General features: G+C 44.7%; 4 protein-coding genes, 4 non-coding genes and 1 pseudogene across 9 annotated transcripts; 1 reads left to right on the top strand and 8 right to left on the bottom strand.

The window, feature by feature from the left end:
- Positions 1 to 26,190: 26,190 nt before the first annotated feature.
- On the bottom strand, positions 26,191 to 48,097 carry sbspon (somatomedin B and thrombospondin type 1 domain containing). Its single transcript, XM_036945672.2, has 6 exons — positions 47,347 to 48,097; positions 42,941 to 43,016; positions 42,566 to 42,684; positions 41,593 to 41,671; positions 28,017 to 28,193; positions 26,191 to 26,454 (listed from the first exon to the last, which is right to left on the bottom strand). The coding sequence occupies exons 1-6, from the start codon at positions 47,567 to 47,569 to the stop codon at positions 26,337 to 26,339; spliced, it is 792 nt and encodes a 263-aa protein (XP_036801567.2). The 5' UTR covers positions 47,570 to 48,097; the 3' UTR covers positions 26,191 to 26,336.
- Positions 48,098 to 63,075: 14,978 nt separating this feature from the next.
- On the bottom strand, positions 63,076 to 82,856 carry c15h8orf89 (chromosome 15 C8orf89 homolog). Its single transcript, XM_090199230.1, has 8 exons — positions 82,512 to 82,856; positions 78,082 to 78,121; positions 76,326 to 76,483; positions 75,312 to 75,449; positions 73,956 to 74,058; positions 69,589 to 69,644; positions 67,050 to 67,109; positions 63,076 to 63,328 (listed from the first exon to the last, which is right to left on the bottom strand). Exons 1-8 carry the CDS (start codon positions 82,687 to 82,689, stop codon positions 63,186 to 63,188), a joined length of 876 nt encoding a protein of 291 aa, XP_090055356.1. The 5' UTR covers positions 82,690 to 82,856; the 3' UTR covers positions 63,076 to 63,185.
- A 668-nt stretch (positions 82,857 to 83,524) lies between these two features.
- rl7 (60S ribosomal protein L7) lies at positions 83,525 to 89,410 on the bottom strand. Of its 2 annotated transcripts, NM_001165156.1 has the most exon segments (8): positions 83,533 to 83,572; positions 84,593 to 84,805; positions 86,854 to 86,963; positions 87,443 to 87,580; positions 87,968 to 88,134; positions 88,686 to 88,687; positions 88,689 to 88,789; positions 89,262 to 89,294. In NM_001165156.1, coding segments are annotated over 7 exon segments (741 nt in total). In that variant the 5' UTR covers positions 89,276 to 89,294; the 3' UTR covers positions 83,533 to 83,572; positions 84,593 to 84,596.
- Positions 83,776 to 83,871, bottom strand: LOC118938977 (small nucleolar SNORD12/SNORD106). Its single transcript, XR_005036371.1, has one exon. It is a non-coding gene; the product is annotated as a small nucleolar SNORD12/SNORD106 (small nucleolar RNA).
- Positions 86,597 to 86,691, bottom strand: LOC118938974 (small nucleolar SNORD12/SNORD106). The gene has a single exon (XR_005036368.1). It is a non-coding gene; the product is annotated as a small nucleolar SNORD12/SNORD106 (small nucleolar RNA).
- On the bottom strand, positions 87,065 to 87,159 carry LOC118938973 (small nucleolar SNORD12/SNORD106). The gene has a single exon (XR_005036367.2). It is a non-coding gene; the product is annotated as a small nucleolar SNORD12/SNORD106 (small nucleolar RNA).
- On the bottom strand, positions 87,687 to 87,778 carry LOC118938975 (small nucleolar SNORD12/SNORD106). Its single transcript, XR_005036369.2, has one exon. It is a non-coding gene; the product is annotated as a small nucleolar SNORD12/SNORD106 (small nucleolar RNA).
- LOC118938976 (small nucleolar SNORD12/SNORD106) lies at positions 88,426 to 88,516 on the bottom strand (annotated as a pseudogene).
- Positions 89,411 to 105,243: 15,833 nt separating the features above from the next.
- On the top strand, positions 105,244 to 134,446 carry LOC110490881 (retinol dehydrogenase 10-A). The gene is made up of 6 exons (XM_036945671.2): positions 105,244 to 106,091; positions 106,770 to 107,005; positions 123,820 to 123,918; positions 126,777 to 126,922; positions 129,766 to 129,897; positions 130,368 to 134,446. Exons 1-6 carry the CDS (start codon positions 105,791 to 105,793, stop codon positions 130,489 to 130,491), a joined length of 1,038 nt encoding a protein of 345 aa, XP_036801566.1. The 5' UTR covers positions 105,244 to 105,790; the 3' UTR covers positions 130,492 to 134,446.
- Positions 134,447 to 144,179: the final 9,733 nt, after the last annotated feature.

Raw genomic sequence — 144,179 nt, 5'->3', positions numbered from 1 at the left:
AAACTTTCTGTTCAAAAATTAGGCAGAAAAATTAATCCATGCTTTTGTCACTTCTAGGTTAGACTACTGCAACGCTCTACTTTCCGGCTACCCGGATAAAGCACTAAATAAACTTCAGTTAGTGCTAAACACGGCTGCTAGAATCCTGACTAGAACCAAAAAATGTGATCATGTTACTCCACTGCTAGCCTCTCTACACTGGTTTCCTGTTAAGGCAAGGGCTGATGTCAAGGTTTTACTGCTAACCTACAAAGCATATCCTACCTATCTTTCCGATTTGGTCCTGCCGTACATACCTACACGCACGCTACGGTAACAAGACGCAGGCCTCCTTATTGCCCCTAGAATTTCTAAGCAAACAGCTGGAGGCAGGGCTCTCTCCTATAGAGCTCAATTTTTATGGAATGGTCTGCCTACCCATGTGAGAGACGCAGACTCGGTCTGGACCTTTAAGTCTTTACTGAAGACTAAATCTCTACAGTAGTTCCTATGATTGAGTGTAGTCTGGCCGAGGGGGGGGCAAAGGTGAACGTCAATGCACTGGAGTGAAGAACCGCCCTTGCCGTCTCTGCCTTGCCGGCTCCCCTCTCTCCACTGAGATTCTCAGCCTCTGACCATATTACAGGGGCTGGATCACTGGTTTACTAGTGTTCTTCCATGCAGTCCCTAGTAGGGGTGTGTCACTTGAGTGGGTTGAGTCACAGATGGGATCTTCCTGTCTGGTTTTGCGTCCCCTCAGGCTTGTGCGGTGGAGAATATCTTCATGGCCTTGTCTCAGGGTAGTAAGTTGGTGATCTGTTGACATCCCTCTAGTGGTGTAGGGGCTGTGCTTTGGCAAAATGGGTGGGGTTATATCCTGCCTGGTTGGCCCTGTCTGGGGGTATCGTGGGATGGGGCCACAGTGTCCCCCGACCCCTCTTGTCTCCGGTATCTATTGTGCAATAGTCTATGTGCCGGGTCAGTCTGATATATTTGGTGTAATTCTCCTGTCCTATCTGGTGTCCTGTGTGAATGTAAGTATGCTCCCTCTAATTCTCTCTCCCTCCCCTCCCGGAGGACCTGAGCCCTAGGATCATGCCTGAGGACTACCTGGCCTGATGACTCCTAGCTGTCCCCAGTCCACCTGTTCGTGCTGCTGCTCCGGTTTCAACTGTTTTCAACACTGACCTGTTCACCAGATGTGCTACCATGTCCCTGACCTGCTGTTTTCATCTCTCTCTTCAATCTCCCTCAGTGTTATGTTTCACACCGATCCCGGCAGATAGAAGTTTCAGTAGGGCACAGATCTAGGATCAGCCTAATCATTCTTAAATTTTAATGTTAGCCATTAGAGGGAAGGCCAAAGGGCTCTTGTCAAAAGTAGGGCACTATGTAGGAAATAATGTGCAATTTGGGATACACTCTCTCTCTCTCTCTCTCTCCTCTCCTCTCCTCTCCTCTCAAAAGCCAACTGACAATACTCCTGAGATACTGACCTGTTGCACCCTCTACAACCACTGGGCCTAGTTATTACCAGGGGGCTTTCTACTGGGCCTGGTTATTACCATCACTTATTCTGCCTTCCTCTTGTGACAATTTAGTTAACTATAATAGAAAATGAATGGCAACTATTGATGCCGTGGCTCCAGTAAAGATAAGAACGGCCACATCCAAACAGAGAACCCCTTGGATGAGTGAGGAAACTAATCAATGAAAGAGAAATTGTAGGAAGGCAGAGCAGAAGTGTACAAAGTCAAAGTTGTAGATCCATTATGATATTGTGAGAGAACAACTTTCCTTCAGGAAAGTATTCAGACCCTTTGACTTTTTTCTACAGTTTGTTGCGTTACAATCGTATTTTTAAGCGTAAGAAGGCAATTAGAAATGCCAGGCGGGGTAGATTACTCTTCTCAACCAATGATGGCCTGATAAATCCTACCCTCTCAAACCGATGTGAACTTTCCTCCATATCTAAATGTGATGAGTTTGTGGCAGTTTCAGAGATAAGTTTAGGCTGTGTATCAGCAAAGCAAGAGCTGATGAGAAGTTCGATATGTGCCCTCTAGCCTACCACGCAAAGGCACTATGGATTTATTTTCCCTGGTTGACACAGACATGCTCAGGAAAGTGATATAACAATTTAAGTCTTCTACTAGTCTTCTAGGTCCTATCCCCAGCACCCTCTTCAAAACAGTTTTCAATTATATATCTGAAGAAGTGCAAGCTATTGTTAATCACTCCCTATCCACAGGCACTTTCCCCACGGCACTAAAAACTGCTATGGTGAAACCTCTTCTGAAGAAAAGTAATCTATATTCTTCAGCTCTTAGCAATTTTCAGCCAATATCCAACCTTCCATTCCTAAGCAATGTTCTGGAGAAATTGGTGTTCAAACAGCTAAATTATTTTTTAAGTGCCAACTGTATTTTGGTTTTCGTGCACACCACATCACAGAGACAGCCTTGGTTAAAGTGGTAAATGATCTTAGAGCCAACAGAGATGCCAAACAGCTCTCTGTCCTTGTACCCTTAGATTTAAGTGCTACATTCAACATGGTTGTCCACGATGTTCTTCTGAACAGAATGGAGAGGTGGCCTCTCCGGTCCAGTTCTAAATTGGTTTTGGACTTAACCGGAAGAAGAGTTCATTTTTTGATGTCCGAATTTTTGTCATTTATTTTTCACTGGTAACCCTACATTTCTCTTTCACCAGAGGATTTTAGCTCCACGGATAAAGTACTACACTGTAGTGATTTAAGTACTTGGATGGCTCACAACTTCCTCCAGCTAAATCAAGACAGGACTGAGAGACTTACTGTTGTAACCAAAGCACACAGAGAGAGAATCTGGCCGCACATTTTAATTCACAGGTAATAAAGATAAAACACCAGGTAAAAAAAAAAAAACGTAGATTTTACTTTAGATTCTGAACTAAATGTTTAATCATTAGGAATGTGACCAAAATAGCTTTTTACCACATTGCCAAGGTGTGGCCATTTCTCTCTCAGGCTGATACAGAGAGACTCATACATGTTTTTCTTACAAACAGGCATGACTACCGTAATGCTCTCCTGTCTGGTCAAAAGCAAAACATTGGTCAACTGCAAAACATACAGATTTCTGCAGCACGGGTACTGACCAGGACCAGACGGAGAGCACACATTACACCGGTTTAATGGTCCCTGCACTGTCTGCCTGTGAGTTACAGAATTCATTTTAAGATTCTTCTATTGGTTTTTAAATCAATCCACGATGGTGCACCTCAATACATGTCAGACGTGCTTTTAAGTTATGTACCCAGTAGGTCCATCAGGTCCTCTGGCCTTTTAAATATCCCAAAGCCCAGGACAAAGAGGCATGGAGAGGCAGCCTTTAGTTACTATGCCCACAGCCTTTAGTTACTATGCCCCCAGCCTTTAGTTACTATGCCCCCAGCCTTTAGTTACTATGCCCCCCAGCCTTTAGTTACTATACCCCCCAGCCTTTAGTTACTATGCCCCCCAGCCTTTAGTTACTATGCCCCCCAGCCTTTAGTTACTATGCCCCCCAGCCTTTAGTTACTATGCCCCCAGCCTTTAGTTACTATGCCCCCAGCCTTTAGTTACTATGCCCCCAGCCTTTAGTTACTATGCCCCCAGCCTTTAGTTACTATGCCCCCAGCCTTTAGTTACTATGCCCCCAGCCTTTAGTTACTATGCCCACAGCCTTTAGTTACTATGCCCCCAGCCTTTAGTTACTATGCCCCCAGCCTTTAGTTACTATGCCCCCAGCCTTTAGTTACTATGCCCCCCAGCCTTTAGTTACTATGCCCCCCAGCCTTTAGTTACTATACCCCCAGCCTTTAGTTACTATGCCCCCCAGCCTTTAGTTACTATGCCCCCCAGCCTTTAGTTACTATGCCCCCAGCCTTTAGTTACTATGCCCCCAGCCTTTAGTTACTATGCCCCCAGCCTTTAGTTACTATGCCCCCAGCCTTTAGTTACTATGCCCCCAGCCTCTGGAACAGCCAGAGAACCTGAGGGGGGGCCGAAACTGTGGACATCTTTAAAAGAGTCTGGGGGCAAAACATATCTTAAAACATATTTTTAACTTTGCTTTTCCTTGGGGTGCTTTTTGGTCATTCAGTTTGTGTCAGTCTTTAGTTTTTTTGTCTTATGTATGTTGTGTAGTAACTATTTCAGCTTTTATTTTCAGAATGTAAGGCACATTGCAGTCAGTCAGTCATCAGTCTGGTCCAACAGTCTGTATAACATCTTATCAGTCTGGTCCAACAGTCTGTATGACATCTCATCAGTCTGGTCCAACAGTCTGCATGACATCTCATCAGTCTGGTCCAACAGTCGGCATGACATCTCATCAGTCTGGTCCAACAGTCTGTATGACATCTCATCAGTCTGGTCCAACAGTCTGTATGACATCTCATCAGTCTGGCCCAACAGTCTGTATGACATCTCATCAGTCTGGTCCAACAGTCTGCATGACATCTCATCAGTCTGGTCCAACAGTCTGTATGACATCTCATCAGTCTGGTCCAACAGTCTGTATGACATCTCATCAGTCTGGTCCAACAGTCTGTATGACATCTCATCAGTCTGGCCCAACAGTCTGTATGACATCTCATCAGTCTGTATGACATCTCATCAGTCTGGTCCAACAGTCTGTATGACATCTCATCAGTCTGGTCCAACAGTCTGTATAACATCTCATCAGTCTGGTCCAACAGTCTGCATGACATCTCATCAGTCTGGTCCAACAGTCTGTATAACATCTCATCAGTCTGGTCCAACAGTCTGTCTGTATGACATCTCATCAGTCTGGTCCAACAGTCTGTATGACATCTCATCAGTCTGGTCCAACAGTCTGTATGACATCTCATCAGTCTGGTCCAACAGTCTGTATGACATCTCATCAGTCTGGTCCAACAGTCTGTATGACATCTCATCAGTCTGGTCCAACAGTCTGCATGACATCTCATCAGTCTGGTCCAACAGTCTGTATGACATCTCATCAGTCTGGTCCAACAGTCTGTATGACATCTCATCAGTCTGGTCCAACAGTCTGCATGACATCTCATCAGTCTGGTCCAACAGTCTGTATGACATCTCATCAGTCTGGTCCAACAGTCTGTATGACATCTCATCAGTCTGGTCCAACAGTCTGTATGACATCTCATCAGTCTGGTCCAACAGTCTGTATGACATCTCATCAGTCTGGTCCAACAGTCTGTATGACATCTCATCAGTCTGGTCCAACAGTCGGCATGACATCTCATCAGTCTGGTCCAACAGTCTGTATGACATCTAATCAGTCTGGTCCAACAGTCGGCATGACATCTCATCAGTCTGGTCCAACAGTCTGCATGACATCTCATCAGTCTGGTCCAACAGTCTGTATGACATCTCATCAGTCTGGTCCAACAGTCTGCATGACATCTCATCAGTCTGGTCCAACAGTCGGCATGACATCTCATCAGTCTGGTCCAACAGTCTGTATGACATCTCATCAGTCTGGTCCAACAGTCTGCATGACATCTCATCAGTCTGGTCCAACAGTCTGTATGACATCTCATCAGTCTGGTCCAACAGTCTGTATGACATCTCATCAGTCTGGTCCAACAGTCTGTATAACATCCATTTAAAATGTATTTAGAAAATATGTAAATCTTAAAAGCCAGGCAAATAAAATCAACTATCTAGACAATGTTTTGGTTTTTTGCTAGCCTGTTAGCTACTTTTACTACAGTATCTAGCTTGCTAGCCAGCTCAAAATTACCAGAACACACACTACATGACCAAAAGTATGTGGACGCCTGCTAGTCGAACATCTCATTTTAAAATCATGAGCATTAACATGGAGTTGGTCCCCCCCTTTTGCTGCTATAACAGCCTCCACTCTTCTGTGAAGGCTTTAAAATGGAGTTGGTCCCCCCTTTGCTGCTATAACAGCCTCCACTCTTCTGTGAAGGCATTCCAGTAGATGTTTGAAACATTGCTGTTGGGATTTGCTTCCATTCAGCGACGAGCATTAGTGAGGTCGGGTGCTGATGTTGAGCGATTAGGCCTGGCTTGCAGTCGGCGTTCCAACTCATCCCAAAGAGGTGTTCACTGAGATTGAGACCAGGGCTCTGTGCTGGCCAGTCAAGTTCTTGCACACCAACCGAGACAAACCATTTCTGTATGCACCTCGCTTTGTGCACAGAGGCATAGTCATGCAGAAACAGAAAAGCGCCTTCCCAAAACTGTTTCCACAAGGTTTGGAAGCACAGAATCATCTAGAATGACATTGTATGCTGTAGCGTTAAGATTTCCCTTCACTGAAACTAAGGGTCTGTCCCGAAACATGAAAAACAGCCGCCCTCCACCAAACTGTGCAGTTGGCACTATGCATTGGGGCTGGCATCTGCCAAGCCCAGATATGTCCGTCGGACTACTAGATGGTGAAGCGTGATTCATCACTCCAGAGAACAGTGTTTCCACGGCTCCAGAGTCCAATGGCGGTGAGCTTTATACCATTCCAGCCGACACTTGGCATTGTGCATGGTGATCTTAGGATTTTGTGCGGCTATTTGGCCATGGAAAACCATTTCATGAAGCTCCTAGACTTTTCCACTTCACAATAACAGCACTTACAGTTGGCCTCGGCAGCTCTAGCTGGGCAGACATGTGACAAACTGACTTGTTGGAACAGTGGCACACTATCATGGTGCCACGTTGAAAGTCACTGAGCTCTTTATGCACCTGTCAGCAACAAACGGGTGTGGCTGAAATACCCAAATCCACTCATTTGAAAGGGTGTCCACATACTTTAGTATATATAGTGTATCTGTCATCGTATTGAGTTTAACTGTAGCCAAATTTGATTCGCCATAACAGGAAAATGAACACATTACAAGGTCATTATTTAGAAGTATGGCGAGCTGCTGAATTACTGTTGTGAATGTGAAGAAATTAAAGCATTTGCATAGATGCGGTAAAGACAAAGATTTGTATAGCTAACACAATATAGACCATTGCCTGGCGTTTCCAATGCGAGCAAATTAATTGTAGTGGGCAGAACAAGCAAGGAGGTGGGCAGAGCCAAGCACGAGCTACCAAGATCCTATTGGCCACGTTCTAGTATGTATTTGCATATATACATAAATCTGCCTGCAAGGGGTGTCAGTACATCAATCTCCCTTCAGGGGGTGTCAGTACATCAAGCTGCCTACAGTAGGTGTCAGTACATCAAGCTGCCTACAGTAGGTGTCGATACATCAAGCTGCCTACAGTAGGTGTCAGTACATCAAGCTGCCTACAGTAGGTGTCAGTACATCAAGCTGCCTACAGTAGGTGTCAGTACATCAAGCTGCCTACAGTAGGTGTCGATACATCAAGCTGCCTACAGTAGTTGTCGATACATCAAGCTGCCTACAGTAGGTGTCGATACATCAAGCTGCCTACAGTAGGTGTCGATACATCAAGCTGCCTACAGTAGGTGTCAGTACATCAAGCTGCCTACAGTAGGTGTCGATACATCAAGCTGCCTACAGTAGGTGTCAGTACATCAAGCTGCCTACAGTAGGTGTCGATACATCAAGCTGCCTACAGTAGGTGTCGATACATCAAGCTGCCTACAGTAGGTGTCAATACATCAATCTGCCTGCAGTAGGTGTCAGTACATCAAGCTGCCTACAGTAGGTGTCAATACATCAATCTCCCTTCAGGGGGTGTCGATACATCAAGCTGCCTGCAGTAGGTGTCGATACATCAAGCTGCCTACAGTAGGTGTCGATACATCAAGCTGCCTGCAGTAGGTGTCGATACATCAAGCTGCCTGCAGTAGGTGTCGATACATCAAGCTGCCTGCAGTAGGTTTCAATACATAAATCTACCTCCAGGGGGTGTCGATACATCAAGCTGCCTGCAGTAGGTGTCAGTACATCAAGCTGCCTACAGTAGGTGTCGATACATCAAGCTGCCTGCAGTAGGTTTCAATACATAAATCTACCTCCAGGGGGTGTCGATACATCAAGCTGCCTACAGTAGGTGTCAATACATAAATCTACCTCCAGGGGGTGTCAGTACATCAAGCTGCCTACAGTAGGTGTCAGTACATCAAGCTGCCTACAGTAGGTGTCGATACATCAAGCTGCCTGCAGTAGGTGTCGATACATCAAGCTGCCTACAGTAGGTGTCGATACATCAAGCTGCCTACAGTAGGTGTCAGTACATCAAGCTGCCTGCAGTAGGGGTCGATACATCAAGCTGCCTGCAGTAGGTGTCGATACATCAAGCTGCCTGCAGTAGGTGTCGATACATCAAGCTGCCTGCAGTAGGTGTCGATACATCAAGCTGCCTACAGTAGGTGTCAATACATAAATCTACCTCCAGGGGGTGTCAGTACATCAAGCTGCCTACAGTAGGTGTCGATACATCAAGCTGCCTACAGTAGGTGTCGATACATCAAGCTGCCTACAGTAGGTGTCAATACATAAATCTACCTCCAGGGGGTGTCGATACATCAAGCTGCCTACAGTAGGTGTCAATACATAAATCTACCTCCAGGGGGTGTCGATACATCAAGCTGCCTACAGTAGGTGTCAATACATCAAGCTGCCTACAGTAGGTGTCGATACATCAAGCTGCCTGCAGTAGGTGTCAATACATAAATCTACCTCCAGGGGGTGTCGATACATCAAGCTGCCTACAGTAGGTGTCAATACATAAATCTACCTCCAGGGGGTGTCGATACATCAAGCTGCCTACAGTAGGTGTCAATACATAAATCTACCTCCAGGGGGTGTCGATACATCAAGCTGCCTACAGTAGGTGTCAATACATAAATCTACCTCCAGGGGGTGTCGATACATCAAGCTGCCTACAGTAGGTGTCAATACATAAATCTACCTCGATACATCAAGCTGCCTGCAGTAGGTGTCAATACATAAATCTACCTCCAGGGGGTGTCAATACATAAATCTACCTCCAGGGGGTGTCGATACATCAAGCTGCCTACAGTAGGTGTCGATACATCAAGCTGCCTACAGTAGGTGTCAGTACATCAAGCTGCCTACAGTAGGTGTCGATACATCAAGCTGCCTACAGTAGGTGTCGATACATCAAGCTGCCTACAGTAGGTGCCGATACATCAATCTGCCTACAGTAGGTGTCGATACATCAAGCTGCCTACAGTAGGTGTCGATACATCAAGCTGCCTACAGTAGGTGTCAATACATCAAGCTGCCTACAGTAGGTGTCAGTACATCAAGCTGCCTACAGTAGGTGTCGATACATCAAGCTGCCTGCAGTAGGTGTCGATACATCAAGCTGCCTACAGTAGGTGTCGATACATCAAGCTGCCTGCAGTAGGTGTCGATACATCAAGCTGCCTACAGTAGGTGTCGATACATCAAGCTGCCTACAGTAGGTGTCGATACATCAAGCTGCCTACAGTAGGTGTCAGTACATAAATCTACCTCCAGGGGGTGTCGATACATCAAGCTGCCTACAGTAGGTGTCAGTACATCAAGCTGCCTACAGTAGGTGTCGATACATCAAGCTGCCTGCAGTAGGTGTCGATACATCAAGCTGCCTACAGTAGGTGTCGATACATCAAGCTGCCTACAGTAGGTGTCAGTACATCAAGCTGCCTGCAGTAGGGGTCGATACATCAAGCTGCCTGCAGTAGGTGTCGATACATCAAGCTGCCTGCAGTAGGTGTCGATACATCAAGCTGCCTGCAGTAGGTGTCGATACATCAAGCTGCCTACAGTAGGTGTCAATACATAAATCTACCTCCAGGGGGTGTCAGTACATCAAGCTGCCTACAGTAGGTGTCGATACATCAAGCTGCCTACAGTAGGTGTCGATACATCAAGCTGCCTACAGTAGGTGTCAATACATAAATCTACCTCCAGGGGGTGTCGATACATCAAGCTGCCTACAGTAGGTGTCAATACATAAATCTACCTCCAGGGGGTGTCGATACATCAAGCTGCCTACAGTAGGTGTCAATACATCAAGCTGCCTACAGTAGGTGTCGATACATCAAGCTGCCTGCAGTAGGTGTCAATACATAAATCTACCTCCAGGGGGTGTCGATACATCAAGCTGCCTACAGTAGGTGTCAATACATAAATCTACCTCCAGGGGGTGTCGATACATCAAGCTGCCTACAGTAGGTGTCAATACATAAATCTACCTCCAGGGGGTGTCGATACATCAAGCTGCCTACAGTAGGTGTCAATACATAAATCTACCTCCAGGGGGTGTCGATACATCAAGCTGCCTACAGTAGGTGTCAATACATAAATCTACCTCGATACATCAAGCTGCCTGCAGTAGGTGTCAATACATAAATCTACCTCCAGGGGGTGTCAATACATAAATCTACCTCCAGGGGGTGTCGATACATCAAGCTGCCTACAGTAGGTGTCGATACATCAAGCTGCCTACAGTAGGTGTCAGTACATCAAGCTGCCTACAGTAGGTGTCGATACATCAAGCTGCCTACAGTAGGTGTCGATACATCAAGCTGCCTACAGTAGGTGCCGATACATCAATCTGCCTACAGTAGGTGTCGATACATCAAGCTGCCTACAGTAGGTGTCGATACATCAAGCTGCCTACAGTAGGTGTCAATACATCAAGCTGCCTACAGTAGGTGTCAGTACATCAAGCTGCCTACAGTAGGTGTCGATACATCAAGCTGCCTGCAGTAGGTGTCGATACATCAAGCTGCCTACAGTAGGTGTCGATACATCAAGCTGCCTGCAGTAGGTGTCGATACATCAAGCTGCCTACAGTAGGTGTCGATACATCAAGCTGCCTACAGTAGGTGTCGATACATCAAGCTGCCTACAGTAGGTGTCAGTACATAAATCTACCTCCAGGGGGTGTCGATACATCAAGCTGCCTACAGTAGGTGTCAGTACATCAAGCTGCCTACAGTAGGTGTCAGTACATAAATCTACTTCCAGGGGGTGTCGATACATCAAGCTGCCTACAGTAGGTGTCGATACATCAAGCTGCCTACAGTAGGTGTCGATACATCAAGCTGCCTACAGTAGGTGTCAATACATCAAGCTGCCTGCAGTAGGTGTCGATACATCAAGCTGCCTACAGTAGGTGTCGATACATCAAGCTGCCTACAGTAGGTGTCGATACATCAAGCTGCCTACAGTAGGTGTCGATACATCAAGCTGCCTACAGTAGGTGTCGATACATCAAGCTGCCTACAGTAGGTGTCGATACATCAAGCTGCCTACAGTAGGTGTCGATACATCAAGCTGCCTACAGTAGGTGTCGATACATCAAGCTGCCTACAGTAGGTGTCGATACATCAAGCTGCCTACAGTAGGTGTCGATACATCAAGCTGCCTACAGTAGGTGTCAGTACATAAATCTACCTCCAGGGGGTGTCGATACATCAAGCTGCCTACAGTAGGTGTCAATACATAAATCTACCTCCAGGGGGTGTCGATACATCAAGCTGAATCACACAACTGAAACAAATCAAATCAAATTGAAATGATCACTTACACATGGTTAGCAGATGCTTGTGCTTCTAGTTCCGACCATGCAGTAATATCTAACAAGTAATCTAACCTAACAATTTCACAACAACTACCTTATACACACACAAGTGTAAAGGAATTAATAAGAATATGTACATAAAAATATATGAATGAGTGATGTCCAAACGGCATAGGCAAGATTCAGTAGATGGTATAGAGTACAGTATATACATATGAGATGAGTAATGTAGGGTATGTAAACATTATATAAAGTGGCATTGTTTAAAGTGGCTAGTGATGCATTTATTACATCAAGATGGCAAGATGCAGTAGATTGTATAGAGTACATTATATTCATATGAGATGAGTAATGTAGGGTATGTAAACATTATATGAAGTGGCATTGTTTAAAGTGGCTAGTGATACATTTATTACATACATTTTCCATTATTAAAGTAGCTAGAGTTGAGTCAGTATGTTGGCAGCAAGCCACTCAATGTTATTGATGGCAGTTTAACAGTCTGATGGCCTTGAGATAGAAGCTGTTTTTCAGTCTCTCGGTCCCAGCTTTGATGCACCTGTACTGACCTCGCCTTCTGGATAATAGCGGGGTGAACAGGCAGTGGCTCAGGTGTTTGTTGTCCTTGTTATCTTCTTGGCCTTTCTGTGACATCGGGTGGTGTAGGTGTCCTGGAGGGCAGGAGGTTTGCCCCCGGTGATGCGTTGTGCAGACCTCACTACCCTCTGGAGATCCTTGCGGTTGTGGGCGGAGCAGTTGCCGTACCAGGCGGTGATACAGCCCGACAGGATGCTCTCGATTGTGCATCTGTAGAAGTTTGTGAGTGTTTTTGGTGACAAGCCGAATTTCTTCAGCCTCCTGAGGTTGAAGAGGCGCTGCTGCGCCTTCTTCACAACGCTGTCTGTGTGGGTGGACCATTTTAATTTGTCCCTGATGTGTACACCGAGGAACTTAAAACTTACTACCCTCTCCACTATTGTCCCATCGATGTGGGTAGGGGGGTGCTCCCTCTGCTGTTTTCTGAAGTCCACGTTCATCCCCTATGTTTTGTTGACATTGGGTGTGACACCACACTCCGAGGGCCCTCATCTTCTCCCTGTAGGCCGTCTCGTCGTTGTTGATCATCAAGCCTACCACTGTAGTGTCGTCTGCAAACTTGATGATTGAGTTGGAGGCGTGCATGACCACGCAGTCATGGGTGAACAGGGAGTACAGGAGAGGGCTGAGAACGCACCCTAGTGGGGCCCTAGTGTTGAGGATCAGTGGGATGGAGATGTTGTTACCTACCCTCACCACCTGGGGGCGGCCCGTCAGGAAGTCCAGGACCCAGTTGCACAGGGCGGGGTCGAGACCCAGGGTCCTATTGGGGGGGGGTAAGCAAATTGGAGTGGGTCTAGGGTGTCAGGTAGGGTGGAGGTGAAATGGTCCTTGACTAGTCTCTCAAAGCACTTCATGATGACGGAAGGTAGTAATTTAGCTCAGTTACCTTAGCTTTCCTGGGAACAGGAACAATGGTGGCCCTCTTGAAGCATGTGGGGACAGCAGACTAGGATAGGAGCAATTGAATATGTCCGTAAATACACCAGCCAGCTGGTCTTTGCATGCTCTGAGGACGCGGCTGGGGATGCCGTCTGGGCCAGCATCCCTGCGAGGGTTAAAATGTTTAAATATTTTACTCACGTCGGCCACAGAGAAGGAGGGGGGGGCGCAGTCTTTGATATCAGGACGTGACGGTGGCACTGTAATATCCTCAAAGCCGACAAAGAAGGTGTTTAGTTTGTCTGAAAGTGTGTCGTCGGTGTCCGTGGCGTGGCTGGTTTTCTTTTTGTAGTCCAGGATTTCCTTTAGACCCTGCCACATATGTCTTGTGTCTGAGCTGTTGAATTGCGACTCCACTTTGTCCCTGTACTGGAATTTCGCTTGTTTGATTGCCTTGCGGACGGAATAAATGTACTGCCATATTCCTAGACCTCTTTCCATGGTTCGCGCATTCATTTTTGCGCGAATGCAGCCATCCATCCATGGTTTCTGGTTAGGGTAGGTTTTAATAGTTACAGTGGGAACAACATCTCCAATGCACTTCCTTATAAACTCACTCACAGAGCCAGTGTGTAGACCGATGTTGTTCTCGGAGGCTGACCGGGAACATTTTTCAGTCCGCATGATCAAAACAACCTTGAGGCGCGGATTCCGATTGGTCAGAACAGCATTGAATGGTTCTAGTCACTGGTACATCCTGTTTGAGTTTCTGCCTATAAGATGGTAGGAGCAAGATGGCGTCGTGGTCGGATTTTCCGAAGGGAGGGTGGCGGAGGGCTTTGTATGCATTGCGGAAGTTAGAGTAGCAGTGATTGAATGTATTACCGCCGCTAGTACTGCAATCAATATGCTGATAGAATTTAGGTAGCCTTGTTCTCAAATTTTCTTTGTTAAAATCCCCAGCTATAATAAATGCAGCCTCAGGATTTACAGTTTCCAGTTTACATAGAGTCCAGGGAAGTTCCTTGAGTGCTGTCGTGGTGTCTGCTTGAGGGGGAATGTACACAGCTGTGACAATAACTGACAAGAATTCTCTTGGGAGGTAATATGGCCGGCATTTGATTGTAAGGAATTCTAGGTTGGGTGAGCAGAATGACTAGAGATCCTGTATGATGTTATCGTTACACCCGCCCTTCCTCTTCCCAGAGAGGTGTTTATCTCTGTCGGCGCGATGCATGGAGAAGCCCGGTGGCTGAACCGATTCCGACAACATATCCCGAGAGAGCCATGTTTCCGTGAAAAAGAGAATGTTACAATCTCTGATGTCTCTCTGGAAGGCAACCCTTGCTCGAATTTCATCTACCTTGTTGTCAAGAGACTGGACATTGGCGAGTAGTATACTCTGGAGTGGTGGGTGATGTAGACTTCTATGGAGCCTGACCAGGAGGCCGCTCCGTTTGCCCCTTCTGCAGCGCCGTTGTTTTGGTTCGGCTACTGGGATTAGATCCATTGTCCTGGGTGGTGGTCCAAACAGAGGATCCACTTTGGGAAAGTCATATTCCTGGATGTAATGTTGGTAAGTTGACATCGCTCTTACATCCAATAGTTCTTCCCGGCTGTATGAAATAAGACTTAAGATTTCCTGGGGTAACAATGTAAGAAATAATACATTAAAAAAAATACTGCATAGTTTCCTAAGGACTCGAAGCGAAGCAACCATCTCTGTCGGCGCCATCAGAGAGGCAACAGGAGATAGACTAGTGTCCTCTCCAGGTGTGTACTGGTACATCAAGCTGCCTCACACTATAGAAACAGGAGATGGACTTGTAGTCATTAAGCCTGTACATGTAGTCATTAAGCCTGTACATGTGGTCATTAAGCCTGTAGTCATTAAGCCTGTACATGTAGTCATTAAGACTGTACATGTAGTCATTAAGCCTGTAATCATGAAGCCTGTACATGTAGTCATTAAGCCTGTACATGTAGTCATTAAGCCTGTACATGTAGTCATTAAGACTGTACAATACGTGTAGTCATTAAGCCTGTACATGTAGTCATTAAGCTTGTAGTCATTAAGCTTGTACATGTAGTCATTAAGGCTGTAGTCATTAAGCCTGAAGTCCTTAAGCCTGTACATGTAGTCATTAAGCCTGTACATGTAGTCATTAAGACTGTACATGTAGTCATTAAGACTGTAGTCCTTAAGGCTGTACATGTAGTCATGAACTTAAGCCTGTACATGTAGTCATTAAGCCTGTACATGTAGTCATTAAGACTGTATATGTAGTCATTAAGCCTTTACATGTAGTCATTAAGCCTGTACATGTAGTCATTAAGCCTGTAGTCATTAAGCCTGTAGTCATTAAGCCTGTACATGTAGTCATTAAGACTGTAGTCATTAAGCCTGTACATGTAGTCATTAAGCCTGTACATGTAGTCATTAAGCCTGTACATGTAGTTGATCCAAGATGGCGTAGCAGTAGGACGTATTGTCGTGTTGTGTCCCTTGTATATATCGTTTGTTTTCGTTTTTTTTTCTTCACATATCTTTAAAACTTTTTGCTGAACCTCAACTTCTTCTAAATACTCTCCTGCAACCCGCCTCACCCAACGTAGCTATTTTTCCTAAAGTATTTATATTTACTTCGGACCTTGGAACCCCTCAACTGAAGCTAGCCAACGAACTACCAGCTTCAGCAAAACATTGCTAGCGGTCTTCAGCTAACCGGTCATCAGCTAACCTTTAGCTCGGAAAGCTCTCGCCAGTTCGAACAACGCGACTCTAACCAGAGCATAACGGACCTATTTATTATTTTATTTTATTTTTCATCCCCGGATTCCCATCGCAAACGGAACATTTTGAGCTCCTGGGCTACAATATCCAGACCCACGACCGGTCCATCGATGTCACTGCATGAAGAGGAATAAACAGATACCCCCATCGCGACGTCCCCAAAGGCTAACTCTCTAGCCCTTGCTATCTCCTTGCTTGCAAATTCGGCCTGCTAACTGCTAGCTTGTTTAGCCCGGTCCGCTAACTGCTACCGTGTTTAGCACCGTCTACTAACTGTTAGCTTGTTAGCACAGGCCTGCTAACCGTCTGAATCGCCGCGTCCCAAACACTCACTGAACCCATATTTACTTTCTTCCCCTTTTCGATTTTTAATTTGTTTATACCTTCCGGTAACCTGCCTCACCCAATGTGATACGGAATCGCTATTATCTTTACATTCTTAGAACACACTCAAGAACCTCCAGAAGCTAACCAGCTAACTGGCTACAAGCTATTTGGTCATTGTTAGTTTTCTAACCTGGATAACACTCGCCAGTCCAGCTTCCCTGCCCCATCCACCGCTGCCCCTTGGACACTGATCACTTGGCTACATAGCTGATGCATGCTGGACTGTCCATTAATCACGGTAATCCATTCTGCTTGTTTATGTTTTATCTGTCGGCCCCAGCCGCACTTAGGCTCTGTGTGTAGTTAATCCGACCCTCTCTGCCTAATCAATCGCCATTCTACCTGCTGTTGTTGTGCTAGCTGATTAGCTGTTGTCTCACCTACTGTTTTAGCTAGCTCTCCCAATTCAACACCTGTGATTACTGTATGCCTCGCTGTATGTCTTTCTCAAATGTCAATATGCCTTGTATACTGTTGTGCAGGTTAGTTATCATTGTTTTAGTTTACAATGGAGCCCCTAGTTCCACTCTTTATACCCCTGTTACCTCCTTTGTCCCACCCCCCACACATGCGGTGACCTCACCCATTACAACCAGCATGTCCAGAGATACAACCTCTCTCATCATCACCCAGTGCCTGGGCTTACCTCCGTTGTACCCGCACCCCACCATACCCCTGTTTGCGCATTATGCCCTGAATATATTCTACCATGCCCAGAAACCTGCTCCTCTTATTCTCTGTCCCCAACGCCCTAGGCGACCAGTTTTGATAGCCTTCAGCCGCACCCTCATACTACTCCTTCTCTGTTCCGCGGGTGATGTGGAGGTAAACCCAGGCCCTGCATGTCCCCAGGCACCCTCATTTGTTGACTTCTGTGATCGAAAAAGCCTTGGTTTCATGCATGTCAACATCAGAAGCCTCCTCCCTAAGTTTGTCTTACTCACTGCTCTATTACACTCTGCTAACCCTGATGTCCTTGCCGTGTCTGAATCCTGGCTCAGGAAGGCCACCAAAAATTCTGAGATTTCCATACCCAACTATAACATCTTCCGTCAAGATAGAACTGCCAAAGGAGGAGGAGTTGCAGTCTACTGCAGAGATAGCCTGCAAAGTAATGTCATACTTTCCAGGTCCATACCCAAACAGTTCGAACTACTAATTTTGAAAATTACTCTCTCCAGAAATAAGTCTCTCACTGTTGCCGCCTGCTACCGACCCCCCTCAGCTCCCAGCTGTGCCCTGGACACCATTTGTGAATTGATCGCCCCCCATCTAGCTTCAGAGTTTGTTCTGTTAGGTGACCTAAACTGGGATATGCTTAACACCCCGGCAGTCCTACAATCTAAGCTAGATGCCCTCAATCTCACTCAAATCATCAAGGAACCCACCAGGTACAACCCTAACTCTGTAAACAAGGGCACCCTCATTGACGTCATCCTGACCAACTGGCCCTCCAAATACACCTCCGCTGTCTTCAACCAGGATCTCAGCGATCACTGCCTCATTGCCTGTATCCGCTATGGAGCCGCAGTCAAACGACCACCCCTCATCACTGTCAAACGCTCCCTAAAACACTTCTGTGAGCAGGCCTTTCTAATCGACCTGGCCCGGGTATCCTGGAAGGACATTGACCTCATCCCGTCAGTTGAGGATGCCTGGTCTTTCTTTAAAAGTAACTTCCTCACCATTTTAGATAAGCATGCTCCGTTCAAAAAATGCAGAACTAAGAACAGATATAGCCCCTGGTTCACTCCAGACCTGACTGCCCTCGACCAGCACAAAAACATCCTGTGGCGGACTGCACTAACATCGAACAGTCCCCGCGATATGCAACTGTTCAGGGAAGTCAGGAACCAATACACACAGTCAGTCAGGAAAGCTAAAGCCAACTTCTTCAGGCAGAAGTTTGCATCTTGTAGCTCCAACTCCAAAAAGTTCTGGGACACTGTGAAGTCCATGGAGAACAAGAGCACCTCCTCCCAGCTGCCCACTGCACTGAGGCTAGGTAACACGGTCACCACCGATAAATCCATGATTATCGAAAACTTCAACAAGCATTTCTCAACGGCTGGCCATGCCTTCCGCCTGGCTACTCCAACCTCGTCCAACAGCTCCCCCCCCCCCCGCAGCTACTCGCCCAAGCCTCTCCAGGTTCTCCTTTACCCAAATCCAGATAGCAGATGTTCTGAAAGAGCTGCAAAACCTGGACCCGTACAAATCAGCTGGGCTTGACAATCTGGACCCTCTATTCCTGAAACTATCCGCCGCCATTGTCGCAACCCCTGTAACCAGCCTGTTCAACCTCTCTTTCATATCGTCTGAGATCCCCAAGGATTGGAAAGCTGCCGCAGTCATCCCCCTCTTCAAAGGGGGCGACACCCTGGACCCAAACTGTTACAGACCAATATCCATCCTGCCCTGCCTATCTAAGGTCTTCGAAAGCCAAGTCAACAAACAGATCACTGACCATCTTGAATCCCACCGTACCTTCTCCGCTGTGCAATCTGGTTTCCGAGCCGGTCACGGATGTACCTCAGCCACGCTCAAGGTACTAAACGATATCATAACCGCCATCGATAAAAGACAGTACTGTGCAGCCGTCTTCATAGACCTTGCCAAGGCTTTCGACTCTGTCAATCACCGTATTCTTATCGGCAGACTCAGTAGCCTCGGTTTTTCGGATGACTGCCTTGCCTGGTTCACCAATTACTTTGCAGACAGAGTTCAGTGTGTCAAATCGGAGGGCATGCTGTCCGGTCCTCTGGCAGTCTCTATGGGGGTGCCACAGGGTTCAATTCTCGGGCCGACTCTTTTCTCTGTATATATCAATGATGTTTCTCATGCTGCGGGCGATTCCCTGATCCACCTCTACGCAGACGACACCATTCTATATACTTCCGGCCCGTCCTTGGACACTGTGCTATCTAACCTCCAAACGAGCTTCAATGCCATACAGCACTCCTTCCGTGGCCTCCAACTGCTCTTAAACGCTAGTAAAACCAAATGCATGCTTTTCAACCGTTCGCTGCCTGCACCCGCACGCCTGACCAGCATCACCACCCTGGATGGTTCCGACCTTGAATATGTGGACATCTATAAGTACCTAGGTGTCTGGCTAGACTCTAAACTCTCCTTCCAGACCCATATCAAACATCTCCAATCGAAAATCAAATCAAGAGTCGGCTTTCTATTCCGCAACAAAGCCTCCTTCACTCACGCCGCCAAACTTACCCTAGTAAAACTGACTATCCTACCGATCCTCGACTTCGGCGACGTCATCTACAAAATTGCTTCCAACACTCTACTCAGCAAACTGGATGCAGTTTATCACAGTGCCATCCGTTTTGTCACTAAAGCACCTTATACCACCCACCACTGCGACTTGTATGCTCTAGTCGGCTGGCCCTCGCTACATATTCGTCGCCAGACCCACTGGCTCCAGGTCATCTACAAGTCCATGCTAGGTAAAGCTCCGCCTTATCTCAGTTCACTGGTTACGATGGCAACACCCATCCGTAGCACGCGCTCCAGCAGGTGTATCTCACTGATCATCCCTAAAGCCAACACCTCATTTGGCCGCCTTTCGTTCCAGTTCTCTGCTGCCTGTGATTGGAACGAATTGCAAAAATCGCTGAAGTTGGAGACTTTTATCTCCCTCACCAACTTCAAACATCTGCTATCTGAGCAGCTAACCGATCGCTGCAGCTGTACATAGTCTATTGGTAAATAGCCCACCCATTTTCACCTACCTCATCCCCATACTGTTTTTATTTATTTATTTTTCTGCTCTTTTGCACACCAATATCTCTACCTGTACATAACCTTCTGATCATTTATCACTCCAGTGTTAATCTGCATAATTGTAATTATTTGCCTACCTTCTCATGCCTTTTGCACACAATGTATATATAGACTTTCCTTTTTTCTACTGTGTTATTGACTTGTTAATTGTTTACTCCATGTGTAACTCTGTGTTGTCTGTTCACACTGCTATGCCTTATCTTGGCCAGGTCGCAGTTGCAAATGAGAACTTGTTCTCAACTAGCCTACCTGGTTAAATAAAGGTGAAATAAAAAATAAAAAATAAAAAAATAAAAAATTAAGCCTGTACATGTAGTCATTAAGCCTGTAGTCATTAAGCCTGTAGTCATTAAGCCTGTACATGTAGTCATTAAGCCTGTACATGTGGTCATTAAGCCTGTACATGTAGTCATTAAGCCTGTAGTCATTAAGCCTGTACATGTAGTCATTACGACTGTAGTCATTAAGCCTGTACATGTAGTCATTAACTTAAGCCTGTACATGTAGTCATTAAGCCTGTACATGTAGTCATTAAGCCTGTACATGTAGTCATTAAGCCTGTACATGTAGTCATTAAGCCTGTACATGTAGTCATTAAGCCTGTACATGTGGTCACACTGCCCTTTCCCACCTGGACAAAAGGAACACCTATGTGAGAATGCTGTTCATTGACTACAGCTCAGCATTCAACACCATAGTACCCTCAAAGCTCATCACTAAGTTAAGGACCCTAGGACTAAACACCTCCCTCTACAAATGGATCCTGGACTTGCTGACGGGCCGCCCCCAGGTGGTAAGGGTAGGTAACAACAAATCCGCCATGCTGATCCTCAATACGGGGGACCCTCAGGGGTGCGTGCTAAGCCCCCTCCTGTACTCCCTGTTCACTCGTGACTGCATGGCCAGGCACGACTGCAACACCATCATTAAGTTTGCTGATGACACAACAGTGGTAGGCCTGATCACTGACAAGGATGAGACAGCATATAAGGAGGAGGTCAGAGACCTGACCGTGTGATGCCAGGACAACAACCTCTCCCTCAATGTGATCAAGACAAAGGAGATGATTGTGGACTACAGGAAAAGGAGGACCGAGCACACACCCATTCTCATCAATGGGGCTGTCGTGGAGCAGGTTGAGAGCTTCAAGTTCCTTGGCGTCCACATCAACAAACTATCATGGTCCAAACACACCAAGACAGTCGTGAAGAGGGCACGACAAAACCTATTCCCCCTCAGGAGACTGAAAAGATTTGTCATGGTCCTCAGATCCTCAAAAGGTTCTACAGCTGCACCATCGAGAGCATCATGACGGGTTGCGTCACTGCCTGGTATGGCAACTGCTCGGCCTCCGAATGCAAGGCACTATAGAGGGTAGTGCGTACGGCCCAGTACATCACCGGGGCCAAGCTTCCTGCCATCCAGGACCTCTACACCAGGCAGTGTTTGAGGAAGGCCCTAAAAGTTGTCAAAGACTCCAGCCACCCTAGTCAAAGACTGTTCTCTCTGCTACCACACGGCAATGCCAAGTTTTATTGACTGGGTCTTCTGATCTGTTCTGGACTCAGGTGTTTACATAACCTACTGTTAGTGGTGTTGACTGGGTCTTCTGGTCTGTTCTGGACTCAGGTGTTTACATAACCTACTGTTAGTGGTATTGACTGAGTCTTCTGGTTTGTTCTGGACTCAGGTGTTTACATAACCTACTCTTAGTGGTGTTGACTGGGTCTTCTGATCTGTTCTGGACTCAGGTGTTTACATAACCTACTGTTAGTGGTATTGACTGGGTCTTCTGGTCTGTTCTGGACTCAGGTGTTTACATAACCTACTGTTAGTGGTGTTGACTGGGTCTTCTGGTTTGTTCTGGACTCAGGTGTTTATATAACCTACTGTTAGTGGTGTTGACTGGGTCTTCTGGTCTGTTCTGGACGCAGGTGTTTACATAACCTACTGTTAGTGGTGTTGTTCTATCCCCTGGATTCCTCTTAAAGGTAAACTCAGCAATATGACCTACATGCAGAAAGTAAACCGCATTGGGGGGGTCAATTTCCGCAACAACTAAGAGAGTTGAAGCACGAGGCTCAACTTCTCCGCTGTTTTGGTGTCCTGGCTTCCACGCGTGAAGGGAACCCATGCACCTGTACAGATTTGTGGCTGTGTTAAGAGCGGACGGTTGCATATCGCTCATCTTAATATCTGCGGTGCTGCTCTTCACTTAGCTGAGTCTAACTGTAAAGCTATGTTTAAGCCAGACCATTAGTCACTCACGGTTACAGAAGGAATTGTACTTTACGCTTCTGGGTCTTTGTATTTCCAGAGTTGTCACTGAGTGTGACTAAGGCTGGGATTCAATCCGATTTAAGGTCATTTTCCAATTTAGCTGACATATGCACAGTTTACCATGAATTCGATCTCCACAAACGCGAGAATCTTGCCTTTAAAAGCTGCATTGTCTACAACCAGCGATCGGATTGAATCCCGGGCTTTTGTTAGCATGCTGCTTCAATGCAAATGAGTATTGTTGAGGAAATTGCTGTTGTGATTGTGTTATTACTACCAGTAACCAGCAGAGGGAGCTGTTTATCCTGCTGAGGACAAGCACAGCTTGAAAACTTGTACAGTAGATTACCATTTTTGCAAAACCATGTATAACCTCTAGTTAACTAATCAATCATAGCTTCTAATCATAGCTTCTAACTGTCAATAACTAAAACACACAAAGCTTAAAACCATCAAACTAAATGTTTGATAAAAATGAGAAGAAAAAAAAACATTGTTAAATGTCTTGCATCATTTTTTAAAATTTCTTTTAAATAGTGTGTTTTATTTCTGCAATATTAAGAGTGACAATAGAAAAGCAGCATTGTGTATAGTAAATTAGTTCAATCTATCATTGTGGAATGTCATGCGGTTGTCTGTACATAGAAAAGTTACTCAAATGTTCTTACAACAATAGTTTTAACAAACTGATTTCATTAAATAAAGATGCATAACTTTGATTGTGTGTTGTTTTGGTGTGGATATGACTTGTGTCCAAAATGCCACCCTATTCCCTACTGTTGACCAGAGCCCTATAGATTACCAGTCACCCTATTCCCTACTGTTGACCAGAGCCCTATGGAGTACCAGTCACCCTATTCCCTACTGTTGACCAGAGCCCTATAGACTACCAGTCACCCTATTCCCTACTGTTGACCAGAGCCCTATAGACTACCAGTCACCCTATTCCCTACTGTTGACCAGAGCCCTATAGATTACCAGTCACCCTATTCCCTACTGTTGACCAGAGAGCCCTATATATTACCAGTCACCCTATTCCCTACTGTTGACCAGAGCCCTATATATTACCAGTCACCCTATCCAGAGCCCTATATATTACCAGTCACCCTATTCCCTACTGTTGACCAGAGCCCTATAGATTACCAGTCACCCTATCGAGAGCCCTTTAGATTAACAGTCACCCTATTCCCTACTGTTGACCAGAGCCCTATGGAGTACCAGTCACCCTATTCCCTACTGTTGACCAGAGCCCTATAGATTACCAGTCACCCTATCGAGAGCCCTTTAGATTACCAGTCACCCTATTCCCTACTGTTGACCAAAGCCCTATAGACTACCAGTCACCCTATTCCCTACTGTTGACCAGAGCCCTATAGACTACCAGTCACCCTATTCCCTACTGTTGACCAAAGCCCTATAGACTACCAGTCACCCTATTCCCTACTGTTGACCAGAGCCATATAGACTACCAGTCACCCTATTCCCTACTGTTGACCAGAGCCCTATAGACTACCAGTCACCCTATTCCCTACTGTTGACCAGAGCCCTATAGACTACCAGTCACCCTATTCCCTACTGTTGACCAGAGCCCTATGGAGTACCAGTCACCCTATTCCCTACTGTTGACCAGAGCCCTATGGAGTACCAGTCACCCTATTCCCTACTGTTGACCAGAGCCCTATAGAGTACCAGTCACCCTATTCCCTACTGTTGACCAGAGCCCTATGGAGTACCAGTCACCCTATTCTCTACTGTTGACCAGAGACCTATGGAGTACCAGTCACCCTATTCTCTACTGTTGACCAGAGACCTATGGAGTACCAGTCACCCTATTCTCTACTGTTGACCAGAGACCTATGGAGTACCAGTCACCCTATTCTCTACTGTTGACCAGAGCCCTATAGATTACCAGTCACCCTATTCCCTACTGTTGACCAGAGCCCTATGGAGTACCAGTCACCCTATTCCCTACTGTTGACCAGAGACCTATGGAGTACCAGTCACCCTATTCCCTACTGTTGACCAGAGCCCTATAGACTACCAGTCACCCTATCCAGAGCCCTATATATTACCAGTCACCCTATTCCCTACTGTTGACCAGAGCCCTATAGATTACCAGTCACCCTATTCCCTACTGTTGACCACAGCCCTATATATTACCAGTCACCCTATTCCCTACTGTTGACCACAGCCCTATAGATTACCAGTCACCCTATTCCCTACTGTTGACCAAAGCCCTATAGACTACCAGTCACCCTATTCCCTACTGTTGACCAGAGCCCTATAGACTACCAGTCACCCTATTCCCTACTGTTGACCAAAGCCCTATAGACTACCAGTCACCCTATTCCCTACTGTTGACCAGAGCCATATAGACTACCAGTCACCCTATTCCCTACTGTTGACCAGAGCCCTATAGATTACCAGTCACCCTATTCCCTACTGTTGACCACAGCCCTATATATTACCAGTCACCCTATTCCCTACTGTTGACCAGAGCCCTATAGATTACCAGTCACCCTATTCCCTACTGTTGACCACAGCCCTATATATTACCAGTCACCCTATTCCCTACTGTTGACCAGAGCCCTATAGATTACCAGTCACCCTATTCCCTACTGTTGACCACAGCCCTATAGATTACCAGTCACCCTATTCCCTACTGTTGACCACAGCCCTATATATTACCAGTCACCCTATTCCCTACTGTTGACCAGAGCCCTATAGATTATCAGTCACCCTATTCCCTACTGTTGACCACAGCCCTATATATTACCAGTCACCCTATTCCCTACTGTTGACCAGAGCCCTATAGATTACCAGTCACCCTATTCCCTACTGTTGACCACAGCCCTATATATTACCAGTCACCCTATTCCCTACTGTTGACCAGAGCCCTATAGACTACCAGTCACCCTATTCCCTACTGTTGACCAGAGCCCTATAGATTACCAGTCACCCTATTCCCTACTGTTGACCAGAGCCCTATAGACTACCAGTCACCCTATTCCCTACTGTTGACCAGAGCCCTATATATTACCAGTCACCCTATTCCCTACTGTTGACCAGAGCCCTATAGACTACCAGTCACCCTATTCCCTACTGTTGACCAGAGCCCTATAGATTACCAGTCACCCTACTCCCTACTGTTGACCAGAGCCCTATATATTACCAGTCACCCTCTTCCCTACTGTTGACCAGAGCCCTATGGACTACCAGTCACCCTATTCCCTACTGTTGACCAGAGCCCTATAGATTACCAGTCACCCTATTCCCTGCTGTTGACCAGAGCCCTATATATTACCAGTCACCCTATTCCCTACTGTTGACCAGAGCCCTATGGAGTACCAGTCACCCTCTTCCCTACTGTTGACCAGAGCCCTATATATTACCAGTCACCCTATTCCCTACTGTTGACCACAGCCCTATAGACTACCAGTCACCCTATCCAGAGCCCTATATATTACCAGTCACCCTCTTTCCTACTGTTGACCAGAGCCCTATATATTACCAGTCACCCTATTCCCTACTGTTGACCACAGCCCTATAGACTACCAGTCACCCTATCCAGAGCCCTATATATTACCAGTCACCCTATTCCCTACTGTTGACCACAGCCCTATATATTACCAGTCACCCTATTCCCTACTGTTGACCAGAGCCCTATAATTATCATAAAAACCTAGCGTCAAAAATGGATCCAATCATTTTTTTCCCCTCATTAATTTTTCCCCATAGGGGATTTTAGAAGCCCGTAGAAGAAGGGCTGTGTTTCGTGTTGGCCTTACCCTGGGGTGACGCTGTGTCAACCATGTACGTCTCTCTAGGACAAGGATACTGTTTGACTGGTCTAAAGTAGTGCACTACATAGGGAATAGGGTGCCATAGGGCTCTGGTCTAAAGTAGTGCACTATGTAGGGAATAGGGTGCCATAGGACTCTGGTCTAAAGTAGTGCACTATATAGGGAATAGGGTGCCATAGGGCTCTGGTCTAAAGTAGTGCACTATATAGGGAATAGGGTGCCATAGGGTTCTGGTCTAAAGCAGTGCACCATATAGGGAATAAGGTTGCAAGTAGGACCGCAAGTAAGACTTCCTGTGTGTTTATATGAATAGGAAGCTGTGGACGTGAGGACAGGAGCAGTATGCTGTTCTCTGGACCTTCTTCCACGTTCCTCGACAGCCAGAGTTCCCCACAGCCTGCCAATGGAGCAGCTCCTCACTGTAAAACACACAGGACGCAGGTTAGTATGGCCCACAGCCTGCCAATGGAGCAGCTCCTCACTGTAAAACACACAGGTCATAGGTTAGTATGGCCCACAGCCTGCCTATGGAGCAGCTCTTCACAGGACACAGGTTAGTATGGCCCACAGCCAGCCTATGGAGCAGCTCCTCACAGGTTAGTATGGCCCACAGCCTGCCTATGGAGCAGCTCCTCACAGGTCATTGGTTAGTATGGCCCATAGCCTGCCTATGGAGCAGCTCCTCACAGGTCATTGGTTAGTATGGCCCACAGCCTGCCTATGGAGCAACTCCTCACAGGTCATTGGTTAGTATGGCCCACAGCCTGCCAATGGAGCAGCTCCTCACAGGTCATTGGTTAATATGGCTGACAGCCAGCCAATGGAGCAGCTCCTCACAGGTCATTGGTTAATATGGCTGACAGCCAGCCAATGGAGCAGCTCCTCACAGGTCATTGGTTAATATGGCTGACAGCCAGCCAATGGAGCAGCTCCTCACAGGTCATTGGTTAATATGGCTGACAGCCAGCCAATGGAGCAGCTCCTCACAGGACATTGGTTAATATGGCTGACAGCCAGCCAATGGAGCAGCTCCTCACAGGTCATGGGTTAATATGGCTGACAGCCAGCCAATGGAGCAGCTCCTCACAGAACAATAGACACTTTTCCACTAAGAACACCTGTTTTTATTTTCCTCTATAGTCGTTCAATACTTCTGACAAAACCAATAATACTGGACTGGTGGAGGCAGTCCATGATACACAGGGTTAAAGGACCTGGAGATACCAGGGGAAATACATACATATATACACATATATACATATATATTTACATATATACACATATATGTTTACATATATACATATATATTTACACATATACACATATATATTTACATATCTACATATATATTTACACATATACACATATATATTTACATATCTACATATATATTTACACATATACACATATATATTTACATATCTACATATATATTTACATATATACACATATATATTTACATATCTACATATATATTTACATGTCTACATATATATTTACATATACATGTTCGGAAAGGTCATTCTAACAGGAGTGGTGAGGGGTCAAATCCACTGCAGCACAAAGATCACGCTGACGACAACACAACTACTGTGTGTGAAAACATTTTTCACCTTTCAGTTAAAAAAATATATAATAATAACAAATGTATCCTATCCTGACTAGACTAGTCTTCATCTATGCAACTGTTTGGATAAACTCGTGCACCAGTCAAATGTTACCACAAACTAAGAATACAGATATAGAATATACAAACTAAGAATATACGATCTCATATAGTCTACACATTGACACATGTAATAACGTATGATCAATCAACTAGTGCCATTTCCAGGGGCTTGGACATCAAAGCCTAACTACAACATACAACATACAACATACAACATACAACTACATAGCTGCACTGACTCGAACAAGGCTTACATGACTTTCTTTATAATACCAAACGTCTTTAAAAAATGATCCGTCCGTGACTCCGTACCTGTTGGATTCTTGTCCGTCTCCCTGGCAGCTGCCGCTATGGTTACGCATGGCGGGGGGTTGGCACGCCACACACACCGTGTAGCCCTCACGTAGGTACTGCATCCAGAGGGCGTGTGGTCTGTTCTCCACCGTACAGTGGGTAGTCAGAGACTCCATCTTATACTCCATACAGAACCTGACGGAGGAGGGGTTTGAAATATCATACCTACCATTCCACACAGTGTACATCCTAAATGGCACCCTATTCCCTATATCGTGCACTACTTTAGACCAGGGCCCTATGGCACCCTAATTCCCTATGTAGTGCACTACTTTAGACCAGGACCTATAGGGAGTATAGTGCACTACTTTAGACAAGGGCCTATAGGAAGTATAGTGCACTACTTTAGACCAGGGCCTATAGGGAGTATAGTGCACTACTTTAGACCAGGGCCTATAGGGAGTATAGTGCACACCTTCAGACCAGGGCCTATAGGGAGTATAGTGCACTACTTTAGACCTAGAACTATAGGGAGTATAGTGCACTCCTTTAGACCAGGGCCTATAGGAAGTATAGTGCACTACTTTAGACCAGGAACTGTAGGGAGTATAGTGCACTACTTTGGACCAGGGCCTATAGGGAGTATAATGCACTACTTTAGACCAGGACCAATAGGGAGTATAGTGCACTACTTTAGACCAGGACCTATAGGGAGTATAGTGCACTACTTTAGACCAGGCCCTATATGTCATGTATTGTCATGTTGTGTCTTGTTTCTGTCCTTTCTCTTCACCCTGTCTCCCTCTGCTGGTCGTACTAGGTTACCGTTCTTCCCCTCTTTCCCCCAGCTGTTCCTTGTCTTCTCTGACTACCTCATTCACCCCTTTTCCCACCTGTTCCCTTTTTCCCTCTGATTAGGTCTCTATATCTCTCTCTGTTTCTGCTCCTGTCTTTGTCGGATTCTCGTTTGTGTTACTCATGCCTGAACCAGACTATCGTCATGTTTGCTGCAACCTTGTCCTGTCCTGTCGGAATCTGCCGGTCCATCTGAGCCTACGTATGTTTCGTTATTAAAGAAGCTCTGTTTACGTTAATTCGCTTTTGGGTCCTCATTCACGCACCCTAACAGAAGAATCCGACCAAGAATGGACCCAGCGACTTCGGATCCTCTCCACTCAGCCGTCGAGATCCAGGGAGCGATGCTAGGCAGACACGAGCAGGAATTGTCTGCTGCTCGACATGCCGTTGAGACCCTGGCCACCCAAGTCTCCAATCTCACAGAACAGGTTCACCATCTCCGCCTCGATCCACCGGCCACTTCCAGGGCTTTCGAATCTCCGGAGCCCAGAATCAATAACCCGCCGTGTTACTCTGGGGAGCCCACTGAATGCCGCTCGTTCCTCACCCAGTGTGATATTGTGTTTTCTCTCCAGCCCAACACTTACTCCAGGAGCACTGCTCGTGTCGCCTACGTCATATCTCTCCTTACTGGACGGGCTCGTGAGTGGGGCACGGCAATCTGGGAGGCAAGGGCTGAGTGTACTAACCAGTATCAGGACTTTAAGGAGGAGATGATACGGGTTTTTGATCGATCTGTTTTTGGGGAGGAGGCTTCCAGGGTCCTGTCTTCCCTATGTCAAGGTAATCGATCCATAACAGACTACTCTATTGAGTTTCGCACTCTTGCTGCCTCCAGTGGCTGGAACGAGCCGGCTTTGCTCGCTCGTTTTCTGGAGGGTCTCCGCGCAGAGGTAAAGGATGAGATTCTCTCCCGGGAGGTTCCTTCCAGCGTGGATTCCTTGATTGAACTCGCTATTCGCATTGAGCGACGGGTTGATCTTCGTCACCGAGCTCGTGGAAAGGAGCTCGCATTCTCCGTTGCCCCCCTCTCCGCATCACTACCATCTTCCTCTGCCGGCTCGGGTGCTGAGCCTATGCAACTGGGAGGTATCCGCCCTCGACAGCTTCCTTCTGCTAAAGAGACGGCACAAATCATCATCGAGAATGTTTTCAGAATTCATGGCCTTCCGTCAGACGTCGTTTCGGACAGAGGTCCGCAATTCACGTCTCAATTTTGGAGGGAGTTTTGTCGTTTGATTGGGGCTTCCGTCAGTCTCTCTTCCGGCTTTCACCCCCAGTCTAACGGTCAAGCAGAACGGGCCAATCAGACTATTGGTCGCATCTTACGCAGTCTTTCTTTTCGTAACCCTGCGTCTTGGTCAGAACAGCTCCCCTGGGCAGAATACGCCCACAACTCACTTCCTTCGTCTGCGACCGGGCTATCTCCCTTTCAGAGTAGCCTCGGGTACCAGCCTCCGCTGTTCTCATCTCAGCTCGCCGAGTCCAGCGTCCCCTCCGCTCAGGCTTTTGTCCAACGTTGCGAGCGCACCTGGAAGAGGGTCAGGTCTGCACTTTGCCGTTATAGGGCGCAGACTGTGAGAGCTGCTAATAAGCGTAGAACTAAGAGTCCTAGATATTGTCGCGGTCAGAGAGTTTGGCTCTCCACTCAGAACCTTCCCCTTAAGACGGCTTCTCGCAAGTTGACCCCGCGGTTCATTGGTCCGTTCCGTATTTCTCAGGTCATTAATCCTGTCGCAGTGCGACTTCTTCTTCCGCGATATCTTCGTCGCGTCCACCCGGTCTTCCATGTCTCCTGTGTTAAGCCCGTTCTTCGCGCCCCCGCTCGTCTTCCCCCCCCCCCCCCCATCCTTGTCGAGGGCGCACCTATCTACAGGGTCCATAAGATTTTGGACATGCGTCCTCGGGGCCGTGGTCATCAGTACTTAGTGGATTGGGAGGGGTACGGTCCTGAGGAGAGGAGTTGGGTTCCCTCTCGGGACGTGCTGGACCGTTCGCTGATTGATGATTTCCTCCGTTGCCGCCAGGTTTCCTCCTCGAGTGCGCCAGGAGGCGCTCGGTGAGTGGGGGGGTACTGTCATGTATTGTCATGTTGTGTCTTGTTTCTGTCCTTTCTCTTCACCCTGTCTCCCTCTGCTGGTCGTACTAGGTTACCGTTCTTCCCCTCTTTCCCCCAGCTGTTCCTTGTCTTCTCTGACTACCTCATTCACCCCTTTTCCCACCTGTTCCCTTTTTCCCTCTGATTAGGTCTCTATATCTCTCTCTGTTTCTGCTCCTGTCTTTGTCGGATTCTCGTTTGTGTTACTCATGCCTGAACCAGACTATCGTCATGTTTGCTGCAACCTTGTCCTGTCCTGTCGGAATCTGCCGGTCCATCTGAGCCTACGTATGTTTCGTTATTAAAGAAGCTCTGTTTACGTTAATTCGCTTTTGGGTCCTCATTCACGCACCCTAACACTATAGGGAGTATAGTGCACTACTTTAGACCAGGAACTATAGGGAGTATAGTGCACTCCTTTAGACCAGGGCCTATAGGGAGTATAGTGCACTCCTTTAGACCAGGGCCTATAGGGAGTATAGTGCACTACTTTAGACCAGGGCCTATAGGGAGTATAGTGCACTACTTTAGACCAGGGCCTATAGGGAGTATAGTGCACTACTTTAGACCAATGCCTATAGGGAGTATAGTGCACTAATTTAGACCAGGGCCTATAGGGAGAATAGTGCACTACTTTAGACCAATACCTATAGGGAGTATAGTGCACTACTTTAGACCAGGTCCTATAAAGAGTATAGTGCACTACTTTAGACCAGGGCCTATAGGGAGTATAGTGCACTACTTTAGACCAATACCTATAGGGAGTATAGTGCACTACTTTAGACCAGGTCCTATAAAGAGTATAGTGCACTACTTTAGACCAGGGCCTATAGGGAGTATAGTGCACTACTTTAGACCAATACCTATAGGGAGTATAGTGCACTACTTTAGACCAGGTCCTATAAAGAGTATAGTGCACTACTTTAGACCAGGGCCTATAGGGAGTATAGTGCACTACTTTAGACCAGGTCCTATAAAGAGTATAGTGCACTACTTTAGACCAGGTCCTATAAAGAGTATAGTGCACTACTTTAGACCAGGACCAATAGGGAGTATAGTGCACTACTTTAGACCAGGACCTATAGGGAGTATAGTGCACTACTTTAGACCAGGCCCTATAGGGAGTATAGTGCACTACTTTAGACCAGGAACTGTAGGGAGTATAGTGCACTCCTTCAGACCAGGGCCTATAGGGAGTATAGTGCACTACTTTAGACCAGGGCCTATAGGGAGTATAGTGCACTACTTTAGACCAGGAACTATAGGGAGTATAGTGCACTCCTTTAGACCAGGTCCTATAAAGAGTATAGTGCACTACTTTAGACCAGGACCAATAGGGAGTATAGTGCACTACTTTAGACCAGGACCTATAGGGAGTATAGTGCACTACTTTAGACCAGGCCCTATAGGGAGTATAGTGCACTACTTTAGACCAGGAACTATAGGGAGTATAGTGCACTCCTTTAGACCAGGGCCTATAGGGAGTATAGTGCACTACTTTAGACCAGGAACTATAGGGAGTATAGTGCACTACTTTAGACCAGGGCCTATAGGGAGTATAGTGCAATACTTTAGACCAATGCCTATAGGGAGTATAGTGCACTACTTTAGACCAGGGCCTATAGGGAGTATAGTGCACTACTTTAGACCAGGGCCTATAGGGAGTATAGTGCACTACTTTAGACCAATGCCTATAGGGAGTATAGTGCACTAATTTAGACCAGGGCCTATAGGGAGTATAGTGCACTACTTTAGACCAATACCTATAGGGAGTATAGTGCACTACTTTAGACCAGGTCCTATAAAGAGTATAGTGCACTACTTTAGACCAGGTCCTATAAAGAGTATAGTGCACTACTTTAGACCAGGGCCTATAGGGAGTATAGTGCACTACTTTAGACCAGGTCCTATAAAGAGTATAGTGCACTACTTTAGACCAGGTCCTATAAAGAGTATAGTGCACTACTTTAGACCAGGACCAATAGGGAGTATAGTGCACTACTTTAGACCAGGCCCTATAGGGAGTATAGTGCACTACTTTAGACCAGGCCCTATAGGGAGTATAGTGCACTACTTTAGACCAGGAACTGTAGGGAGTATAGTGCACTCCTTCAGACCAGGGCCTATAGGGAGTATAGTGCACTACTTTAGACCAGGGCCTATAGGGAGTATAGTGCACTACTTTAGACCAGGAACTATAGGGAGTATAGTGCACTCCTTTAGACCAGGTCCTATAAAGAGTATAGTGCACTACTTTAGACCAGGAACTATAGGGAGTATAGTGCACTCCTTTAGACCAGGGCCTATAGGGAGTATAGTGCACTACTTTAGACCAGGGCCTATAGGGAGTATAGTGCACTACTTTAGACCAGGGCCTATAGGGAGTATAGTGCACTACTTTAGACCAATGCCTATAGGGAGTATAGTGCACTAATTTAGACCAGGGCCTATAGGGAGTATAGTGCACTACTTTAGACCAATACCTATAGGGAGTATAGTGCACTACTTTAGACCAGGTCCTATAAAGAGTATAGTGCACTACTTTAGACCAGGGCCTATAGGGAGTATAGTGCACTACTTTAGACCAATACCTATAGGGAGTATAGTGCACTACTTTAGACCAGGTCCTATAAAGAGTATAGTGCACTACTTTAGACCAGGGCCTATAGGGAGTATAGTGCACTACTTTAGACCAATACCTATAGGGAGTATAGTGCACTACTTTAGACCAGGTCCTATAAAGAGTATAGTGCACTACTTTAGACCAGGACCTATAGGGAGTATAGTGCACTACTTTAGACCAATACCTATAGGGAGTATAGTGCACTACTTTAGACCAGGTCCTATAAAGAGTATAGTGCACTACTTTAGACCAGGTCCTATAAAGAGTATAGTGCACTACTTTAGACCAGGTCCTATAAAGAGTATAGTGCACTACTTTAGACCAGGACCTATAGGGAGTATAGTGCACTACTTTAGACCAGGAACTATAGGGAGTATAGTGCACTACTTTAGACCAGGTCCTATAAAGAGTATAGTGCACTACTTTAGACCAGGTCCTATAAAGAGTATAGTGCACTACTTTAGAACAGGTCCTATAAAGAGTATAGTGCACTCCTTTAGACCAGGGCCTATAAAGAGTATAGTGCACTACTTTAGACCAGGGCCTATAAAGAGTATAGTGCACTACTTTAGACCAGGGCCTATAGGGAGTATAGTGCACTACTTTAGACCAGGTCCTATAGGTAGTATAGTGCACTACTTTAGACCAGGGCCTATAGGGAGTATAGTGCACTACTTTAGACCTAGAACTATAGGGAGTATAGTGCACTACTTTAGACCAGGGCCTATAGGGAGTATAGTGCACTCCTTTAGACCAGGCCCTATAGGGAGTATAGTGCACTACTTTAGACCAGGTCCTATAAAGAGTATAGTGCACTACTTTAGACCAGGTCCTATAAAGAGTATAGTGCACTACTTTAGACCAGGGCCTATAGGGAGTATAGTGCACTACTTTAGACCAATACCTATAGGGAGTATAGTGCACTACTTTAGACCAGGGCCTATAGGAAGTATAGTGCACTACTTTAGACCAGGTCCTATAAAGAGTATAGTGCACTACTTTAGACCAGGTCCTATAAAGAGTATAGTGCACTACTTTAGACCAGGGCCTATAGGGAGTATAGTGCACTACTTTAGACCAATACCTATAGGGAGTATAGTGCACTACTTTAGACCAGGTCCTATAAAGAGTATAGTGCACTACTTTAGACCAGGGCCTATAGGGAGTATAGTGCACTACTTTAGACCAATACCTATAGGGAGTATAGTGCACTACTTTAGACCAGGTCCTATAAAGAGTATAGTGCACTACTTTAGACCAGGGCCTATAGGGAGTATAGTGCACTACTTTAGACCAATACCTATAGGGAGTATAGTGCACTACTTTAGACCAGGTCCTTTAAAGAGTATAGTGCACTACTTTAGACCAGGTCCTATAAAGAGTATAGTGCACTCCTTTAGACCAGGGCCTATAAAGAGTATAGTGCACTACTTTAGACCAGGAACTATAAAGAGTATAGTGCACTACTTTAGACCAGGGCCTATAGGGAGTATAGTGCACTACTTTAGACCAGGTCCTATAGGTAGTATAGTGCACTACTTTAGACCAGGGCCTATAGGGAGTATAGTGCACTACTTTAGACCTAGAACTATAGGGAGTATAGTGCACTCCTTTAGACCAGGGCCTATAGGAAGTATAGTGCACTACTTTAGACCAGGTCCTATAAAGAGTATAGTGCACTACTTTAGACCAGGTCCTATAAAGAGTATAGTGCACTACTTTAGACCAGGGCCTATAGGGAGTATAGTGCACTACTTTAGACCAGGTCCTATAGGGAGTATAGTGCACTACTTTAGACCAGGGCCTATAAAGAGTATAGTGCACTCCTTTAGACCAGGGCATATAGGAAGTATAGTGCACTACTTTAGACCAGGGCCTATAGGGAGTATAGTGCACTACTTTAGACCAGGTCCTATAAAGAGTATAGTGCACTACTTTAGACCAGGTCCTATAGGGAGTATAGTGCACTACTTTAGACCAGGGCCTATAGGGAGTATAGTGCACTACTTTAGACCAGGGCCTATAGGGAGTATAGTGCACTACTTTAGACCAGGGCCTATAGGGAGTATAGTGCACTACTTTAGAACAGGGCCTATAGGGAGTATAGTGCACTACTTTAGACCAGGGCCTATAGGGAGTATAGTGCACTACTTTAGACCAGGGCCTATAGGGAGTATAGTGCACTACTTTAGACCAGGGCCTATAGGGAGTATAGTGCACTACTTTAGACCAGGGCCTATAGGGAGTATAGTGCACTACTTTAGACCAGGTCCTATAAAGAGTATAGTGCACTACTTTAGACCAGGGCCTATAGGGAGTATAGTGCACTACTTTAGACCAATACCTATAGGGAGTATAGTGCACTACTTTAGACCAGGTCCTATAAAGAGTATAGTGCACTACTTTAGACCAGGGCCTATAGGGAGTATAGTGCACTACTTTAGACCAATACCTATAGGGAGTATAGTGCACTACTTTAGACCAGGTCCTATAAAGAGTATAGTGCACTACTTTAGACCAGGACCTATAGGGAGTATAGTGCACTACTTTAGACCAATACCTATAGGGAGTATAGTGCACTACTTTAGACCAGGTCCTATAAAGAGTATAGTGCACTACTTTAGACCAGGTCCTATAAAGAGTATAGTGCACTACTTTAGACCAGGTCCTATAAAGAGTATAGTGCACTACTTTAGACCAGGACCTATAGGGAGTATAGTGCACTACTTTAGACCAGGAACTATAGGGAGTATAGTGCACTACTTTAGACCAGGTCCTATAAAGAGTATAGTGCACTACTTTAGACCAGGTCCTATAAAGAGTATAGTGCACTACTTTAGAACAGGTCCTATAAAGAGTATAGTGCACTCCTTTAGACCAGGGCCTATAAAGAGTATAGTGCACTACTTTAGACCAGGGCCTATAAAGAGTATAGTGCACTACTTTAGACCAGGGCCTATAGGGAGTATAGTGCACTACTTTAGACCAGGTCCTATAGGTAGTATAGTGCACTACTTTAGACCAGGGCCTATAGGGAGTATAGTGCACTACTTTAGACCTAGAACTATAGGGAGTATAGTGCACTCCTTTAGACCAGGGCCTATAGGAAGTATAGTGCACTACTTTAGACCAGGTCCTATAAAGAGTATAGTGCACTACTTTAGACCAGGTCCTATAAAGAGTATAGTGCACTACTTTAGACCAGGGCCTATAGGGAGTATAGTGCACTACTTTAGACCAATACCTATAGGGAGTATAGTGCACTACTTTAGACCAGGTCCTATAAAGAGTATAGTGCACTACTTTAGACCAGGGCCTATAGGGAGTATAGTGCACTACTTTAGACCAATACCTATAGGGAGTATAGTGCACTACTTTAGACCAGGTCCTATAAAGAGTATAGTGCACTACTTTAGACCAGGGCCTATAGGGAGTATAGTGCACTACTTTAGACCAATACCTATAGGGAGTATAGTGCACTACTTTAGACCAGGTCCTTTAAAGAGTATAGTGCACTACTTTAGACCAGGTCCTATAAAGAGTATAGTGCACTCCTTTAGACCAGGGCCTATAAAGAGTATAGTGCACTACTTTAGACCAGGGCCTATAAAGAGTATAGTGCACTACTTTAGACCAGGGCCTATAGGGAGTATAGTGCACTACTTTAGACCAGGTCCTATAGGTAGTATAGTGCACTACTTTAGACCAGGGCCTATAGGGAGTATAGTGCACTACTTTAGACCTAGAACTATAGGGAGTATAGTGCACTCCTTTAGACCAGGGCCTATAGGAAGTATAGTGCACTACTTTAGACCAGGTCCTATAAAGAGTATAGTGCACTACTTTAGACCAGGTCCTATAAAGAGTATAGTGCACTACTTTAGACCAGGGCCTATAGGGAGTATAGTGCACTACTTTAGACCAGGTCCTATAGGGAGTATAGTGCACTACTTTAGACCAGGGCCTATAAAGAGTATAGTGCACTCCTTTAGACCAGGGCATATAGGAAGTATAGTGCACTACTTTAGACCAGGGCCTATAGGGAGTATAGTGCACTACTTTAGACCAGGTCCTATAAAGAGTATAGTGCACTACTTTAGACCAGGTCCTATAGGGAGTATAGTGCACTACTTTAGACCAGGGCCTATAGGGAGTATAGTGCACTACTTTAGACCAGGGCCTATAGGGAGTATAGTGCACTACTTTAGACCAGGGCCTATAGGGAGTATAGTGCACTACTTTAGACCAGGGCCTATAGGGAGTATAGTGCACTACTTTAGACCAGGGCCTATAGGGAGTATAGTGCACTACTTTAGACCAGGGCCTATAGGGAGTATAGTGCACTACTTTAGACCAGGGCCTATAGGGAGTATAGTGCACTACTTTAGACCAGGGCCTATAGGGAGTATAGTGCACTACTTTAGACCAGGGCCTATAGGGAGTATAGTGCACTACTTTAGACCAGGTCCTATAGGGAGTATAGTGCACTACTTTAGACCAGGGCCTATAGGGAGTATAGTGCACTACTTTAGACCAGGGCCAATAGGGAGTATAGTGCACTACTTTAGACCAGGGCCTATAGGGTGTATAGTGCACTACTTTAGACCAGGGCCTATAGGGAGTATAGTGCACTACTTTAGACCAGGTCCTATAGGGAGTATAGTGCACTACTTTAGACCAGGGCCTATAGGGAGTATAGTGCACTACTTTAGACCAGGGCCAATAGGGAGTATAGTGCACTACTTTAGACCAGGGCCTATAGGGAGTATAGTGCACTACTTTAGACCAGGGCCTATAGGGTGTATAGTGCACTACTTTAGACCAGGGCCTATAGGGAGTATAGTGCACTACTTTAGACCAGGGCCTATAGGGAGTATAGTGCACTACTTTAGACCAGGGCCTATAGGGAGTATAGTGCACTACTTTAGACCAGGTCCTATAGGAAGTATAGTGCACTAATTTAGACCAGGGCCTATAGGGAGTATAGTGCACTACTTTAGACCAGGGCCTATAGGGTGCCATGCCAACAAAAGTAATTGGTTTGAATAATGACAGTTTGAATTACAGGGTTGCAGGAGGGAGCTTGGACTTCACATTTCAGATGGTGTGTGTGTGTGTGTGTGTGTGTGTGTGTGTGTGTGTGTGTGTGTGTGTGTGTGTGTGTGTGTGTGTGTCTCTGTGTGTGTGTGTGTGTGTGTGTGTGTGTGTGTGTGTGTGTGTGTGTGTGTGTGTGTGTGTGTGTGTGTGTGTGTGTGTGTGTGTGTGTGTGTGTGTGTGTGTGTGCGTGTGTGTGTGTGTGTCTCTGTGTGTGTCTCTGTGTGTGTGTGTGTGTGTGTGTGTGTGTGTGTGTGTGTGTGTGCGTGCGTGCGTGCGTGCGTGCGTGCGTGCGTTCAGAGAAACTTTGCCAATTGTTAGTCCAGATACTTTGTACATGTGATGTTAATCATGTTTCATACCTGATGAAAACCAGTGTGTGCGCGCGCGTGATCTAGATATCCTGGTGAGAAAACACTTCATTTGGTAGAAAATCCCTAGTTGCTTTTTGCTGTGACGATGGCGTGCCTCACATTTCAAACCAGAATGATTGTTGAAATCTTATGAACTAAGGAAGTACGTACCACAGGCCCCCTTGAACTAAAGAGGAACAGAAAGAATTCAGACCCCTTCACTTGTTCTACATTTTGTTACGATACAGCCTTATTCTAAAATGGATTCAATTGTGTGTTTCCTCATCAATCTACACCATTATGACAAAGTGAATACAACCTGACAGAGCTTGAGAGGATCTGCAGAGAAGAATGGGAGAAACTCCCCAAATACAATGTGCCAAGCTTGTAGCGTCATACCCAAGAAGACTCGAGACTGTAATCTAGGCCAAAGGTGCTTCAACAAAGTACTGAGTAAAGGGTCTGAATACTTATGTAAATGTGATATTTCCTTTTTTTTATTTTTAATACATTTGCAAAAATGTCTAATAACCTCTTTTTGCTTTGTCATTATGGGGTATTGTTTTGTCATTATGGGGTATTGTGATGTCATTATGGGGTATTGTGATGTCATTATGGGGTATTGTGATGTCATTATGGGGTATTGTGATGTCATTATGGGGTATTGTGATGTCATTATGGGGTATTGTGATGTCATTATGGGGTATTGTGTGTAGATTGATGAGGATTTTTTATTTGTATTTTAGAATAGGGCTCTAATTTAACTAAATGTGCACAAACTCAAGGGGTCTGAATACACTGAATTTGACTTAATTCCACATTTTGTTGTGTTACAGCTCGAATTCAAAATGGGCAAAAAATATATACAATTATTCACAAATCTACACATGATAAACCATAATGACAAAGTGTAACAAGTTTTTAGAAATGTTTGCACCTTTATTAAAAATTATATACAGAAATATCTAATTTACATAAGTATTCACACCCCTGAGTCAATACTTTGTAGGAGTACCTTTGGCAGCGATTACAGCTGTGTGTCTTTCTGGGTTAGTCTCTAAGAGCTGTGAGTCTTTCTGGGTTAGTCTCTAAGACATGTGAGTCTTTCTGTGTAAGTCCCTAAGAGCTGTGAGTCTTCCTGGGTAGGTCTCTAACAGCGTTCCACACCTGGATTCTACAATATTTGCCCATTTATTGTTTTCTAAATTCTTCAAACTCTGTCATATTGGTTGTTGATCGTAGCTTGATAACCATTTTCAGGTCTTGCCGTAGATTTAAGTTACAACTGTAACTCAGCCAGTCAGGAACATTCACTGCCTTCTTGGTAAGCAACCCCAGAGTATATTTGGCCTTGTCTTTTAGGTTATTGTCCTGCTGAAAAGAAAATGTATCTCCCAGTGTTTGGTGGAAAGCAGACTGAACCATGTTTTCCTCTAGGATTTTGTCTGTGCTTGTCCATTTATTTGTTATCCTTTTTTATCCTTGTAAGCATACCCATAACATGATGCAGCCACCACTATGTTTGAAAATATGGAGAGTGGTATCAGTAATGTGATGTATTGGATTGTCCCAAAAAGAACACTTCGTATTAAGGACCAAAAATATATTGTTTTGTCAATTTTCCTTGCAGTATTACTTTGGTTTCTTGTTGCAAACCGGATGCATGCTTTGGAATATTATTATTCTGTACAGGCTTCCTTCTTTTCACTCTGTCAATTATGTTAGTATTGTGGAGTAACTACAATGTTGTTGATCCATCCTCAGTGTTCTCCTATCACAGCCGATAAACTCCAACCTGTTTTACAGTCACCAGTGGTTTCTGGTGAAATCCCTGAGCGGTTTCCTTCCTTTCCCGGCAACTGAGTTAGGAAGGACGCCTGTATCTTTTTAGTGACTGGGTGTCACCATCCAAAGTGTAATTATTAACTTCACCATGCTCAAAGGGATATTTAAGGTCTGTTTTTTAGTTTTTACCCATCTACCAATAGGTGCCCTTCTTTGCGAGGCATTGGAAAACCTCCCTGGTCTTTGTGGTTGAATCTGTGTTTGTAAATCACTGATCAACTGAGGGACCTTACAGATAGTTATATGTGTGGGGTACAAAGATGAGGGAGTCATTCAAAACTCATGTTAAACAGTATTATTGCACACAGAGTGAGTCATATCTTTATATGTAACTTATTAGACCACGTTGTTACTCTTGAACTTATTTAGGTTTGCCATAACAAAGGAGTTGAAAACTTATCGACTCTAAACATTTTAAGCTTTTCATTTTTAATTCATTTGTAAAAATGTCAAACGTTATAGAGTATTGTGTGTAGGCCAGTGGACAAAAAAAAATTCTAGACTTGTATAAATTTTAAATTCAGGCTATAACAACAAAATGTGGAAAAAGGTCAAGAGGTCTGAAACATTTCTGATGGCACTGTGTGTAACACAGGATCCTTGAATCTGATTCGTCCCCTTCCCTATGTGAGTGTAATAGAGCATTGTACAACTTGCTGTAAGCCTTCATAACTGTTCATTTCTCCTTAAGAACAGTCATAAAACATGCATAACGCAGCATACCCAGGGTACAGAGGTGCTCCGTAGATGTCAGGCTTTGTTCTTCCTTTACCAAACTCCCTGGTGGTGATGAAAGCTGGACCTGGAGAGAGACCAACACAGTCCCCTGGTTATAACCAGGACTTGAAGACAGACCAACACAGTCCCCTGGTTATAACCAGGACCTGGAGAGAGACCAACACAGTCCCCATGTTATAACCAGGACCTGGAGAGAGACCAACACAGTCCCCATGTTATAACCAAGACCTGAAAAGAGACCAACACAGTCCCCATGTTATAACCAGGACTTGGAGACAGACCAACACAGTCCCCTGGTTATAACCAGGACCTGGAGAGAGACCAACACAGTCCCCATGTTATAACCAGGACTTGGAGACAGACCAACACAGTCCCCTGGTTATAACCAGGACCTGGAGAGGGACAAACACAGTCCCCATGTTATAACCAAGACCTGGAGAGAGACCAACACAGTCCCCTGGTTATAACCAGGACCTGGAGAGGGACAAACACAGTCCCCTGGTTATAACCAGGACCTGGAGAGAGACCAACACAGTCCCCTGGTTATAACCAGGACCTGGAGAGAGACCAACACAGTCCCCATGTTATAACCAAGACCTGGAGAGAGACCAACACAGTCCCCTGGTTATAACCAAGACCTGGAGAGAGACCAACACAGTCCCCTGGTTATAACCAGGACCTGGAGAGAGACCAACACAGTCCCCTGGTTATAACCAGGACCTGGAGAGAGACCAACACAGTCCCCTGGTTATAACCAGGACCTGGAGAGAGACCAACACAGTCCCCTGGTTATAACCAGGACCTGGAGAGAGACCAACACAGTCACCTGGTTATAACCAGGACCTGGAGAGAGACCAACACAGTCCCCTGGTTATAACCAGGACCTGGAGAGGGACCAACACAGTCCCCAGGTTAAAACCATGCAACAGTGTGACTCAGTTGGTTTAGTTTAATGTACCTGTGTTGTGAGTGCAGATCTCTCCATGGTTTGACTGGTAGTCCATGCAGCCAGCCTGCTCCTCCAGACTGGGACATGGATCTGCACTGTTCCTGGGCTCCTGCTCAATGTGGCGCTGCCTACAATCCATTGATGATTCATAGATTATTGGGTTTTAAAGCATTTTAAAAGTACAAATAAATCAATCCCAGAAGATAACACTCGTGTTAAGCCCACTTATTATATCTAATGTGATTCTTCAGTGTTGGACAAAAGACCGGTTTACACAAGAAGCCCAATTCTGATCTTTTGCCACTAATTGGTCTTTTGACAAATCAGATATATTCCCACTAATTGGGCTGTCAACAGGACTAATAAATAACACACAGGGCTCACCGGACCCTCCTGGACCGCTGGCAGGGCTGGGCACAACCGCTCCAGTGACTCCAGTCAGTCACCACACACGACTGGGCTGGACGAGAGACAACAGTGTAATAATTTGCATTGAGTATCTTCATAAACACCTATAAACACACACACACACGTGTGTGAGATCAAAGCTATATAGAGTATCATTAACGCTTCATTGACGGTGCATTAGTAGCATTGCTACATAACACTGTCTATGACACACATGCATCTTTAATGGAACATTCAGGGAATCGTTACCTAATATTCATACACTTGCCATGTCCTTCACTCCTGGTTGGTGGATGTACATGCTTTAGTTCCAGCCTAGCATAAACGCACCTACCAAATCATCAAGGCTTTGATTAGCTGAATCAAATTAGTTAGCGCTGGGTTGGAACTAAAGCCTGCACGCCCTGTGAGTCCTCTGTGCCAGGAGAGAAAACCCCTGAGGTGATGTTAGTTTGACGACTGAAGTTCTGTGACATTTTAAGCCATCCCTGTAACACTGAAGACGGAACAAGTCAAGGGTGTGTACAGTTCGCTCAGCTGACTGCTCAATATTCACCCTATTCCCTATAAAGTGCACTCATTTTGACCAGAACCCTATGGCACCCTATTCTCTATATAAAGTGCACTAATTTTGACCAGAGCCCTATGGCACCCTATTCCCTCTATAGTGCACTACTTTTGACCAGAACCCTATGGCACCCTATTCACGATATAGTGCGCTACTTTAGGCCAGAGCCCTAAAATAATAGGGTGCCATTTGGGACACACCCTTGGATTTGAAGGATTAGTGTTTCTGTACAGCGTTGAGTGATCTCAATGTAACTGTAAAGCTGAATGAATTGGATCCAGTCACTGACCCATTTAATCCTGTTGTTCTCTTTTCAATGCTCTCCACACGCTCTCTGAGTACCTGGTCTTTGATGTGTCGGGTATTAGGTACACTCTGCTTGGCTAACTCCTACAGTAATTACCACAGAGATCCTATTCAATTACGGATGTAGTACACTACATTGTAAATAAGGTGCTATCCGGGACACAGATAATGATTAATAGAAGTGCATTCCTGACATATTTGTCCATAATTCCATCCTGTCCGCACATTCATACAAAGTAAATGAGTTACGATTGAAACTAGACAGCATAGTTTTATATCAGATCAGTCAGAGTAACCTAACCATAGAGATCAGATTCCATTACTAGAGGGGCTATGATGTCATAAACCCTTAAAGCTCCAGAGTGGTTTGAAAACGGCAGCCATCTTGGTCAGGGAGAAGTCCAAACCAGTCTAAATGGAACGAATGGCAGAAGAGGCTTAATTCTGATTTTACTTATGCAGGAAATTCAAAATAAAAAATGTCAGAAATTGATGAATATAAGTTTTGTCAACTCAATGAAGAAATGTGTAGAAATGTGAAGAATTGCAGAAAATCAGCTTTACAACCGCAACTTTTTCACTACGCCGCAAAGATACCGTTCTAGCTAATAGACTGTGTTAGAGTTCACACTTCCTCCTCCAATGACCTGTGGGGACTGAAAGGTCAACATAATAGCACTGTCGACCAAATCTATTGATGTTGAAAGGTTGATTACTTCAGCTTGCCATTGCCGGTTTGCGGGGGTCCCTGGGCAAGAAAAGTTTGAAAATCCCTGGGTTAGAGGACAGAGGTAAAGTGTAAAACAGTCGAGTGGTAAAATTAGATAAGGGTTTAAGTCCCATTGTTTCTCTGGCCAGATACTCTAGAATGCATCCATTGTTTCTCTGGCCAGATACTGTAGAATGCATCCATTGTTTCTCTGGACAGATACTGTAGAATGCACCCATTGTTTCTCTGGCCAGATACTGTAGAATGCACCCATTGTTTCTCTGGCCAGATACTGTAGAATGCATCCATTGTTTCTCTGGACAGATACTGTAGAATGCGTCCATTGTTTCTCTGGACAGATACTGTAGAATGCATCCATTGTTTTCTCTGGCCAGATACTGTAGAATGCGTCCATTGTTTCTCTGGCCAGATACTGTAGAATGCACCCATTGTTTCTCTGGCCAGAGACTGTAGAATGCACCCATTGTTTCTCTGGACAGATACTGTAGAATGCGTCCATTGTTTCTCTGGACAGATACTGTAGAATGCATCCATTGTTTTCTCTGGCCAGATACTGTAGAATGCATCCATTGTTTCTCTGGCCAGATACTGTAGAATGCACCCATTGTTTCTCTGGCCAGAGACTGTAGAATGCACCCATTGTTTCTCTGGACAGATACTGTAGAATGCACCCATTGTTTCTCTGGCCAGATACTGTAGAATGCACCCATTGTTTCTCTAGCGAGACACTATAGAATGCACCCATTGTTTCTCTGGCCAGATACTGTAGAATGCACCCATTGTTTCTCTGGCCAGAGACTGTAGAAGGCGTCCATTGTTTCTCTGGCCAGATACTGTAGAATGCATCCATTGTTTTCTCTGGCCAGATACTGTAGAATGCATCCATTGTTTCTCTGGCCAGATACTGTAGAATGCATCCATTGTTTCTCTGGCCAGAGACTGTAGAATGCATCCATTGTTTCTCTGGCCAGAGACTGTAGAATGCACCCATTGTTTCTCTGGCCAGAGACTGTAGAATGCATCCATTGTTTCTCTGGCCAGATACTGTAGAATGCATCCATTGTTTCCCTGGCCAGAGACTGTGGAATGCATCCATTGTTTCTCTGGCCAGATACTGTAGAATGCATCCATTGTTTCTCTGGCCAGAGACTGTAGAATGCATCCATTGTTTCCCTGGCCAGATACTGTAGAATGCATCCATTGTTTCTCTGGCCAGATACTGTAGAATGCATCCATTGTTTCTCTGGCCAGAGACTGTAGAATGCACCCATTGTTTCTCTGGCCAGATACTGTAGAATGCATCCATTGTTTCTCTGACCAGATACTGTAGAATGCATCCATTGTTTCTCTGGCCAGATACTGTAGAATGCATCCATTGTTTCTCTGGCCAGATACTGTAGAATGCATCCATTGTTTCTCTGGCCAGAGACTGTAGAATGCATCCATTGTTTCTCTGGCCAGATACTGTAGAATGCATCCATTGTTTCTCTGGCCAGAGACTGTAGAATGCATCCATTGTTTCTCTGGCCAGATACTGTAGAATGCATCCATTGTTTCTCTGGCCAGAGACTGTAGAATGCATCCATTGTTTCTCTGGCCAGATACTGTAGAATGCATCCATTGTTTCTCTGGCCAGAGACTGTAGAATGCATCCATTGTTTCCCTGGCCAGATACTGTAGAATGCATCCATTGTTTCTCTGGCCAGATACTGTAGAATGCATCCATTGTTTCTCTGGCCAGAGACTGTAGAATGCACCCATTGTTTCTCTGGCCAGATACTGTAGAATGCATCCATTGTTTCTCTGACCAGATACTGTAGAATGCATCCATTGTTTCTCTGGCCAGATACTGTAGAATGCATCCATTGTTTCTCTGGCCAGAGACTGTAGAATGCATCCATTGTTTCTCTGGCCAGAGACTGTAGAATGCATCCATTGTTTCTCTGGCCAGATACTGTAGAAAGCATCCATTGTTTCTCTGGCCAGATACTGTAGAATGCATCCATTGTTTCTCTGGCCAGAGACTGTAGAATGCATCCATTGTTTCTCTGGCCAGATACTGTAGAATGCATCCATTGTTTCTCTGGCCAGAGACTGTAGAATGCATCCATTGTTTCCCTGGCCAGATACTGTAGAATGCATCCATTGTTTCTCTGGACAGATACTGTAGAATGCATCCATTGTTTCTCTGGCCAGATACTGTAGAATGCATCCATTGTTTCTCTGGCCAGAGACTGTAGAATGCATCCATTGTTTCTCTGGACAGATACTGTAGAATGCATCCATTGTTTCTCTGGCCAGATACTGTGGAATGCATCCAAAATGGCAATATTTTCCATATACTATATGGTTCACTAATTCAAATGGCATCCAAGGGGTCTGAATACTTCACTGTATATACCATTTCCAGGCTTTCATAATAACATAGACGGCCCACGATTCTCCATCATCATTACACTATTGTGGCTCCAGGTAGCCTAGTGGTTGGAGCGTTGGGCCAGTAACCGAAAGGTTGCTAGATCGAATCTCCGAGCACGACGAGGTAAAAGTCTGTCGTTCTGCCCCTGAACAAGGTAGTTAAACCCACTGTTCTCCGGTAGGCCATCATTGTAAATAAATATTTGTTATTTTGTTCTTAACTGACTTGCCTAGTTAAACAAACGTCACATATAGTGCTATAGACCCTGGTCAAAAGTTGTGCACTACATAGGGAATAGGGCAACATTTGGGGCAATTCATGACAACCGTTACTGTAGAGACTCCACCCATCCTCCTTACCTGGGCACTCGTTGGGGTAGTCATAGCAACAGTCTTTGGTCCTGAGGCAGCCCTCGTCGCAGTAGCAGGTGCCGTACACACGGTCCATCCGCCAGTCTGCCGTTGCACAGGTGATGTCTGAACCCCGGCAGCACTTCCCAGCGCACCCTCCTTCCACCCCAACGTGGTACGGTCCCAGCACGGCAGCTACCAGCAACAACACATAATCCACGGCTGACGCCATCGTCAGGGACAAAAATACAGGGGAGGGGGGGCCAAGTTGGGACCTCCAAGGATTCCACAAGAGGCTGAAATAGTCTCTCCAAAATTACAATGTGTGTGTGTGTGTGTGTGTGTGTCGTCTCCGCGTCTCTCTGTGTGAGTGTGTCTTCTACTCAGTGTGTTTTCAGATCTCCCATACTGTCAGAGTAAGAAGGACAGGGACAATCTTCAATCAAGCAGGACACAGTAGACATACTCCCTACCCCAGCTCAGATTAACTACAACACTGGTCCGCTGCTGGAGCCCTCGTGACCTGAAATTCCTGCGTCCACACAGCCCTTCTGTTTACCAGCAGGTTGAGCTGAAGAAAAGCGTCAATCCACGAACACAGCTCAGCTCCACTGTTCACACACAGATCAGTCACTCTGTCAGTGTGTCTGTCTGTCTAGTGTTTCCGCCCCCGACTGCTTGTAGACTAACCACACACCAAACCTGAGATTCTCTCTCTCTCCCACTGAGTTCCTCCCTCCCTCTCTCTCTCCCACTGAGTTCCTCCCTCCCTCTCTCTCTCTCACTGAGTTCCTCCCTCCCTCCCTCTCTCTCTCTCTCTCTCACCTACTGAGTTCCTCCCTTTCTCACCCAGAGTTCCTCCCTTTCTCACCCACTGAGTTTCTCTCTCTCTCTCTCTATTCAATGGGCTTTATTGGTATGAGAAACATATGTTAACATTGCCAAAGCAAGTGAAATAGAAAATAAAAAATTATCAGTAAACATTACACTCACAGAAGTTCCAAAGGAATAAACACATTTCAAATGTAATATTATATCTATATACAGTGTTGTAATGATGTGCACATGGTTAAAGTACAAAAGGGAAAATAAGTAAACATAAATATAGGTTTAATTTACAATGGTGTTTGTTCTTCACTGGTTGACCTTTTTTTTATGGCAACAGGTCACAAATCTTGCTGCTGTGATGGCACACTGTGGAATTTCACCCAGTAGATATGGGAGTTTATCAAAATGTAATTGGTTTTCAAATTCCTTGTGTGTCTGTGTAATCTGAGGCTAACATGTGTCTCTAATATGGTCATACATTGGGCAGGAGGTTAGGAAGTGAAGCTCAGTTTCCACCTCATTTTGTGTGCAGTGAGCACACAGCCTGTTTTCTCTTGAGAGCCATGTCTGCCTACGGCGGCCTTTCTCAATAGCAAGGCTATGCTCACTGAGTCTGTACATAGTCAAAGAGTTCCTTAATTTTGGGCCAGTCACAGTGGTCAGGTTTTCTGCCACTGTGTACTCTTTGTTTAGGGTCAGTCACAATGGTCAGGTATTCTGCCACTGTGTACTCTCTGTTTGGGGACAAATAGCATTCTAGTTTGCTCTGTTTTTTTGTTTTTCCTGGTGCTGCTGTCCTGGGGCTCTGTGGGGTCTGTTTGTGTTTGTGAACAGAGCCCCAGGACCAGCTTCCTTAGGGGACTCTTCTCCACTTTTGTTTCTCTGTAGGTGATGTCTTTGTTATGGAAGGTTTGGGAATCCCTTCCTTTTAGGTGGTTTTATAATTTAACGGCTCCTTTCTGGATTTTGATAATTAGTGGGTATCTGCCTAATTCTGCTCTGCATGCATTATTTGGTGTTCTACGTTGTACACAGAGGATATTTTGGTGTTTTCTTAACTCTTGGTTGGTGAACGGACCCCAGACCTCACAACCATTAAGGGCAACGGGTTCTATAACTGATTCAAGTATTTTTAGCCAGACCCTAATTGGTGTGTCGAATTGAAGGCACCAGATCATCAGCAAACAGTAGAAATTTGACTTCAGATTCTGGTAGGGTGAGGCCGGGTGCTGCAGACTGATCTAGTTGATATATATGTTGAATAGGGTGGGGCTGAAGCTGCATCCCTGTCTCACCCCACGGCTCTGTGGGAAGAAATGTGTGGGTTTTTTTGCCAATTTTAACCGCACACTTGTTGTTTGTGTACATGGATTTATGATGTATGTTTTCCCCCAATACCACTTTCCATCAATGTGTATAGCAGACCCTCATGCCAAATTGAGTTTGAGAGCTCAAAGCTCAACAAAGCATGAGAAGACACATGGTCTGTCGTACGGTAATTTGGTAAAAAGCCAAATTGACATTTGCTCAGTACCAAGTTTTCGGCGAGAAAATGTACAAGTCTGCTGTTAGAATGGCGGTGGAGGAGATGGCTGTCATTTTACGGGCTCTTAACCTGTTAGAGCTCTAGGGGCGCTATTTCATTTTTGGATAAAAAACGTTCCCGTTTTAAGCGCGATATTTTGTCACGAAAAGATGCTCGACTATGCATATTCTTGACAGTTTTGGAAAGAAAACACTCTGAAGTTTCAGAATCTGCAAAGATTTTGTCTGTAAGTGCCCCAGAACTCATTCTACAGGCGAAACCAAGATGATGCATCACCCAGGAATTAGCAGAATTTCTGAAGCTCTGTTTTCCATTCTCTCCTTATATGGCTGTGATTGCGCAACGAATGAGCCTACACTTTCTGTCGTTCGCCCAAGGTCTTAGCAGCATTGTGACGTATTTGTAGGCATATCATTGGAAGATTGACCATAAGAGACTACATTTTCCAAGTGTCCGCCTGGTGTCCTGCGTCGAATTCGGTGTGCAATTGCCAGCTGCTTCTACTTTACCATTTGATTCAGGGGAGAAAGCATGTGTCCAAGAACGATGTATCAATGAAGAGATATGTGAAAAACACCTTGATGATTGATTCTAAACAACGTTTGCCATGTTTTCAGTCGATATTATGGAGTTAATTTGGAAAAAAGTTTGCGTTTTGAGGACTGAATTTATGGATTTTTTTTGGTAGCCAAATGTGATGTATAAAACGGAGCTATTTCTAATACACAAGGAATCTTTTTGGAAAAACTGAGCATCTGCTATCTAACTGAGAGTATCCTCATTGAAAACATCAGAAGTTCTTCAAAGGTAAATTATTTTATTTGAAGGCTTTTATGTTTTTGTTAATGTTGCGTGCTGGATGCTAACGCTAATGCTAACGCTAAATGCTAACGCGAAATGCTAACTCTAGCTAGCTACTTTTACACAAATTATTGTTTTCCTATGGTTGAGAAGCATATTTTGAAAATCTGAGATGACAGTGTTGTTTACAAAAGGCTAAGCTTGAGAGATGGCATATTTATTTCATTTCATTTGCGATTTTCATAAATAGTTAACGTTGTGTTATGCTAATGAGCTTGCTGATAGATTTACACAATCCTGGATACAGGGGTTTTTTCATAGCTAAACGTGACGCAGAAAACGGAGCGATTTGTCCTAAACAAATAATCTTTCAGGAAAAACTGAACATTTGCTATCTGAGAGTCTCCTCATTGAAAACATCTGAAGTTCTTCAAAGGTAAATGATTTTTTTGAATGCTTTTCTGTTTTTTTGTGTAAATGTTGCCAGCTGAATGCTAATGCTAAATGCTACGTTAGCCATCAATACTGTTACACAAATGCTTGTTTTGCAATGGTTGAGAAGCATATTTTGAAAATCTGAGATGACAGTGTTGTTAACAAAAGGCTAAGCTTGAGAGCTAGCATATTTATTTCATTTCATTTGCGATTTTCATGAATAGTTAACGTTGCGTTATGGTAATGAGCTTGAGAATGTATTCACGAACCCGGATCCGGGATGGGGAGATCAGAAAGGTTAAACCAGTTTGTGTTTTTTTGTGTTTTGTGTTATTCGTAAACTATATTGTGCATAACGTTCCTGCCACCGTCTCTTATGACTGAAAATAGCTTCTGGATATCAGGACAGCGATAACTCACCTCGTACTGGACGAAGATTTTTCTTTCTTTAACGGGTAGGGACACAAAGGATTTACTTCAGAACCCGACAAGGCCCAAAATCCCTTCATTCGCATGAGAAATTAGAGAGATATCGGGGACATACACTACCATTCAAAAATGTTGTCCATTAAAATGACATCAAATTGATCAGAAATACAGTGTAGACATTGTTAATGTTGTAAATGACTATTGTAGCTGGAAACTGCAGATTTTTTAATGGAATATCTACATAGACGTACAGGGTCCCATTATCAGCAACCATCACTCCTGTGTTCCAATGGCGCGGTGTGTTAGCTAATCTGTCACGGCTGTTGAAAGGACAGGACCAAGGCGCAGCGTGGTGAGCGTACATTTTCTTTTATTAATCAAAATGACACCGAACAAAACAAATAACACTAGAAAAACAAATACAAACTGTGAAGCTTTATGTGCCCTAAACAAAGTCAACTTCCCACAAAGACAGGTGGAAAAAGGGCTACCTAAGTATGGTTCTCAATCAGAGACAACGATAGACAGCTGTCCCTGATTGAGAACCCTACCTGGCCAAAACATAGAAATACAAATAATACAGTATAGAATACCCACCCCACCTCACACCCTGACCAAAACAAAATAGAGACATAAACAGGATCTCTAAGGTCAGGGCGTGACAGTACCCCCCCCCCCCCCCCAGGGCACCCTCGTTTCGGGCCCCGGACTGGGCACCCTCGTTGCGGGCCCCGGACAGGAGACCGTCTCTGGTGGCTCTGGACTGGAGACTGTCGCTGGAGGACAAACAGTGGGTCCATCTCCTCTATACCACCCACCTGGTAGTGTGGTGGATGGGACTACCAGCTCTCTGTAACCTAGAGGGCAACCAGTGGGTCCATCTCCTCTATACCACCCACCTGGTAGATGGTGGATGGGACTACCAGCTCTCTGTAACCTAGAGGACAACCAGTGGGTCCGTTTCCTCTATACCACCCACCTGGTAGTGTGGTGAATGGGACTACCAGCTCTCTGTAACCTAGAGGACAACCAGTGGGTCCATCTCCTCTATACCACCCACCTGGTAGTGTGGTGAATGGGACTACCAGCTCTCTGTAACCTAGAGGACAACCAGTGGGTCTGTCTCCTCTATACCACCCACCTGGTAGTGTGGTGGATGGGACTACCAGCTCTCTGTAACCTAGAGGACAACCAGTGGGTCCATCTCCTCTATACCACCCACCTGGTAGTTTGGTGGATGGGACTACCAGCTCTCTGTAACCTAGAGGACAACCAGTGGGTCCATCTCCTCTATACCACCCACCTGGTAGTGTGGTGGATGAGACTACCAGCTCTCTGTAACCTAGAGGACAACCAGTGGGTCTGTCTCCTCTATACCACCCACCTGGTAGTGTGGTGGATGGGACTACCAGCTCTCTGTAACCTAGAGGACAACCAGTGGGTCCGTCTCCTCTATACCACCCATCCAATCGAAAATCAAATCAAGAGTCGGCTTTCTATTCCGCAACAAAGCCTCCTTCACTCACGCCGCCAAACTTACCCTAGTAAAACTGACTATCCTACCGATCCTCGACTTCGGCGACGTCATCTACAAAATTGCTTCCAACACTCTACTCAGCAAACTGGATGCAGTTTATCACAGTGCCATCCGTTTTATCACTAAAGCACCTTATACCACCCACCACTGCGACTTGTATGCTCTAGTCGGCTGGCCCTCGCTACATATTCGTCGCCAGACCCACTGGCTCCAGGTCATCTACAAGTCCATGCTAGGTAAAGCTCCGCCTTATCTCAGTTCACTGGTTACGATGGCAACACCCATCCGTAGCACGCGCTCCAGCAGGTGTATCTCACTGATCATCCCTAAAGCCAACACCTCATTTGGCCGCCTTTCGTTCCAGTTCTCTGCTGCCTGTGACTGGAACGAATTGCAAAAATCGCTGAAGTTGGAGACTTTTATCTCCCTCACCAACTTCAAACATCTGCTATCTGAGCAGCTAACCGATCGCTGCAGCTGTACATAGTCTATTGGTAAATAGCCCACCCATTTTCACCTACCTCATCCCCATACTGTTTTTATTTATTTATTTTTATTTTTCTGCTCTTTTGCACACCAATATCTCTACCTGTACATAACCATCTGATCATTTATCACTCCAGTGTTAATCTGCATAATTGTAATTATTTGCCTACCTTCTCATGCCTTTTGCACACAATGTATATATAGACTCCCCTTTTTTCTACTGTGTTATTGACTTGTTAATTGTTTACTCCATGTGTAACTCTGTGTTGTCTGTTCACACTGCTATGCCTTATCTTGGCCAGGTCGCAGTTGCAAATGAGAACTTGTTCTCAACTAGCCTACCTGGTTAAATAAAGGTGAAAAAATAAATAAAATAAAAAATAAACCCACCTGGTAGTGTGGTGAATGGGACTACCAGCTCTCTGTAACCTAGAGGACAACCAGTGGGCCCGTCTCCTCTGTACCAGGTTTCTTGTAGGATGACAATGTCTGTATTTCCAATTGATTTGATAAAGTCTGGGTTCCTGCTCTTTAGGCCACAGGCAGATGACCTCTGACCTTGTATATTCCAGGATGAGATAGTAAAAGCTTTGTGTTCCATAGTGTCTAGTGTTGTTTTTGTGTTATTTACACCCGGACCTCTCTCTCTCTCTCTTTGTCTTACATTCCCTGTCTTTGTTTCTCTAGTTTCTCTCAAAGAGAGAGAGAGCTCAAGGTAGAGAGCTGTTGTGTGTGCTTCCCCCTTGTCTCTCTCTCTCTTTCCCTTTCTGTCTCTCTCTCTCTGAGTCTCTCTCTTTCTCTCTCCCCCTTTCCCTCCGTCCCTGTCTTTGTTTCTCTAGTTTATCTCAGAGAGAGCTCAAGGTGGAGAGCTGTTGCTCGCTCGCTCGCTCCATACCTCGCTCCCTCGCTCGCTCGCTCACTCACTCACTCACTCACTCACTCACTCACTCACTCACTCACTCACTCACTCACTCACTCACTCATCCCAGTGTCTCAGCCAGTGTAATACCAGTCATGCCCAGCCGGTCTCAGCTCCGTATCCAGGAGCCTCAGGGGCAGAAGCAGGAATGTGAATGATTAACTGGAGTCCAGGCCTAAATGCCTAGGGGGCTAGAGTACAGGGTCTGCGTCTGAAGTGGCACCCTGTGTGGTTTCCCTGTTAACGTTAAGTTATCTATACAATCACAGTTTGACATCCACATATCCACAGTTGACATGTCAAATCAAATTGTATTTGTCACAAGCCCCGAATACAAATAGGTGTAAACTTTACAGGGAAATGCTTCATTTACAAGCCCTTAACCAACAATGACGTTTTAAGAAAAAATAAGTGTTGATAAAGTATTTACTAAAATCAACTTAAGTAACAAAAAATGCAAATAGCCACTTGATTAGCTGTTCGGGAGTCTTATGGGTGTAGAAAATGTTAAGAAGTCTTTGACCTCTTGCCATGCGGTAGTAGAGAGAATAGTCTATGACTGGGGGTGGCTGGAGTCTCGGGCAATTTTTAGGGCCTTCCTCTGACACCGCCTGGTATAGAGGTCCTGGATGGCAGGAAGCTTGGCCCTAGTGATGTACTGGGCAGTACGCATTACCCTCTGTAATGCGGTCGGAGGCCGAGCAGTTGCCCTACCAGACGGTGATTCAACCGGTCAGAATGCTCTCGATGGTGCAGCTGTAGAACTTTTATGAGGATCTGAGGACCCATGCCAAATCTTTTCAGTCTCCTGAGGGGGAATAGGCTTTGTCGTTCCCTCTTCACGACTGTCTTGGTGTGCTTCGACCATGTTAGTTTGTTGGTGATGTGGACACCAAGGAACTTGAAGCTCCCAACCTGCTCCACTACAGCCCCGGCGATGAGAATGGGGGCGTGCTCCGTCCTCCTTTTCCTGTAGTCCACAATCATCTCCTTTTGCTTGATGTGTAGTCTTGACATGTAGTCTTGGTGAAGAAGTACAAGACAACAGATTCTATGCTGTTGTCATAGAGAGGCACATCGGATCAGGGATAACGATTTTATCTAACTTGGTTTGACTTGAGGATAATTGATTTGCTTGGCTGCGTCCCAAACGGGATACTATTCCCTTACATGTGCTAATTTTCGACTCTTCCACCCTTACGTTCTACTAGGGAAAGTGTGTTTCCATATCTCGGGCTGACGGTGAGGACTTGTGAAGAGCAGAAACAACAACCTCTGCATAATCAAGACAGTTGCTGTGTGCGAGAAGGTGTTAAAGGTCACAGTTAGCCATTGTTATTGAAATGCCAGCTGAGAAGTGCCAGTGGCCTGGCTTCGGCCCCAAGTGAGAGGCAGGGCCTCCGGAGCCATGGCCCAGTGAGACACGAGTGGCGGCCCGCCTAGACGGTAGGAGCCTTTTGAGTAAAACATCTTTGGAACACAGGGCTTTGAGACTCCATTAGATTAGTCATTTCAGGAAAAGAGAGCACAGACATGCTCCCTTTATGCCAGACACACAGACAGGGTTGGGGAATAACTGTAATAATATTGAAATCAGATCTGATACTTTTTGAAAAGCTAGATGATTACTTCTTAGATTACATTTCAGAAATGACATTTCCTTTTTTGTCTACTTTTAACTACTCTTAAAGGGAAAGTATACCAAAAGTAACTGGGAAGTAATCAGATACCATTGCTGAGTTTAGGTCATCCAAAAATGACATTACTGAATACAATTTTAGACAGGCAACTGGTAACTGTAACAGAAAGCATGCTTTACACCTGAGTTGCTTGCTGTTTGGGGTTTCAGGCTGGGTTTCTGTACAGCACTTTGAGATATCAGCTGATGTACGAAGGAGCTATATAAATTCTACCTACTTAGCAGAGTTTAGAGAGAGGATAACACACTCTAGAGAGAGGATAACACACACTAGAGAGAGGATAACACACACTAGAGAGAGGATAACTCACACTAGAGAGGGGATAACACACACTAGAGAGAGGATAGCACACACTAGAGAGAGGATAGCACACACTAGAGAGAGGATAGCACACACTAGAGAGAGGATAGCACACACTAGAGAGAGGATAACACACACTAGAGAGAGGATAACACACACTAGAGAGGGGAAAACACACACTAGAGAGAGGATAGCACACACTAGAGAGAGGATAGCACACACTAGAGAGAGGATAACACACACTAGAGAGAGGATAACTCACACTAGAGAGGATAACTCACACTAGAGAGAGGATAACTCACACTAGAGAGAGGATAACTCACACTAGAGAGAGGATAACACACACTAGAGAGAGGATAGCACACACTAGAGAGAGGATAGCACACACTAGAGAGAGGATAGCACACACTAGAGAGAGGATAGCACACACTAGAGAGAGGATAGCACACACTAGAGAGAGGATAGCACACACTAGAGAGAGGATAACACACACTAGAGAGAGGATAGCACACACTAGAGAGAGGATAACACACACTAGAGAGAGGATAACTCACACTAGAGAGAGGATAACACACACTAGAGAGAAGATAACACACACTAGAGAGAGGATAACTCACACTAGAGAGAGGATAACTCACACTAGAGAGAGGATAACTCACACTAGAGAGAGGATAACTCACACTAGAGAGAGGATAACACACTAGAGAGAGGATAACACACTAGAGAGAGGATAACACACTAGAGAGAGGTAGTTGTAGTTGAGGCAAAAATACATCTCTTACCTTGTTTGGTTTTGCTATTGGACTCTAAACAAGTTTGGTTGTGTATATCTCTTGAGCTCAGTGTAAGAGGCTTCATCACACAGTATCTTTGTCACATTATCAGAAAGCCTGTCAAAAGCCTTGATAGTTTACATGAAAGCCAAATTACCTCAGTGACTGTACAGTATCAGCCTGCCCATCTAAATCCAAGCCAGTCATGGGGCTCCATCTTGGCTCGGTTCCCCCATGCCTAAGCAGTAATAACAGGCATTGAGTAAAACTGAGAGTGGCTGACTCCATTTTGGCTCAGTTTCCCCATGCCTAAGCAGACAGGCAGTGAGTAAAACAGAGTGGCTGACTCCATTTTGGCTCGGTTTAGCAAATGCCTAAGCAGTGATGACAGGCATTGAGTAAAACTGAGAGTGGTTGACTCCATTTTGGCTCGGTTTAACAAATGCCTAAGCAGTAATAACAGGCACTGAGTAAAACGGAGAGTGGCTGACTCCATTTTGGTTCGGTTTCCCCATGCCTAAGCAGTGATGACAGGCAGTGAGTAAAACTGAGAGTGGCTGACTCCATTTTGGCTCGGTTTAACAAATGCCTAAGCAGTAATAACAGGCATTGAGTGAAACTAAGTGACTTTTTTTGAAGACTTGATGCCCATGAGAGGTCAGTGGGGCAAAACAGTTGGCATCACCCTGAACATCGAACAGTAATCCTTTGTTGGCTCTACCTTTTCTCTCCGGAGACTCGCTGATCTCAATCCAAGGGCGACGTGAAGGACTTGGAAGTTTTTAAAACATTGAACTAGCCGCAGGGCAGAACCATAGGAAGATGATAAAGATGGAGATGTGACTGTATTTGTTGGGGCTGTAACTATGGGCTCTCTCTCGCCCTGGTATTGGAACCATCACACCACGCTGTCATTGGATGCTATTCAGCCATTCGGACTTCAGATTCTACTTCACACTAGGACAATAGAGCTTGAGTCCCAAATGGCACCCTATTCCCTACATCGCGCACTACTTTTGACCAGAAGCGCTATGGACCCTGGTTAAAGGAAGTGCACTATAAAGGGAATATGGTTCCATTTGGGACAGATGCTACAAGAAGAGGATGATGTCAATGGAATCACTTACTGCAAACGAAGATCGTATCCTATTTTCATTACATTATCATACATCTGATGTTTTCAATTACATTGTCTTGAATCTGATGTTTTCAACTACATTTTCATGAATCTGATCTTTTCATTACATTATCCTGAATCTGATGTTTTCATTAGTGAATCACCTCTGACCCCAGAGATCACTGTTTTCTAACAGACTCCTTCCCTATTGGTTCTGTCCTGATGTTGTCTGTTTACACGTAAGATCTGATCACAGTCAGATCCCAACACGTCTTAATAATAATGAGGACAAGATCAGGACAAAGGACGCATGTTGGAATCAGGTATAAACAGGGCTTGTGTGTGGGCGCGCGCGCCTGCATGCCTGCCGTGAGTTGTCACCGTGTTGTCAGTCGTTAGCTTCTCTCCAAAAGCCCCTCCATGGTTGTGTTGAGTGTTTGGTAAGCATGTTTTCAGTAAGTTGTCAGCGTGTTGTCAGTGTGTTGTCAATAAGTTGTCTCTGTGTTGTCAGTAAGTTGTCTGTATTGTCAGTGTGTTGGCAGTAAGTTGTCTCTGTGTTGTCAGTGTGTTGTCAGTGTGTTGTCAGTAAGTTGTCTCTGTGTTGTCAGCGTGTTGTCTCTGTGTTGTCTCTGTGTTGTCAGTGTGTTGTCAGTGTGTTGTCAGCGTGTTGTCAGTGTGTTGTCAGTGTGTTGTCAGTGTGTTGTCAGTGTGTTGTCAGTAAGTTGTCTCTGTGTTGTCAGCATGTTGTCAGTGTGTTATCAGTAAGTTGACTGTGTTGTCAGTGTGTTGTCAGCGTGTTGTCAGCGTGTTGTCAGTGTGTTGTCAGACATTGGCTTCTCTCCTCCAGGCTCTGTGTCATCAGTCGTTAGCACAATGTTTGTGATCAAATGGAGTTTTACTGCGCACACTCTCTCTGCAGCGAGTGAATTCACTGGGGTAATGGAGGGGTAGCGGTTCCTGCTATCCTGCGCATTTACTAATTAACGCCTTCTTGAGGCAGTTTCAGCCCTGTCGTGTCCCTCCCTGGTCAATGCAACTGCTCATCGAATCTCCCTCCACGCAACCGATTCTCTCCTCATCTCACCCTGACACAAAACAAGACACAATAGACGTGTGTGTGAGGGGCCTCGTTATTGAACACAATGAAGTCTATTCACCGGTATAGTTGTGTCTGTACAGTACTGCAGCGCCACAATGTAGCCTACTTTAGTGAGGAAAGGCCACATTCCCAGTCCTGTGGGACAGACTTGGTCTCTATATTGGTGATATGGAATGCACTCTGTCTATGTCCCAATTTGCACACTTTTCACTATATAGTGTCCCTATGGGCCTTGGTCAACAGTGGTGCACTATATATGGACTAGGGCCTTGGTCTAAAGTAGTGCACTATATAGGGAATAGGGCCCTGGTCTATAGTAGCACATTATATAGGGAATAGGGCTCTGGTCTAAAGTAGTGCACTATATAGGGAATAGGGCCCTGGTCTATAGTAGCACATTATATAGGGAATAGGGCTCTGGTCTAAAGTAGTGCACTATACAGTGCCTTGCGAAAGTATTCGGCCCCCTTGAACTTTGCGACCTTTTGCCACATTTCAGGCTTCAAACATAAAGATATAAAACTGTATTATTTTGTGAAGAATCAACAACAAGTGGGACACAATCATGAAGTGGAACGACATTTATTGGATATTTCAAACTTTTTTAACAAATCAAAAACTGAAAAATTGGGAGTGCAAAATTATTCAGCCCCTTTACTTTCAGTGCAGCAAACTCTCTCCAGAAGTTCAGTGAGGATCTCTGAATGATCCAATGTTGACCTAAATGACTAATGATGATAAATACAATCCACCTGTGTGTAATCAAGTCTCCGTATAAATGCACCTGCACTGTGATAGTCTCAGAGGTCCGTTAAAAGCGCAGAGAGCATCATGAAGAACAAGGAACACACCAGGCAGGTCCGAGATACTGTTGTGAAGAAGTTTAAAGCCGGATTTGGATACAAAAAGATTTCCCAAGCTTTAAACATCCCAAGGAGCACTGTGCAAGCGATAATATTGAAATGGAAGGAGTATCAGACCACTGCAAATCTACCAAGACCTGGCCGTCCCTCTAAACTTTCAGCTCATACAAGGAGAAGACTGATCAGAGATGCAGCCAAGAGGCCCATGATCACTCTGGATGAACTGCAGAGATCTACAGCTGAGGTGGGCGACTCTGTCCATAGGACAACAATCAGTCGTATATTGCACAAATCTGGCCTTTATGGAAGAGTGGCAAGAAGAAAGCCATTTCTTAAAGATGTCGTTTAAAGTTTGCCACAAACCACCTGGGAGACACACCAAACATGTGGAAAAAGGTGCTCTGGTCAGATGAAACCAAAATTGAACTTTTTGGCAACAATGCAAAACGTTATGTTTGGCGTAAAAGCAACACAGCTCATCACCCTGAACACACCATCCCCACTGTCAAACATGGTGGTGGCAGCATCATGGTTTGGGCCTGCTTTTCTTCAGCAGGGACAGGGAAGATGGTTAAAATTGATGGGAAGATGGATGGAGCCAAATACAGGACCATTCTGGAAGAAAACCTGATGGAGTCTGCAAAAGACCTGAGACTGGGACTGAGATTTGTCTTCCAACAAGACAATGATCCAAAACATAAAGCAAAATCTACAATGGAATGGTTCAAAAATAAACATATCCAGGTGTTAGAATGGCCAAGTCGAAGTCCAGACCTGAATCCAATCGAGAATCTGTGGAAAGAACTGAAAACTGCTGTTCACAAATGCTCTCCATCCAACCTCCCTGAGCTCGAGCTGTTTTGCAAGGAGGAATGGGAAAAAATATCAGTCTCTCGATGTGCAAAACTGATAGAGACATACCCCAAGCGACTTACAGCTGTAATCGCAGCAAAAGGTGGCGCTACAAAGTATTAACTTAAGAGGACTGAATAATTTTGCACGCCCAATTTTTCAGTTTTTGATTTGTTAAAAAAGTTTGAAATATCCAATAAATGTTGTTCCACTTCATGATTGTGTCCCACTTGTTGTTGATTCTTCACAAAAAAATACAGTTTTATATCTTTATGTTTGAAGCCTGAAATGTGGCAAAAGGTCGCAAAGTTCAAGGGGGCCGAATACTTTCGCAAGGCACTGTATAGGGAATAGGGCTCTGGTCTAAAGTAGCACATTATATAGGGAATAGGGCTCTTGTCTAAAGTAGTGCTCTATATAGGGAATAGGGCTCTGGTCTAAAGTAGTGCTCTATATAGGGAATAGGGCCCTGGTCTATAGTAGCACATTATATAGGGAATAGGGCTCTGGTCTATAGTAGCACATTATATAGGGAATAGGGCTCTGGTCTAAAGTAGTGCACTATATATGGAATAGGGCCCTGGTCTAAAGTAGTGCTCTATATAGGGAATAGGGCCCTGGTCTAAAGTAGTGCACTATATATGGAATAGGGCCCTGGTCTATAGTAGCACATTATATAGGGAATAGGGCTCTGGTCTAAAGTAGTGCACTATATATGGAATAGGGCCCTGGTCTAAAGTAGTGCTCTATATAGGGAATAGGGCCCTGGTCTAAAGTAGTGCACTATATATGGAATAGGGCCCTGGTCTATAGTAGCACATTATATAGGGAATAGGGCCCTGGTCTAAAGTAGTGTACTATATAGGGAATAGGGCTCTGGTCTAAAGTAGTGCTCTATATAGGGAATAGGGCCCTGGTCTAAAGTAGTGCACTATATAGGGAATAGGGCCCTGGTCTATAGTAGCACATTATATAGGGAATTAGGGCCCTGGTCTAAAGTAGTGCTCTATATAGGGAATAGTGCTCTGGTCTAAAGTAGTGCTCTATATAGGGAATAGGGCTCTGGTCTAAAGTAGTGCTCTATATAGGGAATAGGGCTCTGGTCTAAAGTAGTGCTCTATATAGGGAATAGGGCTCTGGTCTAAAGTAGTGCTCTATATAGGGAATAGGGCTCTGGTCTAAAGTAGTGCTCTATATAGGGGATAGGGCCCTGGTCTAAAGTAGTGCTCTATATAGGGAATAGGGCTCTGGTCTAAAGTAGTGCTCTATATAGGGAATAGGGCCCTGGTAAAAAGTAGTGCACTATATAGGGAATAGGGCTCTGGTCTAAAGTAGTGCACTATATAGGGAATAGGGCTCTGGTCTAAAGTAGTGCACTATATAGGGAATAGGGCTCTGGTCTAAAGTAGTGCTCTATATAGGGAATAGGGCCCTGGTCTAAAGAAGTGCACTGTATAGGGAATAGGGCTCTGGTCTAAAGTAGTGCTCTATATAGGGAATAGGGCTCTGGTCTAAAGTAGTGCTCTATATAGGGATAGGGCCCTGGTCTATAGTAGCACATTATATAGGGAATAGGGCTCTGGTCTAAAGTAGTGCTCTATATAGGGAATAGGGCTCTGGTCTAAAGTAGTGCTCTATATAGGGAATAGGGCCCTGGTCTACAGTAGTGCACTATATATATATGTAATGATCAGTTAGCTAATCCAAGTTTATAATTTTAGAAGGCTAACACAACGTGCCATTGGAACACAGGAGTGATGGTTGCTGATAATGTGGTTCTGTAGATTTTCCATTTTAAAAAATCTGCCGTTTCCATCTACAATAGTCATTTACAACATTAACAACGTCTAAACCGTATTTCTGATCAATACGATGTTATTTTAAATGGACAAAATGAATAATTAATAAATCATAATTTCAAAAACAAGGACAAGTCTAAAGTGACCTCCAAATTTTGAACAGTAGTATAAGTCAAACTATTGAATTACACTTTGCTATTACATAGCACCAACAAGCTTTTACAAAGTTAGATTATATTTAAACAAGAAAAAGGTTTATATTTCCCTAAATGTTTTATTTGTTCGGGCGGCATTGGCACAGCGTATGGGGTCACAGCCTTAAACTGTGACCTCTGCTCTCTGATTGGCTGATAGACAGATTGTGTCAGGAGTCCTGTCTCCTGTTCTTCTTAATCTTCTTGATCTTCTCCTGCCTGACCGTCTCTCCCTCCAGAGAAGCGATCTCAGACAGCCTCTGGATGATTGAGGCTGACGGGGCTCCGCTTACCGGGTCTGGGTACGACTGGGCTGGAGGAGGAGCAGAGAGGAGAGTGGTATGTACACTCCAAAGACTCCTTCGTGGATGAGAGGGCTAAAATATTGAGCAGGTCATGTGTGATATGGGGAACACTGGACTAGAAACAAAACAGTGTCTGATCCAAGCATCAGGATCCGACTGTCCTGGAGGAGGAACAGAGAGGACAGTCAAAAGGAGGAGGAACAGAGAGGACAGTCTAAAGGAGGAGGAACAGAGAGGACAGTCTAAAGGAGGAGGAAGAGAGAGGACAGTCTAAAGGAGGAGGAAGAGAGAGGACAGTCTAAAGGAGGAGGAAGAGAGAGGACAGTAAAGGAGGAGGAACAGAGAGGACAGTCTAAAGGAGGAGGAACAGAGAGGACGGTCTATGAACAAGGAGGAACAGAGAGGACAGTCTAAAGGAGGAGGAACAGAGAGGACAGTCTAAAGGAGGAGGAACAGAGAGGACGGTCTATGAACAAGGAGGAACAGAGAGGACAGTCTAAAGGAGGAGGAAGAGAGAGGACAGTCTAAAGGAGGAGGAACAGAGAGGACAGTCTAAAGGAGGGAGGAACAGAGAGGACAGTCTAAAGGAGGAGGAAGAGAGAGGACAGTCTAAAGGAGGGAGGAACAGAGAGGACAGTCTAAAAGAAGAGGAACAGAGAGGACAGTCTAAAGGGGGAGGAACAGAGAGGACAGTCTAAAGGGGGAGGTACAGAGAGGACAGTCTAAAGGAGGGAGGAACAGAGAGGACAGTCTAAAGGAGGAGGAACAGAGCGGACGGTCTATGAACATAAAGATAAACTTCTTGTTAATCCCACCACAGTGTCCGATTTCAAAAAGGCTTTACGACAAAAGCACACCATGCGATTATGTTAGGTCTGCACCTAGTCACAAAAACAGCCATTTTTCCAGCCAAAGAGAGGAGTCACAAAAAGCAGAAATAGAGATCAAATGAATCACTAACCTTTGATGATCTTCATCAGATGACACTCATAGGACTTCATGTTACACAATACATGTATGTTTTGTTCGATAAAGTTCATATTTATAGCCAAAAATCTCTGTTTACATTGGCGCGTTGTTTTGCCTCCAAAACATCCGGTGAAAGTGCAGATCCACGTCAATTTACAGAAATACTCATCATAAATGTTGATGAAAATACAACTGTTATGCATGGAATTAAATAAATACTTATCCTTAATGCAACCGCTGTGTTCTGCAACCGCAGATTTAAAAAAAGCACACCATGGAATAATCTGAGTACAGCGCTCAGAGACCAAAACAAGCAATACAGATACCCGCCATGTTATGGAGTCAACAAAAGTCAGAAATAACATTATAAATATTCACTTACCTTTGATGATCTTCATTGGAATGCACTCCCAGGAATCCCAGTTCCACAAAACTGTTAGTTTTGTTCGATAAAGTGCATCATTTATGTCCAAATACCTCCTTTTTGTTCACGCATTTAGTACAGTAATCCAAATGCACAGGCACTAGGTCCAGACAAAATCAAAAAAGTTACATTACAGTTCATAGAAACATAGTTCACAATCCAAACACACGAAGCGCGGGCAAGTCCAGGCGAAAGTTCAGACGAAAGTCACATTACAGTTCATAGAAACATGTCAAACGATCTTTACGATGTTTTTATTATACATTTTCAAAAAAATTTAAATCTGAGAATTCCTTTGTCTTTAGAAATAAAAGGGAACGGAGCTAACTCTCACGGGCGCACGCCCTGAGCACATGGCCTTCTGGCAGACCCATGACTCAATCAGCTCTCATTCTCTCCCACTTCACAGTAGAAGCCTGACACAAGGTTCTAAAGACTGTTGACATCTAGTGGAAGCCTTAGGAAGTATAATATGACCCCACAGACACTGTATATTGGATAGGCTAAGACTTAAAAACCTACAAACCTCAGATTTCACACTTCCTGGTTGGATTTTCTTCTGCCATATGAGTTCTGTTATACTCACAGACATCATTCAAACAGTTTTAGAAACGTCAGAGTGTTTTCTATCCACATCTACTAATAATATGCATATCCTAGCATCTGGGCCTGATAGCAGTCAGTTTACTCTGGGCACGCTTTTCATTCGGACGTGAAAATACTGCCCCCAAAGAAGTTAAGCCATTTTGTCACAACATTGGAAGTATGCTTGGGGTCATTGCCCATTTGGAAGACCCATTTGCGACCAAGCTTTAACTTCCTGACTGATGTCTTGAGATGTGTATATATTGAAGCAACATAATTTTCCTCTCTTGATACTATCTATTTTGTGAAGTGCACCAATCCCTCCTGCAGCAAAGCAATCCCAAACATGATGCTGCCACCCCCGTGTTTCATGGTTGGGATGGTGTTCCTTAGCTTGCAAGCCTCTCCCTTTTTCCTCCAAACATAACGATGGTCATTATGGCCAAACAGTTCTATTTTTGTTTCATCAGACCAGAGGACATTTCTCCAAAAAGTACGATCTTTATCCTTATGTGCAGTTGCAAACCGTAATCTGGCTTTTTTATGGTGGTTTTGGAGCAGTGGCTTCTTCCTTGCTGAGCGGCCTTTCAGGTTATGTCGATGTAGGACTCGTTTTACTGTGGATATAGATACTTTTGTACCCGTTTCCTCCAGCATCTTCACAGGGTTCTTTGCTGTTGTTCTGGGATTGATTTGCACTTTTCGCACCAAAGTACGTTCATCTCTAGGAGACAGAACACGTCTCCTTCCTGAGCGGTATGCCGGCTGAGTGGTCCCATGGTGTTTATAGTTGCGTAATATTGTTTGTACAGATGAACGTGGTACCTTCAGGCATTTGATAATTGCAACAAAGGATGAACCAGACTTGTGGAGGTCTACACATTTTTTTCTGAGGTCTTGGCTGATGTCTTTTGATTTTCCCATGATGTCAAGCAAAGAGGCACTGAGTTTGAAGGTAGGCCTTGACATACATCCACAGGTACACCTCCAATTGACTCAAATGATGTCAATTAGCCTATCAGAAGCTTCTAAAGCCATGACAACATTTTCTGGCATTTTCCAAGCTGTTTAAAGGCACAGTCAACTTAGAGTATGTAAACTTCTGACCCACAGGAAGTGCAATACAGTGAATTATAAGTGAAATAATCTGTCTGTAAACAATTGTTGGAAAAATGACTTGTGTCATGCACAAAGTAGATGTCCTAACTGACTTGCAAAAACGATAGTTAGTTATCAATAAAAAAAATTGGGGGGAGGAGGGGGGGGGGGGGGGGGGTTGAAAAACGAGTTTTAAATGACACCAACGTAAGTGTATGTAACTACGTTAAATTCAAATCGCCCTACCAACATATCTAAGCCAATATGACACCAATGTTGAGGAAAATTCTCAAATCCAAGTAAACTGGATTTTATCAACAGAGAATTATTTTGCCCAAACCGAGACGTTGAATGAAAACAAGGACACCGCAAGACAATTATACTTTGGATCAATTTGGACTGAATAGGCTTGTAGGTGCAACAGTTTTTATTACATGTATAATTGAATCGCTCTCGTTCATTTCCGTCCGTTAAGAACCAACGATGTGCTACCTTTTGGTAGCATCAATGCTAACTGACAACGGAGATGGAAATTCATGTCATAATTTATGTTATTTATTGAGGCACAGTTTTAAAAAAAAATATTGGAATCAAATAAAAAAAGAAATCAACATATCAGCCAGGATGAGAATGACACTTTGAACGAGCATCACCTGCGTGTGTTTGAGATGAGTGGGCTATCGACAGTCGGACATTGCAGGTAGCAGGTAGGCCTATAAAACATGATAGAGAACAGAATAATAACTAGTTAGCCAATTCAAAAAAAATATATTGTACCCTCTGGTTAACGGTTTAGCTTTTACTAGGCCTATTGTACGTTTTCACTATTGTAGATTTTCCATCTTTAATGCAAAAAATGAATACAAATACACGCAACTTTAAGCTACATATTCATTTGACAAAAGGTCATAAACTGGCCACGGTATACAGAAATGATAAAACAGATTTGCAAAACAAGTGTTTCTGAGCGTGATACAGGTCATCAGGAACGCAGACAGGCTTCTATAGACCTTCAGAATGTCCACCTTATTCCACATTTTGCTGTGTTACAGCCTGAATGCCAAATGCATTCAATAGATGTTTGTTTCCCCCCACCCCATCTACACACAATACCACATAATGACAAAGTGATTTTTATTTTTTTTTTTTTGACATTTTTTGCAAATGTTTGGAAAATGTAATCCAGAAATCTAATTTACATACAGCAAGTATTCACACCACTTTGCTATGACAATCCAAATTACCCTTTGATCATCCTTGAGATGTCATTACGACTCGATTGGAGTTCACCTGTGGCCAATTCAGTTGATTGGACATGATTTGGAAAGAAACACCTGTCTATATATATAAGGTGCCACAGTCGACATGTCAGAGCAGGAACTAAACCATAGATAGAATAGTGATGAGGTGAATAAAGCTATTTCTAGAGTGTTGAATGTTTCCAAGAGCACAGCCATAATTAGGGGAACTGGAAAAAACATTACACTACACAGACTGCTTAGAGTCGTCCGACCAAACTGAGCAACCGGGCCAGAAGGATCTTGGTCAGAAAGAAAACCAAGAACCCATTTTGTATTTATTATGGATTCCCATTAGCTGCTGCCAAATCAGCAGCTACTCTTCCATTGACCACTCTGACAGAACTACAGAGTTCCCTTGGCTGAGATGGGAGAAACTGCCAGATGGACAACATTCTGTACGGTGCTTCACCAATCTGGGCTTGATGAGAGAGTGGCCAGACGGATGCCACTCCTGAGAAACAGGCACATGACAGCACGCCTGGAGTTTGGAAAAAGCCACATCATAAAGGCAAACGATTCTATGGTATAATGAGACAAAAATGTAACTCTTTAGCCTGAATGCAAAACGCTATGTCTGGAGAAAACCAGGCACAGCTCATCACCCGTCTAACACCTACCGTGAAGCATGGCGGTGGCAGCATATGGGGATGCTTTACAGCGTAGGGACTGGGAAACTGGTAAGGATAGAGTGAAAAATGAATAGCGCCAAACACATACAAATCCTTGATGAGAACCTGCTTCAAATGACCTTAGACTGGGGGCAAAGATTTATGTTCCAACAGGACAATGGCCCAAAGTATACAGCCAAAGTAAGACTGGATTGGTTTCAGAACAAGAATCTTAAAGTCCTCGAGTGGCCCAGCCAAAGCCCAGACTTGAATCCCGTTGAAAATCTGTGGAAAGACTTGAAGATTGTTGTTCACCACCACTCATCCATCTAACTTAAGAGAGCTTTAAAAAAAAATCTGCAAGGAAGAATGGGAGAAAATCCCCAAATCCAGATGTGCAAAGCTGACAGACACATCCATGATGACTCAAAGCTGATACAGACATATCCAAAACGACTCAAAGTTGTAATCATCACCAAAAGTTGCTTCTAACTAAGTATTGACTCAGGGGAGTGAATACTTATTTAAAATGAGGTCTTTCTGTATTTTCAATACATTTGCTAAAAATAAAAATAAATAAAACATGTTTTCAATTTGTCCTTATGGAGTATTGTGTAAGAGTGTGAGAGAAAAACATATATTTCATCTATTTTTTTTTAAATAACAACAAAATGCTCTAACAACAAAATGTGTAAAGGTCAAGAGGTATGAATACATTCTGAAGGCCCTGTATATGAGTGACTGTGTACTACACACAATCAGGTTTTATGTTGGGCATCTACTGACCACCCAAAATATTTTATGATATATACTGACATAAACCTTTATATTTAGCAGTACAAGGAAATACAGACAGGCACCACATAACAAGACAAAACAGTTTGCTCAATCAAGGTGATCTTGTAAGTTTAAAAGCAAAAGCTTGTTTTCATATAATTCAATAACGCTTGAAAACAGTGGAATGGGATTAGTGTGGTGAGTGAAGAATCCAATACTTGAACTTTTATGCCGTACTAATCACATTATTGTGGAAGAACCTCTTAAGGGTATGAAATAGGCTGTTTGAGAAGGTTGTAATCCTAAGAAACCTGCATTCACATTGAAGTACAATAGACAAACATTGCTACTGTAGTAGGACAAAGCCGTGTGCTGGAAAACCTTGGTATAGCATGGGTGAAATAAGCATTGTGGTGCTCATGTGAATTCACTTTCTTTGTCCGCTTCAGACCAATGCCTCTACTTCTCACTTTAATACTTCGTTTTTAGATTTGAATCATACTTACATTTCTGATTAGCTCCTATTGTGAAAAGACTGCAGGTTCTGTTATTTACTCTTGGTCTGAGAACAGAATGGGCAACAAGACAAGTTACCACCCAAACTTGTGATGTCATGCTACATATGGTCCTAGCATACTCTATATAGTGTAGATATGCATCCCAAACGGCAACCTATTCTCTATATGTCAGGGTAATTCAACTCTTTCCCTACGAAGACCAGAACCAGACGGTTTTCTGTTCTAACTGATAATTACACCCACCTGGTGTCCCAGGTCTAAATCAGTCCCTGATTAGAGGGGAATCACCCACCTGGTGTCCCAGGTCTAAATCAGACCCTGGTAGGAGGGGAATCACCCACCTGGTGTCCCAGGTCTAAATCAGTCCCTGATTAGAGGGGGAATCACCCACCTGGTGTCCCAGGTCTAAATCAGTCTCTGATTAGAGGGGAATCACCCACCTGGTGTCCCAGGTCTAAATCAGACCCTGGTAGGAGGGGAATCACCCACCTGGTGTCCCAGGTCTAAATCAGTCCCTGATTAGAGGGGAAACACCCCCTGGTGTCCCAGGTCTAAATCAGACCCTGGTAGGAGGGGAATCACCCACCTGGTGTCCCAGGTCTAAATCAGTCCCCGATTAGAGGGGAATCACCCACCTGGTGTCCCAGGTCTAAATCAGACCCTGGTATGAGGGGAATCACCCACCTGGTGTCCCAGGTCTAAATCAGTCCCTGATTAGAGGGGAATCACCCACCTGGTGTCCCAGGTCTAAATCAGTCCCTGATTAGAGGGGGAATCACCCACCTGGTGTCCCAGGTCTAAATCAGACCCTGGTAGGAGGGGAACAGTGGAACTGGCTTCGAGGTCCAGATTTGAGTAGGAGGGCCCTATATCGTGCAGCACATTTGACCAATACCCTATGGAGTGCCGTTTGACCCTATGGGCCTTTAAGAAGTGTTCATCCCCTTTGACTTATTCTTGTTGTATTAAATTCAAAATGAATTTAATATATATATATATATATATTTTTTTTTTAAATGTCATCCATCTACACACAATACCCCATAATGACAGTGATTTTTTTTTTTTTTTAAATGTTTGCAAATGTATTGAAAATTAAACACCAAAATATCTAATTCAACTAAAGGGGAACTTTTAAAACAGTTACATTGGCCTCAGAGACTGAAAAACAGCTTCTATCTCAAGGCCATCAAACTGTTAAATAGCCATCACTAGCACATTAGATGCTGCTACCGTATATACAGTGCCTTGCGAAAGTATTCGGCCCCCTTGAACTTTGCGACCTTTTGCCACATTTCAGGCTTCAAACATAAAGATATAAAACTGTATTTTTTTGTGAAGAATCAACAACAGGTGGGACACAATCATGAAGTGGAACGACATTTATTGGATATTTCAAACTTTTATAACAAATCAAAAACTGAAATATTGGGCGTGCAAAATTATTCAGCCCCCTTAAGTTAATACTTTGTAGCGCCACCTTTTGCTGCGATTACAGCTGTAAGTCGCTTGGGGTATGTCTCTATCAGTTTTGCACATCGAGAGACTGACATTTTTTCCCATTCCTCCTTGCAAAACAGCTCGAGCTCAGTGAGGTTGGATGGAGAGCATTTGTGAACAGCAGTTTTCAGTTCTTTCCACAGATTCTCGATTGGATTCAGGTCTGGACTTTGACTTGGCCATTCTAACACCTGGATATGTTTATTTTTGAACCATTCCATTGTAGATTTTGCTTTATGTTTTGGATCATTGTCTTGTTGGAAGACAAATCTCCGTCCCAGTCTCAGGTCTTTTGCAGACTCCATCAGGTTTTCTTCCAGAATGGTCCTGTATTTGGCTCCATCCATCTTCCCATCAATTTTAACCATCTTCCCTGTCCCTGCTGAAGAAAAGCAGGCCCAAACCATAATGCTGCCACCACCATGTTTGACAGTGGGGATGGTGTGTTCAGGGTGATGGGCTGTGTTGCTTTTACGCCAAACATAACGTCTTGCATTGTTGCCAAAAAGTTACATTTTGGTTTCATCTGACCAGAGCACCTTCTTCCACATGTTTGGTGCGTCTCCCAGGTGGCTTGTGGCAAACTTTAAACAACACTTTTTATGGATATCTTTAAGAAATGGCTTTCTTCTTGCCACTCTTCCATAAAGGCCAAATTTGTGCAATACACAACTGATTGTTGTCCTATGGACAGAGTCTCCCACCTCAGCTGTAGATCTCTGCAGTTCATCCAGAGTGATCATGGGCCTCGTGGCTGCATCTCTGATCAGTCTTCTCCTTGTATGAGCTGAAAGTTTAGAGGGACGGCCAGGTCTTGGTAGATTTGCAGTGGTCTGATACTCCTTCCATTTCAATATTATCGCTTGCACAGTGCTCCTTGGGATGTTTAAAGCTTGGGAAATCTTTTTGTATCCAAATCCGGCTTTAAACTTCTTCATAACAGTATCTCGGACCTGCCTGGTGTGTTCCTTGTTCTTCATGATGCTCTCTGCGCTTTTAACGGACCTCTGAGACTATCACAGTGCAGGTGCATTTATACGGAGACTTGATTACACACAGGTGGATTGTATTTATCATCATTAGTCATTTAGGTCAACTTTGGATCATTCAGAGATCCTCACTGAACTTCTGGAGAGAGTTTGCTGCACTGAAAGTAAAGGGGCTGAATAATTTTGCACGCCCAATTTTTCAGTTTTTGATTTGTTAAAAAAGTTTGAAATATCCAATAAATGTCGTTCCACTTCATGATTGTGTCCCACTTGTTGTTGATTCTTCACAAAAAAATACAGTTTTATATCTTTATGTTTGAAGCCTGAAATGTGGCAAAGGGTCGCAGAGTTCAAGGGGGCCGAATACTTTCGCAAGGCACTGTACATAGACTTGAAATCACTGGCCACTTTAATAATGGAACACTAGTCATTTTAATAATGTCACTAATAATGTTTACATATTTTGCATTACTCATCTATGTATATACTGTATTCCATACTATTCTACTGTATCTTAGCCTATGTATTACTCATCTCATATGTATATACTGTATTCCATACTATTCTACGGTATCTATGCTGCTCTGACGTTGCTCGTCCAAATATTTATATATTCTTAATTCCATTCCTTTAGTTTAGATGGGGATTGTTAGATATTACTGCACTGTTGGAGCTAAAAACACAAGCATTTCGCTACTCCTGCAATAACATCTGCTAAACACGTATATGTGGCAAATGCATTTGATTTGATAAGGACATCAGACAATTTAAATAAATAAATTAGGCCCGAATCTATGGATTTTACATGACTGGGCAGAGGCGAAACCATGGGTGGACCTGGGAGGGAATAGGAGCCAGGCCCAGCCAATCAGAATGAGTTTAGCCCCACAAAAGGGCTTTATTAGAAAGAAAACTATCCTCAGATTCATCAGTTGTTCGGGTGGCTGGTCTCAGACGATCCCGCAGGTGAGGTCGGATGTGGAGGTCCTGGTCTGCGGTTTTGAGGCCGGCTGGATATACTGCCAAATTCTCTAAAATTACATTGGAGGCGGCTTATACTTTAAATTCTCAGTTCTGCGGGACATTCCTGCAGTCAGCATTTCAAATCCACGCTCCCTCAAAACTTGAGACATCTGTGGTTTTGTGTAGTGTGACAAAACTGCACGTTTTAGAATGGTCTTTTATTGCCCCCCCCCCCCCCAGCACAAGGTGCACCTGTGTAATGATCATGCTGTTGAATCAGATTGTTGTCATACCACACCTGTCATGTGGATGGATTATCTTGGCAAAGGAGAAATGCTCACTAACAGGGATGTCAACAAATTTGTGCACAACATTTGTAGAGAAATAAGCTTTTTGTAATGGGACATTTCTGGGATCTTTTATTTCAGCTCATGAAACATGGGACCAAAACTGTACATGTTGTGTTTATATTTTTGTTAAGTAATTTTTTTAAAATTATTTCTCAAAATGTAATTCCACTGTCATTTTTTTATTTTAATTTTTTTGTATTTTATTATATAACTAGGAAAGTCAGTTAAGAACAAATTCTTATTTTCAATGACGGCCTACCAGGGAACAGTGGGCCTTGTTCAGGGGCAGAACGACCTTGTCAGCTCGGGGGATTCGATCTTGCAACCTTTCGGTTACAAGTCCAACGCTCTAACCACTAGGCTACCTGCCGCCCCCACATTATGGGCTATTGTGTGTAGGCCAGTGACACAAAATCTCAATTGAATCCATTTTAAGTTCAGGCTGTATAAAGCTAAGGGGTGAATACTTGCTGTAGGTCATAGGTCATAGGGATGGGATGTAGACGTACTGTATATTTAATACTGTAATGGTACTTTAATAACACTCTGGTACCTGTTCTTGTAGCCTTCTGTAGAGAAGGGGTTTCTTCCATTGAGCGAGGCTGCAGCTGGCAGCAGGATGGCAGGAACTGACGTCAGGTCATAAGAGCGCACAGCATCAACACCCTAGCACACCGTCAACCCCAACACACACTAATAAAGTTTTTTTTATTGTTTATGTTTAAACTCCAATGACTGTCAGATTAGAGTCAACAGACTATGACTTTGAATCAGAAGGGGTTTGGCCGGCTCCTCTCTACTGTCTGACACATTGTAACCTACCAGCCCTCAGTGTAACAGCGGTGGAAAAAGCACCCAATTGTCATACTTGAGTGAAAGTACAGATACCTTAATAGGAAGTTACTCAAGTAAAAGTGAAAGCCAGTAAAATACTACTTGAGTAAAAGTATTTGGTTTTTAAATATACTTAAGTATTAAAATAACATGTAATTGCTAAAATATACTTAAGTATCAAAAGTAAAATTACAAATATATAAAATCACTTAAAATGTCTTTATATTATGCAAAGCAGATGGCACCATTTTTTTGTTGTTAACATTTACAGATAGCCAGGGGAAAGCTCCAACACTCAGATTATTTACAGATAGCCAGGGGAACGCTCCAACACTCAGATTATTTACAGATAGCCAGGGGAACGCTCCAACACTCAGATTATTTACAGATAGCCAGGGGAACGCTCCAACACTCAGATTATTTACAGATAGCCAGGGGTACACTCCAACACTCAGATTATTTACAGATAGCCAGGGGAACGCTCCAACACTCAGATTATTTACAGATAGCCAGGGGAAAGCTCCAACACTCAGATTATTTACAGATAGCCAGGGGAACGCTCCAACACTCAGATTATTTACAGATAGCCAGGGGAACACTCCAACACTCAGATTATTTACAGATAGCCAGGGGAACGCTCCAACACTCAGATTATTTACAGATAGCCAGGGGAACGCTCCAACACTCAGATTATTTACAGATAGCCAGGGGAAAGCTCCAACACTCAGATTATTTACAGATAGCCAGGGGAACGCTCCAACACTCAGATTATTTACAGATAGCCAGGGGAACGCTCCAACACTCAGATTATTTACAGATAGCCAGGGGAACGCTCCAACACTCAGATTATTTACAGATAGCCAGGGGAACGCTCCAACACTCAGATTATTTACAGATAGCCAGGGGTACACTCCAACACTCAGATTATTTACAGATAGCCAGGGGAACGCTCCAACACTCAGATTATTTACAGATAGCCAGGGGTACACTCCAACACTCAGATTATTTACAGTGATGGATTAATGTATTCCGGATGGGCTGCTTAGTTACCCCGAAGGCCAAGCGGGGTCTGCTTACCCAAAGGCGCAGGGGCGAGCAGGGGCCTGGGAAAGCTCCTTGTGGAGGGTATAGTGGTGGAGGTGGCCCGACCGGTGGATCTGGTAGTCTCTGGGCAGGGGAGGGATGGAGCCGCTAGGCTTCATGGGACGCTCATCTGAGTGGGGAAAATAAAAACAAGATAGAGTGGAAATGGGGAAAAAACAGCATTGGCTCAAATAGAAGGTGAAGCCACAGTTTGACGTGGATGTCATTGGTCCAAAACCTGCCTAGAAGGGTTCACACACACACACAGACACCACACACACACACACACACACACACACACACACACAGACACAAAGGACTGCTGCAACCAAGCCTGACAATGTCAATAGCTTGGACCATTGGAAAATACAAATGCTGAGGTCGCCATCTACTGGTGAGTCTGGAGACACACATGTCCAACGTCAATCAAACTGAGCCTTTTTTTTTATTTTATCTGTTATTTAACCAGGTTAGTTGACTGAGAACAGATTCTCATTTACAGCAACGACCTGGGGAAGAGTTACAGGGGAGAAGAGAGGGGGATGAATGAGTGCATTGTAAACTGGGGATTATTAGGTGACCGTGATGGTTTGAGGGTCAGATTGAGACTTTAGCCAGGACACCGGGGTTAAACACCCCTACTCTCACGATAAGGACAAAGGGGGGGTGGGGTCAAAATCAAAAGTAACAGTCAGTATCTGGTGTGGCCACCAGCTGCATTAAGTACTGCCTTTACTCCTGCATACCACATCTCTTTATTTAACCAGGCAAGTCAGTTAAGAACAGAATTCTTATTTACAATGACGGCCTAGGAACAGTGAGTTAACTGCCTTGTTCAGGGGGCAGAACAGATTTTTACCTCGTCAGCTCTGGGATTCGATCTAGCAAACCTTCTGGTTACTGGCCCAACACTAACCTACCTGCCGCCCCGTCACGTGGCTGTGGGAGAAAAGGCTGTGGATCTTACAGTAATAATCACCTGGGGGGAAAAAAATGAAACGAATACCTGGGAAATCATACTTGGGATACATCCTGCTGTCATTCTTCCATGTCTTATCAAACGGAAAGTGTCTCTCAGAGATGTCTTTCTCTGGGTAGTTATTATCCGAGGTGCCCAGCCGGGACAACGGAGACACCTCTCTGCCCAGGAAGGAGGAAGTAGACCTGAACACGAAAATAACATTTCAATAGTAGGCCACATATTAAAAATCCATTCAACTGAATGGAGTAGTGTCTAATAATAATTATAATATATTAATAATATAGCTAACCTGACTCAGCATCTCAAATGGTACCCTACACCCCAAACTGAACAAGTTCCACAGACATGTGACTAACAGAAATTGAATAATGTGTCCCTGAACAAAGGGGGGTTCAGTAACAGTCAGTATCTGGTGTGGCCACCAGCTGCATTAAGTACTGCAGTGCATCTCCTCCTCATGGACTGCACCAGATTTGCCAGTTCTTGCTGTGAGAGGTTATCCCACAGTTCCCAGACACTCCGATCCAACAGGTCCCAGGCGTGCTCAATGGGAGCACGTTGAGATCCGGGCTCTTTGCTGGCCATGGCAGAACACTTGACATTCCTGTCTTGCAGGAAATCACACACAGAACGACCAGTATGGATGTTGGCATTGTCATGCTGGAGGGTGATGTCAGGATGAGCCTGCAGGAAGGATACCACAAGGGAGGATATCTTCCCTGTAACGCACAGCGTTGAGATTGCCTGCACAATGACAAGCTCAGTCCGATGATGCTGTGACACACCGCCTCAAACCATGACGATAAACACGACTTCGACGATAAACACGAATCCAACCATCACCCCTGGTGAGACAAAACCGCAACTCGTCAGTGAAGAGCACTTTTTGCCAGTCCTGTCTGGTCCAGCGACGGTGGGTTTGTGCCCATAGGCGACGTTGTTGCCGGTGATGTCTGGTGAGGACCTGCCTTCCAACAGGCCAACAAGCACTCAGTCCAGCCTCTCTCATCCTATTGCGGGCAGTCTGAACACTGATGGAGGGATCGTGCGTTCCTGGTGTAACTCGGGCAGTTGTTGTTGCCATCCTGTACCTGTCCCGCAGGTGTGATGTTGGGATGTACCGATCCTGTGCAGATGTTGTTACACGTGTTCTGCCACTGCGAGGACGATCAGCTGTCCATCCTGTCTCCCTGTAGCGCCGTCTTAGGCGTCTCACAGTACGGACATTGCAATTTATTGCCCTGACCACATCTGCAGTCCTCATGCCTCCTTGCAGCATGCCTAAGGCATGTTCACACAGATGAGAAGGAGACCCTGGGCATCTTTCTTTTGGTGTTTTTCCAGAGTCAGTAGAAAGGCCTCTTTAGTGTACTAAGTTTTCATAACTGTGACCTTAATTGCCTACCGTCTGTAAGCTGTTAGTGTCTTAACGACTGTCCCACAGGTGCATGTTCATTATTGTGTATGTTTCATTGAACAAGCATAGGAAACAGTGTTTAAATCCTTTACAATGTAGATCTGTTAAGTTGTTTTGATTTTTACAAATTATCTTTGAAAGGCAGAGTCCTGAAAAAGGGCTGTTTCTTTTTTTTGCTGCGTTCACATTGCATTGATTATTGCATTGTTGGTTGAGTTTGCAAGAAAGGCATTTCACTGTACTTGTGCATGTGAAATGAACACCTTAAACTTTCGACCAGGGCCCATCAAATGTAGTGCACTATATAGGGGATAGGGTGCCATATGGGACATAGAATTCTCTTGTACACTTAACGTTACTTACCCCTCTACATTCCAGGTGGAATCCTTTCGGTCCCTGGAGTCTAGAATTACAAAATAAAAAAAAAACATGTTGTGGTATTCAGCTATAAAATGTGAAGGAAGTGGAACCAGCATAGTAGAATCAGTCACACTATAATTTATAATATATTAGGATTAGATACTGCACATGCAGCAGCTACTCTTCCTGGTGTAACCATCATATCAAACATCTCCAATCAAATCTAGAATCGGCGTTCTATTGCCCAACAAAGCCTCCTTCACTCACTCCACCAAACTTACCCTAGTAAAACTGACTATCCTATCGATCCTCGACGATGTCATCTACAAAATAGCTTCCAATACTCTACTCAGCAAATTGGATGTAGTCCATCACAGTGGCATCCGTTTTGTTACCAAAGCGCCTTATACCACCCACCACTGCATCCTGTATGCTCTAGTCGGCTGGCCCTCGCTACATATGTCGCCGGACCCACTGGCTCCAGGTCATCTATAAGTCTATTCTATGTAAAGCTCCGCCTTCTCAGTTCACTGGTCACGATAACAACACACACCCATAGCACGTGCTCCAGCAGGTATATCTCACTGGTCTTCCCCAAAGCCAACACCTCCTTTGGCCGCCTTTCTTTCCAGTTCTCTGCTGCCCATGACTGGAACAAATTGCAAAAATCACTGAAGCTGGAGACTTACATTTCCCTCACTAACTTTAAACATCAGCTATCTGAGCAGCTAACCAATCACTGCAGCTGTACATAGTCCATCTGTAAATAGCCCACCCAATCTACCTCATCCCCATACTGTTTATATTTATTTACTTCGCTGCTCTTTTGCACACCAGTATCTCTACTTGCACATCATCATCTGCTCATCTATCACTCCAGTGTTAATCTGCTAAATTGTAATTACATCGCTAGTATGGCCTATTTATTGCCTTACCTCGTCACTCCATTCGCACACACTGTATAGAGACTTTATTTTTTCTATTGTGTTATTGACTGTATGCTTGTTTATTCCATGTGTAACTCTGTTTCTGTCGCACTGCTTTGCTTTATCTTGGCCAGGTCGCAGTTGTAAATGAGAACTTGTTCTCAACTAGCCTACCTGGTTAAATAAAGGTGTTCTCAACAGGCCTACCTGGTTAAATAAAGGTGTTCTCAACAGGCCTACCTGGTTAAATAAAGGTGTTCTCAACTGGCCTACCTGGTTAAATAAAGGTGTTCTCAACAGGCCTACCTGGTTAAATAAAGGTGTTCTCAACAGGCCTACCTGGTTAAATAAAGGTGTTCTCAACTAGCCTACCTGGTTAAATAAAGGTGTTCTCAACAGGCCTACCTGGTTAAATAAAGGTGTTCTCAACAGGCCTACCTGGTTAAATAAAGGTGTTCTCAACAGGCCTACCTGGTTAAATAAAGGTGTTCTCAACAGGCCTACCTGGTTAAATAAAGGTGTTCTCAACAGGCCTACCTGGTTAAATAAAGGTGTTCTCAACAGGCCTACCTGGTTAAATAAAGGTGTTCTCAACAGGCCTACCTGGTTAAATAAAGGTGTTCTCAACTAGCCTACCTGGTTAAATAAAGGTGTTCTCAACTAGCCTACCTGGTTAAATAAAGGTGTTCTCAACTAGCCTACCTGGTTAAATAAAGGTGTTCTCAACTAGCCTACCTGGTTAAATAAAGGTGTTCTCAACTAGCCTACCTGGTTAAATAAAGGTGTTCTCAACTAGCCTACCTGGTTTAATAAAGGTGTTCTCAACTAGCCTACCTGGTTAAATAAAGGTGTTCTCAACAGGCCTACCTGGTTAAATAAAGGTGTTCTCAACAGGCCTACCTGGTTAAATAAAGGTGTTCTCAACAGGCCTACCTGGTTAAATAAAGGTGTTCTCAACTAGCCTACCTGGTTAAATAAAGGTGTTCTCAACAGGCCTACCTGGTTAAATAAAGGTGTTCTCAACAGGCCTACCTGGTTAAATAAAGGTGTTCTCAACAGGCCTACCTGGTTAAATAAAGGTGTTCTCAACAGGCCTACCTGGTTAAATAAAGGTGTTCTCAACAGGCCTACCTGGTTAAATAAAGGTGTTCTCAACAGGCCTACCTGGTTAAATAAAGGTGTTCTCAACAGGCCTACCTGGTTAAATAAAGGTGTTCTCAACTAGCCTACCTGGTTAAATAAAGGTGTTCTCAACTAGCCTACCTGGTTAAATAAAGGTGTTCTCAACTAGCCTACCTGGTTAAATAAAGGTAAAATAAAAAAATGTAATAAAAAATAAAAAAATAAATACAATTAAAACAGTTTAACTTCCGTCCCTCTCCTCGCCCTTGGCTTGAACCAGGGACCCTCTGCACACACAGACAACAGCCACCCTCGAAGCGTCGGGGGAACAACTACCTCAAGGTGTCAGCACGAGTGACGTCACCGAATTGGAACGCTATTAGTGCGCACCCCGCTAACTAGCTAACCATTTCAAAAATCGGTTACACTGGGGTCCACATTAAAACGTACAAATACACGAAAGTAAGAACATTAGATTACATTAATAAAATAAAAAATAATAAGTGTTACTGGAAAGACGACAAAAATACTATTTACACACTATTCATATATACACAATCATATTCTATATATATATATATATATATATATTAGTACAGTTAAAATTGATTTTAAGAGGAGAGGCGCTGTTTATTTTACCTTTATTTAACTGGGTAAGTCAGTTAAGAACAAAATCTTATTTTCAATGACGGCCTAGGAACAGCGGGTTAACTGCCTGTTCAGGGGCAGAATGACAGATTTGTACCTTGTCAGCTCGGGGATTTGAACTTGCAACCTTCCGCTCTAACCACTAGGCTACCTGCCGCTGTGATAGGTCTTTCTATTTGTTTTTTAAGGCTAAACTTTTTTTTTGTCAGGTGGCTGAAAATTCCAAGATGCACGGCTCAGTCAGCTGAGGCCAAGCATTAAAGTGCCGTGTACCCAGTCTCACCGTGTAACATTACCGGTGTGTAATGGGTAGGCTGGCTATCTAGCTGCTGGCTAATGAAAGGAGGTCAGCGCTCTACAGGAGACTCCAAGGGGCAACAAGATCCTGTTCATGAGTGATTAGTGCACTATACAGGGAAACCTATCATCAGAAGCCTATTTATTTTATTTATCCGTTATTTTACCAGGTAAATTGACTGAGAACACGTTCTCATTTACAGCAACAACCTGGGGAATAGTTACAGGGGAGAGGAGACGAATGAGACAATTGTAAACTGGGGATTATTAGGTGACTGTGATGGTTTGAGGGCCAGATTTGGAATTTAGCCAGGACACCAGGGTTAAACACCCCTACTCTTACAATAAGTGCCATGGGATCTTTAATGACCTCAGAGAGTCAGGACACCCGTTTAATGTCCCATCCGAAAGACGGCACCCTACACAGGGCAGTGTCCCCAATCACCGCCCTGGGGCATTGGAATATTTTTTTAGACCAGAGGAAAGAGTGCCTCCTACTGGGCCACCAACACTTCCAGCAGCATCTGGTCTCCCATCCAGGGACTGACCAGGACCAACCCTGCTTAGCTTCAGAAGCAAGCCAGCAGTGGTATGCTCTCTATTGGCACCACACTGGGAAAGGGGAACATTGTCCAGAGCCGGGTTATATCACTTCGTCCCATATGTATAATGGACAGTCAGAAAGTACACCGGTTAGAGGGCTCAAAATAAGCATGCCTTGCCCTTAACGGGATATGCCACCCTATAGTTAAAATGTGATCATGATAAAGTTATAGTTGTCTAGAACATACACAACTGTCTATATCCTCACGACAAAGTATTATTATTTCAGATAAAAAATAAAAATCCTCAATGCGTCGTCAGATTAATATCCTTATTATTGACTACAACTCCCGTCGCGCAAAGCGGTTTTCCTAGTCTCCCTGCAGGCCAAAGAGGCCACTGCGCGTTGAAACGCGATTTCTACCAGGTTCAATATGTTGAGAATGCAACGTTTACATCGATAGCTAGTTGTAAAATAATCCCCGAAACAAACTGCATTAAAACTACTTCTCATTCGGATATCGACTATTGTAATTTGTCTAGCGGTCGCATTGCATTGTGGGTTTTATAGTCGATTTGAACTCGGTAAATTATCATAAATTGCTTCCTGACACATGCGTTACAAAAAGGAATTTGGATGATTATTAATTTAAACTGCACACGGATCATGAACAGCATGCATGACAATGTCAAGATTGAGAAGAAATTGACTACTTGTAGTCTTTTAAGAAATATTTGCTTTAAACGCCTAACCACTTGTATACTCTACTTGCATCCACTCTAAAGTCTAAACATATACAAGTCAGACGCGTTTCTTCACGGTAACCAAACCAGAAAGATTTAATGCGTTCTGTAAAAAAACAACGTTAAGCATACATAACAAGCATTCCTCCTTACCGCTCAGAGGGCATTTTCTCCTTAATGTATGGACATGAATCGGCTTGACTCCGGCCAGCCTTCCTCCTGGTATTTGTGAGAGCGGTCCACAGCGGCCTTGGCCCAACTGCGTCAAGTCCCCGGCGGTGCTGAGAGAAGCCGCTAGTGTTATCACCTTCGGGCTGGCTGTGGGGTGCATCACGCTAATACGACGCACCGATATTCCAAACTCATAAACGAACTAAATAATTAGCCATGTTAACAAAAAAGACGAATTAAAAACTAAGCAGCGGAGAGCTTGAGAAAGCCCACTAGAGGCTACGTGGCGTATTGAATCATGTGGTTTCCATGGCTACGGGCTGTGGATGGCCAAGCAGCAAGCCCCGACATTTTATTTGACCTTTATTTAACTAGGCAAGTCAGTTAAGAACAAATCCTTATTTTCAATGACGGCCTAGGAACAGTGGGTTTAACTGCCTTGCTCATGTATAGAACCTGAGATGTTTTTTTTTTACCTTGTCAGCTCGGGGATTTGAACTGGCAACCTTTTGGTTACTGGCCCAATGCTGTCGCCCCAATCACCATGCCCCAGTCCAAATAATTTACATATTAACATACACCTCATATACTACAACTCGCCTAACCAAACAAGTTCATATAATATAAAGTGATATGCGCACAAGTTTGTGACAGCATTGCATTGCTTAGTTAATGAAGTGCTTGTATAGAAGATACATTTATTTGTTGTTAAAAATGCCTTAAAGAAGTGACTCAAGTCATTACTGATGTGACAAAATTAGTGTGGACCAGAAGCAAAGCTCTCCAAAGCTTGTTCCTAGCACCCTACAGGTTCAGGTTAGGTACAAATGGGGATGGAGTAAAAACCACACAGGACCGTAGCTCTCCAGCAACAAGCTTGGAGAGTACTGCTGTAGAGTCCAGTGTGTTTTTAAATAGGAAACCACTTGGGAAGGTTCAACATACGACACAAAAACAGATTATAGACACCAGAGTAATGAGACAACACCAATAAATTCCTTTTGACGTTTATTGAACAGACAACAGCATCCTCTGGGGAAAAACCTGGAAGACAAGAAATTTGAATATCAGAAAACACATTTCTTCCTCACAGCGAACACATTTCCAAGGTTTAGTTTGAGATCCATTGTCACCAATGTTTTAATGTTTTCCAGCACTGAGCAAAACTAGAACTGAGCATCTAAAAAAAAAAAATCATTTATTTCAGTAAGTGGATGGGAGAACATCCTCGAAGTGCCAGTAGTTTAATGTGGTTTCAGACAAATTGGCTTACATTTTTCAGACTGGTTTCACCAGAGTCGATAAGACGGGGAAAAAAAAGTTCAGCATCATTAACCACGTTGTGTAAAAACAGAAACTGGACACTTAGGGACTTGAAAAAGATACCCATAAACAACGTTCAGATTGTTGTGATCGAGAACAAAACCCCGGCATAAACCCGATAAGGCCGTGGTCACCACCAACCTTGACAGCACCATTTCATCTAGTCAAGATCAGGGACCGAAAAGGCACAAACAAAATCCCAAAACACCTGTCAGACATCAGTCGTATGCCCCAATAATCTTTCCTTCGTCCCAAAGTGCACCCACGTTCACTTCCCCTCCTCACGCGAAAGGAAAAATGGCCGTTAATCTAACCCACAGCCTCCAATCCAATGCTTATATATTTGTGGAAGGAATTGATCGAATACCAGGTCGTCATGTAAAAGTGACAACCGATCCTAGATCAGCACACCTACTCTGACACACACATCCCCAGAAGTCCCAAATGGCACTCCAATTCCCTATATAGTGAACTATTTATGGGTTGAACTAGTGCACTATATAAGGAATAGGGGGATACAAACCTACAGGTTTCCCCATCTCACCTTAACTCTACCCCTGTCCCCCGGCGTTTCCCCCAAACTCAGTCCTTGGGACTCCCAACGTGTGAACATTTTGGGTGTTAGCCCCGACAATACAAAGCTTGTTGATTATTTGAATCAGCTGTGTAGCGCTATGGGGGCTGGGTTCCCTGAGGACCGAGTGTTGGAAACACTGCTTTAAAAAAAAAAATCACGAGTCACCTCTAGTTCATCCTCCTGACGAGTCTGTTGATCTGGTCCTCCCTGTTTCCAGCGTCGCCTCCCTCCACAAAGTGAGTCGTCTTCTTGTTCATGCCGCCGCGGGGTGTGGACAGTTTGAAGGGCCACAGGAAGTTGTTGGCAGGCTTGAAGTTCTTCCCGACTGTGTAGATCTCGTGGATCAGGTCTTCCACACAGATGATGCTGTATTTACCTGAGGGACAAGGACAGAGGACAGAGTGAGGACGTGTGTTTAAAAGGGCAATCTGCAATTCAAAGAGCTGAGGGATGACAACAAAAAACTCAAATTGATAAAGACATAATGGACCAACCCTTTCCTTTCGAGTGAGGAGATTATCCATTAAATCACATTCAGTGGCTCCGGAAAGTATTCAGACCTCTTGACTTATTCCACATTGTGTTACATTACAGCCTTATTCTAAAATGGATAAAAACATTTAGATTTTTTTTTTTAAATCCTCAGCAATCTACACACACAATGCCCCATAATGACAAAGCGAAAACAGGTTAAGCAAATTCGCAATTTTAATACAAAATAAATAAGCTTATTTTCATAAGTATTCAGAACCTTTGCTATGAGCTCAAGTGCATCCTGTTTCCATTGATCACCCTGAAGACATTTTCTATAACTTCCTCCCAGTCCACCTGTGGTAAAAGTTATTTACTGGACATGATTTGGAAAAGGCCACACCAGTCTATAAAAAAGGTCCCAAAGTTGACAGTGCATGTCAGATCATCTGTCTGTAGGTCTCCGAGAAGTAGTTTTGTTCATCGCAACTCTTTCTAGAGTGTTGAATGTTTAAGAGTACAGGCATAACTGGGAAATGGGAGAAAAAAAAATCATCGAACCAGACTAACTAGGGCTGGCCGTCCGACCAAGCGGAGCAATCGGGGGAGAAGGGCCTTCGTCAAAGAGAAGAGCTAGAACCCGACATAGCTTCTCTGTAGGGATAGGAGAAACTTCCAGAAGGACAACCATCTCTGAAGTACTCCAGGAATCAGGCCTTTATGGTAGAGTGGCCAGACGGAAGCCACTCCTCAGTAAGAGGCACACGACAGCCTACTTGGGAGTTTCCCAAAAGTCATCTGAAGGACTCAGACCATGAGAAACAAGATTCTCTGGTGTGATGAAAGCAAGATTGAACTCTTCGGCCTGAATGCCAAGCATCGCGTCTGGAGGAAACCTGGCACCATCCCTGGTAATTCTACCACCAATAGTGGTGGTACAATTATGATGTGGGGATGTTTTTCAGCGATGGGGACTTGGGAGACTAGTCAGGATGGAGAGAAAGATGAACGGAGCAAAGTACAGAGAGATCCTTAATGGAAAACCTGCTCCAGAGCGCTCAGGACCTCAGACTGAGGTGAAGGTTCACCTTCCAACAGGACAACGACCCACACAGCCAAGACAACGTAGTAGTGGCTTTGGGACATGCCTCTGAATGTCTTTGAGAGCCCCATCCAAAACCAGATTTGAACAGTCTAACAGCTATGGAAAGACCTGAAAATAGCTGTGCAGCGACGCTCTCCATCCAACCTGACAGAGCTTGAGAGGATCTGCAGAGAAAAATGAGAGAAACTCCCCAAATACAGGTGTGCCAAGATTGTAGCGTCACACCCAAGACGACTTGAGGCTGTAATCTAGGCCAAAGGTGCTTCAACAAAGTACTGAGTAAAGGGTCTGAATACTTATGTAAAATGCAATTTCAATAAAAAAAAATTGTGAACTTTTTCATTGTGGTGTAGTGTGTGTAGATTGCCAAGGGAAAAAAATATTTAATCAATTTTAGAATAAGGCTGTAAAGTAACAAAATAAGGAAATGTCAAGAGGTCTGAATACTTTCCAAATGCAGTTAATTTAGCAGATATTATTGTAGAGAAAAGCGTACGGCTAACAGGTTCGTGTACAGTAATGGAAAATCCATATCCCAAATCACGAAATGCGGTCGCCTATTCTGCCATTTCAGATCGCAGTCGTTTTCTCAATGTGGTTTCAGACAAATTGGCTTATACTTTTTCAGACTGGATTCACCAGAGTCGATAAGATGGGGAAAAAAATTGAGCATCATTAACCACATTGTGACGTTTGAAACGACAGGACAATCATTACAGTGCAGATTTGTCCCATCAAAAAAGGGATTGTCTTTAACTATCTAGTCTATGTTAAAGTGTACGTGTGGGAAAAGTCTTTGACCTCCCAACATTATGAAGCGATTCAGTCCCATATAAGTAAATGCGTACCCAGGGCCTTCTCGACCAGGGCGTTGTCCGTGAGGGCGATGCGCTGCTTGGTCATCCTGCCATGGCCACGCTTGTAGATCAGCTCGCGCACAGACTTCAGGTTGGGGTACCTGGGAAACAAGAACAGGCAACGAAACAGTGAGAATTACAGCACCCAACCAAAACAAATGCATTTGGTTCATTTCATACTGGGCACGTCTTTAGTAATATCAATGTGGTTTCAGATAAAATTGGCTTATTTTTTCAGACTGGATTCACCAGAGTCGATAAGACGGGGAAAAAACGTTGAGCATCATTAACCACATTGTGTAAAAACAAATACCAGACAATCACTGCAGCAGAATTCAGGTTGTACCACTACCGTAAATCAATGCCAAGTAACACAAAACCACAACTGTTCAATTCAACAGGGCTGTCCACATCAAAGCACGGGGTGTATTCATTAGTACAAACCTGTTTGCAACACGAAAAGTTTACGCTACGAAAACGAGCCTTTCTTGTTGGCCAATTCAGACTAGTCTCTTCCCTACATCGGATCGTTGGCTTCCTAGTGAATACACACACACCGTGGTAGTGATGTCAGTCTTACCCCCAAGCGATGTAGGGCTCGGCGATCCTCAGCATGTTGATGGAAGCCTTGTTCAGTTTGACGAACACTCCGTTGAAGATCTGACGCAGACGCATGAGCTGGAGGACCTTGCGCACCTTGGGGCTGACACCGTTGATACTAAAGGGGGGGGGGGGTAAGAAAAGAGTCGAGGGGGTACGGTGTTAGGTATGTTCAGCACAACATCACTTGTCTTAATTTTCCAGTTAGCTTTTAGTTTACATTCAATGTGGTTTCAGACAAATTGGCTTATTTTTTCAGACTGGTTTCACCAGAGTCGATAAGATGGGGAAAAAATTCAGCATCATTAACCACATGGTGTAGAAGTTCAAATGACAGGAAGAAGACATGGTCACCATGTAACAAATAAAATCAATGTCCAGGTAACGACTTAAACACATCCATGTTTTACCCAGCACCTGAGTAACGGTGTACGAGACAGACATGGAAATCGGACAAAAACAGGGATAATACACACATTTAGCAGTCTAATCCACGGAAACATACCCCCTGATCCTGATGACGAAGGCCAACTTGGGCTCAGCTGGGACGTAGAAGTTCCCGACCTTGCGGGCTGTCCGCCCCATGCGGATCTCACGACGGTACATCTCCCTGTACTCCTTGTGGTACTTCTCAGCCCTCTTGTAGATCAGTTTCCTGGTCACCTTACGAGTCTGGGGATACAACGCATCAACTATGATTCAGAGCAGAACATCACAGCTGGGTAACCCCTCTAGTTAACTTCACAGTATGAACAAAAAAATTTTTTTTAGCTGGTTGTAGGGCATTCACCCAGCACTGTACATAAGGATGCTATGTTTAAAACAGATCAAATACATTTTATTTGTCACATGCATCAAATACAACAGGAGGAGGAGACCTTACAGTGGAATGTATATTTACAAGCCGTTAACCAACAATGCAGTTTCAATGTTACAGCCGGCAATGATTATTTAGGACATTTCTATGTGGTTTCAGACAAATTGGCTTATTTTTCAGACTGGTTTCACCAGAGTCGATAAGATGGGGAAAAAATTGAGCATCATTAACCACGTTGCAGTTATACGGTTTGAATGACAATGGGTGGATATTATACACCCCACCCCCCCCAACAACCAGACAGTTCTTAGCAGTACATCAACTACATTTTAAGGGGAGATTATATGCATTGTAAAATTAAACAGGGAAGCCTGCTAGTTAGGTTAGTACTTTGGTTAGTTCAAACTTACTTTTTTTTCGGCAAGCATCTTCTTGATGCGCATGGTCTTCATGGTGGCGAAGGCCTTCCGCCTTTTCAAAAGGCTCTCAGGGACCGCCGGAACCTTCTTTCTGCAACAGATGCGACACTTTGTTTAGAGTAAGGGAGAAAATAGTTTAAGATGGATGGAAGTGACTGACTGAGGAATAGTAATTTAACGGACCAAACATTGTTGCGAAACTGGCCTGTTTGTCTTCGCCGGGCGAAGACAGACGCAAAGTCTACTTTGTGATATTGTGGAGCTCAAACTGCGAAATACTCAGAAAATATACTATGTACCTCATTGGCAATATGCAAGTAATACTACGAGCCACGCATCGCATAGAAGTAAAAACATGTGCAAGACGGGCATGTTTCTAACCGCATCCAGTACCGAGTCAACAAAATCAACAAAAATATCGTAAAGTAAAAAACGCCACTCCACACTACCGACACGACAAATATGTTCTATAGTTGACGATAACTAACTAAATGACAAATAACGTTGGATATTTGTGAAATTAGTAGATGGACATAGATTCTTGCAGAGCAGAAATCACTCACTCTGCGTCCGCCATTGTGTCCACCGAGAAAGAGACTTTCTTTCATGCGCATGCGTGAGTTAAAAGCTTGTAGGACCCCAGTCGCTGTCTATTAAACTGCCTGAGAAGAATTTGCTTTTGCAGCTAATCTCACAGTGTCTACCATAAAGTGGCGATTTTAGCACGTAAATCTTGGTGGGGCAAACTCAACATGAGAAACGGTGCACACGAACTGTTAGGGCCTAAAAAAAATTAAATATATATTTTTTAATTTAACCTTTATTTAACTTGACAAGTTAGTTAAGAACAAATTCTTATTTACAATGACGGTCTACCGAAATGCAAAAGGCCTCCTGTGGGGGCTAGGATTAAAAATACAAATCAATAAAATAAAAATATAGGACAAAACACACATCATGACAAGAGAGACAACACAACACTACATAAAGAGAGACCTAAAGACGACAACATAGCATGGCAGCAACACATGACAACACAGCATGGTAGCAACACAACATGACAACAACATGGTAGCAACACAACATGGCAGCAGCACAACACTGTAGAAGCACAAATCAGGGTACAAACATTAATGGTCACAGACAACAGCACAAAGGTCAAGAAGGTAGAGACAACAATACATCACGCAAAGCAGCCACAACTGTCAGTAAGAGTGTCCATGATTGAGACTTTGAATGAAGAGATTGAGATAAAACTGTCCAGTTTGAGTGTTTGTTGCAGCTGGTTCCAGTCGCTAGCTGCAGCGAACTGAAAAGAGGAGTGACCCAGTGATGTGTGCTTTGGGAACCTTTAACAGAATGTGACTGGCAGAACGGGTGTTGTATGTGGAGGATGAGGGCTGCAGTAGATATCTCAGATAGGGGGAGTAAGGCCTAAGAGGGTTTCATAAATAAGCATCAACCAGTGGGTCTTGCGACGGGTATACAGAGATGACCAGTTTACAGAAGAGTACAGAGTGCAGTGATTTGTCCTATAAGGAGCATTGGTGGCAAATCTGATGGCCGAATGGTAAAGAACATCTAGCCACTCGAGAGCACCCTTACCTGTCAATCTACATTCTATTCATGTGTAATTACATGATTCTGACATTCAAACTTGGTATATTTGGAAAGAATTCATCTAGGAAATTATCAGAAGATAGATAGGAGTTGCATAGTTGCATACAACAAAACTATGAAATAACACATGTCGTAAGCATAAAAGTGTTAAACAAATCAAAAAATATTTTATATTTGAGATTCTTCGAAGTAGCCACCCTTTGCCTCGATGACATCTTTGCACACACTTTGCATTCTCTCAACCAGCTTCATGAGGTAGTCAACTGGAATGGTTTTCCAACAGTCTTGAAGGAGTTCCCACATACGCTGAGCACTTGTTGACTGCTTTTCCTTCACTCTGCAGTCCAACTCATCCCAAACCATCTCAATTTGGTTGAAGTCGGGTGATTGTGGAGGCCACGTCATCTGATGCAGCACTCCATCACTCTCCTTGGACAAATAGCCCTTACACAGCCTAGAGGTGTGTTGGGTCATTGTCCTGTCGAAAAACATATATATATATATATATATATATATATTATGTTTTATTTTTATTTTATTTCACCTTTATTTAACCAGGTAGGCAAGTTGAGAACAAGTTCTCATTTACAATTGCGACCTGGCCAAGATAAAGCAAAGCAGTTCGACACCTACAACGACACATGGAGTAAAACAAACATACAGTCAATAATACAGTAGAAACAAGTCTATATACAATGTGAGCAAATGAGGTGAGATAAGGGAGGTAAAGGCAAAAAAAGGCCATGGTGGCAAAGTAAATACAATATAGCAAGTAAAACACTGGAATGGTAGATTTGCAGTGGAAGAATGTGCATAGTAGAAATAAAAATAATGGGGTGCAAAGGAGCAAAATAAATAAATAAATAAAATAAATAAATACAGTAGAGAAAGAGGTAGTTGTTTGGGCTAAATTATAGATGGACTATGTACAGGTGCAGTAATCTGTGAGCTGCTCTGACAGCTGGTGCTTAAAGCTAGTGAGGGAGATAAGTGTTTCCAGTTTCAGAGATTTTTGTAGTTTGTTCCAGTCATTGGCAGCAGAGAACTGGAAGGAGAGGCGGCCAAAGAAATAATTGGTTTTGGGGGTGACCAGAGAGCTATACCTGCTGGAGCGCATGCTACAGGTGGGTGATGCTATGGTGACCAGCGAGCTGAGATAAGGGGGGACTTTACCTAGCAGGATCTTGTAGATGACATGGAGCCAGTGGGTTTGGCGACGAGTATGAAGCGAGGGCTAGCCAACGAGAGTGTACAGGTCGCAATGGTGGGTAGTATATGGGGCTTTGGTGACAAAACGGGTGGCACTGTGATAGACTGCATCCAATTTGTTGAGCAGGGTATTGGAGGCTATTGTGTAAATGACATCGCCGAAGTCGAGGATTGGTAGGATGGTCAGTTTTACAAGGGTATGTTTGGCAGCATGAGTGAAGGATGCTTTGTTGCGAAATAGGAAGCCAATTCTAGATGTAATTTTGGTTGGGAGATGATTAATGTGCGTCTGGAAGGAGAGTTTACAGTCTAACAAGACACCTAGGTATTTGCAGTTGTCCACGTATTCTAAGTCGGAGCCGTCCAGAGTAGTGATGCTGGATGGGCGGGCAGGTGCAGGCAGCGATCGGTTGAAGAGCATGCATTTAGTTTTACTTGTATTTAAGAGCAATTGGAGGCCACGGAAGGAGAGTTGTATGGCATTGAAGCTTGCCTGGAGGGTTGTTAACATAGTGTCTAAAGAAGGGCCAGAAGTATACAGAAAGGTGTCGTCTGCGTAGAGGTGGATCAGAGACTCACCAGCAGCAAGAGCGACATCATTGATGTATACAGAGAAGAGAGTCGGTCCAAGAATTGAACCCTGTGGCACCCCCATAGAGACTGCCAGAGGTCCGGACAACAGACCCTCCGATTTGATAGTCCAACTAAGCCCAAACCAGATGGGTTGGAGCATCACTGCAGAATGCTGTGGTAGCCATGCTGGTTAAGTTTGCCTTGAATTCTAAATAAATCACAGACAGTGTCCCCAGCAAAGCACCATCACACCTCCTCCTCCATGCTTCACGGTGGGCCCCACACATGCAGAGATCATCTGTTCACCTACTCTGCATCTCACAAAGACACAGCGGTTGGAACCAAATATCTCAAATTTGGACTCATCAACCAAAGGACAGATTTCCACCGGTCTAATGTCCATTGCTCGTGTTTCTTGGCCCAAGCAAGTCACTTCTTCTTATTGGTGTCCTTTAGTAGTGGTTTCATTGCAGCAATTCGACCATGAAGGCCTGATTCATGCAGTCTCCTCTGAACAGTTGATGTTGAGATGTGTCTGTTACTTGAACACTGTGAAGCATTTATTTGGGCTGCAATCTGACGTGCAGTTAACTCTAATGAACTTATCCTCTGCATCAGAGGTAACTCTGGGTCTTCCTCTCCTGTGGTGGTTCTCATGAGAGCCAGTTTCATCACAGCACTTGATGGTTTTTGTGACTGCACTTGAAGAAACTTTCAAATTTCTTGAAATGTACTTGCCATAATATGGACTTTGTCTTTTACCAAATAGGGCTATTTTCTGTATATCACCCCTACCTTGTTGCAACACAACTGATTGGCTCAAACACAAGGAAATAAATTCCACAAATGAACTTTTAAGAAAGGCACACCTGTTAATTGAAATGCATTCCAGGTGACTACCTCATGAAGCTGGTTGAGAGAAGCCTAGTGTGTGCAAAGCTGTCATCAAGCCAAAGGGTGGCTACTTGGAAGAATCTCAAATATAAAATATATTTTGATTCGTTTAACACTTTTTTAGTTCCATTTAAGTTATTTCATAGTTTTGATGTCTTCACTACTATTTTACAAGGTAGAAATTTGTAAAAAAATGAAAGAAAAATCTTTGAATGAGTAGGTGTCCAAACTATTGACTGGTAATGTATGTAAAAAAAATATATATATATCACTGTAAAATTTTTTGGTAAACTTTGTTTGAGATGCATGCAACTAGTACATCACTAATTGTGTGTCATTAACCTTGTAAAGCATAACATGCCCATATTATCCAAATATACAACCACGGAAAAAACGGTTTACTTTTCTTTTTAACCTTTATATAACTAGGCAAGACGGTTAAGAACAAATGCTTATTTACAATGACGGCCTAAACCGTAACCCGGATGGCGCTGGGCCAATTGTGTGCCACCCTATGGGACTCCCAATCACGGCCGCATGTGATACAGCCTGGAATCAAACCAGGGTCTGTAGTGACGCCTCTAACACTGAGATGCAGTGCCCTAGACCGCTGTGATACAGCCTGGAATCAAACCATGGTCTGTAGTGACGCCTCTAGCACTGAGATGCAGTGCCCTAGACCGCTGTGATACAGCCTGGAATCAAACCATGGTCTGAAGTGACGCCTCTAGCACTGAGATGCAGTGACCTTAGACCGCTGTGATACAGCCTGGAATCAAACCAGGGTCTGTAGCGACGCCTCTAGCACTGAGATGCAGTGCCTTAGACCGCTGTGATACAGCCTGGAATCAAACCAGGGTCTGTAGCGACGCCTTTAGCACTGAGATGCAGTGCCTTAGACCGCTGTGATACAGCCTGGAATCAAACCAGGGTCTGTAGCGACGCCTCTAGCACTGAGATGCAGAGCCTTAGACCGCTGTGATACAGCCTGGAATCAAACCAGGGTCTGTAGCGACGCCTCTAGCACTGAGATGCAGAGCCTTAGACCGCTGCGCCCCTCAGGAGCCCCTTTATATTACAGTGAACTTGGTGGGATTTTAATGAATGCATTAATTCATGCAGACATGTGGCTAAATGTTCACCATCCATTTTTACTGTGTTAATATAGAGTTAGGATCCCTCAAAGTTCACTCTAAAAGAACATAATAATAATCTTCCCAATTATGGAGCTGGCATAATATGGACATCGCATGGTAAACAATGACCATCACACTGGATTCATGATCCACTAGCTGCACATATAAATATAACAAACAAAATACTTACACATTTGTCCAGTTCTTTTTTCTTTTTTTCTTATTTTCTTTTTTTTACATAGTGGTCCTCAAAGTTCACTGTTATATAACATCTTTAAAAAATAATAACTAAAGATAAAGAATGTGTGGATAGATCCCCCCCCCCCCCCCCCAAAAAAATGTAGTTATTTAATTATTTTTTTGTGCTGCAGAAATCAATATCAATGTAGTACTAACAATCCATCACATAAACAATCCATCACTGTACCCCGCACATAAAATAAAAATTAACCATTTGGTATAATTTTGATTACGGAATATTACATTAGTGTGCTTCAAACTGTTTCGAATGATTTCTCTGTCAGTGCGTTTGCGTGTATCCATTTTCCGATCAGAAAACAACCAATACCGTAAAGTGCTGTGTATTCGCGCAAAAAAAAAAAAAAATCAGGAGGACCCTGAAGAGCGGATGGCTTGACCGCGTTTTGCGAGTGTTTGGCTCACTTGACCGCAGTCAATTTGTGATGGGTGTTCTTGAACGGATTGGCAATATTTTGGCACCGTCAACTTGTAGAAGGTTAGTGGGAAAGTTTAAACCACCTAAATATACGCACATGCACTAAACATTTAGTATTCGAAACTCAAACGATTTCCCAACACATTTTTCTATAATCCTACGGGCTATTTATCATTCTCCATATCTGATATCCCAATGCATCCACATTGCACATGCCCACCATTGGGTGGTGCTATTTTGCTGCGTATTTCAAGTGCACTCGAAAACAGATATTTATCTCATTTCAGTCTGGGAGCTAGCGAGCTACAGTGCCTTCAGAAAGTATTCAAGCCCCTTTACTTTTTTTCACATTTTCTTGTGTTACAGCTTAAATTGATTACATTTAGATTGTGTGTCACTGATCTACGCACAATAGTCCATAATGTCAAAGTGGAATTTTGTTTGTAGAAATGTAAAAAAAAAAAAAAAAAAGTCTTCAGTCAATAAGTAATCCACCCATTTTGTTTTGGCAAGCCTAAATGAGTATGAGTGTGGAAGTGGCCCCTGGCAACCTGTAAGGAATTTTTTATTTTTTTGTACTTTTACTACTGATACTTACGTGTATTTCAAACCAAATACATTCAGACTTTTACTCAAGTAGTATTTTACTGGGTGACTTTCACTTAAGTCATTTTCTATTTCTTTAATTTTACTCAAATAATGACAATTGGGTAGTTTTTCCACCACTATATATACAGTGGGGAGAACAAGTATTTGATACACTGCCGATTTTGCAGTGTCTCCTACTTACAAAGCATGTAGAGGTCTGTACCATTTTTACCATAGGTACACTTCAACTGTGAACCCCCCCCCCCCCCCCTTCTACGTTAAACGTATCTTTGATGTTTCGCTGTGTTTCTGAGATTTGACAGTACAACAAAAAAGTTACATTACCAAAACATTCTTCTTTTTTTTTCCGTACAAAAAAACATTCTCCTGAACAGCTTCTACCCCCAAGTCATAGGACTGATAAATAGATGACAAAATGGCTACACAGACTAACTGCATTGACATTTCTATACATTTACACTCACATACAATCATCGAATAAACTGCTGCTACTCCGTTGATTATACATCCTGATGCATAGTCACGTTTTGCCTTTACAGATCTACCCCTACCACTCTAGTATCCCTGCTCATTGGAAATATAGTATTGACACTGACCCGGGAACTGTCCCTGTATATAACTACTGACCCTGGAACTGACCCTGTATATAACTACTGACCCTGGAACTGACCCTGTATATAACTACTGACACTGTATATAACAACTGACCCTGTATATAACTACTGACCCTGTATATAACAACTGACCCTGTATATAACTACTGACCCTGTCTATAACTACTGACCCTGTATATAACTACAGACCGGGTATATAGCTACTGACCCTGTATATAGCTACTGACCCTGTATATAACTATTGACACTGTATATAGCTACTGACCCTGTATATAACTACTGACACTGTATATAGCTACTGACCCTGTATATAACTACTGACACTGTATATAGCTACTGACCCTGTATATAACTACTGACCCTGTATATAACTACTGACCCTGGAACTGTCCCTGTATATATCTACTGACCCTGTATATAACTACTGACCCTGTATATAACAACTGACCCTGTATATAACTACTGACCATGAATATAACTACTGACCCTGTATATAACTACTGACCCTGGAACTGTCCCTGTATATAACTACTGACCCTGTATATAACTACTGACCCTGTATATAGCTACTGACCCTGGTAATGTCCCTGTATATAACAACAGACCCTGTATATAGCTACTGACCCTGTATATAACTACTGACCCTGTATATAACTACTGACCCTGGAACTGTCCCTGTATATAGCTACTGACCCTGTATATAGCTACTGACCCTGGAACTGACCCTGTATATAACAACTGACCCTGGAACTGTCCCTGTATATAACTACTGACCCTGTATATAGCTACTGACCCTGTATATAGCTACTGACCCTGGAACTGACCCTGTATATAACAACTGACCCTGGAACTGTCCCTGTATATAGCTACTGACCCTGTATATAACAACTGACCCTGGAACTGTCCCTGTATATAGCTACTGACCCTGTATATAACTACTGACCCTGGAACTGTCCCTGTATATAACTACAGACCCTGGAACTGTCCCTGTATATAACTACTGACCCTGTATATAACTACTGACCCTGTATATAGCTACTGACCCTGTATATAACAACTGACCCTGTATATAGCTACTGACCCTGTATATAACTACTGACCCTGGATATAACTACAGACCCTGGAACTGTCCCTGTATATAACTACTGACCCTGTATATAACTACTGTCCCTGTATATAGCTACTGACCCTGTATATAACTACTGACCCTGGATATAACTACAGACCCTGGAACTGTCCCTGTATATAACTACTGACCCTGTATATAACTACTGTCCCTGTATATAGCTACTGACCCTGTATATAACTACTGACCCTGTATATAACTACAGACCCTGGAACTGTCCCTGTATATAACTACTGACCCTGTATATAGCTACTGACCCTGTATATAACAACTGACCCTGGAACTGTCCCTGTATATAACTACAGACCCTGGAACTGTCCCTGTATATAGCTACTGACCCTGTATATAACTACTGACCCTGTATATAGCTACTGACCCTGTATATAGCTACTGACCCTGTATATAACTACTGACCCTGTATATAGCTACTGTCCCTGTATATAGCTACTGTCCCTGTATATAACTACTGACCCTGGAACTGTCCCTGTATATAGCTACTGACCCTGTATATAGCTACTGACCCTGTATATAACTACTGACCCTGTATATAACTACTGACCCTGTATTTATTTATTTTATTTTTTATTTCACCTTTATTTAACCAGGTAGGCAAGTTGAGAACAAGTTCTCATTTACAACTGCGACCTGGCCAAGATAAAGCAAAGCAGTTCGACACATACAACGACACAGAGTTACACATGGAGTAAAACAAACATACAGTCAATAATACAGTAGAAACAAGTCTATATACGATGTGAGCAAATGAGGTGAGATAAGGGAGGTAAAGGCAAAAAGGCCATGGTGGCAAAGTAAATACAATATAGCAAGTAAAACACTGGAATGGTAGATTTGCAATGGGAGAATGTGCAAAGTAGAAATAAAAATAATGGGGTGCAAAGGAGCAAAATTAATAAATTAATTAAATACAGTAGGGAAAGAGGTAGTTGTTTGGGCTAAATTATAGGTGGGCTATGTACAGGTGCAGTAATCTGTGAGCTGCTCTGACAGTTGGTGCTTAAAGCTAGTGAGGGAGATAAGTGTTTCCAGTTTCAGAGATTTTTGTAGTTCGTTCCAGTCATTGGTAGCAGAGAACTGGAAGGAGAGGCGGCCAAAGAAAGAATTGGTTTTGGGGGTGACTAGAGAGATATACCTGCTGGAGCGTGTGCTACAGGTGGGAGATGCAATGGTGAACAGCGAGCTGAGATAAGGGGGGACCTGGAGCCAGTGGGTTTGGCGACGAGTATGAAGCGAGGGCCAGCCAACGAGAGCGTACAGGTCGCAATGGTGGGTAGTATATGGGGCTTTGGTGACAAAACGGATTGCACTGTGATAGACTGCATCCAATTTGTTGAGTAGGGTATTGGAGGCTATTTTGTAAATTACATCACCAAAGTCGAGGATTGGTAGGATGGTCAGTTTTACAAGGGTATGTTTGGCAGCATGAGTGAAGGATGCTTTGTTGCGAAATAGGAAGCCAATTCTAGATTTAACTTTGGATTGGAGATGTTTGATATGGGTCTGGAAGGAGAGTTTACAGTCTAACCAGACACCTAAGTATTTGTAGTTGTCCACGTATTCTAAGTCAGAGCCGTCCAGAGTAGTGATGTTGGACAGGCGGGTAGGTACAGGTAGTGATTGGTTGAAGAGCATGCATTTAGTTTTACTTGTATTTAAGAGCAATTGGAGGCCACGGAAGGAGAGTTGTATGGCATTGAAGCTTGCCTGGAGGGTTGTTAACACTGTGTCCAAAGAAGGGCCAGAAGTATACAGAATGGTGTCGTCTGCGTAGAGGTGGATCAGAGAATCACCAGCAGCAAGAGCGACCTCATTGATGTATACAGAGAAGAGAGTCGGTCCAAGAATTGAACCCTGTGGCACCCCCATAGAGACTGCCAGAGGATCGGACAGCAGACCCTCCGATTTGACACACTGAACTCTATCAGAGAAGTAGTTGGTGAACCAGGCGAGGCAATCATTTGAGAAACCAAGGCTGTCGAGTCTGCCGATGAGGATGTGGTGATTGACAGAGTCGAAAGCCTTGGCCAGATCAATGAATACGGCTGCACAGTAATGTTTCTAATCGATGGCGGTTAAGATATCATTTAGGACCTTGAGCGTGGCTGAGGTGCACCCATGACCAGCTCTGAAACCAGATTGCATAGCAGAGAAGGTATGGTGAGATTCGAAATGGTCGGTAATCTGTTTGTTGACTTGGCTTTCGAAGACCTTAGAAAGGCATGGTAGGATAGATATAGGTCTGTAGCAGTTTGGGTCAAGAGTGTCACCCCCTTTGAAGAGGGGGATGACCGCAGCTGCTTTCCAATCTTTGGGAATCTCAGACGACACGAAAGAGAGGTTGAACAGGCTAGTAATAGGGGTGGCAACAATTTTGGCAGATAATTTTAGAAAGAAAGGGTCCAGATTGTCTAGCCCGGCTGATTTGTAGGGGTCCAGATTTTGCAGCTCATTCAGAACATCAGCTGAGCAGATTTGGGAGAAGGAGAAATGGGGAAGGCTTGGGCGAGTTGTTGTGGGGGGTGCAGTGCTGTTGACCGGGGTAGGAGTAGCCAGGTGGAAAGCATGGCCAGCCGTAGAAAAATGCTTATTGAAATTCTCAATTATGGTGGATTTATCAGTGGTGACAGTGTTTTCTATCTTCAGTGCAGTGGGCAGCTGGGAGGAGGTGTTCTTATTCTCCATGGACTTTACAGTGTCCCAGAACTTTTTTGAGTTAGTGTTGCAGGAAGCAAATTTCTGCTTGAAAAAGCTAGCCTTGGCTTTTCTAACTGCCTGTGTATAATGGTTTCTAGCTTTCCTGAACAGCTGCATATCACGGGGGTTGTTCGATGCTAATGCAGAACGCCATAGGATGTTTTTGTGTTGGTTAAGGGCAGTCAGGTCTGGGGAGAACCAAGGGCTATATCTGTTCCTGGTTCTAAATTTCTTGAATGGGGCATGTTTATTTAAGATGGTTAGGAAGGCATTTAAAAAAAATATCCAGGCATCCTCTACTGACGGGATGAGATCAATATCCTTCCAGGATACCCCGGCCAGGTCGATTAGAAAGGCCTGCTCGCTGAAGTGTTTCAGGGAGCGTTTTACAGTGATGAGTGGAGGTCGTTTGACCGCTGACCCATTACGGATGCAGGCAATGAGGCAGTGATCGCTGAGATCTTGGTTGAAAACAGCAGAGGTGTATTTAGAGGGCAAGTTGGTTAGGATGATATCTATGAGGGTGCCCGTGTTTAAGGCTTTGGGGAGGTACCTGGTAGGTTCATTGATAATTTGTGTGAGGTTGAGGGCATCAAGTTTAGATTGTAGGATGACTGGGGTGTTAAGCATGTTCCAGTTTAGGTCGCCTAGCAGCACAAGCTCTGAAGATAGATATGGGGCAATCAGTTCACATATGGTGTCCAGAGCACAGCTGGGGGCAGAGGGTGGTCTATAGCAGGCGGCAACAGTGAGAGACTTGTTTTTAGAGAGGTGGATTTTTAAAAGTAGAAGTTCAAATTGTTTGGGTACAGACCTGGATAGTAGGACAGAACTCTGCAGGCTATCTTTGCAGTAGATTGCAACGCCGCCCCTTTGGCAGTTCTATCTTGTCTGAAAATGTTGTAGTTTGGAATTAAAATGTCTGAGTTTTTGGTGGTCTTCCTAAGCCAGGATTCAGACACAGCTAGAACATCCGGGTGTGCTAAAGCAGTGAATAGAACAAACTTAGGGAGGAGGCTTCTAATGTTAACATGCATGAAACCAAGGCTATTACGGTTACAGAAGTCGTCAAAAGAGAGCGCTTGGGGAATAGGAGTGGAGCTAGGCACTGCAGGGCCTGGATTCACCTCTACATCGCCAGAGGAACAGAGTAGGAGTAGAATAAGGGTGCGGCTAAAAGCAATAAGAATTGGTCGTTTAGAACGTCTGGAACAGAGAGTAAAAGGAGGTTTCTGGGGGCGATAAAATAGCATCAAGGTATAAAGTACAGACAAAGGTAAGGTAGGATGTGAATACAGTGGAGGTAAACCTAGGTATTGAGTGATGAAGAGAGAGATATTGTCGCTAGAAACATCATTGAAACCAGGAGATGTCATTGCATGTGTGGGTGGTGGAACTAATAGGTTGGATAAGGTATAATGAGCAGGACTAGAGGCTCTACAGTGAAATAAGCCAATAAACACTAACCAGAACAGCAATGGACAAGGCATATTGACATTAAGGAGAGGCATGCTCAGTCGAGTGATCAAAAGGGTCCAGTGAGTGGAGAGGTTGGTTGGGGGTCACAGCGATTTAGACAGCTAAATCGGGAGCAAGCTAGCATAGGAGCAAGCTAGCATAGGATGGAGGTCTGTTATTAGCCAACTCTTGCGTTCCGTCAGTAGATTAGTGGGTTTCCGTGAGGTAGAGGGGATTAATCCAAATCACACAACAACAACAAAAATAAAAACAATAGATATAGTTATAGAGGCCCAAGAAGAAAAATAAATAAATAAGAGCTACTGACCCTGGAACTGTCCCTGTATATAACAACTGACCCTGGAACTGACCCTGTATATAACTACTGACCCTGTATATAACTACTGACCCTGGAACTGACCCTGTATATAACTACTGACCCTGGAACTGTCCCTGTATATAACTACTGACCCTGGAACTGACCCTGTATATAACTACTGACCCTGTATATAACTACTGACCCTGGAACTGACCCTGTATATAACTACTGACCCTGGAACTGTCCCTGTATATAACTACTGACCCTGGAACTGTCCCTGTATATAACTACTGACCCTGTATATAACTACTGACCCTGGAACTGTCCCTGTATATAACTACAGACCCTGGAACTGTCCCTGTATATAACTACAGACCCTGTATATAACTACTGACCCTGTATATAACTACTGACCCTGTATATAACTACTGACCCTGGAACTGTCCCTGTATATAACTACAGACCCTGGAACTGTCCCTGTATATATCTACAGACCCTGGAACTGTCCCTGTATATAACTACTGACCCTGGAACTGTCCCTGTATATAACAACTGACCCTGGAACTGACCCTGTATATAACTACTGACCCTGTATATAACTACTGACCCTGGAACTGACCCTGTATATAACTACTGACCCTGTATATAGCTACTGACCCTGGAACTGTCCCTGTATATAGCTACAGACCCTGTATATAACTACTGACCCTGTATATAACTACTAACCCTGTAAATAACTACAGACCCTGTATATAACTACTGACGCTGTATATAGCTACTGACCCTGTATATAACTACTGACCCTGGAACTGTCCCTGTATATAGCAACTGACCCTGGAACTGTCCATGTATATAGCAACTGACCCTGGAACTGTCCATGTATATAGCAACTGACCCTGGAACTGTCCATGTATATACCTACTGACCCTGTATATAACTACTGACCCTGTATATAACTACTGACCCTGGAACTGTCCCTGTATATAGCAACTGACCCTGGAACTGTCCATGTATATAACTACTGACCCTGTATATAACTACTGACCCTGTATATAACTACTGACCCTGTATATAGCTACTGACCCTGGAACTGTCCCTGTATATAACTACAGACCCTGTACATAGCTACTGACCCTGTATATAACTACTGACCCTGGAACTGACCCTGTAAATAACTACTGACCCTGTATATAACAACTGACCCTGTATATAACTACTGACCCTGTATATAACTACTGACCCTGTTTATAACTACTGACCATGGAACTGTCCCTGTATATAACAACTGACCCTGTATATAACTACTGACCCTGTATATAACTACTGACCCTGTATACAGCTACTGACCCTGTATATAACTACTGACCCTGGAACTGACCCTGTATATAACTACTGACCCTGGAACTGTCCCTGTATATAACTACTGTCCCTGTATATAACTACTGACCCTGTATATAACTACTGACCCTGGAACGGTCCCTGTATATAACAACTGTCCCTGTACATAACTACTGACTCTGGAACTGTCCCTGTATATAACTACTGACCCTGGAACTGTCCCTGTATATAACTACTGACCCTGTATATAACAACTGACCCTGAAACTGTCCCTGTATATAACTACTGACCCTGGAACTGTCCCTGTATATAACTACTGACCCTGGAACTGTCCCTGTATATAACTACTGACCCTGTATATAGCTACTGACCCTGTATATAACAACTGACCCTGTATATAACAACTGACCCTGTATATAACTACTGACCCTGTATATAACTACTGACCCTGTATAAAACAACTGACCCTGTATATAACTACTGACCCTGTATATAACTACTGACCCTGTATAAAACAACTGACCCTGTATATAACTACTGACCCTGTATATAACTACTGACCCTGTATAAAACAACTGACCCTGTATATAACTACTGTCCCTGTATATAACTACTGACCCTGTATATAACTACTGACCCTGTATATAACTACTGACCATGAATATAGCTACTGACCCTGTATATAGCTACTGACCCTGGAACTGTCCCTGTATATAACAACTGACCCTGTATATAACTACTGACCCTGTATATAACTACTGACCCTGTATATAGCTACTGACCCTGGAACTGTCCCTGTATATAACTACTGACCCTGTATATAACTACTGACCCTGGAACTGTCCCTGTATATAACTACTGACCCTGTATATAACTACTGACCCTGTATATAGCTACTGACCCTGGAACTGTCCCTGTATATAACAACTGACCCTGTATATAACTACTGACCCTGTATATAACTACTGTCCCTGTATATAACTACTGATCCTGGAACTGTCCCTGTATATAGCTACTGACACTGTATATAACTACTGACACTGTATATAACTACTGTCCCTGTATATAACTACTGACCCTGTATATAACTACTGACCCTGTATATAACTACTGACCCTGTATATAACTACTGACCCTGTATATAACTACTGACCCTGTATATAACTACTGATCCTGGAACTGTCCCTGTATATAGCTACTGACACTGTATATAACTACTGACCCTGTATATAACTACTGACCCTGTATATAACTACTGTCCCTGTATATAACTACTGACCCTGTATATAACTACTGACCCTGTATATAACTACTGACCCTGTATATAACTACTGTCCCTGTATATAACTACTGACCCTGTATATAACTACTGTCCCTGTATATAACTACTGACCCTGTATATAACTACTGTCCCTGTATATAACTACTGACCCTGTATATAACTACTGTCCCTGTATATAACTACTGACCCTGTATATAACTACTGTCCCTGTATATAACTACTGACCCTGTATATAACTACTGTCCCTGTATATAACTACTGACCCTGTATATAACTACTGACCCTGTATATAACTACTGACCCTGTATATAACTACTGTCCCTGTATATAACAACTGACCCTGTATATAACTACTGTCCCTGTATATAACTACTGACCCTGTATATAACTACTGTCCCTGTATATAACTACTGACCCTGTATATAACTACTGTCCCTGTATATAACTACTGACCCTGTATATAACTACTGACCCTGTATATAACTACTGTCCCTGTATATAACTACTGACCCTGTATATAACTACTGACCCTGTATATACTGTAGCTTACTTACTTTCTCATTATCAATAAAAAACAATATTTTTTAAAAATATATAGGCTATGTTTATTGAATATAATTACAATTGATATGTACACGTTGACTGGTTTTACAAGACATTTGATGACATTTTAATTGAATTTATAAAGTTTCATAACTTTAAATCTACTCATGTAATAAACAAAAAAACGGTCACTCGTCATCAGTGATAACCTCTTTTGTAAAGGTGTGACGTTTACAGTTCGGTTATCTTTCCAAAGTCGGAATGTTGTTTTATTTAATTACTAAAGAAAAAGGAAGACAATTTCGTAATACATTTTCCCTCGGTTTTAATTCCTCTGACAACACTTCCTAAAGTCCTACAGGTGGCACAAGAGAGCTACTGTTCCATTCAGTCTCCGGTTTCCACTACGCGCCTTTCATTTTACTAAAGATAAGCCACTCTTCTATTTCTGTCAGGCGCAGCCGCCCTCGTCCTATTGGGGTCCATTGATAGGCAGTGGTTAAAAAGCGCACGAGCCGCTGTTCTGTTATGAGAGCACTGCAGGACTGTCACTGCAACGGACGGAAGGGCGCAACACAGTGGCAGTGTCTACACGCAACTCCGTACTTACTTATTTCTATGCGCACTTGCGACAACTGGGACTGTTTGCGAGAATCGGGAAGCAACTTGACAAAATCAGCAACAAGTTTAAAAAAAATCATTTGTTGAGCCTAGCATTCATTGATTCAGTCAATTTCTGCATTCTTTTGCTGTCTTGGAGTAGAGTAATTTATTTTTAAAAAATAAGGAAATCAGTCTAGTAGACCTCTATTCTATTCAGACCGTTTGTTTCATAAACAACACGAACAATATTAGTTTACTTATTTATCACAACTTTGGCTGCAATAACTCATTTAAACCACAGTAAAGCACAACGGTGTGCGCTTTCTATACAATATTATCTCGGTTCTCTCATTATCTTGCTCATTGCCATCGCGTTCAAGATGATGAACACTATGGTCATTTTTGCGGAATTTTTCGTGGTCATCTTGAAAGTGCTCTGGGCTTTTGTTACCGCCGGGGCAAAATGGGTGGTGCGGCCGAAGGAGAAGAGTGTAGCGGGACAGGTGTGTGTGATCACCGGGGCTGGAAGCGGTCTGGGTCGGCTGTTCGCCAAGGAGTTCGCTAGAAGACGGGCTGTACTGGTGCTATGGGACATCAACAGCAAAAGCAACGAGGAGACCGCGGAGTTGGTGAGGGAAATCTACCGGGAGCTGGACAGTGAATCTCCGATGGCCAAAGAAGGTGAGTTGCCTGAAAATATCTCTCATCCGATTTTTTTTTGCAACGCGATTCTTTAGGCTCATTATACTTGATCAAATATACGATCAAATATTGTCTGGTCAGACGGGTCAACCTAGGTGTTATTCTATTGATCGCAAAATCGTAATAACAAGCTTTTTTAATAATGAGGGTGTTTTTTTAAAAAGCCAACTAGCCTATTTACTGTCGACTCCGTGTATTAGAATATAAGAGCACATTTGCTGCAGCCTCGATGAGCATCATTCCGAGGAGAACTTCAGTCGGTAAACTAGGCGTGGGTACGGTGCGCTCGCCTCGGGGCAGCTCCCTGTTAAAGTCCTCACTCTCGGTCCCTTCGCGGTTTGTCTGTGCTAGTAGCCTACCCGGTCATTGCCTATAGGGGCGAAAGTGTACAGGCTCATGTTTGACCCGCCACCACCACACACACAAAGTGCTCACGAGCTATAAAATAATGTTTCAGAACTGTTGCATGGCAGTTAAAGGGTCTGACTTGTCCATAAACTTGAAAAGAAAAGTTATTTATTCCATGGCTTGAATTTTAAATGTGTTATTACCTTATTCTGATTTGGACTGTCTATTTATGATTTGACTGTCTTGGCTTCCAGTGATGTACTGTGGTTTATTCTCACTCCCTGTCTCTTCCTCCCTCCCTCTATCCAGGAGCAATAGGAGGGCTAGAGGAGGTGCTTCCGTTCAAGCCTCAGGTGTACACGTACGTTTGTGACGTGGGCAAGCGGGAGAGTGTGTACTCCACGGCGGAGAAGGTGCGTCGGGAGGTGGGCAACGTGGACATGTTGATAAACAACGCTGGCGTGGTCTCTGGTCACCATCTCCTGGAGTGTCCTGACGAGCTGATCGAACGCACCATGGTGGTCAACTGCCACGCACACTTCTGGGTGAGTCCCCCACGCCTACTGTCATCCCTGTCCCCTGTCCCCCACGCCTACTGTCATCTCTGTCCCCTGTCCCCCACGCCTACTGTCATCCCTGTCCCCTGTCCCCCATGCCTACTGTCATCCCTGCCCCATTTCCCCCAGGCCTACTGTCATCCCTGTCCCCTGTCCCCCATGCCTACTGTAGTGTCATCCCTGTCCCCTGTCCCCCACGCCTACTGTCATCCCTGTCCCCTGTCCCCCACGCCTACTGTCATCCCTGTCCCCTGTCCCCCATGCCTACTGTCATCCCTGTCCCCTGTCCCCCACGCTTACTGTCATCCCTGTCCCCTGTCCCCCATGCCTACTGTAGTGTCATCCCTGTCCCCTGTCCCCCACGCCTACTGTACTGTCATCCCTGTCCCCTGTCCCCCACGCCTACTGCACTGTCATCCCTGTCCCCTGTCCCCCATGCCTACTGTACTGTCATCCCTGTCCCCTGTCCCCATGCCTACTGTAGTGTCATCCCTGTCCCCCATGCCTACTGCACTGTCATCCCTGTCCCCTGTGCCTACTGTAGTGTCATCCCCGTCCCCTGTCCCCCATCCCTACTGTAGTGCCATCCCTGTCCCCTGTCCCCCACGCCTACTGCACTGTCATCCCTGTCCCCTGTCCCCCATGCCTACTGTACTGTCATCCCTGTCCCCTGTCCCCATGCCTACTGTAGTGTCATCCCTGTCCCCCATGCCTACTGCACTGTCATCCCTGTCCCCTGTGCCTACTGTAGTGTCATCCCTGTCCCCTGTCCCCCATCCCTACTGTACTGTCATCCCTGTCCCCCACGCCTACTGCACTGTCATCCCTGTCCCCTGTCCCCCATGCCTACTGTACTGTCATCCCTGTCCCCTGTCCCCATGCCTACTGTAGTGTCATCCCTGTCCCCCATGCCTACTGCACTGTCATCCCTGTCCCCTGTGCCTACTGTAGTGCCATCCCTGTCCCCTGTCCCCCACGCCTACTGTAGTGTCATCCCTGTCCCCTGTCCCCCATGCTTACTGTCATCCCTGTCCCCTGTCCCCCACGCCTACTGTAGTGTCATCCCTGTCCCCTGTCCCCCATGCCTACTGTAGTGTCATCCCTGTCCCCCACGCCTATTGCACTGTCATCCCTGTCCCCTGTCCCCCATGCCTATTGCACTGTCATCCCTGTCCCCTGTCCCCCATGACAGTCCATGTCATCCCTTTCCCCCATGCCTACTGTAGTGTCATCCCTGTCCCCCACGCCTACTGCACTGTCACCCCTGTCCTCCATGCCTACTGTACTGTCATCCCTGTCCCCCACGCCTACTGCACTGTCATCCCTGTCTTCCATCTCTACTGTACTGTCATCCCTGTCCCCTGTCCCCCACGCCTACTGCACTGTCAGCCCTGTACCCCACTCCTACTGTAGTATCATCCCTGTCCCCCACACCTACTGTACTGTCATCCCTGTCCCCTGTCCCCCACGCCTACTGTACTGTCATCCCTGTCCCCTGGCCCCCACACCTACTGTACTGTCATCCCTGTCCCCTGTCCCCCACGCCTACTGTACTGACATCCCTGTCTCCTGTCCCCCACGCCTACTGCACTGTCATCCCTGTCCCCTGTCCCCCACTCCTACGGCACTGTCATCCCTGTCCCCCACACCTACTGCACTGTCATCCCTGTCCCCCACACCTACTGCACTGTCATCCCTGTCCCCCACGCCTACTGCACTGTCATCCCTGTTCCTTGTCCCCCATGCCTACTGCACAGTCATCCCTGTCCCCTGTCCCCCACGCCTACTGCACTGTCATCTCTGTCCCCTGTCCCCCACCCCTACTGTACTGGCATCCCTGTCTCCCATACCTACTATCATCTAAATCACCTTCATTCACCTATCCCTGTCCCCTATCCCTGTCCCCTATCCCTGTCCCCTGTCATTTTTATTTTTTATTTAATTTCACCTTTATTTAACCAGGTAGGCTAGTTGAGAACACCTTTATTTAACCAGGTAGGCTAGTTGAGAACACCTTTATTTAACCAGGTAGGCTAGTAGAGAACACCTTTATTTAACCAGGTAGGATAGTTGAGAACAAGTTCTCATTTATAACTGCGACCCTGACCAAGATAAAGCAAAGCAGTTCGAAACAGAGTTACACATGGAGTAAAACAAACACACAGTCAATAATACAGTAGAAAAAAATCTATATACAGTAAATGTTTACAGTCCATCCTGATACTAGTCTGGTGTTTACAGTCCATCCTGATACTGGTCTGGTGTTTACAGCTCATCCTGATACTGGTCTGGTGTTTACTGTCCATCCTGATACTGGTCTGGTGTTTACTGTCCATCCTGATACTGGTCTGGTGTTTACAGTTCATCCTGATACTGGTCTGGTGTTTACTGTCCATCCTGATACTGGTCTGGTGTTTACTGTCCATCCTGATACTGGTCCGGTGTTTACTGTCCATCCTGATACTGGTCTGGTGTTTACTGTCCATCCTGATACTGGTCTGGTGTTTACAGTCCATCCTGATACTGGTCTGGTGTTTACTGTCCATCCTGATACTGGTCCGGTGTTTACATCACCTCCTGATACTGGTCTGGTGTTTACTGTCCATCCTGATACTGGTCTGGTGTTTACATCACCTCCTGATACTGGTCTGGTGTTTACAGTCCATCCTGATACTGGTCTGGTGTTTACTGTCCATCCTGATACTGGTCTGGTGTTTACAGTCCATCCTGATACTGGTCTGGTGTTTACATCACCTCCTGATACTGGTCTGGTGTTTACTGTCCATCCTGATACTGGTCTGGTGTTTACATCACCTCCTGATACTGGTCTGGTGTTTACAGTCCATCCTGATACTGGTCTGGTGTTTACATCACCTCCTGATACTGGTCTGGTGTTTACTGTCCATCCTGATACTGGTCTGGTGTTTACTGTCCATCCTGATTCTGGTCTGGTGTTTACATCACCTCCTGATACTGGTCTGGTGTTTACAGTCCATCCTGATACTGGTCTGGTGTTTACAGTCCATCTTGATACTGGTCTGGTGTTTACATCACCTCCTGATACTGGTCTGGTGTTTACAGTCCATGCTGATACTGGTCTGGTGTTTACTGTCCATCCTGATACTGGTCTGGTGTTTACTGTCCATCCTGATACTGGTCCGGTGTTTACAGTCCATCCTGATACTGGTCTGGTGTTTACTGTCCATCCTGATACTGGTCTGGTGTTTACATCACCTCCTGATACTGGTCTGGTGTTTACAGTCCATCCTGATACTGGTCTGGTGTTTACAGTCCATCCTGATACTGGTCTGGTGTTTACTGTCCATCCTGATACTGGTCTGGTGTTTACAGTCCATCCTGATACTGGTCTGGTGTTTACTGTCCATCCTGATACTGGTCTGGTGTTTACAGTCCATCTTGATACTGGTCCGGTGTTTACATCACCTCCTGATACTGGTCTGGTGTTTACTGTCCATCCTGATACTGGTCTGGTGTTTACAGTCCATCCTGATACTGGTCTGGTGTTTACTGTCCATCCTGATACTGGTCTGGTGTTTACAGTCCATCCTGATACTGGTCTGGTGTTTACAGTCCATCCTGATACTGGTCTGGTGTTTACTGTCCATCCTGATACTGGTCTGGTGTTTACTGTCCATCCTGATACTGGTCTGGTGTTTACTGTATCCTACAGTATCTGCTCTCTCAGCAGCACATCTTAACACATCATTGCTGAATGTCCTGGTCTCTCGGTCTCTCTGTCTCTCTGTCTCTGTCTGTCTCTCTCTGTCTCTCTCTTTGTCTCTCTCTGTCTCTGTCTCTCTCTGTCTCTCTCTCTCTGTCTCTCTCTCTCTCTCTGTCTCTCTCTCGCTCGCTCTCTCGCTCGCTCTCTCGCTCGCTCTCTCGCTCGCTCTCTCGCTCGCTCTGTCTCTCTCTCTCTCATCCTACTCTATGTGTGTGCCAAACTATGGTTTATTTTGGTTTGTGTGTGTGTGCATGTCTGTATGTGTGCCTTTCTCTGTGTCTGGAAAGTAAATGCTGACCATAAATAGTTTCCCTGGCTGCATCTGTAGTCTCATCCAGTCAACATACGCTCCTCTCCTCTCCTCTCCTCTCCTCTCCTCTCCTCTCCTCTCCTCTCCTCTCCTCTCCTCTCCTCTCCTCTCCTCTCCTCTCCTCTCCTCTCCTCTCCTACCAGCCTCAGAAAGAGAGAGGGGTGTGCTGGGTTGAATGTTGTAACAACTGAAGCCAGCTGTTTGGCAGGCAGGCAGGCAAAGATAAATTGCCTCCCAAATGGCACCCTATTCCCTGTGGGTATGGGTCAAAAGTAGTGCACTGCATAGGGAATAGAGTGCCATTTGGGAGGCAGACATAGACTGATGATCCCATTGGTATGTCAATCCCCTCTGGACTGCCCTGAGCCCACTAACATATCCCCCACTTCCGCCATGACACACAGCGAGAGAGTGATGGGCGTGAAGCCCAGCGAGAGAGTGATAGTAGTGCACTATATGGGGAATAGGGTGCCATAGGGCCCTGGTCAACAGTAGTGCACTATATAGGGAATAGGGTGCCATAGGGCCCTGGTCAACAGTAGTGCACTATATAGGGAATAGGGTGCCATAGGGCCCTGGTCAACAGTAGTGCACTATATAGGGAATAACGTATAATTTGGGACAGGTTTGTGTTCTCTATTTGTTTTACCCCTTTCTTGCTTGCCGACAGACAGGCAGGCAGACAGACAGACAGACAGACGCAGACAGGCAGACAGACAGACAGACGCAGACAGGCAGGCAGGCAGGCAGTCAGAGAGTCAGACAGACAGACAGACTCAACTCAATCTGCTTGGCCAGAGTAGTTAATTAAAAGCCCATTGAAAGTGCACATCCTGTCTTGGGGGGGGGGGGGGGGGGTTAGTAAACGAGTCCATTCTGAGGGCTGCTTAGAGCATTGTTCAGGAGATTTACCCCCCCCCCCCCCCCTGTGGTGAGGCAGTTGTGACGGGGTGGGGGGGGGGGGTACTTTGTTTAGAAACCTGCAGTGAGAGCCGACTAGCTCTGAAGAACCAGGGGGATTTTTATAACACAGGTTGCTTTACAATCGGACATATCTATTAGTTTTTGTTTACATGTGGTGGTGATGAATGATGCGTTGATTGATCGGAGTGCGTGTTTGTTTGCTGTTCTCTGATGCCGCAGGGATTTGAGTGGAGAAGCTGTCTGTTTCATTCTCAGGGATTTGAGTGGAGAGGCTGTGAATTGATTTTTGAAAATGAGCTTGCGCAATCTCTTGTCAGTTCAATGGGCCGTGTAGGAGACAGGTTATATATGACTGATCTATTAAGTTAGCGAAGATTCCCTCGACTTAGCGAAGATTCCCTCGACTTAGCGAAGATTCCCTCGACTTAGTGAAGATTCCCTCGACTTAGTGAAGATTCCCTCGACTTAGCGAAGATTCCCTCGACTTAGTGACGATTCCCTCGACCGTGTAGGATTTATTAATTGCAGCCTATTTCCTATCTGTAATAGATTTTTAACGGTCCCCAGTTCCCTTAGGAGTAGTTTAAAATAGTGCGCTATATTTTGTAATAGGGAGCCATTTGGAACGCCCCCTTAGTCAGTGATACAGCAGTAGTCTGGATTCTCATTAGGGCTGCTCCTGATTTTTTTTTTTTCTGTCTTGTTCTTTGCGAAGGGACGGACGTAGGGAGGCAGGGAAGGGAGGCAGGGAGGGGACGGACGGAGGGAGGCAGGGAGGGGACGGACGGAGGGAGGCAGGGAGGGAGGGGACGGAGGGAGGCAGGGAGGGAGGGGACAGAGAGAGGGAGGCAGGGAGGGGACGGACGGAGAGAGGGAGGCAGGGAGGGGACGGAGAGAGGGAGGCAGGGAGAGAGGGAGGCAGGGAGGGGACGGAGGCAGGGAGGAGACGGAGAGAGGGAGGGGACGGAGAGAGGGAGGCAGGGAGGGGACGGAGAGAGGGAGGCAGGGAGGGGACAGAGAGAGGGAGGCAGGGTGGGGACGGAGAGAGGCAGGGAGGGGACGGACGGAGAGAGGGAGGCAGGGAGGGGACGGAGAGAGGGAGGCAGGGAGGGGACGGAGGCAGGGAGGGGGAGGAGACGGAGAGAGGGAGGGGACGGAGAGAGAGAGGGAGGCAGGGAGGGGACGGAGAGAGAGAGGGAGGCAGGGAGGGGACGGAGAGAGGGAGGCAGGGAGGGGACGGAGGCAGGGAGGAGACGGAGAGAGGGAGGGGACGGAGAGAGGGAGGCAGGGAGGGGACGGAGAGAGGGAGGCAGGGAGGGGACGGACGGAGGGAGGGAGGGAGGGAGGGCAGTGTGGGTAGATGAAAGCAGGTTCTAATGAATGGGGACAGACCAGCATGTCAGAATGGAGGATTGTGGTCCATTAAAGACACCAGAGTTTGCTGCGGTTTTGGGATTTTTTTTGGGGGGGGTTTGTTGTTGCCTTAGCTAATAATATGGTAATGTATGCCCACGTAAGGCTCTGGCTAAAAGTAGTGCACTATGTAGGGAATAGGGTGCCACTTGGGACTTCCTCTTTGCTCTTACACAAACACATGCAAGCCGGTGTCGTAGCTCACTACATGCAGATGGTCCTATCACACAGAGCTTTGATATGTGTTGTGCCGGTAGGCCATAGCAGGTCGTACACAACTACAATTCCATATTATGACTCAACAACTAACCACAAATGGGATTTAATGCTAGTCTTATATATATATATATATATATATATATATATATATATATAATTGATTAGGACATTCAAACAAGTTTAGAGGAAATGGTGCTTTTTAAAGCTTTAAAACAGCTTTTGTGGGTATTACTAAACAGGACATTTTTATTTGCCAAAAGAAGGGATTAAAATCAGGGGGAGAGAGTGGTCCTGTTCTTCTGTTTTAGTTTATACAGGAAGGGAGGGAGGTGGTTCCTTCCCAGCTCTGCTGCTTTCTCAAGCCTGTCATCTCTCTGTTTGGACATAAACAGCCTAAAGCACATTTCTCCTCCATGTCTGTTCGAGGTTGATTTTTAATGAGGGAAAAGTAAGAATATATATTATATTAACCTTAATTAAACCTTAATTCGGTTTTCTTTGTATGTCTAGCATTTACAGATTATTATTCCAATGACTATCCCGTAATCAACGACTATCCCGTAACCAACGACTATCCCGTAACCAATGACTATCCCGTATCCCATAACCAATGACTATCCCGTAATCAACGACTATCCTGCAACCAACGACTATCCCGTAACCAACGACTATCCCGTAACCAACGACTATCCCGTAACCAACGACTATCCCGTAACCAACGACTATCCCGTAATCAACGACTATCCCGTAACCAACGACTATCCCGTAACCAATGACTATCCCGTATCCCATAACCAACGACTATCCTGTAACCAACGACTATCCCGTAACCAACGACTATCCCGTAACCAACGACTATCCCGTATCCCATAACCAACGACTATCCCGTAACCAACGACTATCCCGTAACCAATGACTATCCCGTAACCAATGACTATCCCGTAACCAACAACTATCCCGTATCCCATAATCAACGACTATCCTGTAACCAACAACTATCCCGTAACCAACGACTCCCATAACCAACAACTATCCCGTAACCAACAACTATCCTGTAACCAATGACTATCCTGTAACCAACGACTATCCCGTAACCAACGACTATCCTGTAACCAACAACTATCCCGTAACCAATGACTATCCTGTAACCAATGACTATCCTGTAACCAACGACTATCCCGTAACCTACGACTATCCCGTAACCAACAACTATCCTGTAACCAATGACTATCCCGTAACCAATGACTATCCCGTAACCAACGACTATCCTGTAACCAATGACTATCCCGTAACCAACGACTATCCTGTAACCAACAACTATCCCGTAACCAACAACTATCCTGTAACCAATGACTATCCTGTAACCAACGACTATCCCGTAACCAACGACTATCCTGTAACCAACAACTATCCCGTAACCAACAACTATCCTGTAACCAATGACTATCCTGTAACCAACGACTATCCCGTAACCAACGACTATCCTGTAACCAACAACTATCCCGTAACCAACAACTATCCTGTAACCAACGACTATCCCGTAACCAACGACTATCCCGTAACCAACGACTATCCCGTAACCAACGACTATCCCGTAACCAACGACTGTCCCGTAACCATCGACTGTCCCGTAACCAACGACTGTCCCGTAACCAACGACTGTCCCGTAACCAACGACTGTCCCGTAACCAACGACTGTCCCGTAACCAAGACTGTCCCGTAACCAACGACTATCCTGCAGGCTGGCCGCAGCTCGGCTGTTACCCAGGGTAACAGTTACAGATAATTATCATAAACTCCCTCCTCCTTTCCTCCTCTAAAAAGTCTATCAGAGTCCACAACGTGTACGTGCAGCAGATTCTTGGGACCGTTGATTTTCATACCTTTTCTAATTCTCAGCATGGCTCAAAACTAATTTCTCCAACTGTCAACACATTCAAATGAGTAGAGGATGCGTACGCGGAGCAGGGGGGGTGGTTGGGAATTTTGGGGAGGTGCACGTTCGGGCTGAGCTCCCCCCCACGGACGGTGATCTCAGAGCCGCATACCATTGGGAGGCCAGACTATCGCGTCTACAAGTCTGGACCTTTTACAGTGAAGTTTGAAGTGTTCCCCTTCCCTCTCTGGCCTCTCCAGCAACACCAGACGTTTCCTCCCCTCCCTTCTCTTCTTCTCCTCCTCTCTTCCTCCCCTCCCTCTCTTCTTCTCCTCCTCTCTTCCTCCCCTCCCTTCTCTTCTTCTCCTCCTCTCTTCCTCCCCTCCCTTCTCTTCTTCTCCTCCTCTCTTCCTCCCCTCCCTTCTCTTCTTCTCCTCCTCTCTTCCCCTCCTCCTCTCTGCTCCAACGTGACCTGGCAGTGGGTTCACTGCACTGACTCCATCTGAAATGGTCCAACGAGTGTGGAAACACGACGAAGGGAGAGACGGGAAGGGCAGAGTCCAGATGGGAGGAGGAGAGAGGGGGGCTGAGAGAGATGGAGAGTGTGTGTGTGTGGTGCACGTGTTTTTGGATAGCACGGTTTGAATGGAGCCACGATGGAGATGTGAGCAGGAAGTAGGTGGTTATCTAAGCATGATTCTGCCAGGCAACACACACACACACACACACATACAGTGCCCTCCCCTGTCTCCATCATGGGTCTCTGATTGGTCCCTGATGGTCCCAAGGCCTGATTCAGAGGTCCCAGCCCGGCCCAGCATGGGTTCCTGATTGGTCCCTGATGGTCCCAAGGCCTGATTCAGAGGGCCCGGCCCGGCCCAGCATGGATGCAGCTGTATGGGAACCACCCCGCCCAGCTGGTCCCGCGTCACGGATCAGACGTCACTTCCCTTTATTCTTGCGTTTGAGGAAGAGGAGGGGCTATATACGGACACGCCTGGTGCCCGAATGGACGACGTGTGTCGCACAGCTGAGAGTCGAATGTGGAAACTAATGGATTCGGATCAGTCAGCTGTCCTGATGAGCCCGGTATTGGCCTGGTTGTGAGCATCAGGATAATGGACATGGGAAGTTCTGTCTGGTGTACAGAGAGGAGGTACAGTGGTTTCAGCCGTGACTCATTCACAGTTTACAATTTAAGAGGCATTTACAGAGTCCCTCTTCTGAATTGTGGTTTTAAGTAGTGGAGATAACCATGGATAGGGTATTCAACAGGAGAGAGATGCAGTGTCCCTTGATCTCACCGTGCTCATGTAGTGGAAGTTCATCTGGAGGGTGGCAAGAAAAGAGAGAGAGAGAGAGAGAGAGAGAGAGGAAAAGAAGGAAGGCCGTCACTTCCTGTCCTGTCACTTCCAGTCCCTTCACTTCCTGTCCCGTCACTTCCTGTCCCGTCACTTCCTGTCCCGTCACTTCCTGTCCTGTCACTCCCTACAGGCTAGATTAGACGAAAGGGTCATGGTGAGTTGCTGTCTGACCCACTTATGTGACAATTGGTTTCTTGTCTGCGGATCTTGGGCTTGACGTGATGCCAAGCGACAGGAGATAAGTTCCCCTCCCTGCATTCCTGCCCGGCCCAGAGAAAGGAGGCAGCCAGGCAGAAGGGTCGTACTTGACTGGTTTTATATGAGCCCCCCTTGGACTCAGTGCACCTGTAGGCTGGCTGGACTGGGCTAGTCTGGGCTGGGCTAGTCTGGGCTGGCTAGGCTGGACTGGGCTGAGCTGGGCTGGACTGGGCTAGTCTTGACTGGGCTAGTCTGGGCTGGCTAGGCTGGACTGGGCTGAGCTGGGCTGGACTGGGCTGAGCTGGGCTGGCTAGGCAGGATTGGGCTGAGCTGGGCTGGACTGGGCTGGCTGGACTGGACTGGGCTGGGCTGGACTAGGCTAGTCTGGACTGGGCTAGTCTGGGCTGGCTGGGCTGGGCTGGCTGGGCTGGGCTGGCTGGATGTGGTTGGAGGGAGTTAGCGATTAGGGTATTGTGTGTGTGTGTGCGAGTCTGCGTGTGACAGAGTAGAGGGTGTCTGTGTGACAGAGTAGATGGTGTCTGTGTGACAGAGTACAGGGTGTCTGTGTGACAGAGTACAGGGTGTCTGTGACAGAGTACAGGGTGTCTGTGACAGAGTACAGGGTGTCTGTGTGACAGAGTAGAGGGTGTCTGTGTGACAGAGTAGAGGGTGTCTGTGTGACAGAGTAGAGGGTGTCTGTGTGACAGAGTAGAGGGTGTCTGTGTGACAGAGTAGAGGGTGTCTGTGTGACAGAGTAGAGGGTGTCTGTGTGACAGAGTAGAGGGTGTCTGTGTGACAGAGTAGAGGGTGTCTGTGTGACAGAGTAGGGGGGTGTCTGTGTGACAGAGTAGGGGGGTGTCTGTGTGACAGAGTAGAGGGTGTCTGTGTGAGCACTGCTGCTACTCACAACCAAGTCTTTCTCTTTAATGAGTCTGGGAAATGTCTGACCACTGTTGCCCTTGATGGCCTGTGTGTGTGTGTGCGTGTGTGTGTGTGCGTGCGTGCGTGTGTAAACCTGAAGGAAGGTAGTCTTGAGGTCTCAGAGGAAAGAGATTTCAGAATAGTATGGATGTTTGAGTTCAGTACTAGAATGTTTTCTATGCATCAAGTGTTTTTGCTTTGTTGCAAATTAAAGGATTAACCTTTCGATCATTTACAATCACACACCTGACTCTCTCCACTCTCTCCACCACAACGATTCCCTTCTGTCGCTATGACGACACACATCCTCCACTTACTCTAGCCTCAATCAATACAGCAATCAAAACAGAAATGTTGTTGTGGACCTCTCTCTCTCTGTCTCTCTGCCTCTTTCTCTCTTTCGCTTTCTCTCTCGGTCTCTCTCTCTCTCTCTCTCTCTCACCCTCTCTCTCTCTCTCTCTCTCTCCGGCCTCCAGTCAGTGTCAGTTCTCTCTCTCTCCCTCTCTCTCTCTCTCTCTCTCTCTCTCTCTCTCCGGCCTCCAGTCAGTGTCAGCTCTCTCTCTCTCTCTCTCTCTCTACGGCCTCCAGTCAGTGTCAGTTCTCTCTCTCTCTCTCTCTCCGGCCTCCAGTCAGTGTCAGTTCTCTCTCTCTCTCTCTCCGGCCTCCAGTCAGTGTCAGTTCTCTCTCTCTCTCTCTCTCTCTCTCTCTCTCTCTCTCTCTCCGGCCTCCAGTCAGTGTCAGTTCTCTCTCTCTCTCCGGCCTCCAGTCAGTGTCAGTTCTCTCTCTCTCTCTCTCTCTCTCTCTCCGGCCTCCACTCAGTGTCAGTCCTCTCTCTCTCTCTCTCTCTCTCTCTCTCTCTCTCTCTCTCTCTCTCTCTCTCTCTCTCTCTCTCTCTCTCTCTCTCTCTCCGGCCTCCAGTCAGTGTCAGTTCTCTCTCTCTCTCTCTCTCTCCGGCCTCCAGTCAGTGTCAGTTCTCTCTCTCTCTCTCTCTCCGGCCTCAAGTCAGTGTCAGTTCTCTCTCTCTCTCTCTCTCTCCGGCCTCCGGTCAGTGTCAGTTCTCTCTCTCTCTCTCTCTCTCTCTCCGGCCTCCAGTCAGTGTCAGTTCTCTCTCTCTCTCTCTGGCCTCCAGTCAGTGTCAGTTCTCTCTCTCTCTCTCTCTCTCTCTCTCTCTCTCTCTCTCCGGCCTCCAGTCAGTGTCAGTTCTCTCTCTCTCTCTCTCTCTCAGGCCTCCAGTCAGTGTCAGTTCTCTCTCTCTCTCTCTCTCTCTCTCTCCGGCCTCCAGTCAGTGTCAGTTCTCTCTCTCTCTCTCCGGCCTCCAGTCAGTGTCAGTTCTCTCTATCTCTCTCTCTCTCCGGCCTCCAGTCAGTGTCAGTTCTCTCGCTCTCTCCGGCCTCCAGTCAGTGTCAGTTCTCTCTCTCTCTCCGGCCTCCAGTCAGTGTCAGTTCTCTCTCTCTCTCCGGCCTCCGGTCAGTGTTGGGTTTGTTCTAATTAAATTACCATCTGGTCCTTCTGTGTCTCCAGTATTTGTTCATATTTGGTCATATTGTTATATTATATTTATTTATATATATATATATATATTATTATACTGCTCCTGTTGGTCAGACACAGGCAGTAATATGCTCTGACACCCCAGCTGTGAGCAGCTTTGTGTTTGCCAGATTCTGTTGCAGCAATTAGAGGCAAGCAGCGGGCAGGACATCCCGGCGGGGGGCCCGTGGGGGCAGGGCGGCTTTCGTTGGGGAGGGGGGGGTTGTAATTCAGCGGAACTGGTATCCTTGAGGCCCAATTACGGACCGTTCTGATGTAAGACATGAACCCCTGGTCGATTTTCACAGGTTTCGTGTCTGAGAGGTCGCCAGAGGTTACCGGCCGACACGCCAGAGATGCCACGAGAAGCAGGGAATCATGGGAGGCCTGGGGGTTTGGGCAGAGAGCGGAGTGGTCCCTGTTCGCTTGCTATATGTAGGCGGAGGTGACCTAACTAGAGACAGAAACTCTGTCTTCCCTCAATCTCTGACCTCACAGAAATGAATTGTTTTCCTGTCCTGATGGCAGGCAGGCCCAGTCATTGTGCTGCTGGATCAAATCACAACCAAGCCTCCCTCCCTCCCTCCTTTCCCCCTGTACATAATGATGCAGTGTGGGAGTGGGTTCCGGGTTGAGTGAGTTGGCTGGACCAGGTACGGGCATATCTCTGCTCATGCTCCGTTTGCACACACGACCCCACACACCCACCTCCATCTTGGCACGGAGAAGCCTGTCTCTGCTCTTTTCCCCTCCTCTCACCCAACGCCCCATCCCTCAATAAATTCAATATTGCAGCAATTTCAGATTTTAATGTCCTGGAAAAGTGATGTTTGGTTCTGCGTCAGATCTTATTGCAGTAATCTACCTAGCTTACTGTTGCAGAACAGAGTACACCACCACCTTACATTACCATGATCTGCCTGCCAGCTCTTTAAATCCCGCTATTCCGTAGATCATAAAGGAAGATTGTCTGGAAGTGATTAATGCGCCTTCTAGCTTCACACATAACAGACAGAGAGAGAAGAGATATCTACACCAGTCTGGTTATCCGACAGACACAGAGAGATACCTACACCAGTCTGGTTATCAGACAGACACAGAGCGATATCTACACCAGTCTGGTTATCAGACAGACACAGAGAGATATCTACACCAGTCTGGTTATCAGACAGACACAGAGAGATATCTACACCAGTCTGGTTATCGGACAGACACAGAGAGATATCTACACCAGTCTGGTTATCCGACAGACACAGAGAGATACCTACACCAGTCTGGTTATCGGACAGACACAGAGAGATATCTACACCAGTCTGGTTATCAGACAGACACAGAGCGATATCTACACCAGTCTGGTTATCAGACAGACACAGAGCGATATCTACACCAGTCTGGTTATCAGACAGACACAGAGAGATATCTACACCAGTCTGGTTATCAGACAGACACAGAGAGATATCTACACCAGTCTGGTTATCAGACAGACACAGAGAGATATCTACACCAGTCTGGTTATCAGACAGACACAGAGAGATATCTACACCAGTCTGGTTATCAGACAGACACAGAGCGATATCTACACCAGTCTGGTTATCAGACAGACACAGAGAGATCACGGTACCATAAAAGTGTGTGCCTGTGTCCCAAATGGCACCCTATTCCCTATTATAGTGCACTACTTTAGACCAGAGTCCTATGGCACCCTATTCCCTATATAGTGCACTACTTTAGACCAGGGCCTTGGCACCCTATTCCCTATATACTGCACTACTTTAGACCAGAGTCCTATGGGGCCCTATTCCCTATATAGTGCACTACTTTAGACCAGAGCCCTATGGCACCCTATTCCCTATATATAGTGCACTACATTTGTCCAGAGGGTAGTGCTCTATATAGGCCATAGGGTGCCATCTCTCTTTTTTCTCTGACTCTCTCTCTCTCTCTCTTTTCTCTGTCTCGCTCTCTGGCTCTCTCTGTCTCTCTCTTTTCTCTGGCTCTCTCTGTCTCTCTCCTTTCTCTGTCTCTCTCTCTTTTCTCTGTCTCTCCCTGTCTCTCCCTGTCTCTCCCTGGCTCTCCCTGGCTCTCCCTGGCTCTCCCTGGCTCTCCCTGGCTCTCTCTGGCTCTGGCTCTCTCTGTCTCTCTCTTTTCTCTGGCTCTCTCTGTCTCTCTCTTTTCTCTGTCTCTCCCTGTCTCTCCCTGTCTCTCTCTCTTTTCTCTGTCTCTCCCTGTCCTTCCCTGGCTCTCCCTGGCTCTCTCTGGCTCTGGCTCTCTCTGGCTCTGTGAACTGAACTCCTTCAGGGTATGTTTAGAACTCAGTGATATAATCTAGAACTCTGTGTGTTTCTCTTGGCTTCTCTGTTTCATCAAGTTCTACAGTATGGACAATCCTCAACCAACAAAGTACTACTATGGTTGACTCTGTAATACAACACCTAATGTGATAATAAAACATATATATATATATATATATATATATATATATATATATATATATATATATATATATATATATATATATATATATATATATAAATGGGGCAGATGCAATTTAACACCATAACACGTTATTTTTTTAATTTTTTTTTCACCTTTATTTAACCAGGTGAGGCCAGTTGAGAACACCTTTATTTCACCAGGTGAGGCCAGTTGAGAACAAGTTCTCATTTACAACTGCGACCTGGCAAAGATAAAGCATAGCAGAAAGTTGTTCTGTTGTTGTTATTCCTCCTCGACACCAACACCTCAGGTCTAAGTGAAGTTAGCACTGTTAGGCCCTCCCTAGTCTTCATTCTCCCTCAGTGTTAGTCTTCAATCTCCCTCAGTGTTAGTCTTCATTCTCCCTCAGTGTTGGTCTTCAATCTCCCTCAGTGTTGGTCTTCAATCTCCCTCAGTGTTGGTCTTCAATCTCCCTCAGTGTTGGTCTTCAATCTCCCTCAGTGTTGGTCTTCAATCTCCCTCAGTGTTAGTCTTCCATCTCCCTCAGTGTTAGTCTTCAATCTCCCTCAGTGTTGGTCTTCAATCTCCCCCAGTGTTGGTCTTCAATCTCCCCCAGTGTTGGTCTTCCATCTCCCTCAGTGTTAGTCTTCAATCTCCCCCAGTGTTGGTCTTCAATCTCCCCCAGTGTTAGTCTTCCATCTCCCTCAGTGTTAGTCTTCAATCTCCCTCAGTGTTGGTCTTCAATCTCCCCCAGTGTTGGTCTTCCATCTCCCTCAGTGTTGGTCTTCAATCTCCCCCAGTGTTAGTCTTCCATCTCCCTCAGTGTTAGTCTTCAATCTCCCTCAGTGTTGGTCTTCAATCTCCCCCAGTGTTGGTCTTCCATCTCCCTCAGTGTTGGTCTTCAATCTCCCCCAGTGTTGGTCTTCAATCTCCCTCAGTGTTGGTCTTCAATCTCCCCCAGTGTTGGTCTTCAATCTCCCCCAGTGTTGGTCTTCCATCTCCCCCAGTGTTAGTCTTCCATCTCCCTCAGTGTTAGTCTTCCATCTCCCTCAGTGTTAGTCTTCCATCTCCCTCAGTGTTAGTCTTCAGTCTCCCTCAGTGTTGGTCTTCAATCTCCCCCAGTGTTAGTCTTCAATCTCCCCCAGTGTTGGTCTTCCATCTCCCTCAGTGTTATGTTTCTCACCGATCCCGGTAAATAGAAGTTTCAGTAAGGCACAGATCTAGAATCAGCTTAATCCTTCTTACATTTTTATGTTAACCATTAGAGGGAAGGCCAAAGGGCTCTGGTCAAAAGTAGGGCACTATGTAGGAAATAATGTGCAATTTGGGATACACAACCTCTCACTCTTTCTCTCTCCTATCACTATCTCTCTCTCTTTCTCCCTCTCTCTCTCTCTCATTCTCTCTCTCTCCTATCACTTTCTCTCTCTCACTCTCTCTCTCCTATCACTTTGAGTATTGTTCCACTTGGGCAGCACAGAGGGCAGTCAGTGGACAGCGGTTGAATTGCATTGTGGTCCATGGTGAGTGAACGGGGACCTGTGATTGGTTCTGTCAGCGGGTCTTTAGAGCTGGGCACAGCGCTGGGTACTGGATCTGTGTGGGAAAGAACAGACTCATACAGTAAACCATCTCTCTTCTCTGTGGTGTGCTCTCTCTCCCTCGTTCTCTCCTGTTTTTCCCTCTGTTTGTCTGTCAAAAAGTCTCCCTCTCTTCTCCATGGTGATGTAGAGAAAGGGAGGGAGAGAGCGGGAGGGAGAGAGAGAAACAGAAAGAGGATCAAAGGGTTTTGGCAGAGACAAACTGCACCAGTAAACTAACCTTCCTCTCTTTTTTTCCCTCCTTCCCCCTCTTCTCTCTTTCCTATAGACCACCAAGGCATTCCTTCCCAAGATGTTGGAGCTGAACCACGGCCACATTGTGACGGTTGCCAGCTCTCTGGGGCTATTCAGCACAGCTGGTGTGGAGGTGAGTTACTTCACATGAATGAGACACTCTCTCTCTGCGGTTGGTTAGTTAGTAGTAAGTACTATGTAGTACACACAGACACAGACACAGAGACAGCGACACAGAGACAGCGACACAGAGACAGCGACACAGAGACAGCGACACAGAGACAGCGACACAGAGACAGCGACACAGAGACAGATATTCGCCTTTCTCATATTATTCCCCCCAACTCTGGAAATTTAAAGAACAGAGATGAGCTTTGTGGGCCCTCTGTCTATAGTAGGGGGGGTCTGGGGGTCTGTTACGGGGCCCTCTGTCTATTGTAGGGGGGGTCTGGGGGTCTGTTACGGGGCCCTCTGTCTATTGTAGGGTGGGGGGGGGGTCTGGGGGCCTGTTACGGGGCCCTCTGTCTATTGTAGGGGGGGTCTGGGGGTCTGTTACGGGGCCCTCTGTCTATTGTAGGGGGGGGGGGGGGGTCTGGGGGTCTGTTACGGGGCCCTCTGTCTATAGTAGGGGGGGTCTGGGGGCCTGTTACGGGGCCCTCTGTCTATTGTAGGGGGGGTCTGGGGGCCTGTTACGGGGCCCTCTGTCTATTGTAGGGGGGGTCTGGGGGCCTGTTACGGGGTCCTCTGTCTATAGTATGGGGGGGGGGGGGGGTCTGGGGGTCTGTTACGGGGCCCTCTGTCTATTGTAGGGGGGGTCTGGGGGCCTGTTACGGGGCCCTCTGTCTATTGTAGGGGGGTCTGGGGGCCTGTTACGGGGCCCTCTGTCTATTGTAGGGGGGTCTGGGGGCCTGTTACGGGGTCCTCTGTCTATAGCTTGGGGGGGTCTGGGCGTGGGCGCCTGTTACGGGGCCCTCTGTCTGTAGTTCGGGGATCTGGGGGCTTGTTACGGGGCCCTCTGTCTATAGTAGGGTTGGGGTCTGGGGGCCTGTTACGGGGCCCTCTGTCTGTAGTTCGGGGGGTCTAGGGGGCCTGTTACGGGGCCCTCTGTCTATAGCTTGGGGGGGTCTGGGCGTGGGCGCCTGTTACGGGGCCCTCTGTCTGTAGTTCGGGGATCTGGGGGCTTGTTACGGGGCCCTCTGTCTATAGTAGGGTTGGGGTCTGGGGGCCTGTTACGGGGCCCTCTGTCTGTAGTTCGGGGGGTCTAGGGGGCCTGTTACGGGGCCCTCTGTCTATAGCTTGGGGGGGTCTGGGGGGCCTGTTACGGGGCCCTCTGTCTGTAGTTCGGGGGTCTAGGGGGCCTGTTACGGGGCCCTCTGTCTATAGCTTGGGGGGGTCTGGGGGGCCTGTTACGGGGCCCTCTGTCTATAGTAGGGGGGGGGGTCTGGGGGGCCTGTTACGGGGCCCTCTGTCTGTAGTTCGGGGGGTCTAGGGGGCCTGTTACGGGGCCCTCTGTCTATAGCTTGGGGGGGGTCTGGGGGGCCTGTTACGGCGCCCTCTGTCTATAGCTTGGGGGGGGGTCTGGGCGTGGGCGCCTGTTACGGGGCCCTCTTGCGGGTTACAAGGCCCTCTGTCTGTAGCTGGGGGGGGGGTCCTCTTACGGGCCCCTCTGTTTGCAGCTGGGGGGGGTCTGGGGCTGGGCCCATAGGGCCCTTGGCCCTGAGTGAAGAACAGGCTGACATGTCTCCGTGGGAGGGAGACATCTTCATCAGGTTCTTTGTGAAACCATCGCAGCTCTCTCAGTATTCACATCACAGCCAATTCACTCTAAATGGAGGGGACTTTGTTTTCACATTTTTTTTGTGTGTGGGGGGGGGGTCATCTTTCGTCCAGGCCCCTCACTGTGTCTTTTTGTGTGTTATCTGAGTCAGTGTTAAAAGGATTTGATGTGGTCATTTGTCCCGGGGACAATAAGAAGAGTGGCTGTAGCTGTCACTCTCTGTTGTGTGTTCCAGAGAAGCCTTCTAGAATGCTTCTTTAATATTCTAGAACACACATGGACTCCCTTTCACTCCCTCTCTCCATTCCAGAGTGGTGTCATTTTCATTCTGTCTTTAGGCACCGCTACCCCATTGCCTTTTGTTTTCCTAGCTGTTGTTGCACAGGCGGGAACTCATCCATAACCATTAAGTCTCTCTTCAAAGGGACTGGAGCACAGTCAAGGTTTTAACCTATAATACTTCATAGAAATTGAATGTGATTTTAAGGCAGGAGGGACTATTCATTTTAGGAACCATAGTTTGGCAGGCATGTCACGTGGGCACAGTCTCATCTCCTTTATCCTCTCTGGGTTTGCCCAAGCTGCTTTTGAAGATTAGGCCCCCGGCAAACCATCAAACCCTCCCCGCCCCATAAATCAATCCAACCCCAACCCAACCCAATCCCAGCCCATAACCCAATCCAATCCCAGCCCATCCCCAACCCAATCCCAACCCATTATCCAACCCCAACCCATAACCCAACCCATCCCCAACCCTATCCCAACCCATAACCCAACCCATCCCCAACCCAATCCCAGCCCATAACCCAATCGAATCCCAACCCATAACCCAACCCATCCCCAACCCAACCCAATCCCAGCCCATAACCCAATCCCAACCCATAACCCAACCCATCCCCAACCCAATCCCAGCCCATAACCCAATCCAATCCCAGCCCATAACCCAACCCAATCCCAGCCCATAACCCAACCCAATCCCAGCCCATAACCCAATCCAATCCCAGCCCATAACCCAATCCCAGCCCATAACCCAATCCCAGCCCATAACCCAATCCCAACCCATAACCCAACCCATCCCCAACCCAATCCCAGCCCATAACCCAATCCCAACGCCCATTCTATTCCAGTGTAATTCTACGACTGTGTCTTTACTCCGGTGTGATAGCTACACAGGATTTAACAGGGACACCTTTTCCTCTCATGACCCCCTATAGGATTACTGTGCCAGTAAGTTCGGGGCCATCGGCTTCCACGAGTCGCTGAGCCACGAGATCAAGGCTTCGGATAAGGACGGCATTAAGATGACCCTGGTGTGTCCCTACCTGGTGGACACGGGCATGTTCAAAGGCTGCAGGATAAGGTGAGACATCCATCAATCAATCAATCACTCAATCAAATAATCAAATAATCAATCAATCAATCAAATAATCAATCAATCAATCAATCAATCAAATAATCAATCAATCATTAAATCAAATAATCAATCAAATAATCAATCAATCAATCAATCAAATAATCTATCAATCATTAAATCAAATAATCAATCAAATAATCAAATAATCAATCAATCAATCAAATAATCAATCAATCAATCAAATAATCAAATAATCAATCAAATAATCAAATAATCAATCAAATAATCAATCAATCATTAAATCAAATAATCAATCAATCAATCATTAAATCAAATAATCAATCAAATAATCAAATAATCAATCAAATAATCAATTAATCAATCATTAAATCAAATAATCAATCAAATAATCAAATAATCAATCAATCAAATAATCAGTCATTCCACTCAAATCAATTAATCATGAGGTGATTCATAACATTTTCGTAGTGCTTTGTCACTTAGCATTTAAATGGCTATTTAAATATACGTTGGAGGTTAATAATTAAATTAAATTATTTAAATTATTAAATTAAACGAAACCAGGGAGCCTACTGCTAACAGCAATGTTCCTTAAAAACAAATTCAGTCACGGAGCAAATTTCCCGTCTACTGAGAGCGCACGCAAACTTCAACGTTGTGAAAATTCTACTTATGACGCGCGTTTATTGTGACCACTGACACACTACCCACTTTGAGTTACAGTTTTAACATTGGACCAGTAGGTCACTGTGGCTATTTTATCATAATGTAGATCTATCAGAGTGCCCGATCATCAAAAACTATGGAGAAAATGCATCCCATAATAATATCCTACCATCAAAAACTATGGAGAAAATGCATCCCATAATATTTGAACATGGAAATAGCTGTTCTGTCATTCAGACTACAGGAGCGGACAATGTGTGGTGTTCGATGTAGACCTACATTCCATCAGACTTTGGAATAAAAACACACGCCAGGGCTTGACCTTTAACCTGTTGATCCACTTGGTCCTTCAGACAAGGAGGTGACTGAATATTTTGTGTTTAATGCAAGAAACCACTTTACAAAATAAAATGCATAATTATTCCCAAACCATTATTACAGGAGAATCAGTCAAATGATGCTACCCCTCTGCCTATTGGCTACTTATCTTATTCAAACCTCTCTTAAAATACAACACTGCCCCTTTAAGACAGAACAAAAGCTCTCCGTTACCTGACTGGCTTTTCAGAGATGTCTGGAAATATACAGGTTTATGTGCTCTTGTAGGAAGCAATCACTTCCCCCATTGCTGACTATAAATTAGCTATAACTTGGCTAATAACTCGCTAACTAGAAAGATTATGTACAAATATACACACATGGCTACATGCAATGGGCTAGTGATGTACTGCAATGCACTGTACTGTATTGTACTATACACTGAGTGTACAAAACATTACGAACACCTGATCTTTCCATGACGTAGACTGACCAGGTCAATCCAGGTGAAATCTATGTTCCCTTATTGATGTCACCTGTTAAATCCACTTCAAATCAGTGTAGATGAAGGGGAGGAGACATGGTTAAATCCACTCCAATCAGTGTAGATGAAGGGGAGGAGACATGGTTAAATCCACTCCAATCAGTGTAGATGAAGGGGAGGAGACATGGTTAAATCCACTCCAATCAGTGTAGATGAAGGGGAGGAGACATGGTTAAATCCACTCCAATCAGTGTAGATGAAGGGGAGGAGACATGGTTAAATCCACTCCAATCAGTGTAGATGAAGGGGAGGAGACATGGTTAAATCCACTCCAATCAGTGTAGATGAAGGGGAGGAGACATGGTTAAATCCACTCCAATCAGTGTAGATGAAGGGGAGGAGACATGGTTAAATCCACTCCAATCAGTGTTGATGAAGGGGAGGAGACATGGTTAAATCCACTCCAATCAGTGTAGATGAAGGGGAGGAGACATGGTTAAATCCACTCCAATCAGTGTAGATGAAGGGGAGGAGACATGGTTAAATCCACTCCAATCAGTGTAGATGAAGGGGAGGAGACAGGTGGTTAAAGGAGGATTTTTAAGCCTTGAGACAATTGAGACATGGATTGTGTATGTGGGCCATTCAGAGGGTGAATGGGCAAGACAAAATATTTAAGTGCCTTTGAACGGGGTTTGGTAGTAGGTGCCAGGTGCATGGGTTTGAGTGTGTCAAGAACTGCAACGCTGCTGGGTTTTTCAGGCTCAACAGTTTCCCTGTGTGCATCAAGAACGGTCCACCACCCAAAGGTCATCCAGCCAAGTTGTCACAACTATGGGAAGCATTGGAGTCTACAAGGGCCAGCATCCTTTCCACACCTTGTAGAGTCCGTGCCCCGACAAATTGAGGCTGTTCCGTGGGGCAAAAGGGAGCGCAACTCAATATTAGGAAGGTGTTCTTAATGTTTTGTACACTCAGTGTACTGCACTTTTCTATGGAGTTGACTAGTGCCTTAACCTGTATGTCGATGTCAGTGTTTCACCTAGAGCTCTACCAAACCAAGGGACACCCTCTCTACCTCCCCTGACAGGTGTACCGTGAATACTGTTCCCCTCTTTAGTGACAATGGTTCCCCCCCCGCTGTGGAAGTGGAAGGGTTTCTGTATCTGAACTGGCCTGTTCTAGGTGTGGATATCGATAGACATGGTTTAGATAAGATCAGACTTGGTTGTCTGTTGTGTACAGACTCTAACACTACGTTGCTGAATAGCACCCTGGGCACTTTCCCCTTGTGTTTATGTGTGTGTTCTGCCCTCGTTCTGGCTGTCTCTAACTGTTATGACACTTCCTGTCTGTACAGGAAAGAAATCGAGCCATTCCTGCCTCCCCTGAAGCCAGAGTTCTGTGTAACACAGTCTATGAGGGCCATTCTCACCGATCAGGCTATGATCTGCACCCCACGCATAGTGTATATGGTTAACTTCATGAAAAGGTCAGTCCAGTCTTTCTCTCTCTGTCTTTCTCTCTCTCAATTCAATTAATAAATACATGCTTTATTGGCATGAATGGGTGGTTGCCATCTCTACTCTACTCTCTTCTCTTTCCACATTCCTCTCTTCTCTTTCCACATCCCTCTCTTCTCCTTCCACATTCCTCTCTTCTCTTTCCACATCCCTCTCCTCTCTTTCCACATCCCTCTCCTCTCTTTCCACATCCCTCTCCTCTCTTTCCACATCCCTCTCCTCTCTTTCCACATCCCTCTCCTCTCTTTCCACATCCCTCTCCTCTCTTTCCACATCCCTCTCCTCTCTTTCCACATCCCTCTCCTCTCTTTCCACATGCCTCTCTTCTCTTTCCACATACCTCTCCTCTCTCCTTTCTACAGTGTGTTGTGAATGAATTAATGTCTCTAAATGAAGAGCTTTGTGTATCTGACCTCTGTTTTCTCTCTCCTCTCTACAGCTTCCTGCCCTTCGAGGCCATCGTTTGTATGTACAGGTTCCTCGGTGCTGATAAGTGTATGTACCCCTTCCTTGCCCAGAGGAAGGAGCTGATGAACAACAACGAGGCTAAGGGGGACGTCTAGGGGGCGCTGTTGCCGCATGGTGGGGTGGGGCCCATAACCCTAGAGGCACAAGGATAAGACCACTGAGGGTGCATGGAGGAGGAGGAGGAAGAGGATTTAAAAAGACTGAATCTAGACTGGTGAACTTGCATTGAGCAGATACAAAGGTCCTCTGAAACGATACCAGCTGTGTACTAAACAAAGGATTTTATTTCTCTTAGTTTTTTTTTTTCATATTGTCTTTTTATTTTTTTAATGTTTTTCTTCTTCTAAGGTTTGTTTAAAGAAACCAACCATCTATATACTGTGTCAATAGTTGTTTTTTTTTTATTTTTTATTTTTAAATCATATGAAAAAAAGGTATTAACTATTTACGTAATGTAGTCACCAACTCTCTATTTAGTATCTTTGTGGAAATATACAGTATGTTACTGTACAGTAAAATCTTATCACTTTCACTTTCTCTTTTATTTGTAGACATGCACTGTAATATTAATTAATAATTCTCTACACGGCCAAGTCTCTGTTAGAAACGGTTCAAAAATGGCATTTTATCACCAGGACCGACATGCAAAATAAATTTACACACGTACGTGTTATTCAATCATTGCCGCAACACAGCTCACGTTTCTCGGCGAGCGTCTGGGTAGCCAGGTGCTGAAATTAGAACTGCAAGTCCCGCCTCTCCCATCTCCTCATTGGTTGTTAGGAGCATATACCCACATGGGTGATTGAAAGATGAACTGAGGTGCACACACTCCAGTCCAGTTGGTGGTGGTAATGCACCTTAAAGTTGGTTGCCATCCGCCCATGTAAACTCCACAGAAGAAGAAGCCTGAAGGAGGAGAGATCACTAGAAACAAACCCTTTTATCTGTGGATTAATTGTAGGAGTAGAAGGACCTTGTTGCATTTCAGGTAAAACAACAACCCAATGTTTATATCCCTGGACAAATTAGCTAGCAACAGAAAGCGAGCTAGCTAAATTTGACATAAATGTTTAATGATTTTGACCTGTCCACAAATTAATATAGTTGGTTCAGAGTTTGTTTTGATATTTTCACTGGTCAGGTGTGGGTGGACAAAGTCAGCATGCGCGCAAGCAGTCTGGTCAACATGTTAGGGTTGCATATTTCTGGTAATTTTCAGAAAATTCTGGTTAAAAGATTCCCAGAATCAAGATGGGGGGGGGGGGGGAGACAGGAAATCCTGTCCCCTCCAACCAGAATTTCTGGACAACCTGGGGATTTTGGGGAAACAATACCCAGCAACCCCTGCGGCTCAGTCTAACCAATCATGCCATGATGCTCCAAATGGTTATTCAATCATGCTGTAGCGATCCGAGCTTGCGTTTTATGTATTTTAATTCCTTCAGATCATATGAAGATCTTCCGATTTATTCCATCTATTTCAAACAGTTCATATTAGTTGTACCTACCGGCCATTGATTTGGGTAAATCTATCAGCCAAATGTCTCGTTAATTTAATGTAACTTGGCTTTCAGCAGTCGACTTACGATCTTTATCACACTTCTGACTTATTGATGGCCGTATCAATCACCACATCGTAAGGCGTACAACGCCGTTCAAAAGGGTTAACTTAGAAAGGTCCTTGTTTTCCATAAAAACATACATGAAATGAGTTGCAAAGAAATTAAATAGGAAAAATAGTCAAAATGTTAACAAGGTTATAAATAATGTATTTTTTCCTTGAAATAATAATTGTGTCCTCTTTGACAAACTTTGCTTTTGTCAGAAGAATCATCCGTTTGCAGCAATTATAGCCTCGCAGACTTTTGGCACTCTAGTTTTTTGAGGTAATCTGAAGAGATTTCACCCCATGCTTCCTGAAGCAAGTTGGATTGGCTTGATGGGCACTTCTTACGTACCATACGGTCAAGCTGCTCCCACAACAGCTCAATAGGGTTGAGATCCAGTGACTGTGCTGGCCACTCCATTAGAGACAGCTGGTATTCTGACTGCTTCTTCCCTAAATAGTTATTGCATAGTTTGGCGCTGTGCTTTGGGTCATTGTCCTGTTGTAGAAGGGAATTGGCTCCATTTAAGCGCCGTCCACAGGGTATGGCGTTGCAAAATGGAGTGATATCCTTCCTTCTTCAAGATCTTCTTTACTCTGGACAAATCTCCCACTTTACCACCACCAAAGCACCCCGAGACCATCACATTGCCTCCACCATGCTTGACAGATGGCGTCAAGCACTCCTCCAGCATCTTTTCATTTTTTCTCCATCTCATAAATGTTCTTCTTTATGAAGCGAACACCTCAAACTTAGACTCGTCTGTCCATAACATAACTTAGACTTTTCTCCCCAATCTTTCTCTGCCCAATGTCTGTGTTCTTTTTCCCATCTTAATATTTTATTTTTATTGGCCAGTCTGAGATATGGCTTTTTCTTTGCAACTCTGCCTAGAAGGCCAGCATCCCAGAGTCGCCTCTTCACTGTCGCGGTGCAGTGTTTTGTGGGTAATATTTAATGAAGCTGCCAGTTGAGGACTTGTGAGGCGTCTGTTTCTCAAACTAGACACTCTAATGTACTTGTCCTCTTGCTCAGTTGTGCACCGGGGCCTCCCACTCCTCTTTCTATTCTGGTTAGAGACAGTTCTGTGAAGGGAGTAGTGTTGTATGAGATCTTCAGTTTCTTGGCAATTTCTCACATGGAATAGCCTTCATTTCTCAGAACAAGAATAGACAAAAAAAATTCAGAAGAAAGTTATTTGTTTCTGGCCATTTTGAGCCTGTAATCGAACCCACAAATGCTGATGCTCCAGATACTCAACTAATCTAGGTATTTCTAATGTATTTCTAATGATCAATTATCCTTTTAAAATGATAAACTTGGTTTAGCTAACACAATGTGCCATTGGAACATAGGAGTGATGGTTGCTGATAATGGGCCTCTGTACGCCTATGTAGATATTCCATTAAAAATCAGCAGTTTCCAGCTACAATAGTCATTTACAACATTAACAATGTCTACACTGTATTTCTTATCAATTTGATGATATTTTAATGGACGAAAAAAAGTGTTTCTTTCAAAAACAAGGACATTTCTCAGTGACCTCAAACCTTTGAACGGTAGAATGAAACCAATGAACAGCCCTTTTATCTATCAGTGTGTGACGTGTGTGAGGAGGAACTATGTCTGGTCTGTTTTCACGTCTTAGCTCAGTACGTTCAGTAGTGTCTCTCTCTCTCTCTCTCTCTCTCTCTCTCTCTCTCTCTCTCTCTCTCTCTGTCTCTCTCTGTCTCTCTCTCTGTCTCTCTCTCTGTCTCTCTCTGTCTCTCTCTCTGTCTCTCTCTCTGTCTCTCTCTCTGTCTCTCTCTCTGTCTCTCTCTCTGTCTCTCTCTCTGTCTCTCTCTCTGTCTCTCTCTCTGTCTCTCTCTCTGTCTCTCTCTCTGTCTCTCTCTCTCTCTCTCTCTCTCTCTCTCTCTCTCTCTCTCCAATGTCCTCCACCATTTGCATAAAGTGACAGTGAAAATGAAAACATTGGTTGATCTGTTTTGCGAATAGAGTACCACGTTGCCCTTCGTGGAAAACGTTGACTGCCGCCAGGTTTGCAAATTTCTGGTAACTTTCCCTAAAATCCCAAGAGTTTCAAGAAATTCTGGTTTTTAAAAGATTTTCGGATTTAAAAAGACGGTAAACCAGAATCGTCCAACTTGTTTTGCTGCTTGTATATTTGATAAACTTTAGGCGGGAGGAGCAGGACTGCAGAGTTTTATGACTCGTTGAAATACATTCCAATAGGCGTCAGTCCTCCAGTGATGAGCCTAAATTCTCTACCTCTTCATTTGCCATTCATTGACGGTATGACACAAGCCTCATTTTGTAATTCTTTCTTAAAAAACTGCTCTTTTTTTTTTAAGCAGATTGTGGTTCTGATGTTTTTTTTGTTGTTGTTGTCTTTTAACTAACTTAAAAATGAATAAAGTGATTTTAGATTATTTGATTATTACGTGGCGTGTCTGTCTCCTCTTTAAGCCGGTATTCAAAAAGAGACTCAGAGTGCTGATCTAGGATCAGTTGTGTCTTTCAGATCATAACACAACATATAACATAAGCACTGATAAGCACTCCTAGACTGAAACAGTGCTGATCTAGGATCAGTTGTGTCTTTCAGATCATAACATATAACATGGGATGGCGAGGACTGATAAGCACTCCTAGACTGAAACAGTGCTGATCTAGGATCAGTTGTGTCTTTCAGATCATAACACAACATATAACATGGGATGGTGGGGACTGATAAGCACTCCTAGACTGAAACAGTGCTGATCTAGGATCAGTTGTGTCTTTCAGATCATAACATATAACATGGGATGGCGAGGACTGATAAGCACTCCTAGACTGAAACAGTGCTGATCTAGGATCAGTTGTGTCTTTCAGATCATAACACAACATATAACATGGGATGGCGGGGACTGATAAGCACTCCTAGACTGAAACAGTGCTGATCTAGGATCAGTTGTGTCTTTCAGATCATAACATATAACATGGGATGGCGAGGACTGATAAGCACTCCTAGACTGAAACAGGCCCTGTCCTGATTTCTTAGCTGGGACAGTGAACACAATGGATTCTACACACACACAAGATACTATTGATAGTTCACATGACATTACCTTGTGCTGTAAAGCACTGTCTGCTTCCATAATGACTGATAGAGCAGGTCAAAAAGGGAGATGTGATGAAGCCCAGAAGGATGTGATTGAACATAATGTGTGTGTGTGTGTGTGTGTGTGTGTGTGTGTGTACTGTCAATACGTTGCAGGATGGATGTGTGTATTGTCAGATCTCATGGGTCTCACCCTGTTTCCATTACATCACTCAGAATTTTACCACGAGCTGTCAACATCCCACCAATAGAATATCACCATCTACTCACCAAAATAATATCACCATCTTCCCCACCAATAGAATATCACCATCTACCCACCAATAGAATATCACCATCTACCCACCAATAGAATATCACCATCTACTGACCCCACCAATAGAATATCATCATCTACTGACCCCACCAATAGAATATCATCATCTACTGACCCCACCAATATAATATCACCATCTACTGACCCCACCAATAGAATATCACCATCTACCCACCAATAGAATATCACCATCTACCCACCAATAGAATATCACCATCTACCCACCAATAGAATATCACCATCTACTGACCCCACCAATAGAATATCACCATCTACTGACCTCACCAATAGAATATCACCATCTACCCACCAATAGAATATCACCATCTACCCACCAATAGAATATCACCATCTACCCACCAATAGAATATCACCATCTACCCACCAATAGAATATCACCATCTACTGACCCCACCAATAGAATATCACCACATGTCAGAACACAACAGCAGGTCAACTGCTCTGACAAATTAGTGCAGATGATGGTAGTGTCTCAATTTGTGCTCTATTCCTTATAATGTGCACTACCTGGTCAAAGGAGGTGCGCTATTAGGGAATAGTGTGTCAGTTGGGATGCAAACAATGTGTAATAAAACCTACATTAATAATCAAAACATCTGTATCAGATGTTACATGCATTAGGGAGCTCTGCCTAAACAAATTGTAGCTTCTAAAAACTGAGGGGGAAGTTTCCCTTTCAAACTGTCACTCACTTCTTCTTTTCTTAGTATGTACCACCCTCGTATTCCTCCCCTTCTCCTACCTCCCCACCTCCTCCCTCCCCTTCTACTATCTCCCCTCCTCCTTCCTCCCCTTCTCCTTCCTCCCCTTCTCCTACCTCCCCTCCTTCCTCCCTTCTCCTACCTCCCCTCCTTCTTCCTCCCCTTCTCCTACCTCCCCTCCTTCCTCCCCTTCTCCTACCTCCCCTTCTTCTTCCTCCCCTTCTCCTACCTCCCCTCCTTCTTCCTCCCCTTCTTCTACCTCCCCTCCTTCTTCCTCCCCTTCTCCTACCTCCCCTCCTCCTTCCTCCCCTTCTCCTATCTCCCCTCCTCCTTCCTCCTATCTCCCCTCCTATTCTTCCTCCCCTCCCTATCACTCCCCTGGTCCTTCTTCGTATCCATCCCCTCTTCCTTCCATAAGGCCGTTGTGTTCATGGATGTCATTGTCCTCCCATGTTGTTGCCACATCACGTGACTCATACACATACATATGGGTGTTGGCTACAGGAGCCGCGATCCGCTGTTGTGTCTTTGTGTCCTAATACAGTAACCTCCCATCCCCATACAGTATATGTGACTGTACAAGACAATCAAGTCCTACTCCTCGGGTGAGTCAGAGTGACTGCTGACTGATCTGATTCACCCCCATGTTGTTATTGATTCAAAGCATCCCTTTCAAACTGTTGATGTACTCACTCACACACTCCTTCCATTCTTACTAGCACCCTCCTATTCATCCCCTCTTCTGTCCTCCACTCCTATTCTTCTGTTCTTTCTCCCCTCCTTCCTATTCATCCCCTGTCACGCCCTGACCTTAGAGAGCCTTTTTATGTCTCTATTTGCTTTGGTCAGGGTGTGATTTGGGGTGGGCATTCTATGTTTTGTTTTTCTTTGATTTTGTATTTCTATGTTTTGGCCGGGTATGGTTCTCAATCAGGGACAGCTGTCTATCGTTGTCTCTGATTGGGAACCATACTTAGGTAGCCCTTTTCCCCTCCTCTCTGTGTGGAAAGTTAACTTTTGTTTAATGCACATAGCCCTTAAGCATCACGGTTGTGGTGTATCGATTATTGTTTTGTTGCCCTCATCATAATAAATAAAAGGAATATGTACGCTCACCACGCTAAGCTTTGGTCCAGTTCTTTCAACGGCCGTGACATCCCCTTCCTCAGAGCTGTACTGTAGCGGTTAGTAGCTAGCTACTGCAGCATCACCACCACCTAGCTACTACAGCACCACCACCATCTATCTACAGCACCACCTCCACCTAGCTAGCTACTACAGCACCACCACCACCTAGCTACTACAGCACCACCACCATCTATCTACAGCACCACCTCCACCTAGCTAGCTACTACAGCACCACCACCACCTAGCTACTACAGCACCACCACCACCTAGCTACTACAGCACCACCACCATCTATCTACAGCACCACCACCACCTAGCTACTACAGCACCACCACCATCTATCTACAGCACCACCACCACCTAGCTACTACAGCACCACCACCATCTATCTACAGCACCACCTCCACCTAGCTAACTACTGCAGCAGCACCACCTAGCTAGCTACTACAGCACCACCACCACCTAGCTAACTACTGCAGCACCTCCACCTAGCTACTACAGCACCACCACCACCATCTATCTACAGCACCACCATCTAGCTGGCTACTGCAGCAGCACCACCTAGCTAGCTACTACAGCACCACCACCTAGCTAGCTACTGCAGCACCACCACCTAGCTAGCTACTGCACCACCACCACCATCTAGCTAGCTACTGCACCACCTCCACCACCTCCACGTAGCTAGCTACTGCACCACCTCCACCTAGCTAGCTCCTGCACCATCTCCACCTAGCTGGCTACTGCACCACCTCCACCTAGCTAGCTACAGCACCACCTCCCCCTAGCTAGCTACTGCACCACTTCCCCCTAGCTAGCTACAGCACCACCTCCACCTAGCTAGCTACTGCACCACCTCCACCACCTCCACCTAGCTTTCTCCTGCACCATCTCCACCTAGCTAACTACTGTGTGTTTGTGGTCTGTGGATAAAGAGTCAGCCCAAAGACAAACCTGGGCAAAACGGGAGCACAGTGACCGCAGCCTTTTGTTCCATCCCAGCACTAACACACTTGATTAAAACTTCAAATGGAAGTTCTTCCTCCCTCGCCTGGAGCCAAAACTATCTGGCCAGGAGAGGAAGTTACAGATCTGCTGAGAATTCACATGGACTAAAAAAAAACCTAAACAAACTATTGGCTTGATATCTATTCTAATCTCTAATCGTTCATTCATCAACGTCTGTAGGATTCCTTTTTCTATCTTTAACCCCCGTTAATGTGGAAGTCATTTAGATGGGTTTAATTGAGCAGGTTGATAACACATCATTGAAATGGAAAAATCAATGGCGCTGGCATTTGTTTCCAAGGACAGGCTCAAACACTATCAATGATTTGATTCTATTTACGTCAGGGGATGTTCCCTACTTGGCTTCCCATGTTGGTGGGACGGAGCGGGGCAATTCGTCCTAGGAGTCGGCCTTTAACTCTGGCTGTCACTACTCACTACCCTGGGCCCTCGAGAAGAGGAGAAACGGGAGAAAGGGATAGAAGAGAGAAGATGGCTCTTCTGTGAGAACAGGAGAGGAGAGATGGAACTAGATGGCTCTAATGTGTGAGAACAGGAGAGGAGAGATTGCAAGTTCAAATCCCTCGAGCTGACAAGGTACAAATCTGTTGTTCTGCCCCTGAACAGGCAGTTAACCCACTGTTCCTAGGCCGTCATTGAAAATAGGAATTTGTTCTTAACAGACTTGCCTAGTTAAATAAAGGTAAAATAAAAAAAACACAGGAAGTAGACCGACATCATGTGAAGTGTTATACTACATGAAAACCAGAAGAAGAAACAACTTCCTCTAACATTCCTCCAACCTAGCATTTAAATCACACAATGACAGTTTTCCCATGTTACTAGACAAGAGACAGGCAGATATCACAACTCCCACTGGGCCACAGTGAACCGATACTTTAATCAACGTAGACATGTTTGATAGTGCACTATATATAGGGAATAGGGTGCCATAGGGCTCTGGTCTAAAGTAGTGCACTATATAGGGAATAGGGTGCCATTTGGGATGTGGGACTTGTATTGCAGGGAGACTGAGTTTCCTTCCCAAACTGGGAACATTCCCATTGAGGAAAAGGAAACCCTTTAGGAATGCCATGCTAGATAATATGCAAATCATTTAGTCTCGCTGCCTTTTGAGTTCCCTGAACTTCAGAATGTACACTCACCTCTTCATTAATGATTCACCAATGAGATTCTTTAAATAGCTCTGGGGGGGTGGAGATTTCCACATAAGGTTCTGTATTTAGATATGGGGGTGGATCCGTAAATACTATGATCAATCATTCTAGTTCTATGAGTGGAACATACAGTCCCTGACATAGTTATCTGGACAGTGAAGCAAAATCTTTTGCATTTGGCTCAATACTCCAGCATTTTGGATTTGAGATCAAATGTTGCTAACCTCTCACCATTACCAATAACAGGGAAGGTTAGCGTTTTGCGGGGGTCGTTTTGTGTGATTCTTTCTCACTCATCATTATTCACGATTCATTTGTGATTATACATAATCATAGTAGCATCCATGTGAATGTAGAAGTGTTAAGAAACATGTTCTGTTCTTATTTAAGATAAAAGTGACTCCAAAATGACACAATACATCATTAACATTTCAAAATAATCTGTAACCACAACCAAAAACAAAGATGCAAATGCATCCGACACGTTTGTAGAGTCACAAATTTGATGTAGTCAATGTGTGCTGGGAATATCAGATTACATCCTCAGCATATGTTCCTTATGGCACCTGCCAGTTTAAAACAAAAAAATATACAGTATATATTCCAGATTTTTAAATTTTTTAAATGTCCACATTAATGTTACAATTTTAACTGTTGCAGCGAGAAAGGAAGCTTTAACCTTTAAAAGTTGAGAGAATATTGTGTTTGGCCCGAGATTCAATCTGATCGCGTGTTATAGGATTATGTCTGTGAATAACTGATACAAGTAGGGTGGCACAAGTACAGTAGCTTTCTTCCCAAAAAATCCCACATTTTCCAGAAATCTTGATTGTTCGGTTCTGGATCTCCCTATTAACACCCTTGTAATTCCAGGAATCTTTTCAGGAAAACCTGGACATTTTGAGGAAATTTTGCAACCCTAGATCCAAGCGATCTCTGAAAAGGGTGAAACCCGGGCTAATCAACGGCTGAATGGTTTCTCCCATTTAGAGATGCTTCACAATGCAGAGATTAAAAGCACCTGGTTGATGCCTTTGCGGGGCGGTTCAATACAACACACACACACACACAAAGGGTGCCGATGTGATTGACTAAACTGTGGTGGTGGTGATATATTTTCATTAACAGATTCCACTGAACTAGTAGACAGTTCTAGTCACTAAATGCTATGACATCATCAACAATCATCACCAACATCCTGTCCATTCTAGATTACAGTAGGTGTATTCTAGAACACCTCGTCCATTCCAGAATACTCCGCTACTATACATTCTAGAACGGTGGGCAGCCTCTATGGCAGGCCTCTATGGTTGTTACAGTACACACTTAGGGGGGGGGGGGGGGGGCTCTTATGCTTTTAGGTCCTTTACCAACATGGCTGCCAAACTCTCCTCTACCTCTCTGTTGAGAAGAATCCATTCTAGTGATGCTACTGTATGTCTGTGGTGAAGTGGGTCAGGTGTTGTTATAAGAGGACAGGGGATAATGGGTGACACCTGGAGAGGGGTGGAGACAAATCACAAAGACAGATGAAACAGATCAGGTTGTGACAACACATCTATCCAACCTATTGGGATTGACCCATATATTAACACATCTATCCAACCTATTAGGATTGACCCATACATTAACACATCTATCCAACCTATTGGGATTGATCCATATCATAACACATTTATCCAACATATTGGGATTGATCCATATCATAACACATTTATCCAACATATTGGGATTGACCCATATATTAACACATCTATCCAACATATTGGGATTGACCCATATATTAACACATCTATCCAACATATTGGGATTGACCCATATATTAACACATTTATCCAACCTATTGGGATTGACCCATATATTAACACATTTATCCAACATATTGGGATTGACCCATATATTAACACATCTATCCAACATATTGGGATTGATCCATATCTCCAACATATTGGGATTGACCCACACCATAACACATCTTCCCTTAATGTGAAACAACACATTCAATTTATTTTTCACAGATTTTAATATATATTTATACCTTTACTTAACTAGGCAAGTCAGTTAAGAACAAATTCTTATTTTCATTGACAGCAGGTTAACTGCCTTGTTCAGGGGCAGAACAACTGATGTGTACCTTGTCAGCTCAGGGATATGATCTTGCAACCTTTGGGTTACTAGTAAAAACACTCTAACCACTAGGCTACGCTGCCACACCTATATCAGTGCTAGTTCTTCATATATTGTTCTTAATTTGTTTATTTTAATTCCTCATATAAATGATCAGTAAAAAACAAATATTGCTTTTTGTAAATAATATTTTGTTGTTGCATTTAGCTTCTGAAAATACTGTTATAGGGGCCATTTCCTTGGTAGGTGATGTCAGAGGTCACCATGTGGGAGAAGTGGGTGCACTGGATGATAGACTAGTTTCCCACTAGTTGGAGGGCCATTCAAGTGGTAAATCCCCACTTCCCACTTGGTTACGAACGCACCGTGACACTGCCTTCTTCAGTGCCAGATTCACACTTGTGACTCTCATAACGGGGGCGTGTCCACTCAGGGGTCATGTGACGGGCTGTCACTGGTTAAGTAAGCACAGCCCGGGGTGAATCATTAATCATTAACCCATTAATGACAGGGCCAGCAAAGATTTAAATTGTGCCAAATGTTCAGGACTAAAATCATTATTAAATTATCGTAAAGGTGTAGCCTACCCTATAACCTACTGTGATCACATTACAGAACAAATAGTCGTGGAGGCCTATGTAAATCAATGAAGCTTGCGTTTAACATGCGACTCACATAGACCTCACATAGACCTACACATAGACCTACACATAGACCTCACATAGACCTACACATAGACCTACACATAGACCTCACGTAGACCTCACATAGACCTCACATAAACCTAATCATAGACCTAAACATAAACCTAATCATAGACCTAAACATAGACCTCACATAGACCTAAACATAAACCTACACATAGACCTACACATAGACCTACACATAGACCTCACGTAGACCTCACGTAGACCTCACATAAACCTAATCATAGACCTAAACATAGACCTAATCATAGACCTAATCATAGACCACACATAGACCTCACGTAGACCTCACATAGACCTCACATAAACCTAATCATAGACCTAAACATAAACCTAATCATAGACCTAAACATAGACCTCACATAGACCTCACATAGACCTACACATAGACCTAATCATAGACTACACATAGACCTCACGTAGACCTCACGTGGACCTCACGTAGACCTCACATAGACCTCACATAAACCTAATCATAGACCTAATCATAGACCACACATAGACCTCACGTAGACCTCACATAGACCTCACATAAACCTAATCATAGACCTAAACATAAACCTAATCATAGACCTAATCATAGACCACATATAGACCTCACGTAGACCTCACATAGACCTCACATAAACCTAATCATAGACCTAAACATAAACCTAATCATAGACCTAAACATAGACCTCACATAGACCTAAACATAAACCTACACATAGACCTACACATAGACCTACACATAGACCTCACGTAGACCTCACGTAGACCTCACATAAACCTAATCATAGACCTAAACATAGACCTAATCATAGACCTAATCATAGACCACACATAGACCTCACGTAGACCTCACATAGACCTCACATAAACCTAATCATAGACCTAAACATAAACCTAATCACAGACCTAATCATAGACCACACATAGACCTCACGTAGACCTCACATAGACCTCACATAAACCTAATCATAGACCTAAACATAGACCTAATCATAGACCTAATCATAGACCACATATAGACCTCACGTAGACCTCACATAGACCTCACATAAACCTAATCATAGACCTAAACATAAACCTAATCATAGACCTAAACATAGACCTCACATAGACCTAAACATAAACCTACACATAGACCTACACATAGACCTACACATAGACCTCACATAAACCTAATCATAGACCTAAACATAGACCTACACATAGACCTCACATAGACCTACACATAGACCTAATCATAGACTACACATAGACCTCACGTAGACCTCACGTGGACCTCACGTGGACCTCACGTAGACCTCACGTAGACCTACACATAGACCTACACATAGACCTACACATAGACCTAATCATAGACTACACATAGACCTCACGTAGACCTCACATAGACCTCACATAGACCTCACACAGACCTCACATAGACCTACACATAGACCTACACATAAGACCTACACATAGACCTACACAGACCTCACAAATACCTCACATATACCTAAACATAGACCTCACGTAGACCTCACATAGACCTCACATAGACCTCACATAGACCTCACACAGACCTCACACAGACCTCACATAGACCTACACATAGACCTACACATAGACCTCACATAAACCTAATCATAGACCTAAACATAGACCAACAACTAGACCTCACATAGACCTACACATAGGCCTAATCATAGACTACACATAGACCTCACGTAGACCTCACATAGACCTCACATAGACCTCACATAGACCTCACACAGACCTCACATAGACCTACACATAGACCTACAGATAGACCTCCTCACATAGACCTCACATAGACCTACAGATAGACCTACACATAGACCTCACATAGACCTACACATAGACCTACACATAGACCTCACATAGACCTACACATAGACCTAC

The sequence above is a fragment of the Oncorhynchus mykiss genome, chromosome 15 (genome assembly GCF_057628025.1).
Source record: "Oncorhynchus mykiss isolate SJ-2025 chromosome 15, ASM5762802v1, whole genome shotgun sequence".
NCBI classification, from domain to species: Eukaryota; Metazoa; Chordata; class Actinopteri; order Salmoniformes; family Salmonidae; genus Oncorhynchus; species Oncorhynchus mykiss.
Note: the sequence above shows the minus strand (reverse complement) of the source record. Positions and strands in the feature narration are given on the sequence as shown.

Coding starts and splice junctions, on each gene's coding strand:
- c15h8orf89 (XM_090199230.1), bottom strand. CDS start 82,689: ATGCACCCCACAGCCAGCCCGAAGGTGATAACACTAGCGGCTTCTCTC. Junction 69,645..73,955: donor ACAGAAGGCTACAAGAACAG/GTACCAGAGTGT, acceptor TTCTGTTCTCAG/ACCAAGAGTAAATAACAGAA. Junction 63,329..67,049: donor CTCATCTCAAACACACGCAG/GTGATGCTCGTT, acceptor CTCCTCCTCCAG/CCCAGTCGTACCCAGACCCG.
- rl7 (XM_021562213.3), bottom strand. Junction 88,135..88,689: donor AGATGCTTGCCGAAAAAAAA/GTAAGTTTGAAC, acceptor TTGTATCCCCAG/ACTCGTAAGGTGACCAGGAA. Junction 84,806..86,853: donor CCTGGTCGAGAAGGCCCTGG/GTACGCATTTAC, acceptor CTTGTCCCTCAG/GTAAATACAGCATCATCTGT.
- sbspon (XM_036945672.2), bottom strand. CDS start 47,569: ATGGCGTCAGCCGTGGATTATGTGTTGTTGCTGGTAGCTGCCGTGCTG. Junction 42,685..42,940: donor CAGCGGTCCAGGAGGGTCCG/GTGAGCCCTGTG, acceptor AATGGATTGTAG/GCAGCGCCACATTGAGCAGG. Junction 28,194..41,592: donor GGAGCACCTCTGTACCCTGG/GTATGCTGCGTT, acceptor CTCCTCCGTCAG/GTTCTGTATGGAGTATAAGA.
- LOC110490881 (XM_036945671.2), top strand. CDS start 105,791: ATGATGAACACTATGGTCATTTTTGCGGAATTTTTCGTGGTCATCTTG. Junction 107,006..123,819: donor ACTGCCACGCACACTTCTGG/GTGAGTCCCCCA, acceptor TCTTTCCTATAG/ACCACCAAGGCATTCCTTCC. Junction 123,919..126,776: donor TCAGCACAGCTGGTGTGGAG/GTGAGTTACTTC, acceptor GACCCCCTATAG/GATTACTGTGCCAGTAAGTT.